The sequence below is a fragment of the Bactrocera latifrons genome, unplaced genomic scaffold (genome assembly GCF_001853355.1).
Source record: "Bactrocera latifrons isolate USDA-ARS-PBARC rearing strain unplaced genomic scaffold, ASM185335v1 scaffold_6, whole genome shotgun sequence".
Classification (NCBI taxonomy): Eukaryota; Metazoa; Arthropoda; class Insecta; order Diptera; family Tephritidae; genus Bactrocera; species Bactrocera latifrons.
The window spans coordinates 3,002,943-3,143,705 of NW_017537267.1; the positions used below are offsets into that span (position 1 = coordinate 3,002,943).

The 140,763-nt window shown below is 36.1% G+C and overlaps 20 protein-coding genes and 1 long non-coding RNA gene across 32 annotated transcripts in view; 11 read left to right on the top strand and 10 right to left on the bottom strand.

The window, feature by feature from the left end:
- The first annotated feature begins 688 nt into the window (after positions 1–688).
- Positions 689–10,898, top strand: LOC108974925 (very-long-chain 3-oxoacyl-CoA reductase). The gene is made up of 5 exons (XM_018943050.1): positions 689–1,384; positions 1,752–1,798; positions 7,799–7,874; positions 9,993–10,333; positions 10,410–10,898. The coding sequence occupies exons 1-5, from the start codon at positions 1,219–1,221 to the stop codon at positions 10,740–10,742; spliced, it is 963 nt and encodes a 320-aa protein (XP_018798595.1). The 5' UTR covers positions 689–1,218; the 3' UTR covers positions 10,743–10,898.
- A 1,293-nt stretch (positions 10,899–12,191) lies between these two features.
- LOC108974931 lies at positions 12,192–12,650 on the top strand. Its single transcript, XM_018943059.1, has 2 exons — positions 12,192–12,281; positions 12,471–12,650. The coding sequence occupies exon 2, from the start codon at positions 12,476–12,478 to the stop codon at positions 12,626–12,628; it is 153 nt and encodes a 50-aa protein (XP_018798604.1). The 5' UTR covers positions 12,192–12,281; positions 12,471–12,475; the 3' UTR covers positions 12,629–12,650.
- Positions 12,636–12,931, top strand: LOC108974930 (NADH dehydrogenase [ubiquinone] 1 beta subcomplex subunit 1). The gene has a single exon (XM_018943058.1). It carries the CDS (start codon positions 12,656–12,658, stop codon positions 12,821–12,823), a length of 168 nt encoding a protein of 55 aa, XP_018798603.1. The 5' UTR covers positions 12,636–12,655; the 3' UTR covers positions 12,824–12,931.
- Positions 12,932–18,266: 5,335 nt separating this feature from the next.
- Positions 18,267–21,428, bottom strand: LOC108974924 (serine/threonine-protein kinase dst1). The gene has a single exon (XM_018943049.1). It carries the CDS (start codon positions 21,107–21,109, stop codon positions 18,626–18,628), a length of 2,484 nt encoding a protein of 827 aa, XP_018798594.1. The 5' UTR covers positions 21,110–21,428; the 3' UTR covers positions 18,267–18,625.
- A 2,445-nt stretch (positions 21,429–23,873) lies between these two features.
- Positions 23,874–24,697, bottom strand: LOC108974929 (INO80 complex subunit C). Its single transcript, XM_018943057.1, has 2 exons — positions 24,434–24,697; positions 23,874–24,344 (listed from the first exon to the last, which is right to left on the bottom strand). The coding sequence occupies exons 1-2, from the start codon at positions 24,576–24,578 to the stop codon at positions 24,145–24,147; spliced, it is 345 nt and encodes a 114-aa protein (XP_018798602.1). The 5' UTR covers positions 24,579–24,697; the 3' UTR covers positions 23,874–24,144.
- LOC108974928 (rhythmically expressed gene 2 protein) lies at positions 24,299–25,830 on the top strand. 3 transcript variants are annotated; one of them, XM_018943055.1, is made up of 2 exons: positions 24,299–24,360; positions 24,856–25,830. In XM_018943055.1, the coding sequence occupies exon 2, from the start codon at positions 25,054–25,056 to the stop codon at positions 25,816–25,818; it is 765 nt and encodes a 254-aa protein (XP_018798600.1). In that variant the 5' UTR covers positions 24,299–24,360; positions 24,856–25,053; the 3' UTR covers positions 25,819–25,830. The 3 variants fall into 3 exon arrangements, with proteins under 3 accessions (XP_018798600.1, XP_018798599.1, XP_018798598.1); XM_018943054.1 differs by lacking the exon at positions 24,299–24,360 and adding an exon at positions 24,475–24,538; XM_018943053.1 differs by lacking the exon at positions 24,299–24,360 and adding an exon at positions 24,485–24,565.
- A 100-nt stretch (positions 25,831–25,930) lies between these two features.
- LOC108974926 lies at positions 25,931–27,529 on the bottom strand. 2 transcript variants are annotated; one of them, XM_018943052.1, is made up of 4 exons: positions 27,305–27,529; positions 26,678–27,243; positions 26,526–26,616; positions 25,931–26,460 (listed from the first exon to the last, which is right to left on the bottom strand). In XM_018943052.1, the coding sequence occupies exons 2-4, from the start codon at positions 27,076–27,078 to the stop codon at positions 26,083–26,085; spliced, it is 870 nt and encodes a 289-aa protein (XP_018798597.1). In that variant the 5' UTR covers positions 27,079–27,243; positions 27,305–27,529; the 3' UTR covers positions 25,931–26,082. The 2 variants fall into 2 exon arrangements, with proteins under 2 accessions (XP_018798597.1, XP_018798596.1); XM_018943051.1 differs by having other exon boundaries at positions 26,678–27,529.
- A 198-nt stretch (positions 27,530–27,727) lies between these two features.
- Positions 27,728–29,946, top strand: LOC108974883 (protein LSM12 homolog A). The gene is made up of 5 exons (XM_018942985.1): positions 27,728–28,496; positions 29,153–29,286; positions 29,356–29,472; positions 29,525–29,656; positions 29,723–29,946. Exons 1-5 carry the CDS (start codon positions 28,376–28,378, stop codon positions 29,888–29,890), a joined length of 672 nt encoding a protein of 223 aa, XP_018798530.1. The 5' UTR covers positions 27,728–28,375; the 3' UTR covers positions 29,891–29,946.
- A 458-nt stretch (positions 29,947–30,404) lies between these two features.
- On the top strand, positions 30,405–32,210 carry LOC108974889 (pleiotropic regulator 1). Its single transcript, XM_018942991.1, has 3 exons — positions 30,405–30,634; positions 30,687–31,054; positions 31,125–32,210. The coding sequence occupies exons 1-3, from the start codon at positions 30,522–30,524 to the stop codon at positions 32,063–32,065; spliced, it is 1,422 nt and encodes a 473-aa protein (XP_018798536.1). The 5' UTR covers positions 30,405–30,521; the 3' UTR covers positions 32,066–32,210.
- Positions 32,211–33,810: 1,600 nt separating this feature from the next.
- On the bottom strand, positions 33,811–34,759 carry LOC108974960. The gene is made up of 2 exons (XR_001993834.1): positions 34,593–34,759; positions 33,811–34,510 (listed from the first exon to the last, which is right to left on the bottom strand). It is a non-coding gene; the product is annotated as an uncharacterized LOC108974960 (long non-coding RNA).
- Positions 34,760–34,821: 62 nt separating this feature from the next.
- Positions 34,822–40,854, bottom strand: LOC108974961 (ubiquitin carboxyl-terminal hydrolase 7). The gene is made up of 4 exons (XM_018943097.1): positions 40,157–40,854; positions 38,660–39,979; positions 36,994–38,394; positions 34,822–36,338 (listed from the first exon to the last, which is right to left on the bottom strand). The coding sequence occupies exons 2-4, from the start codon at positions 39,842–39,844 to the stop codon at positions 35,595–35,597; spliced, it is 3,330 nt and encodes a 1,109-aa protein (XP_018798642.1). The 5' UTR covers positions 39,845–39,979; positions 40,157–40,854; the 3' UTR covers positions 34,822–35,594.
- An 854-nt stretch (positions 40,855–41,708) lies between these two features.
- Positions 41,709–42,653, bottom strand: LOC108974899 (plasminogen receptor (KT)). Its single transcript, XM_018943002.1, has 3 exons — positions 42,570–42,653; positions 42,254–42,494; positions 41,709–42,163 (listed from the first exon to the last, which is right to left on the bottom strand). Exons 1-3 carry the CDS (start codon positions 42,651–42,653, stop codon positions 42,030–42,032), a joined length of 459 nt encoding a protein of 152 aa, XP_018798547.1. The 3' UTR covers positions 41,709–42,029.
- Positions 42,654–45,785: 3,132 nt separating this feature from the next.
- On the top strand, positions 45,786–59,774 carry LOC108974962 (sodium leak channel non-selective protein). 3 transcript variants are annotated; one of them, XM_018943098.1, is made up of 18 exons: positions 45,786–45,876; positions 47,835–49,039; positions 50,555–50,667; positions 50,883–50,993; positions 51,057–51,200; positions 52,251–52,508; positions 52,562–53,090; positions 53,211–53,956; positions 54,232–54,369; positions 54,445–54,810; positions 54,918–55,668; positions 55,744–56,043; positions 56,968–57,162; positions 57,226–57,589; positions 58,148–58,225; positions 58,296–58,569; positions 58,642–58,804; positions 58,870–59,774. In XM_018943098.1, the coding sequence occupies exons 2-18, from the start codon at positions 47,951–47,953 to the stop codon at positions 59,590–59,592; spliced, it is 6,342 nt and encodes a 2,113-aa protein (XP_018798643.1). In that variant the 5' UTR covers positions 45,786–45,876; positions 47,835–47,950; the 3' UTR covers positions 59,593–59,774. The 3 variants fall into 3 exon arrangements, with proteins under 3 accessions (XP_018798643.1, XP_018798644.1, XP_018798645.1); XM_018943099.1 differs by having other exon boundaries at positions 54,244–54,369; XM_018943100.1 differs by lacking the exon at positions 54,232–54,369.
- Positions 59,775–60,805: 1,031 nt separating this feature from the next.
- On the top strand, positions 60,806–66,043 carry LOC108974878 (WASH complex subunit 7 homolog). Its single transcript, XM_018942979.1, has 10 exons — positions 60,806–60,883; positions 60,946–61,478; positions 61,541–61,762; positions 61,819–62,577; positions 62,631–62,963; positions 63,028–63,307; positions 63,493–63,647; positions 64,078–64,504; positions 64,590–64,807; positions 64,872–66,043. The coding sequence occupies exons 1-10, from the start codon at positions 60,865–60,867 to the stop codon at positions 65,361–65,363; spliced, it is 3,438 nt and encodes a 1,145-aa protein (XP_018798524.1). The 5' UTR covers positions 60,806–60,864; the 3' UTR covers positions 65,364–66,043.
- A 482-nt stretch (positions 66,044–66,525) lies between these two features.
- LOC108974975 (1-phosphatidylinositol 4,5-bisphosphate phosphodiesterase gamma-1) lies at positions 66,526–72,003 on the bottom strand. Its single transcript, XM_018943137.1, has 4 exons — positions 70,277–72,003; positions 69,724–70,207; positions 68,803–69,662; positions 66,526–68,033 (listed from the first exon to the last, which is right to left on the bottom strand). The coding sequence occupies exons 1-4, from the start codon at positions 71,603–71,605 to the stop codon at positions 66,918–66,920; spliced, it is 3,789 nt and encodes a 1,262-aa protein (XP_018798682.1). The 5' UTR covers positions 71,606–72,003; the 3' UTR covers positions 66,526–66,917.
- A 1,581-nt stretch (positions 72,004–73,584) lies between these two features.
- Positions 73,585–76,660, bottom strand: LOC108974891. Its single transcript, XM_018942994.1, has 4 exons — positions 76,490–76,660; positions 75,865–76,205; positions 75,437–75,788; positions 73,585–74,694 (listed from the first exon to the last, which is right to left on the bottom strand). The coding sequence occupies exons 2-4, from the start codon at positions 76,197–76,199 to the stop codon at positions 74,353–74,355; spliced, it is 1,029 nt and encodes a 342-aa protein (XP_018798539.1). The 5' UTR covers positions 76,200–76,205; positions 76,490–76,660; the 3' UTR covers positions 73,585–74,352.
- A 24,939-nt stretch (positions 76,661–101,599) lies between these two features.
- Positions 101,600–110,005, top strand: LOC108974970 (potassium channel subfamily K member 1-like). The gene is made up of 5 exons (XM_018943130.1): positions 101,600–102,642; positions 104,979–105,119; positions 105,274–105,483; positions 105,564–105,767; positions 105,881–110,005. The coding sequence occupies exons 1-5, from the start codon at positions 102,036–102,038 to the stop codon at positions 106,153–106,155; spliced, it is 1,437 nt and encodes a 478-aa protein (XP_018798675.1). The 5' UTR covers positions 101,600–102,035; the 3' UTR covers positions 106,156–110,005.
- Positions 110,006–110,147: 142 nt separating this feature from the next.
- LOC108974913 (C-Myc-binding protein homolog) lies at positions 110,148–110,784 on the top strand. The gene has a single exon (XM_018943023.1). It carries the CDS (start codon positions 110,230–110,232, stop codon positions 110,638–110,640), a length of 411 nt encoding a protein of 136 aa, XP_018798568.1. The 5' UTR covers positions 110,148–110,229; the 3' UTR covers positions 110,641–110,784.
- Positions 110,785–114,000: 3,216 nt separating this feature from the next.
- On the bottom strand, positions 114,001–123,758 carry LOC108974912 (flocculation protein FLO11-like). 3 transcript variants are annotated; one of them, XM_018943021.1, is made up of 6 exons: positions 123,435–123,758; positions 117,604–119,732; positions 116,230–117,526; positions 115,693–116,153; positions 114,980–115,166; positions 114,001–114,917 (listed from the first exon to the last, which is right to left on the bottom strand). In XM_018943021.1, the coding sequence occupies exons 2-6, from the start codon at positions 119,677–119,679 to the stop codon at positions 114,688–114,690; spliced, it is 4,251 nt and encodes a 1,416-aa protein (XP_018798566.1). In that variant the 5' UTR covers positions 119,680–119,732; positions 123,435–123,758; the 3' UTR covers positions 114,001–114,687. The 3 variants fall into 3 exon arrangements, with proteins under 3 accessions (XP_018798566.1, XP_018798565.1, XP_018798567.1); XM_018943020.1 differs by having other exon boundaries at positions 123,343–123,758; XM_018943022.1 differs by having other exon boundaries at positions 114,001–114,914; positions 123,343–123,757.
- Positions 123,759–124,257: 499 nt separating this feature from the next.
- LOC108974914 (HIG1 domain family member 2A, mitochondrial) lies at positions 124,258–124,927 on the top strand. Its single transcript, XM_018943024.1, has 2 exons — positions 124,258–124,465; positions 124,566–124,927. Exons 1-2 carry the CDS (start codon positions 124,327–124,329, stop codon positions 124,727–124,729), a joined length of 303 nt encoding a protein of 100 aa, XP_018798569.1. The 5' UTR covers positions 124,258–124,326; the 3' UTR covers positions 124,730–124,927.
- A 7,745-nt stretch (positions 124,928–132,672) lies between these two features.
- Positions 132,673–140,763, bottom strand: part of LOC108974911 — a 55,754-nt gene continuing 47,663 nt past the window's right edge. For all 5 annotated transcript variants that reach the window (XM_018943014.1, XM_018943019.1, XM_018943015.1 and 2 more), the window contains exons 5-9: positions 140,280–140,763; positions 139,244–140,184; positions 136,037–139,075; positions 135,321–135,940; positions 132,673–134,366 (exon numbers count right to left, since the gene is read on the bottom strand). The exon at positions 140,280–140,763 is cut by the window's right edge and continues 201 nt beyond it. In XM_018943014.1, coding sequence (XP_018798559.1) covers positions 135,353–135,940; positions 136,037–139,075; positions 139,244–140,184; positions 140,280–140,763 — 5,052 coding nt within the window. In that variant the 3' untranslated portion in view covers positions 132,673–134,366; positions 135,321–135,352. The remainder of the gene's footprint in view (positions 134,367–135,320; positions 135,941–136,036; positions 139,076–139,243; positions 140,185–140,279) is intronic.

Genomic DNA, 140,763 nt, shown 5'->3' on the forward strand with positions numbered 1-140,763 from the left:
GAAAAAATAAAAAGTTTGAAAAATTATTTCATTTTTTAAATAAAAAAAATTATTGACAAAGATTTTTTTTGGCTTTAGGTAACTCATGTAACCCTTTATATCCTCTATTAATCCTTCTTCAATCAAGAAAAATATATGTATATACATATGTGACCTGGTCTACGAAAAGGGAGCTAACGTGCGAAAACAAGCTTATGACTTTTTGGATTCTATCACGTGAAAAAGCATCTCATCTTCCATCCGAATCAACTAAGATTTTTTGACTCCTAAGCCCCCTTTCCGTAGACAAGGTCACATATGTATGTACATATAATAAATTTGTATGAATATTCTTGTAACGCACTGTACATACATATATACATACATATGCATGTAGATTAGTGCCAACGTACGCGCCATACAAATATATATATGTATAAAGGTATGCACGGCGACACACCATCCATGGGGTGGACTGAAAATATAAATCCATGCGCACACATAAACGTGCTTCTGCGTGTGTGTTAGTGTGATAGTGGTGCGATATGGATTTGCTAGCGAGCGCAGAGAATTTCCGCGCTTCGCAAACGCCGCATGAATGAAGACGATTATGCACACACCCGGCGAAGGGACGACCAAATAGAGAGAAGCAACGACAGAAAGCAGCTGAAGAGTACTCGCGCAAAATAGTGTGCCAGCGATTTCCATACCAAACACACATACAAATTTGGATATGTGTGTATTTTTGTAAGCATTTTGTGCCTATGCTCCCAGCGAATCGCTAAGTTCAGCACTTTAGTTCAATTAAACAATATTAGCGACGAACGTTTACAATTGGTATTGAGTACGGCGGCATAGCGTGAATGTGATATACGCATAGAATTCTCAATTAGACTGCCTACAAAAGAACTTATGTATTTTCGAAAAGGTTGTGACAAACGAGTGCATTTGGCTTTTCGACATCGCTCAATATCATCGATTTTTCAATATTTTGCCGAGCTACACAACCAATGCACGGCATTACGGAAACGCATATTGACGAAGGCGCACGCAGAATAGTGATTGCAATTGCAGGAAAAGATTGAAAAAGTGAAAAGTGCCATTGCTTCACAGTGTTGATAGAAAATCCTTTTTCTACACTATTGTGTAGAAATAAGTTTTAAATAAATAGCGCAAGTTCTTTGCTAAAGCACATCTCCTACACGCTTAGCACAAAAAATAATTACTTCCGCAGCGAAAATGGTGTTAAATAATATTACTGCGTTCCAGTTTTTCAGCAGTGTAGCTCTCGGGCTTTTGTGCTTCAAAATCGTCAACAAATTCCTACCATGGGTTTATGTAAATATTATTGGACCCTATTTTTTGGGGCCAAAGTTGAACATACGCAGCATGGGCGGTTGGGCTGGTTAGTTTTGAGTCATACAAACCGTTCTGTCTCGCCTGATAAAGTAGATAAAACAGCAGGTTACGCGCTAATGCCACAAACTTTGGACAAGAAAGTCTTTGCTTAATATCGAAAATTAGTTTAGTGAAATATTTTACCTAACACATTGCATGGCTATCATTCTTTTTGACGAAGAAATTATTACAGAATTTCTTTATCTACTTAACATCGATTAATGATATCATTAAATAGTGTGTAATCTCGTGTATTTCGATAAAGACTAATTTGTCAAAAGTGCGCGTAACTACATTTTACTTAAATCTACTTCATGCCTCTTATCAGCTTTGGACTTTATATTAATCAGCTGTTTTTTTTTTCCCCTTTATAGTGATCACCGGTTCAACTGACGGTATTGGAAGAGCTTATGCGAAAGCGGTATGTCATAAATATTTGCTAAAATTAGAAAAAAAAAACCAAAACAAAAAAAAAAAAATACAAAGCTATTATACTCTGTAACAACATGTTTGCTGCGAAGCTAGAATATTCTTTACAAATAAAAATGTTCCTATAAAAACACTTAATTTTGATAGATTAGTTCGTTGGACAGCTATACGAGGTATGACAATTAAGTAATGAGACTGATTCCATAAAAACCGTATATTTGATTATTCTACAACTCTGCCATTCCCTTCAAAGTAGTCCCTTTGGGCAGCTATACAGCGATTCCAGCGCGTTTTCCATGTTTCGTAACATTTCTGGAACGCTTCGATTGGGATGTCCGCGAGTGCCCTCGTCACGGCCGCCTGGATGCCCGTAATCGACTTAAAATGGGTTCCACGAATTTTGTTTTAGGATGACATGTCGGGCGAATAAGGCGGCAACACTGCGACCCCTTAAGAGGCGGTGTGGCATGGCGCGTTGTCGTGCCGAAGGATCCAGTTACGAGCATTGTCTGAGCGCACCATGTTGACTCGTTTTCGCAATCTTTCGAGTACTTGGCAATAGTAGACTTAATTCACAGTTTTCGCCAGTGGAAGGAATTCTTTGTGGACGATTCCACGGCTATCAAAAAAGGCAATAATCATCGTTTTCACCTTCGGCTTGCTCATGCGAGCATTTTTCGGGCGGGCGGCGCGCGGAGACAACCATTGTGAGCTTTGACGTTTGGTTTCCGGGTCTAGAGCACTATCATCATAAACTCTTACAATTTTAGCATAAGTTTCCGAAGCTGTTTCGCCCAATTTGACCCAAAATTTTATCGCGACGCGTTGCTCTTGATTTCGTTTTTCCATTTCCGTGACGACACTACAAACACTCGTCTACTCAACTTGACGCAGCAGGCGAACTAAACAAGCTAGAGCGATGGTACATATATCAATGGAGATCAGAGGGATGCCGGAAAAAGAGAAAGGGAATTTGAAGGTCACGGGTTTATCACAAGCGCGGCAATAAAATCAGTCTCATTACTTAATTGTCAAAAATCGTAAGCTATAATGTTCCAAATTGAAAAGTTTCTTCGGAACATGTTGAGAGATTGTAGCGTTGCCTAAAGAAATAATAATCTGTGCCAAATTTCGATCATCCATACAAGGCCTTGGTTTTGAGCGCTCTGTTTATATGGCAGCTCTAGTGGTCCGATATCGGTTCCTACAAATAAGTAGTTTCTTGTGGGAGAGAAGCGCGTATCCAAATTTCAGATTTCTCAGAAACTGTTAAAAAAATTTCCGGTCTATGTCATAGAAACTGTTAAAAAAAATGTTTCGAAAAAAATATTCATGCATTAATTATATTTCACAAGAGAATTTTCTTAGTAATTTGAATATTAAATATTGTTTACTATTGTTTGTTATTATTATGAAATATTAAATTTTTTTAATATTATGAAAGTTTTTTGCCTTGAATCTTAATTAATAGCCTCCGAACAGCTACTAATTTCTATGGGCGCTTGGATACGAGTATTACTTAACGTCGATTTATCTAGAAAATTTATTATATAATAAAAAACACTGTGAGGGGTATAATAAATTTATCACGATGTTTGTAACACCCAAACAGAAACTTGAGAAGCCCTATAAAATATATACATATATGCATATAAAAGATCAGAGTTACTAGCTAAGTCGATTTAGGCACGTATCGATCTGAAAGTTCTTTTCTTACCAAGAAATTGCTCATTTGGCTAAACGACCGATACAACCACCTGTCATATAAACTGAACGATGGATTTAAGTGATTGTATGGAAAGCTTATTCATCTTACGAGATATCTTCACGAAGTTTGACCTGGGTTATTGCCTAAGACAACGGTTCAATCTCCAAAGAAATTGCTGGGATCGGATCACTGTCATACAAACTGACCGACCAAAGTTCTTGTAAGGAGTATTTTGTAGCAATTGTGAAGGCTATTATAGCTTCGGAGCAACCGAAGTTGACGTTTTTTCTCTTGTTTTTAGTACAAATCTGTCAATTTTCAGAGTAATTCGATTTTACTTTCATTTACCAGAATTGCTTGATTTTTCATTACGAATAATATGCTATTTTTACTTTGACCAAAATTAATAGCTCAGATATACTACTATAGGCAAATAATAGTAAGACTTCGTTCATAATTTTAAAATTCTTAATTTTTTTACTCAAACAATCATAATACCGGCCTCTTTATACGAATTCGCGCAAACGACGCATAACACTCAAATAGCATTCCCTGTTGACTGTTTGGCCGATCGGAAAGAATTCAGAGTGCACCACACCCCAATAACCGAAGAAAACTGTCAATATAATATTGATTTTTGACCTACTTTCACGAGGTTGTTTCGACTTCGGCTCATCTTTGCCACAACAATCGGCCGATTGATCGTCTGTTTCCGGGTCGTAAGCATAAATACAAGTCATAATCGCCAGTAATAATACGTTTGATTAAATTTTGGTAATTGGAAAGCATTGTTTCACAGACGTTATTGCGAATCAATCGTGCTTTTACTTCTTTTTTCCCAAATGACCTTTCAAAATGGTTTTCACTGATCCCTACGATGTTCCAATGACACCAGTAAGATCTCTGACTGTTAATCGATGATTCTCAAGCACCAATTTAAGACTAAAATTAATGAATGAGGAATGCACCGCGAGCTTAGGTCTATTGTCCCAGATCGATCATTAGTTGATGTTGATGGCCGTCATGGACGTGGTTCGTCGTCAACACGTTCTCGACCCTCTTTGAATAATTTGTACCTATCAAAAACATTTGTCCGAGACAAACAATTACCTATTCCAACATGCTAAACGTTTCGGCACCAGAAAATTTAATGGAAGTTGTTTGTTTAATAATTTCACTCATCGTAAAGTTCGCCGAATGCACTTTACGTACTTCAAAAAGACAAGCGTATACCAATTTACTGATTATTTTGATGTGTAATTTGGCACTGACAGTCAATCATACCAACGTAGAAAGAAAATATTTCGACGAAGGCGTCTTACTATTTTTTGTCCACAGTAATATGAATAGGTACATATAGGGATATTTTTATTAGCCATAATTTTTCACTTTATCTAAACTATGACTGGAAATCCAATGCCAAAAATATGCAAATTTAAAAAAGTACCCCCTTCGTTGTATTTCTTGCACCACCAGTGCCTGTGTATACTTATACAAATGATTTCCATTAATTATTCCAAAACCACTGCGACACAGCTAACTTTGGATCAAGCAAATGCAGGCGAAAATTAAATTGGAGAATTACTTTCCCCACAGTATATTCAAGCTGCAAGCGCTATGCAAATTTGAAAGCAAATAAGCGAAGTTCAACTACTTAGGCTGTAGTTCTCGCCGACTGGAGTCTACTCGCCACTGCAAATATTTATCAATAATAATGTTTGCAATTAATGAATGCATATTGAGTATTTTGTGTCTCTATTTTGAAGTATTAGCTGAACTTGGAGACCTAAATTGTAATTTTATGCACGTCGCATAGGTGACAATGTTTCGTTTTTTTTTTGCTCTAGCTGTATTGTCACAATAGCTGTCATCGGCAGGTCTAATACGTGCCGACGCATTTTAACGACACGAAAAATTTAAAAATGATATATTAATAAATAAATAATAAATAAATAAATAAAATTGCGTGACTTTAAAAGAGGGTGCTCTAGGAACTAGCGATGCTTCATGCTTAATGAAATTAGCTGATCTGAAATTTTTGTTACCAGAAAATATCGAGAATGCGAAATTAAATATAACACTGATCAATATATCATACAACGGTGGTCTAATAAATATTCAGTCTCACCTCCAGATGGCGCCACTGAGAAAGAGAATTATATTTTCGACTAATATAATATAATTCCTTGTAAAATGGAATCCCTTATTGTTCAATAGACGGTTTTAGTTACCTGTATCACGCGTTGTCCAAGTATCATTTCATGCTAAAAAATCTTTTCGAAAAGTATTATTTGAGCACGCGTCAAAAATGGGCACCAGCAATGAGAAAATACGCCATATTTTACAATATTTCTTCGATAAAGACGAAAATGCATGCCGAACGGCTTCATTTACTTTACATCCAATCTGGAAGGGCAATTGTCGAAATTATCGACAAAATAACGGAAGTTGTCAAATCCGATCGTCATGTAAGAACATCGTTGCTGTTTCGCAACAAAGTCGACGCATTTCTGAAACAGATGGTCACTGCTGATGAGTCCGATTTTCGATTGCTCAGGATCTAAGCATTGCACAAAAAACCATTCGCAACCATTTAAATAAGGCTAGACGCAAAAAGAATATTGAGTTAACGGAAAAATCTCATGAACCAAATTTGATATGCGAATCGTTGCTGTTTCGAAGGATTGACTATCAAGAAATCTTTGGCATGTCTTTGATGAGATTGACAGGGAATTATCTACTATGTGCTACTCCCATACAGTCAAACTCTGTCTGTCAACTATTGAACCGTGTGAATGAAAAATGTTAAACTCTTAATTTGCACCTGTACTGTCATATATCTGAAGAAAGAAAACTCTAAATAGCGTCCAGTTTTGGTCAATAGGAAAGAAATTGTGTTTCATCAGGACAACTACACCGCCAGAAACTCCTGGAGCTTAGTTGAGATGTTCTAAACCTTCCACATTATAGACTGGACTTAGCATTGAGTGATCGAGACCTAGATTAAGCGAATGATTTCGCTAGTCGAAATTTCTATCAAAAGAACAACAAATTATCAAACTAAACGGTGCATATTTGATCTTAATCGGTTACAACTTTAAAATTAGTGCAAAAATAATGGACTTTACTACACCTGATATTTGTCACTTGGCATCAGTTTGTGCCAAGAACTAGTCTAACAAACTTGAACTCTTATTAGTAAGATTTTATAATAAATAACCCAAAACAACGAAGATGTCCAGGCTTAATCACAATGTACCCTAAAAGCAGTTAATAATAAACGCATTCAAAAAATATGCGAACAAAGAAGCGGGGAATCGAATATGGTTCATATTGCAGTCATAATACAATTATGCAATTTTACAAGGTGTGAGCAAATCTCTCGAATAGCTGTTTTCAATGTCATGTGCAAAGCTATTTGATGTGAGCACACATAACTGCATTACGAGAGATTTTTTAGGTAAACAGTAAAAAAGCAATTTCTTTGGCAAATATTAACATATCTAGCATTAACTTTACAAAAGGAAATGCGCTGACTATGCAAAAAAATTTACGTAATTACTTTAAACAAAAACAAGTAATAAAAACCATTATAATCTCTAGCAACATGTTGCAAGAGTATAAAAAAGTATGAAGTTCGGGTGGCATTCAATATTTTATACTCCCGTAATTTTCACATTAAAAAATGCATTATGCAAGCAAAATTGTGCGTTAATTTCGAGAAATGGTTCAGTCAATTGGTCGCCCAGGTCATGCGATTTAATGTCTCTAGGTTATTTTCCCTGGGGCTGTATTAACTAAAAGCTTTACGCCAATAGAAAAGCAACGCTTGAAGATGCAACGCACTAAAGTCGAAATGCTGCACCGAGTCTTTAAAACTAAGGTGGAGATAGGCAGATGGAGCCGTGGTGACCATTGGGACGACATTTTCTTCAAAATCATAAATGGCATAAAAAAAATACACAGAATCCATTCGATCCAATTTGATTTTGTTTTAATATTACGTGTTGTTTATCGCTAGACGCTAGACGCTATATATATACTAAGTAGTATATACATTTAGATGTGCATCCATAAGAAAATGCAATTAAATATGTACAGTATTTGCTCACACGTGAACATACATACATATGTAAGTCATTACGGTTTTTTGAGAAGCCAGAGTACAGTCTTAATTACATTGTTTTTTGCATATTAGCAATTTTCATTACCATTATTGTGCAATATTACATTTTTTTTTATATTTAATCATTAATAGCTGATTTAGGTCTCCATATTTTTCAGCTTGCGAAGCGAGGATTCAGTTTGGTGCTGATCAGTCGTTCATTGAGTAAATTGGAGGATGTCGCAAAGGAAATCGGTATGTGCATATGAACAGTTATTCTAAATATAATTAGAATTTATTGTTATTTCACAAACTCTAGCAAGAAAATATAACTTATTATCTGTTTAAAATACTACTTATTGTTGGAGTTCGCCTTTAACCTAAAGAATAGATACATATATTCTAACAGATTTCTAACGCGTCCAAGACAACGGTACAAACTCCGAACAAATTGTCTACATTGGCCTACATTGGACTACTAGAGCATATACCTATGAAGGGTATAATAGCTTTGCTGCAGCCGATGTTAACCTTTGTAATGTCGTCTTTCGAAAAACGAAACAAAAAAACATGAGTTGAGTTAATCGAAATGAGACTAGTAAAGAAATAAATTGGTCCCATTCAGATTGATCATGAGTATTAAAATGTAAAAAAAAATATTAATATATAAAAAAATTAGCATATCCATTTAAACCGAAAAAAATGCTGAATATTAAAATTGCAAGCATCAACCGACTTAGAATTAAGATATTAAAATATAAACAGTAGCAGTAACTTGATCAAAAACCAAAATTCAAAGTCAAATGATACTGTTCTAAATAAACATCGTTTAATGACAGGAAAGCGGTCGCACGTTCGCCTATATGGTATAAAGCAAGGGTCATGTTGATTAGCTCTCATACTTTTTTCGACCCACTGTGGGATTCTTTGATTCTGCGTTTTACCGTTTTGAAGTTAGGGAGTATTTGATTGCCAGGTTCAGAGACGATTTGAGAAATTGTGACTTTATTGAAAAAATGTGTAGTAATAATAATGGAGTCAATGGAGTAGAAGTTCACGGAAGTGAGGAAAGTTCTCTGAGTGCCATTCACTGGGGAGTGGCCAGAAACGATTCTTTTACATATGACTCAAGCAGCTTACGACTTCGACTGAGAAAGCGAACCGTTTGTACACTGAGTTTGGAAGACGTCACGTAAATAACGCCCTCAATGAAAAGGAGACAACTGCCTCGGAAGAGAGACCCAAGTTTTGATGACGACCGTTGCAAACGCATTAAGAGTTACGATTTAAGAGCATGCACTTGAAGTGACTCGTCCCTTAATTGAAAAGGTGCCGCTGCCCAGCCGGTTGATGTCCTCGTTATAGTGAAGGCTTACATTATCGCCGTCTTAGATGTGCGATGGACGGGACACGGACTGAGACGAGTTGGTTCTTGTGGCACTTTCTATAGTCGCCATATAGAGGATGGTCATTCGGTGGAAAATTCGTGGTGGGAGATTGACTCGATCGCTGAGCCCTGGCATGCCCTCCGGTGGGTGAACGTCTGGGGACAAGCACTTACGACAGCTTCCCCCTTCACGATGGCAAAATCGCGCTCGGCAACTTTAACGCCAGGGGGAGCAAGAAAGTATCTTTGGCGCAACGATCGCTAAATTCAGCCTTCATGATGAAACATCCACAAATGGATTGAGGCTGATCGATTTCAGCAAAGGATAATTCACCAATGACAACATCTGATGAGTCGATGTTACAAAATTACGAGCGAAAGGTTCTGCGGAAAATTTATGGTCTTTTGCGCATTGGCCACGACGAATATCGCATTCGATGGAACGATACGCTCTATGAGATATACAACGACATTGACATAATTCAGTGAATTAAAAGAAAGCGGCTACGCTGGCTAGATCATATCGTAGGAATGGATGAAAACACTCCATGTCTAAAAGTATGCGACGCCATACCCGCCGGGGGAAGGAGAGGAAGAGGAAGACCTCCACTCCATTGGCAAGACTAGTTGAAGAAAGACCTAGCTTCGCTTGGAATCTCCAAAGGGCGCCAAACAGCAAAAACCGCGTAATAGGTGTCTACGCCAATAAAGAAGAAAAAGATTTACATATTTACAGTGCCAGTTATAATGAAATTCAAACATCTCTTTCGGGCAACGTTGTATTCTTTTTTAATAGGCAACCGAATTAAAATATCCGTAAAACAAAAGTGAATAGAACAAGATTTTCTTTGTTCTTTATCGAAACGAATTTAGAGGGTTAAAATTTTTCATTCGACATTTAAAAAAACACGCCATTGCAACCTGTTGTACTATAAAGTTGTTAATATTGAAATAGATTTTCATCATACAACTTTTGTAAATTTCAGAAAATGAGTACAAGGTAGAAACCAAAATCATCGATGTTGACTTCCAAGATAGCATTGGAATTTACGATAGAATCAAAGCAGGCATTGAAGGCCTAGACATTGGTGTGCTCATTAATAATGTTGGCGTTTCATATCCCTACCCAGAGTACTTCCAAACGTTTTACCAACAGAACCCTAAAGTCTTGCTAGACATGGTTTCGGTGAACATACACTCGGTGACACACATGTGTGCTTTGGTTTTGCCAGTCATGCTGAGCAGGAAGAAGGGATTAATCATAAATGTGTCGTCATCAATCACATCTGTACCCGCTGGACTGTTAACTCTTTATAGCGGAACCAAGGTATTACCATAAATAGAAAATTTTTAAATAATTTAAGACATTTTAATTTACTTGTTTACTTTAATACATTTTGCAGGCTTTCGTCGATAAATTTAGTGAAGATTTACAGACGGAATATCGAGATAGTGGGATCACAGTACAATGCATTAAACCGGGTTTCGTTGCAACCAAGATGAGTAAGGTTAAAGCCAGTATGTGGTGCCCAACGCCCGATACCTATGTGGCTTCAGCACTCAATATGTTGGGATATACCACGACAACACCTGGTTATTTCCCACATCATTTCTTAGAAATACCATGTGATTTCATGACGTACCTAACGTGCAAACCCTTCGTCTCGAGCATGTTTTTGAAACATTATTTGAAGCTGAGAAAAAGCGCTTTGAAACGGTTGAGCCAAAAGAAATAGGGTACCGGCAGATGTGAAAGCTAATATTAAAATTATGTGGATTATTATTTTTTTTTTTTTTCAATGCAACCTAACTTAAATGTGTTTTACATTAAAAAGATTTAAATTAATTTTTTCCAATGGGCATAAATAAAAATGACACAAAGCTATGTTAAATAGATTTTAAATGAAATTAGAATAATGACAATCTACAGTGTAGCTACAGTTACTCTCCATCTGCTGGTGGAGATTAGTCAAATAAATGCTGTGTCCAGTCAAAAACACCAGAAGATCATCTGCAGAGGTAAGAAAAGAGATTTATTACTGGCATGATTGGTCCAGGAAACAGCAAATGATTGGTATGTAAGTCATTAGGAAGAAATGAGTAACATATATGTGTAACATATTCTTATGGAAGATCCTTGATGTAACAATCGCATACGAAGATTTAAAGCTTGAAGTATTCTGTCGACTCGTTGGGAACACAAATTGAAAATTAAGATTGGTGGTTGACTGCAAAATGAAGAAATGTGATGGAATTTAAAATTGTGTTATATGGGAAGCAGGCGTGATTGTAGTCCTCATTTTCGTACTGCCTCAAATTAATGTCAAGATTATAGTATTATATGCTAAATTTGGTAGAGATCGGTCGAGTAGGTCCTAAGATATAGATTTTCACCAAAATGTAAGCTGATTCCTATAAAGTTCTCTAAAATCACCAAATGCAAAACTTATGCATCCGGCGTATTTATTTATTGGTTAATGCATTTTTAGTGGAGTGCTCTTGATTAGTTATGACACCCGATTTCATCCATTTCCATACTGTCGGTAGGAGTTCATATAGGATTTATCTTGGACGAATTTAGTTGTTCCAGCTTGAATGGTTTGGGAGGTATGTACATTAAATCTATTAGGGGACGAGACCACTTCCACCTTCGCAAAATTTTAAGCCTACAAGTGCTCTTTACTACCGCGATCCCTTATGCCAAATTATAGTTCTATATCTTAATTTAGAGCTTAGTTATGCCATTTGATAGGTTTTCGTTCAATGGCGTGGGCCAGTATCAGGAACTCGTTGTTCATTTTTTTCCAAGGAACACGTGTTTAACGTTTCAACAGGATATCCCAGTTTTTACTCAATTGACAGCTTGCGCACAGAAATACATCCGGATTTCTAGGACTGAGGAACTTGTTCGCGTACATACTGACGAACGAACATGGCTAAATCGACTCAGCTCGTCATATTGATATATTTCATATTTATATATACATATATATTGATCATTTATATATATAGGCTGTTACAAACATCGTGGCAAACTTAATACATATGTCCTCTTTATGGTATAATAATATAAAAAAAAAATCCATACAAAATAGTGTATATAATATTGTTAGCAAATAATATTCAAAAACTACACCCTGTGGCAAACAAAGTACGAAAACAGTTCGCACCAACTGTGCTCACACAGCTGATTGCACTGACAGTGAGCGAAAGATTGACATTTCATTTCTCTGTTTTTCTGTTCGCGTGTAAAGCAAGTGGCAACTAAATAAAGTGTGAGCAATTGTGTATAATTTTGTGAAAATAAATTAAACTTTAGTTTGATTACTTTCAATATATTTACAATAAAATACATAATAACAATATTTCATGCAAACTCAATATGTGTATTGAGAAATAGCAAGAAATACGACATAGCGCACTTACGTAATTTTGTTACATTGCTGTCATTTTATTCTTTTCAGGTGTTATGACTTTAGCCCGCTTGGCAAGGAAGTACGGAGCTGTTATATTCTTCCCCACATTTACAGTAACAACGATTTTAGTCGACTGGACTCATACAAGAGCCTGGAAAGAACGACAACGCCAGCTTGATCGAAATAAAGAATTGTTAACTGATTAATAAACTCTGTGAACAACACATAGCAGCATGATTGGGTTGGACAAACGCTTTGTATGGGCTGTGTTGCCCTTTATTGGTTTTGCTATTGGCCATTTCTTAGATAAGAAGGAAACCGAACGTATGACACTATTCCGTGATAAGAGCGCACTCTATGCTCGGCCGGCTGGTTCTGAAGGCAAACCACCATCTTGGTAAAAGGTTACTAACATGGCGTTTATAAGTAAAAAATTGTCTACTTTAAGTACCATTTATTTGAAATGAGAAAGCTGGTGTCTCAATAAAACAAATGTTTTAAACGAAAAAGATAAGTGTGTTGCTATGTGCTTGAAACAAATAGATTGCTAAAGCGAGTCTCAAATGAAATAATATAATTCAAATGCAAATAGAAATAGAAATCCGGAAAAATCTTTCGAACAGGTTTTACGATCCAACGATAGTCGGGTCTACGTAACCGGATCAGACCAGGATTATTATTCGGCTAAGGGATATCAACTCGGCACCATCCACTTGAACTTAATTCAGAAATGTTTTATGTCGCTACAACAACAACAACACATTTTACGACGGGTCTAAGTAACCAGAGTGGAAACGATTATTTTTCCGGCCAAGGATTGCCAATTCGGCACCATTCCTCGAAATTACTTCAGGAATGTTTTCTGTCACTACAAAATATTTTACCCACAACAACTATTTGTAAAACATTTGTAAACATCGTAATTTAAAACAATATCACATTTCTTGACTCCATGAAAGTCATGGCAATATAATTACAACAAATATAATTTATTACTAAAATGACATATTAATAATATTATTAATTGATAAATTTATATTTTAATCTTTGATTATGTGATTTCGAACTCAATACCACAAAACTGATTGGGTTATCCTTCATAAAGTATTTACATATGTATATACATATGTGGAGGATCTTTCAATGCAAACCGACTTTTAAATTACAGCGGGTTCATTTTGTTTGCCTTATTAAGGATATACAAACATCAAACTTTTCTCTAGTTAATCTCTACCTAAAATCCGGCGGCTGTGTTTTGCAAACTATTTTAATGTTGGCGAAAGTTTCCTCATGAAACTATTAAGCTATTATTTATCAATATACACTTATGGACAAAATAATAGATGTAAGCATTTTTACTAAGTAACTATGAAGTAGTGCCTCTGAAGTATCCCATTTCATGGCTAAACATTATCCAAATCGAACCGAAACTGTTCAAGCCCCTAGGTACCATATAGTTGACTTTTGACAAAACATATCGGTCATTGTGTTAGATACATATATATTTTAAATTTGGATCAAAAATGGGTTGAATCGGATCAATCTTCCCTGAGCTCCCAAATACCTAAAATATAAAGATTTTCGATCTTCCGGGTGACTTAAGGGGTCAGTAGGGTAACCTTTCTTTTTTGTTTTGCATTTTCTGTTTCCTTATACTTTTAGAATTAATGTAGAAACCCACTTTACCAGGTTTCGAAAAAGCCCAAAAATAATAATACGTTCCGAGCTCAAAACACTCTTTGGATGCTCTTTATTTAAGAATAAATACGGTTTTTGTGTTTACTTAAACCCCATTAAAATGATTTACTTTTTTCCATTTGCATTTAATCCGTTCATTTTGGTCAATATGTATGATATTTTAACCAAAGATTAACTTGTCAATTTAAGTTTTCCTCAGAAATTATGTGATTTAGCGCTGAATAAGAACGGATTTTGTCTAGAACATGGTCTAAATCCCATATCTCTAATATAATTAATTACAATGTAATGGTTGACGTGTTTAGCAAAAGCAATTTAACTAAATCTAAATCTAATCTCTTTCACAACTTTTTAAATATATTATACATATATAAAATGTTCGGTTACATCCGCACATAGCGCTTCATTACTTGTTTTTTTAATATTACTTACACCTATTTTATTGTCCAACAAAATTTATTGAAGCAATGATATATGTATGTACCTAACTTATCATTCGAACGGAAAATTAACAAAATAATAATGGAAGTTGTTGATACTGATGGTGGAGGTGGACTCATTCGCCTTTATCGTAAAAATACTTAATAACGGTATAAAACTGACGAACAGTTACCTACACCATTAGCCGAAAAAAGGTACCAGCTAAACTCACACCTATTATTTTGTCCATTAATGTTGTGTGCACTGGTAAATTTGTAGAGAACCGAAAAAATGGAAAAATCGCTAATAAGGAAAATATTCTACGAATCATCCTGAACAACTTCGCCTATGAAACTATGGCTCTAAAACAGGTTTCGAGCTATTGATTTTCAAACTGAAGCATTTGGCTATTATAAATATTTTTTCGTCAATTTTTTAAGAATGAATTTAAATACAGAAGTTGTATTTTGATATTCTACTGATTATTTGTCAAACTCAACTATATCGGATAACTATAACATATACATATGTAGAGACATACATATCTCCAATGAAAATAACTATTCAGATTTTTAATTTCCGGTAAATTACCTTGACGATAGAAGACATCGGAAAAAAAATCGTGAAATCTTGTTGTGTGACCGTAAAATGAAATTTACCGAGTTGGATTGGACAAAGAAACGCATAGATCATATCACAAACGTGATAGCAAAGTAAAACACAGAAGACTAGACTAAAATTACTTCTCCAGCCTGCTGAACGGGAAGGAAGTCTCCGAGCCGTTTAATACCAAGCGAGGTTTCAGACAAGGCCACTCTCTTTCGTGTGACTTCTTCAACCTACTTCTGGAGAAAATAATTCGAGCTGCAGAACTGTACCTTTAATCTTCTGTAAGTGTATACAGCTGCTAGCATATGCTGATGATATTGATATCATTGGCCTTAACAGCCGCGCCGTCAGAACGTCTTTCTCCAGAATGGATAAGGCAGCGAAATCCAACGCAAAATATCTATTTTCAACAGGTGCGACTTTGTAATTGAAAGTAAAATTGTCGGCAAACAAAAACCCAACTCTATGAGTCCCTCATTATTTCAGTTCTACTATATGGTGCAGAGCCCAATCGCATCATTTGATTAGTCGGCCTAAGGGGTGTTCGTGAGAAAGCTTTTGCGAAAGAATTTTGATCCTACGCGCATCGGCAACGGCGATTACCGCAGTCGATGGAACGATGAACTTTATGAGATATACGCCGCCACTGACATAGTTCAGCGAAATAAAATGCAGCCAGCGTAGCCGCTAGGTCATGTCGTCCGAATGGACGAAAACAATCCAGCTCTAAAGGTATTCGACGCAGTACCCGCCAGAGGAAGCAGAGCAAGAGGAAGACCTCCACTCCGTTGGAAAGACCAGGTGGAGAAGGACCTGGCTACGCTTGGAATCTCCAATTGGCGCCACCTTGCGAAAAGAAGGTCTGACGCGACTGTTGTTAACTCGGCTATAACCGCGTTTCTACTCCAGTAAAGAGAAGAAGAGGTACCGAAATGTCGACGCTACAACAACTGCAGCACTCTAGAGGAGATTATCCATATTTTCATTCTAAAATGCATTCTTTCAATCTCTGGCCAAAGACTTCAGTCTATAGTGATTAGTAAATATTTGACCGCGATCGCCCTTTAGCTTTCCACAACTTGTTTACTCTTATAAGAACCAACAACTGATGGAAAGTTGGATAAGTAGATACGCTGTAAAAAGTAAATAAATAAACAGTGACTATCGCTTCGAAAATAACTGCGTGGACGAGCATAACATTCACAAGTCATATATTCATGCTTACATATAGGCATATACATACATATGTATGTATCTATGAATGTAAGTACAAGAATATACCTATTTAAAATACATATGTATGTATGTATGTACATATATGCCCGCATGTAACTAGAAGAAATGGACTGTATACAAATTACTTATTTGTGGTAAAAGTCACCAAAAAACAAAAAAAAATATGAAAACAAATAAACTTGTATGGAAAATCATAAACCAATCAACAACGTTTTTGTGTCCACTTAGGAATATTTAAGTTAGAATGTATGTGCACACGAAAACCCAAATGATTTTCGAACTCTTGGAGCAGACAAAACCAACAAATACTGTCCGTTGGCCACAAACAACCGCAAAACAATTTTGACCAAGGCACTAAGTCTGTTACAAGCAACTGTAATGAAGCTGCATCATGCTGCATGCTGAGTTTACATACTTTCTCGTCTCCAGATTCCACAAGTGCCTTCTGATTTATGACCTATAGCCAGTTAACAAGCCGTTGGTGCCGAAAATAAAACTTGTTTTTTTTTTCTTTGGTTGTGTGTGTGTGTTTGTGTAGTGGATAGTGGCTGAATTCTTAACGAACCTCGTCCTCTACCGTAAGTAACGTATGCTTCCCTTAGGTTGAAGCATCAATTTACGCAGGTAGTTTTAAAATATTCGGCGCACGAAAACTGCAATAACAATAACAATGCATAAGAATTGCAAAGAGTTGTTTAGAATTCGTGACAACACAGCGCAGATGAAAAAGATATACACATGACACACAACAAAACAAACGAGTACATACGAAAACAGGCAAGTCAATGATTTTTTGAACCGCTTAAACTCTTTTAAGAGGTGCTGAAGTCATGCGGAGGCTTTGAGAAGCACAAAGAAGAATACAAAAAGATGTGGCAAAGAGTTATTTTACAGGCAAGAAAGAAATTATATGTATATACTGGGCTTAATATACCACTATTTTATACCCTGAGCAGGGTATATTAAATTTGCACGAAATTTGTAACACACAATAGTAGTCGTCGGAGTCCTAACACAGTACCTAAGTTTGTGATATATCGAAATTGAATTTTGCACGAATCCGATTTTCCCCAAGATGCCGAGTTGACAGTCCTTGACCGGATAAAAACCCGAGTACGTTCCGGCTACGTAGACCCGACTGTCGCCAGACTGAACCATCAAAATCATGCCTTTGTATTGAAAACTTTTTTTGACACAGACTATTGTCCCAGGCAACGGTACAATCTTTGAACAATTTGTTCAGATCGGACAACTGCCATACAAACTGATCGATTAAAATGAAGTACTTCTAGGAAAAATTGAACCTGTGAAGTGTATTATAGCTTGCAGGCATTTTGTTTAGATTTTGACTTTAAATGAAACTAATTATTTTAGCGCAAAGGGTTAAGGGGTTACATCGGTTTACGGGTTTCAAAAAATCGATTTTATCGACTACAACTATTTGAATAAAAATGTCAGTCAAAAATTCAATTTTCAGTTTTTTTCCAGGTTTCCATATTTAAAGTTAAGGTTTTAACCAAAAGACAAATTTTTTCACTTTACACCACTTCCTACGCGAGTGCATCCTTTTTCCAAGAGCGAGGAAATGGTGTCGCGATGTCCGAGTTTAAAATATTTTATTCCAAAAACTTCAGAATTTCTTTGTTAATAGTGTATGTTTGTAACAATAAAAAATTTAGTAAAATATTTAATTTGTTATACATATGAGGCAAAAATCATTGAAAAAATGCCGTTTGTTTACCCGAGGAACCGCATGTAACCCCTTAAAGGTGCCAAAGCTGTATTTGTCACTTTTTAACCAAAAAACATGTATTTAACTAACTTATTAAAAATAAATAACTTAGAAAAAAATCTGTAAATATATGTACTAAGTATATAGCATTTAGAAGCTGAAAGTCTGTATTTATTAACAGTTAAATAATGAAGCAATAAATTATAGATTACAAATACAAACATAAAAACATTTTTTTTAATCTCAAAGACAAAGGCAACTTTTCGCGTCACAGCTATATAAATACTATTAACATCAGTCCCAATGGGCTGAACTAACAAGTTAAATAATCACTTAAATATATAGGAAAATATTTTTATGGCATATGGTGTAGGGCTGATATACATATGTAAGTAGTCAAGCAATGGCAGTACGTCGAAGCAGTATTTTTTTTTTATCTTAAAAGTAAGTGGTGAAGCATTATTTAAAAATTTCCAAAACATTTATATAACACAACGATTATGATGCTCTAAAGAAGCATTTTCTCCCTGCTACCCACACCGCTACGTGTAGTGGTCGCCACAGCACCGGCGCTGGCCGCTGTAACATGTGCGAGCGACTGATGCGGTATCATTAACGAACGCCGCATGTGGTTGTGGCGCCGCAAAGTGGCGCTATGCCGTTCACGTGTCGATTGTCTCAATTTCTGACGACCAATTGTCATATTATTAGTGGCAGCATGCGCTGAGGAACCATTATATTGCACCATATTTGATTGGGTTGCATCAATTGTGCCACACTGACCCGCATTCATGGCGGCCAAGAGGTCAAAGGCAGCGCGTTTATGCTCCTTAGTCCATATATTGCTCAGCTCTGAGGTTTCACATTTGGCTATCACTTGATCGGGGCGCGGCGCAAATGGCATACGCACTTTGGGTGTTGGTGAGCTGGCTATGGGTTGTTGGTTGACTTTATTATTCGCAACATTATTTTTTATATGACTGCTGCCTGACTTTGTCGTGTCTTTGCTGCTGCGATGTTTACCGAAAAGTGTCGATAATATCGAACGACGTCGTGTGGGCATGGTTGCTGTTGTTGTCGTTAAGGTTGTAGAGGTCGAGTTAGCCGCAATGCCGCTATCAATTGATTCATGACTATCTTTACTTGAAACACTGGCTTGAAGTTCCGTGGGTTGTCGTTTAGCGTTCACTTTGCCGGCTGCAAGTTTTTGCGCTTGCGCGCCGTCGTTGGCATTAGCATCGATGCTGTAATTTGTAAACTTTTGTGGCGACTGAAATGTAACACGACGCAGTGCTGGATACGACTTGGTTAATGGCAAATTGAGTTTTGCAATTGTCGGCGATTCCAGTTGTGTGTCTTCTATGCTACAATAGGTCTCATCATGTTTGCTAACACTGGATTTTCGTGGCGGTATGGGGGGAGGTGAGGGTGAACATGCGTTATCATTTCGGCGCGCGGCTGCTTGTAAAACGTCGGCGGCCAAAGTCTTCTCTTGCGCCAACAATTCAAGCTCACGTTTATGCAGCACGCTTTCCAACTGCTGAAGGCGTTTCTCTCGTTCATTTAATTCTTGCGTGCGCATATTCAAGCAATGCTCTTTATGTTCCAACAGCGACTCGTGCGCGCGTATGGCATGCAAACGTGCTTGCAACGCCTCATTAAAGACATCTTCCGAAATCAAAGTGGGGCTCTTCAGCTCGTCTACAGAAATGTTAGCCGACGTGCGCGCATGTGAGGTTGGCTTCGGCGGTGGTACTGGCGGTCGCAGTGGTGTGAGATTGTGTACGCTTGTATAGAGTTCCTGCTGTATGCTTTCATAGAGTTCAGGATCTGAACGTTGGAAGATACATTTAGGCTTCAAATGCCCTGTCGCAGATGAGAACAGTTCGGTACGTAAATCAGGCGTAAATACGACACTCAACCGACGTTGCCCGTACTCCTCATTGAAGCTATTGTGCTCCGTATACATAGTGCTGGAAAGGTCTATGGAAGGACTGTATTGCAGTTTGCAACGTGCTGTGGCGATTTCATCGACTTCAAATAAATCTGACTCCGCTTTTATTAGTGTTGGAAATTCATTACCCAATTCGGTTATATTGCGCACAACAGTCGGATGACGCGTTATCACTTCAATGCTGGGGCGCTGTTCACTATCCACGGACAGCATATAAGCGATGATTTCCTGCAAATCGGTGGAGTACACGGCGGGTATGTGATTGAACTTGCCGTTGGAAATATTCAAGGTAAGCTCATCGAACTTCGCCGCCTGAAAGGGCGTGCGTAGAGCACACATTTCGTATGCGAGACAACCCACAGCCCAAACATCCGATTTGCGATCATACCGCGATCCTCTTACAATCTCCGGACTCATGTAGTATGGTGTGCCAACAAAAGTGGCAGCGAAATCCTGATTTTTGCGTAACATACGCGCCAAACCGAAGTCTCCCAACTTGGCATTGCCTTGCGCGTCCAGAAATATATTTGCCGGTTTGATATCACGATGTAGTATCGTGCCCTTCCTTATCTTGTTGTGACACACCTGCAAAGCTTTACAGACCTGAAAGAGCACACGCCATATGTAACGCTCTTCGAAACGTTTACGTTCATCACGCGCACGCTTTATAAGCTGCGCCAGATCGCCACCTTCACAACACTCCATGACAATAAATATCGACTTAGCCTCATGATTAACCAAATGATGATAGTATTCCACAATATTCGGATGTTGTAGTTGACGCAACACACGTATCTCGGACACCAAAGAAGCCTTCTTAGACTCACTCAACTCATCATAGTCAATGCCCTTCCATGCGTATAGCTCGCCCGTTTGCTTATCGCGCACTTTGAAGCACGTACCAAAGGTGCCATTGCCAATCACCGATATAACTTCATAGTCTTGCAATGTTTTATTGGCAAATTTAAAACTCGTATCACCGTCCGTTACAGAACTATCACTCGCGCTGCTTGCGCCACTGCTCGTCGTTGCAGACATAGCACTACAAAAACTAGTCAACTATTTGGTAGTGCCGGCGTTTAGAAGCCGCAAGTTATATTTTATTTTGTTGATATCTACGATTTTTGCTTTTATCGCACAACACTACCGCGCGCACTGAAGCGTTACCGTGTGAGACTGACAGTGGACTGCTAGCATCAACTGATCTGCATTGCTTAGTGACCTGTGTGCATGTTGGTTGGTAGGTTCCTCGATACACAACGCGGGCTTGAAATCTCAGCTTAAACGCTCTCTCACAAAATGTATATGCATTTGTCTAACTGAGCGCACAAAACTTACCACGATCCTGTTACATGCGCCTATACCTTCCCGGAAGGTTTGCCGCACTCGTAATACTAGCGTGTGTGACCTGCCCACACACTTGTGTGTGCTTATAAACATGACTTAGTAGTTGTATTTGGTATTTTCATGTGCTCAGTCAGCAGGTACTCATATTTCCTGTTTACAATTTACTGAGCGTCAAAACTGCGCACTCAATCTCGTGAGGTTCAATGTGCGCATCGAAATCAGATATTTCATTTTTGCAGCATACATTCGTACTTACATATGTATGTTCTGACGTATATACATATGTATTTGTGTGAATAGTTTTGTGTACAAAACATAAACCGTTGGATGTAATCTTTTAGCACTTGGACCCAGCACGCCTGCAGTTTCAATTATCATTGCTTGTGCTGACAATAAATGGTTTTACTAGCATTGGTATATCAATTTTACACATTTTTGTATTTGCCTGTTTACTGAATGTCCGTGCCATTTCATAATTACTGTTTACATTCTTTGTTGTTTTATTATTATATGGCAAGTAAGCAAGGTCTTACACAAATATAAAAGATCCTAAAGGGGAGAGCAGAGCAGCACAGAACAGCACAGAGTAAAATTTATCCTTTCTTTAGTTATACTTCATTTGTGTTAAGGTAATTTCCGCTTGATATAGGTGCATATATTGTGACAAAAAAGTAACCGGAAGGTCGTCCAGAACAAGACATGTCTTCAACGATCTCTCGACCGTCATTGAAAGCTTTGTACTACTCGTAGACTTTGGTTAGAAACACAAAATTTTAGCCAATTCTTTCTTCGATATTTCAATCCATTGTAAAAATCGCACCGCACTACAGTAGTGTACCGACTATTATACCGACTACCGATATTTGGCATAGTAATTAAGGATATTCCTACCAACTTAGCAAATTAGATTTTTTTTTTAAATATCATTTATCCGGGGTGTTTAATTACAATTTCCGGGTGCTTTTTTGTCCCAACATGGGGACAAAATATTATTTTTTATATGACTTGTATAAACAACGCCAGGATTTAATTTATTTATTTAATATTGCAACACAAAAATATATTCCATACTTTTTATGCATTAATTGAAATTAAATTAACTACAAAATTAAAAAAGATTATAAAATCACGGCGAGTTCAAAGAGTGAAAAATAAACCGTTTCCCGCGAGAGTCGCCTTGATGTAAACGGTACGGAGCGGGTTTTTTTTTTACTGATAGTCCTCTGCAGTATTCCAAGAACTTTTTTTCTTATATTTTATACCACTAAAACAACAACAATAATAAACCGATGAAAAAATAACTATTATTGTTTTTGCATTAAAAAGACACTCGTGTGATTAGATATGAAGGCAATAAGGGCCGCGCATAAAGACATTTGAAATGCGAAAGGAATGACGTAAGAACTCTAGTAGGAGTGCTAACCGCTCACTGCCTTATTGGAACTTGGCCTTAAGGGACTGAATAGCATCTTCTATGCGAATGCAAGCTTTTGTATAGGTAAGGAATGTTGTTGTTATTATGAGCGGCAGAAAACATTTCTGAAGTATTTTGGAGGAATGCTGTCGTAGACGCGACTACTGCGGGGACGGTATAGGAAAAGAATGTAGTTGTTACGGGTACCTAATCCCGTTAGGATGGTAAGGATTAGATAAGACGACGTTCAGCGACAAGCCCAGAAAAGTGCTGTTTCGATGGGGTAGGAGCAAAGGTTGAAGGGTATCAGATGAGTAGGGATAGCCGGGCTTGCAAAAAGGTGGCCAGTGTCATGCCGGAACCCATTGCACCCTTAACACATATTTGATATATCAGGGTCTATTTTGGATAAGTAGAAATTTAACCTGCTCCAGCAACTCAAGCTCTTCGTCTGCAATAGGTGGGGGATAATTTCTGCGAAAGCACCCCAGTAGGAACTGTTTGGAGAGGAGTTCATTATGCTCCTTAACTCAATCAATCAAAAGGCACCCTGCCATAGTGCGGAGTGCAGTGTTCTGACAAATCTGAAGCTTCTTCATCTGCTTTCCACTGCATCCAGGCGATCATATTGGAGCGGCGTAGTTAAGGAACGGCCGGCCGACTACCTTGTAAGTTGACAACAACGTTTCTTTGGGCATTCTACTTTGGTGATAATGAAGTAGTTGATAGTACACTAATATTGTATTTGGAACAATTAACATTTGAATCTGGCATCGCCAGATCGCGATCGCGACTTACCCCCTTTCACAAGGGTTATTACACCTTTTTTCAAGCTGAAAACTGTTTCCTTTTTTTTTTTTTTTGCAGCGTATCGAAAAAAATATAATTATTTTCATAAACATAGTAAATTTAGGGATAAGATCAGTATAAATAAAGCAAAAAATTAATAAGAGTTTAAGTGTTTTAGTTGTTAATAAATATAAATATATACATGTATATAAATATATACAATAACAATAGAACATATAACTTGTGATAAGTAGTTCCATAAAACTATTTAGTGATAAAATGTTCAAGTAGTTACTATTGTCTTATATATTATATTAAAAATCAAGAAGTGCTTACTTGGTTTCCAATTCACCCACAATTTTGAATTTGCTTAAATGTATCCGAAATTAAATTAATGAATTCAAAATTCTAAATATTTTTCGGGAAACTGCAGCATTTATAGTCTTGGATTTCTGCTAATTAACTTTGTATTTCGTTCTTAATTATTAGTTATTATCTTTATTTAGTCTAAATTGGTTAATTACTAGCCAACAATACTACTAGCACCACGTAATGCCAAATAACCAGCGACAATATCGGAAGGCAAAGTCTTTACCACGGTATATTCTTCAGAATTAGCAAAACGCAACTTAGAGTGAGGATCAGTGTACGGCGCAATCAGACCTGATATGTCAGAATATTTTTTGGGTGGTCGCAAAGAGGGTGGCGCATTAAAGGAGGTGTCTGGAAGAGATAAAATGTAAGCAAATATATATATTATATACATATGTAAACAAATATTGGTGATAACAATTTAAAACAAGTGCACTCACACGACATTGTGCCTTCTGGCCACTGTTGCGTTTTCTCCACCGCCAGTATTTGTTTGAGTGATTTAAAGACGTGCTTTTTGCCACCAGGTTCAATATAGCTATACTGTGGGTTTTTAAAACGGATTTTTGGAGGTTCTTCCGACATTTTTATTATTATTAATTGATTTAATCACTTAACTAATAAAATTATAGCGAATTTTGTTGATGTTTGAGCGGTTAAATTTAGCAGCAGGGTTGCAAGCAAGCCTGTCTGTTCCTTTACTGAATTATTAATAATAATAAAAAAATATTATTGTAACTTTGAGTTTAGGAATATAATTATATTAGGAAATTTACATAAACAATTGAAAAAATTCCTCTAGTTTAAATACCGAAAAAATGGCGATTTATGAAAATTTCGCCATTATTCTTATTTTTTTTAGGCAACAACTTCAATTCCTTGAACGTATTACATCTCTGTTATCTCAAAGCAGCTGTTCACTATTTTTTATTCATTAGATAACAGGTTGGGTTGTCTGTAAACAAACTATCTACCGGCTAACAATAACAACAAACTAATTACCTCAATAATAACAAAAGGTGCTGACATACAAAAATATTTTAAATCAAGGCTAATCAGAATGAATCGTCATGTTCAGTTTGTTAAGAACTTGAATCGTTTTCGCCTAGTAACATTTGACATCACTGATACATTGTTGAGGTTTCGCAAACCTCCAGGTGTGCAATATGCGAAGACTGCGGCATCAATGGGCGTAAAAAACCTTGATCCAAACAAAATACAAAATTTATTTCGCGAAGAATTTAAAAACATGACCAAGAGATATCCCATTTACGGCCGAAATTCGAAAGAAATAACATGGCAGAACTGGTGGATGCTGCTGGTGGACAACGTCTTTAAGCGGGTAGACGACAAATTATCGCAAGCACAAATACGGAGCATTAGCGAACGCCTTTTCGAGCAGTATCGCTCCAATGAGTGCTATGTACATATAGAGGGCAATGTAGAATTATTAAAAATGATACGTGATGTTACTAAATATGTTGGTGTCATATCTAATAGTGATCCCGGCTTGGAACGTGTGCTCTCAAGCATGAATATAAGACATGAATTTGATTTCGTGTACACCTCATATGATTTGGGTGTTGAGAAACCGCATTGTGGTGCATTTCTGAAACCTTTAGAGAAGTATAATGTGCATGCTTCTGAGGCATTGCATATTGGAAATCTTTACGAAAAGGATTATGTAGGTGCCCGCAATGCTGGTTGGAGCAGTTTGCTCATTACAAAGTCGGCTGATGAGACTCAAAAGGCTAAACCTACACACGTGTATTCTAGTTTAAGAGAAATGCATAATGCTTTGCAAACGATTGATATCGAGTGGTAAACATAACGGACCGTAAAATACTCGTTTTAAGTTTAAAATTTTACGATGGAACTTTGTGATCATTTTCAAATCCTTGTTAAACAAATGACTAAATATTTTATATTGTGCGATATTTTAAGAAAGATAATAAAATTTTATTGATACCTATTTAATAAAAATTGTTATTTTATACGTTTCGATTAAAAAAGGCCAAATTTAAAGCAACTAAACTTAATTAATGTGTTGTCTTTAAAGCTATTAGTATTGCGATTACGATTTTCTTACTTATGTATCATTACTTTTAGCATCGGGGATATCGCCTATTGCTAACGAAACCGGCGTCACTTTCTTACTTTTAGCACTTGCCGCGGCAGCAGCTTTCTTAGCACGCATAGCTTTTATTTGTTCCAAGTTCATGCGTTGTTGTACATTCAAATTAGTCACTTGATTCAGCACAGATTCACTTGTCAGCTGCCAATCACGCTCTAAGGTTTCAAGATCCACATCCTTTCCATCTAAACGCATTTGCATATCGGAATAAAAATCACAAAATAAAACTGGATCTTCTGTTCTCGAAAAAGTTCGTGTACTACAGTATTGGCCACGTTTTAGTAGATCCTCATTATTCACCTTCTCATCTAATTGCCGTGAGGCAAGGGGCACCTATGAGTAAAGAGTTCGTTAATTTTTTGTTTTTAGGTATAAGAGTTAAAAACGTTTTGTTAAACCTGCTGTTGTATCAATTTTTCATGATGCTGGGTAATTTGTGTTTTCAGCTTCCTAAACTCTTTCAATTCATCTTTGACTAACTCCAAGTAGCTATATTAATTGTAAATAAATGAAGAGGTCCTAAATTCCTTTTCATATATACTCATCCTACCTGTACATTTTTGACGTTTGCTTAGTAAGCGCTTCTAACGAGTTAATCAAATTTTGCATGGGTTGTGTCTGTGCGCCTAAATGTGGCTGTAAGCGTTCCGCCTGCAAAACCAAATCCTCACTGAATTGTTTAGAATAACGTAAATGCTCTGCAATTAATTTGCGTTGTCGTTTCAATTTTAGATAAGACTGCTCCACGTAGTCATTATGTTGTATTTGATCCAGAAATGTTACAAGATTATGTGGTTCACGCAGTAAAAATGGAGAGTCAATTTTTTGTGTAATACGTCCATCATCTTGGAGGATCCAATGGTTAATAGCTCCTACCGGACCGTAGGAATTTTGTAATAGCAAAAGTAACACCATGTAAAGTAGGGTTTCTGATCTTATCAATGATGACATAGTGCATAAAAATAATAATAACCGCTGGAGATGAAAAACTTTACCATTCCCACGACAGTCGGGTCTACGAAAACCGGAACGGACCCGGATTTTTATCCGGCCAATGACTGTCAACTAGGGCGTGGTAATAAATTGTTATAAATGTATACTTATACCAAGGGCTAACTGAAAGTAATGGAATGATGATTTAAACTACTGCGACACATCTAAATACAACTATTTTTACTTATATCCTTAAAATTTGTGAGGTTTTGTACAATTACCGATAACAAAACTAATTATTTGATAACATTTCTGTATAAACTTTGTTTCGCCCAGTCAACCGGCGGCTCTTTTGTTTACATTTCTTGATGGTGGTAGGGTTGCAACACCATTTTCTATTGAAAAAGATGGGAAAGGAAGTATCGTTATATTTGCAATAATATTAATTATAATTTTACTTTATCTTAAAATGCTAATCTAATTTTACTTAGAATACTCAGATAAATGTAAACAATAGTAATATTATTTTTTTAAAACACAAAACTGCTGTCATTTTGGCATTTATCTTTGTCCTCATTCGCCACGCGCCAACATGCGGGTGTGTGCGTGTGGAAGAATATCGTGCACGTAGAGAAACTTGGATTGTGTTTTTTCAACTTGCCATCTCCTTCCTTTCGCTCCGCTCGTTTTTTAGAGCTTTAACCAAAAATTTTTTGGATAACGTCTCCATACGTCGTTTATTATTATTTTTCACTGTGTGAAAAAACGTAATTATTTCGCATATATTACTGCAAATTGCATTTAATTTGCAAATAGTAAAGTTGCCAATAGTATATATGTGAGCAATAAAAATAAATGATAGGCAAGGGAAGAACACAGAAAATTACTTCATAAGTAAATAGGGGAAAAGTGATCGAACAGCGGCAACAGCAGTGGTGTCAGTAAAAGTATATAATAATTGTTATAAAAAGAATCGAAGAGTTACGGGCACAGTTAACACCTACTCAATTGTTGTGAATTGATGCTTAATTGTTATTGAAAGCAAGTGACCAAAAATTTTAAACCCGAAACGAAAACAACAATATAAATACTTCCACAAGTCAACGTATGCACGGAGCTCTAGCAAAGAGCGATAAAAGAGACACGACCGCATTTTGCTGCATTGGTAAACGCTTTTACTGATTGTTTATAATTGTGGCGACTTACAATTCGAAAGTAAACGATAAACATCAGCACCGTTAATTTGATTAGCGATATCATTATTCACCTAAATTCGCGATATCATCGTTGAGTTGTGTGGCGGCTTTCATTAAAAATGGCTGCGGTAAATGATTGCTTCACGATTGGATCATCTGTGCTGTGCACGACCTGTTTCAACGAGGAAGTGGAAGGCGAAGTACTAGCATTTGATCACAACACAAAAATGCTAATTTTAAGTATCCTTTTTAAAATCAAAGCAGAAATATCATAAAATTATTGAGAGAGTAATAATTTTTGTTTATTTGAGTTAGCAAACATATGTTTGGTAAGATTTTGAAATTAAACTACGGCGATCTTAGGAAATATGTAATTATTTTTGAAAAGTAGTTATACAGAAGTTATATGGTGCAGTGTAGTTTTTGAAAAATGATTCCATTAGTTCATGTTCATGTATAATATAATATAAGCGAATTTGCGATGAGTTGGAGAAAGCTGCAATATGAGTAACAATACTGAGGTCAATCATCCGTATTGACTTTTGAGCCAATGAACACTAATTTAGTATTATGGTAGTAGTGGTACATATGTCAATAGTTGACAATACAAACAGGTGTTCAATTCTATGCCTGAGCGCGAAAGGTAAATAAAACTAATATTAATTATTCAATATTTGAATAGTGATGAATCCAAAAGCAATTGCATTACATCATATTATTGTATACGGCATTAGTAAATTAAGTAATCCATAGGATCGAGTAAATGAATTGTGAGTGAAGAATCAAACGTTTCAAGTACTTGTTGTGTTGGTAAAAATTTAAAAATTTTTTTTAGATTGCTCAAGGTATTGCAAATAGATGTAAGGTTTTCCTTAATTTCAATATAATTTATATAGAATGTCGTTCGAAAAACTCAGAGCAACTAAATGATGTTTACGTGCTGAATTTGTCGCTATGCAGCAATGTAAAAGTGATCAAGGAGTGTAATGGCAACTTTGTTGAAGATCCACAAAAGCTGAACTTGGAACAAGTAAAAAAAAAAACGAACAATATATAAAGAAGGATAACGTTCAAATTCTTTTTTTTTTTTCTTTTGTAGATAAAAATTCGACTTCGCAATACAGTGCAGCAACGACAAACTTATCTTAAGTCAAGAAATGCGGATGTTAGTTTAGAAGCACAGGAATTGTACAGAACAATTGCAAAGCAGTTTAAGGTAAATAACAATATATTGCATTCAATTTAAATAACTAGTAATTTATTTATAGTCGAATGAAGTATCCTGGCAAGGTACCAACATACAAATATTTAACGAAGTCACCGTTTCTCCACCGTATAGAGTGGAAAATGTCATTTCAACTTCAAACAACAAGTCTTTATGCAATTATATAAAGAAAATGGTGAGTATTATGCTACTAGCTTAAGAAAATGCAACTAATTTATATTCATCTTTTGCTTCATTTAAGATTGAGAAATTTTTCGAGGGCTCCTCCCAAGATAATAGCTCAGCTGCTGCGGGTACATCTTCAGCTTCTTCGTCCACATCGTCGTCGTTGTCATCATCAGCACCTTCGGCCTCAGTAGGTACATCGTCGAGTAATGCGGCATCAGCTTCACCTGTGCCAGCCAATTAATAGAAAAGACCACAAAAATCGTTTAAAAAAAAATATATATTTAAAAAATCACAGAATGTTGTTTATCTTGTAGAAAGTTTTCTAAATAGAATTTGTTAAACAGCTAAGGTGACAAAACTAGATAGAATATGAATTTACATTGATTCGGTCCAATCAGAATCAATTGTCGAGAGTTGTTTACAAAAGCGTATTTATTTACTTTTTGAGTATAATCTTGGTACTTTTTTAAAAACTTTTTTATATAATTTTTCATGAAAAATTTTCAACGAATATAATGATTATTGAGAAAAAAATTTTAGTCAAAAATAAAAAAAATTATGATTTATTTTTATAAAACATTTTTCATAGTTTATATAATGTTATTTTGTTTATTTTAATTTATTTAATTAATTCATTTTCCTTGCCCACACAAGTGCTAAGCTAATTATTTTTATTTTATTAAGTTATTTATTCAATGTACCACACCAGGGTTAAAGTTTCAACATGTAAAAAATACAACCCTGTGTGTGGATTTATTTCTGTTTATTATTTTATACATGCGATGCATTGGTTGAAAATAGGCGAACTTTTAATTTAAGTAAAATTAATAGGTGTAAATTAATTTCATATATAAGAACATAGCAATTATAAAATGGAAGAAGTGCAGCGCCACAGCGTACATACGCTAATATTTCGTTCATTAAAGCGCACACACGACATGTTTGTATCAAATCAGAGCGCATTGCCCGAAATCGACGAAAAATTGTGAGTAAAGTAAAGTCAGCTTAAGCAGATATTACTAAATTAAAATTTTCAGATTAAATATTCGGAAATCCATTAAAGCAAAGGATACTTATGGTCTAGTTTTTGATCGTGTCTCTAAAGTTGCTGAAGCAAAAAAATTAGCTGCTTCTGCACCTGGTGGCGCATTAGAAGGACCAGAACGTCCACTCGCCATCACAGATGGCAGCTTGGCTGGGGAGCACAATAACGCCTTGGTAGCAGCAACAGAAAAAACTGCAACTGGTGGACTGGAACATGTAAGTGGCAACACATCACTTGTGGCCGCATCAGGGGTGCGCACCGGTACAACGGGCAGTAATGTACAATTAATACCCAAAAAGGCACCTACTATTCCAAAACCTACATGGCATGCGCCATGGAAATTGTCACGAGTTATTTCTGGTAAATATCCTTAATTAACGAATATCAACAACTATTTTTTATAATTTTATATTGTATTCTTTTTGCGTAGGCCACTTGGGCTGGGTGCGCTGCATAGCTGTAGAACCTGGTAATGAGTGGTTTGCAACTGGTGCTGGTGATCGTGTTATAAAAATTTGGGATTTAGCCAGTGGTAAATTGAAACTCTCACTCACCGGACATGTGAGCACCGTTCGCGGCTTGGCAGTGAGTACTAAGCATCCTTACCTCTTCAGTTGTGGTGAAGATCGTCAAGTCAAATGTTGGGATCTCGAATATAATAAGGTTATTCGACATTACCATGGTCATTTATCTGCTGTGTATTCCATGGCGCTCCATCCAACAATCGATGTATTAGCCACATGCGGTCGTGACTCCACGGCACGCATTTGGGATATGCGAACTAAAGCCAACATACACACACTAACTGGGCACACGAATACAGTTGCCAGTGTGGTTGCGCAAGCAACTAATCCGCAAATTATAACCGGTTCACATGATTCTACAGTACGTTTATGGGATTTGGCTGCTGGCAAAAGTGTTTGCACATTAACCAACCACAAGAAATCTGTGCGCAGTATTGTGTTACATCCAACGCTTTATATGTTTGCTTCGGCATCACCAGACAATATCAAGCAATGGCGCTGCCCTGAGGGTAATTTTGTGCAAAATATATCCGGCCATAATGCCATTGTTAATTGCATGGCTGTAAATGCGGATGGTGTATTGGTTTCGGGTGGTGACAATGGTACAATGTTCTTCTGGGACTGGCGTACTGGCTACAACTTTCAACGTTTCCAAGCGCCTGTTCAGCCGGGTTCAATGGACAGTGAAGCCGGTATCTTTGCAATGTGCTTTGATCAGTCTGGTTCACGTTTAATCACAGCTGAGGCAGACAAAACGATAAAAATTTATAAGGAAGACAATGAGGCGAGTGAAGAGACGCATCCGGTCAATTGGCGTCCGGAGATATTAAAACGCAGAAAATTTTAAATAATTTGTGTTCAATACCATATTGTGTATTTGTAGTTTTGAAATTAAAAAAAAAAAAATACTGTAAATTTGTATATTTTTGAACCCCTTGAATATGCAGATTCGGTATATAAATGTCAAAATAAATATAATGGAAATGATATTCGTCGAAAGTTTTTCTATTGTATTGCTGAAATTCTAGAAAAGATCCGTTAATCGGGTTATAGGTTAAGATTGATGTGAAGTCTATACAGGTGATAGTGACCAAACAATTAAATTTTTCATATCAACCGCTATAAAATCAATATTATTGTTGTTTTTTGATAATTTAATATACTTAAACATTTTTAACAATATTTAATTGGCATATTCCGTTGTTTTCGCTTTCAATAGTGTTTATTTATTTTTATCTTTTTCTATTTGTTTTGACTGCAATAACTTTTACATACACATATGTATGTATGTACTTATATGATGTGTATAATAAATTTAAATCATACTTAGTTATGTATATCCCAATTTCTGTCTCTTCTTTTAAAAATTATTTTTAATTTGGTTGTAATATTTTTCACTTTGGGCAACATAAACTCAATATAAATAAAACGTATATCATTTTTATTTGTTTACTTCCTTAAAATCGTCTTCTCTCATTCGTTTTTACATAATAAAAAACAGTATTATGTAAATACTATTCATTATTACTTAATTGAAATTGCAACATTCACATATTGGACCGCTTGACGAAACCTGTCATCCAAAATGTAAAAAAAAAATTATAGTTTAAATGAATTAACTTTTAATAGATTAGGTGATCGGCTTAATTCATATAACTTGCAGTATTTTAGCACATAATAAATATATCTAAAATGTAAATTTTTGAGCCAACCTGAAATTTCAAGAAAAGTTGTCTCGAGAAATAAGGAGGGAAATACGATGTAAATAAATTCTTAAATTTTTTCGATTAAAAGACTATATCCATTTGTGAATTTCGAAACCAAAATATTCTCCGAAAATTAATTTGAAGTTGATCCAGAAGATAGAACGTGTTTGTAAGAATTTTTCAACTTAGTGTAATAGGCTCTCAAATCTCGTTTATCACTAAAAGGGTTTTACAGAGTCGGTGAGAAAAATATTTCAGGACAACTGGACCAATAGGCTTGAAATTTTCACACGATTTTCTTAGATATACACATATGTCAGGTAGGTATTGAAGATATTTGTAATAATAAACTTTTTAAACCCGAACATTAAACTCTGAAGTGCAGTTTTTCACAAAAAGGAAAAAACAAAAAGCTTTTGACCAATAACCAAAATTTTGACTCATTTTTAATCGGTACCTTTATTCATCTGTAGTAAAAATTATTATTTTGTTATTTTTGGTTCTGAGCTCATTTTGAGTAGAAAAATCTTCCTCACCGCTGGACACCATTGTCGGATGTTCTTTTGGAGATGGGCTACGGAAACAAAGGAATTTAAAATTTTTAAAAATAAATCGCCGATTATTGAAGTTCATGAAATTCTGTAAATGCGATTTTTTTGAATTTAACGACTAAATAAAATGTCTCTTCAAAAAATGACAAAAATTCGTATTTTTTGTCTTCCAAGTGTATAGAACATTCCGTATTTGCACTAAAAGTTAAAATACCTACCTCTGCTAGGCTTCACATTAGCTATTTTAACATACTAAATTCAAGATATGTATAAAAAGCTAGCAGCTTTGAGATAAAAGTCGAGTGTAATCTATTTCTTTAGAAAAACAAAATGCATTGATTAAAACAAATTAATTTTGATTATACATATGTATTAATAAAAAAATTAACAATAATCAACGGAATACTCGGTGCATACAAATAGCTTTGCTTACAATTATATACACAACCGCCCCGGAACTTAAAAAAAACGGTTTTAGCTCACAATATCAAATAGAAGTACGAACTCCTCCTCACCACTCTCAATCAATCATACGCATAATCACTGTGCAGCATTCTCTTATGGATGTGTTGGTGTTAGTGGAACAAAGAACCCTTTCAGATTATGTGTGATATGGAAGTAGTTAAAATCCTTTTGACGCAAAAGTAATATGTACGTGTGTGAATTTTTTACGTATGTATGCGTTGGCGTTTTTACTGATGTACTAAATGGGTTATCTAAAAATTATTATCGCATCATTTTGTTTTGTTAGATTCAATTTATGTATATCTCTATTTTTTCTCTTTAATATAATATATATGTATATAAGTGTGTTTATGTATATGTATGTATATTTCAAATTATTCTACTTGCATTCAATGCGTTTCCATGTTGATGTTCTTGTTGCTGTTGCCTAAATTTATATAGCGACTTCGCATGCGTTGCGATACTCAAGAATAATGTTGCGGTAGTGCAAAATTGCTTTGATTCGCCAAATGAAATCAGGTAGAGGTATACAGAGACAGTTGTGGCTCGTGAAATGCACCTAACTAACATCTGCAATTTATATGCGCGCATAGAGCGCCCGAATACTCGTTAAACAAAATGCAAACTATAACGCACTTCACCAATATCGTACTTGCTATGTCGATTCCAATCAGCCAGTAAACGTCGCAGCCAACGTCACCAGCACCGTCGTCGATTGTTAAGTTGCTACTTGCATAACAAAGTTTTGCGTAAATTTTAGTTTTTTTCTTTTACATTCGTACGCCTAAGTTAATTTTTAAATATACATATACATATTTATATATATATATATATATATATATATATATTAAAGTAGTACATTTTTAATTTAATATTTTTTATTTTAGTTTAATTTTAAAGTTCGGTTTATTTGTTTTGTTAAAGTGTGTTCTGTATTTCCATTTATAGTTTATGCTCTATTGTTTGTGTGTGTGTGTGAGAGAGAGTGTTTGTGTAATTGTGAGTTTTGTGAAAATTTTGCAGGCGAAGCTCTTTTGAAACACATTCGAAACTATAAAAGAAAACAACAATTCACCAACACTCTACGCTTCTTATTGTTGCCATTGCTGGTTCCGCTTTTAATACTTTTGCTTGCTTGTTTGCGCTTAAAATTGTTGTTGGTTGGTTAGTTGGCTGATTAACAAATCGGTTGTTTGGTTGTCGGTCGGTCGGATGGTTACTTGTTTGCTTCACTTTGTTGTTGGCTGCACACATATTTTGTTTTGTTGCCATTGCGGTTGCAGCTATTTGTAAGTATGTTCGTGTTGTTATTGTTTTTACGGCGTATATGCAGCATATGTAAACATAAGAACAAGACATACATTAGCAACTTTTTTGTTATGGTTCCAATTTGTTTTTATCGTTTATCGTGCTATAATTTAAACTCGTCTCTCGCCTTTTAGCCATAAAGCTCCATTTTAAAATTATTCAGCTACAATACTACCCGCTGTTTTCTTGCTTCTCTCCGCATATTTTCCTCCAATTCGGCAGTTCGCATTTTCTCGGTTATTACATATTTTTGTTTTTGTTGTTATTTGCACGCACACTTTATCGATCCCACAATGAGTTCATCTTTTGTTATGTTTTTGTTGTTTTTCGCCAATTATATTCTAATTTAATTGTAAATCTTAATCGCTTTCTCGGAGAAATTTAAGGATGTTCGCTTTCTGGATTTATTTATGTGATCTAGTCCAAAGTAAGGCAAATGTGCATTAAAACTGCGATAGATCTCCACATCGACCGGTGTATTGTCGTTAACCTCGTTCGCATGCCCCATCGAGATGACGGCAAACTTGAAATTCTCCCACTCCTTATCGGGCACATTCAGACGCTTTTGTATGCGTTGTTTTAGCGCACCATATGGTTCGTTATGTTTCGCTTTGATCAAGAATGGCACACCAAAGGAATTGAATATATCTTTGCTGTAATGTGCCACGGGCACGAGTATCTCATTCTCGGCCAGTTGCATATCTTCGGCAGGCACTTCCTCAATGCGGAAAGTCTTCTGCGCACTTTGTGTCGTCATCGTTTCGTTGGTCTTTTGTAGCGCTTCCAGCGGCATATCTTCTGTGTATATGGTGGCGATTTTGTGATTGGCCACCTTAAGTAATCGCAATTTCTTGCGACTATTTTCAGCGAATTGTATCTTTTTGGCAGCCTCGTCCAATAGACCTTTGACATTCTCATTCTTATTGGGATACAGTACTAGCTCTTTTTCCTCCTTAAGATCATTTGAGACCCAAATGCATTTGAATTGTTTCTTATTGTCGAGTTCGTGGATGCTGAGAGACAGTCTTTGATAGAAGAGCTTTTTGGTTGCGCTCTGCTTGCAGTATGCGACTAGATCCTTAACAGTTCCCTGGAATTAAATTTTTATTTAATTAAATATAACATATTTATTAAAAAAAAAAATTAAATAGAAAACAGAGACAAATTTCCAAGTCCTATATAACAGAATTTTTTTCCCCCTGTTGTTGTTGGATAATTAGTCCCCGTTGGGATGGTAAGGATTTGCTAAGTTGTCGTCGACCGGGAGACCCAAGGAACGTGCTGTTTCGACGGTGTTGGACCAAAGGAAGAGGGGTGTCAGATGAGTGGGGTTGGTGCGGCATGGAAAGAGGTGCCAGTGTCATGCTACTGGTGAGTACTAATTTTTCCCCTGTAATTGCTATATGGTAGGGACCGGCCGATTAATCGACATCAGCATCAGCCATTATCGGGCAAGAAAATGGGAAATTGAACTTTCTTCGGACGTCATTCCATGTTAGAAAAAGAAATCATATCTGGATCGTTTTTTTTTTTTTAATAAATTGAGATCGGCATCCGCCGATTCTTTGTAAACTGTCCAATTAATCGGCATCGGTCAGACACTAGTATATGACCTTAGACCATAAAAACTACCAAACAAACTCGTATATTGAAATATATATACAACTAAGGAACTGAAATAATTTTCATAATCTCTACAAACTGTATTTTACATGAATTAAATATTCTTGCTGGTGTGCACTCACCTTGAAAGTGTATGGAACAGCATTGCCGGGTGTCTCTTTGTAACTACTGACACACATAAAGAACTGCAATTTGTTTGGATCGGTATTCAGTCGCTCTGCGACCGCTTTTGCCATTTGATCGTAATTGTAACGGTTGGAAAGCTCTAGTACGATTTCCGGTTCATTCGGATTGCATTTATCACAGAACGTGATTTCCACTCTATACACCAAATCCAAGAAATAATCTTCGACGGTAGGCAAATCTAGTTTGATGTCAATATGTTCCTTTTCGAATATTAATATATTGCCCTGCAGATTGTCCGGATGAAGGTAAAGCACATTCTCTAGTGGTTCATTGATATTGGTAATTTTTTTGTCGTGACATTCATCGAATACCGTTAATTCGGTGTCTGGCTCAAAGCCCAAGTGCGTGTTCACCTCCGTGATAATTTCGCTTAAACGTCGACTACGTGGCTGTTGTGAGCAGCCAATATAATTTAAACGCTTATTACATGCATCATAATACTTAAAGAAAAGCAGCATTTCTTGTTTGGGATTAAACGGTGGCAACGGGCGGCCAGGTACAAGTGGTGACGCCAACTCTATGAAGATCACCCATGGTTTCTGTGCAGAAGCGACTTGCTCAATTGGACTCAATCCCTCTCGTTGGAAATCAAAGTACAGAAATTTTTGCGATTGTGTCGCAAACAGAATCCAGAGGCGCATACGATCTTTGGGCACACCAAATGACTTCACGAACGCGTCCATCATCTCTTCGACGGTTTGTGTTTGTTTTAACTTGAATAGACGTTGATGCACTTTATCCAAATCAAAGAGTCGCCGCTTTTGTTGCGCCTCAAAGTATTCTTCAAGGATAACATGTATGGATACATATAAATTTGCCTCGCTGCGCTCCTTACGACGTGCCATTTCGATACGTTTCTCCAATTCCAAACGTTCTACTAATTCACTGGGTATTTCATTTTCGGGTATATCGCTGAGTACGCGTTCCAATTCGGATTTACGTATGTAGACTAACATATAAGCGTTGCTGCATTTTGCATGGAACGAGATTTCATCATCGTTTCCACCGTAATTCTGTTCAATGGCTTCGACCCGACGACAACTGGAGACGACATCATCATCGAATTTAAACCATTTTCCGTCCGCTTTCGGATTGATAAATACCACATAGTGGCCGCCATGGTTGTCGCCCGAATGTACAAGCACTGCATGCAAAACATACTCGGCAGGTGTCTTCTCTTTCTCAGCCAAATATTCGTCTAAGTTTATGCGATCGTAAAACTCGAAACGATCATTATATTTGATGGAACTATCTGTTATTGGATCATATTGGAATCGCATTAAGTGCAAATGCAAGACGGGCGGAAAAGCCGTGAAGATAACTCCCTTGCTTGCCTCCTATAACGAACAAAAGAAATTCAAAGGAAATAAGTTCGTACAATTCTCAACAATATAGTCAACGTGTCTACTTTCATTAAAATAATAATAATATTACTAATAAATAATTATAATGGCTTAAAGAAATCAAACGGAACCTAACCTAAAACAAGCAAAACAATAAAATATTTCATCCAAATGGAATTAACTTTAAAATATTATTTCATACGTTTTCATCATTTACTAGCACATTATAAAATTTTACTTTTCAGCAAATGTAACTCACCTGGAGGCCATGCACACCCGCATCGTACTTATTATCACCCTCAAGTGTCTCTGATGCTATATAATCCTTGAAAGAATCGTAGATATTGTTTTTATCCTTTATGTTCAACTGTATGTCGTAGAAGGTTTCGTAACGTGTACTGTTATAATCAACGTTCTTGCATTTTATATACGAAGACATTTTACCCTCAAACAAGCCCGGTATGGTGCCTTCTAAACATGTACCCTTCATTTTTGATTCTAATTTATCAAGTAGAACTCGTAAAAATTCCTGTACATCATGTTGCATAAACGAGTCAAGTGTTTCCCAACCGAATGACTTGGTAAGCTTTTTAGTGCCTACTGGGCGGTCGCCGAATTGTAGATCATGAAAAACGCGTTGTAATGATAATCCGACCGACTTAGTACTATCATCGGCCTCTGTCGGTATTTTGTAAACAGCACGTCGCAATTGATTAGTAAAATATAGTGTTTGTAGCAATGAATTCATATAACATGTTGCTCCTTGATTTTTAAGTCCCACATAACCAGTATGTTTTTTGGAATCCCAAAGCACACCGTGCGGTGCATCTGCCACAACGTGCACCTCCAATGTGATAGCGCCATTGTGTATGTAACACTTTTCGGGCTCCTGTAGTTCTGACCACGTAATGAAGTTTGAATAACCGTAGTCGTTCTCTTTGGAGTAAAAAAGGTGCTTTATACGCGCACGAGTAAATGGTGGTGCATCTGGTTTGTGACATTTCAGTCTCAATTCAGCGATGGCGTTACACGACCATGTAGGTGATTCGTTTTCGCCATTACATTGAAGGAAGAAACCTAACGCTCGATCATTTGGAATTACCATAATTTTCCATGGCAACATGCGTACATATACGGGTGGTGAGAGATGTTGTTGCTTAAGTTGCGTTATATTGTCCACCGTATATGAAAATGTAGCTTCAGAACGAAACTGATCGTCCTTGGGATCGTCGACGGACGTCATCTCCTGTTCGTTGGCGTATGGCGAAGTGTTGTCGGCTAGTAATTGCTGCGGCGGACCGTTGCCGTTCTCGTTGGGCAGCTGTTCTGCTGGCAAATGCAGCTTATTTAATTGTTGCTGTTGCTGATGTTGCAGGTCGCTTGTGATTATTTCGACCTCTTGTGTGTCCATTGCCTCTATCGATTGGTCGGGCTCGATTTCCATTTTCTCGTCACAATTACGCTTTAAATTCAATTTTACAGCGCCCCGCAACCGCACTTTTTCTTTTACACACTTCGTCGTCGCTGTGCTATGATGATGAGTCTTTGGCTACAACGCGACCTTATACAAAATCTTTCACTAAGAATCGGAAATGAACAAATAAAAAAATCATTAGTCAATACGTCAGACATGAAAGTGAACGTGAAAAAAATATTATTTATTTTTCAATTTTCCAATCATTCTCACACTGAGCAGATGATGAAGGGAAATGAAAATTGGTAAAATGTGACTCTCTTATGTTCCTTACATTCTTACCTGTCAAAATTATGTCTTATTTTTGCTCCCTTTCAGTTCTGCTCTTCTTACGTTTTTGCTTTCCTTCCACTTTGGCACTCGAGCAGGCGGTCTCTAACACCCCGCACAAACTGTTCTTTTTCTATTGTCTTTACCTTTACCTATCCGCTTTACTTCTTTGAAATCAACTTCTGTTTCAGATGCTTTCACGATTCACTATCTTTTCGAAGCTTTTATTTACTCCAGCCTTTCTTCCGCTCGCTTTTTTGGTATTTTGTTTCTTTATTGTTTTCAATCGTGGACACTTTTAAAATCTTATGAGCGAATGCTTTTTTCACCTCCTATATCTGTACAACTGCTAATGCAGTGCTGCTTTGATGAAGACGATAAAATTCCGAACCAAAGGCAAAAGCAAATAGGGACACAAAATACAATTAAACGAAGACAACAGCGGACAAGGTATCGTTGAGGTTGTGTGGTAAAATCAGAATGAGTGTACAATGCAAATTTGAAAAATTCCTCTTGTGGACTTTGTCGATTACTTTCACACAAGCTTTCCTTTGCTTTTGTGCGACAAAATTTATGATTTTCCTTTCGAAAGATGATAACCAAAGTGCGAGGCACACTTTTCACTTGTTTTCACACTTATTTGTAGGTATTTTCCTCAAATTATCGCCTTAAGAAAATTTACATCTTTTTCCAAGTCGCACTGCCGCTACTGTTACTACTTTTCAATTGTCAAATTGTACACAGAGTTGCATTTCAATTGTTCTGTGAGAAAATTGGAGCACTTTGGGTTGCACTATGTTGCTTTAACTTTTTGAGCTGCAGGATCAGTTATTTTTATTAACATAAAGAAGTGGAAGCACAATTCCAATAGTCAATTGAATTTGTTAACATAATCTAGGAAATTATTGTCTTATTTGCCCATTTGGTACAATTTTGAGGTCAATATACAATTATATATGTGAATTTTGATGTAAACGTTTTGTAAGTGCTGCCAATTTACTTAACAAAAGGTTGTGGGAAAAGGAAGAGGCGCCATTCTATTGAAGGTTCTGCTAGTTTTCGTAATTGAATTGTATATACTCTTGCTAATGTATTATATTTATTTTTAAGTAAATGTGAAATATAAAAAAATGCTTCTGTGATCTTAAGGATTTTAAAGAAATAAATATTTATTAGCAAATAGCTGTATCGACTTTTCTAACAAGAATTATTCGTTCACTTTTTTATTATTTATTCGTATGTTTTGAATTTACACTATTATAATTAATTAAATGTAATTAAGAGTATATTTGTAAGTAAGTACTATGATCAATCACATGAATTAAGGGTGAATGATAGGTTTGAAACCCCTCGAAAACGAAGTCCTGCCATTAATTTGTATATGTAGAGGAATGTGTACATATTTTTCCTGCATATACAAATTTATAATAATATATTCTATATTATACATATTATATAACATTTCGATTCTATTATTTTCATACAAGTGTGTGTGCGTGAAATATATAATATGTAGTTAGAACTCGAGTTACTTAAAATATCTTTTTAACATTTCCAAAATTACTTTATATTATGGACAAGATAAATATATTGAATAGTAAAAAACCGTTTACACACATCAATAACTGCGAAATATTCGTATGTATGTATGTATATATATATAGTACATGTACGTTTAGAAAATGGCTAATCTTATAAGTAATTCGAATATTGTCACAAATTTTCAATTGCATAAATATATGTTTAAATTTCAAAAAGTGAATATAAAATGGTTAAATACATACAAATGTGATTAATTGGAAAAATAATTATTTCATTGAGCAATATATGAAATGTAAAAGTTTCAGTAGCATGGAAAGCATAGATAAACTGTCAATGGATAAGCCTATGAAGGGTGTGGATGTAATTTCTTTTCGATTTCATTTTCGACACGTGCCTCATCCAGCGATGATACAGTTGGCAAGCCGCCAGGCCAGTGCAGCAGCTCATTCTCGTGCTCTAATATCATATTGGCTTCAGCTACAATAAAAAACAAAACCAACAAAAAATAGGAGTTAACAAAAAGTGGCTTTTCAATCAATTTTGACTCAGGTAGTCATCCAAACACACCTTGAATGCGATGTACTTTGCTGCCGTAAGCTAAATCGGCATAATAGGCCATAACAAAGGTCAAAGGAACCATTGGTAGCAACGCCGCTTTTCGACGAATGTGCTGATAATATTGCCAGCAACCAATGCTCGAGGTCATATAGAAGGCGCTTAACCAATAGAAGAGCTCACGTTTGCCAGCAATATACGTTGCCATTTCGCGCTCTTTTATCTGATAGTGCAATTGTATCCAACGTTCCATCTAAATGATCGATTTTTACAGAAATTATATAATTATAATAAAATGTGTGTATATCATGTACATTGATTTACTTACCTTCAGTTCCTGACACTTCCGGTACGCTGGATCATCATGCGAGGGAAAGTTGGACGCAGCATTCCGCGACGACGACGAACCCATGGCTTTTTATTGACTTAATAATTATTTCGACTAACCAAATACTGGAATAACACACGCTGTTACACAGCGACAGCGATTACTTCACTAGCGATGAACACAGATTATACGCTGCTTTTACGAAAAGTTAGATTTGCACATAAAAAAAAAAGCTATTTACTAATTTCATATATATTTATTTGCTAATTTCATAGATATTTATTTGAACTCATGTAATTAGAATATTAATTTTATTAATTGCACGTAATAGTTCATCACTGCGACTGACTTTGGCTGTGCACTTGACTTTCTGGACGATTTGCAGAGTATAATGGCACGTAATGCATGAAATTTGGAATATTTTTTTGTTCTCTCCTCTTTGATTCTATGCAGGTCTCTTTGAGATTTCGTTAGCTAACACGAGTTGGCTGGCGTTCCAAAACTCAGGCGTGCGCAGTATAAATATTAATGAGATTTCTTGTTGGTAAAGTGATTATTTTGATTGTTGTTGATTGTTTTGCTGCTCGGAGAGCTTTACGCTCTGTATATCAACAACTTAAAGCTATCACCACAAGTGAAACAAATTTATCAATTGCTTTGCAAATCGCGCTGGAATTGTGGGTTTGCGGTGTCAATGCAGTGATAAACAAAAAAAGTTTTGTTTGGTTTGGAGCGCAGCGAATATTGTTGAGCACATAATGACAAATATTCTTATTGCCGCTCAGCTGTGACGATTATGACGTGCTCCCTACACAATGCTTAGTAGAGCGTTAATCAACTGGTTTAAAATACCTACAATTTACGGTTATTTCATGCGGTTTAACAATCAATAATATCAATGAACAACAACATTTTTGTTCATACCAAAGTAATAAGAAAATATTTAGATATTAAATGCGAAATTTATGTGTTTTCTTTAGAGGTTTTTATATAATAGTATAATCATGCTCTTCCTCACGTATTTCCATGTTGTCATCACCGCAAAATTGCTATTTTTGTACATGACATACATATTTATGTACATTACTATATTTTTAACGCGCTTGTTCGTAAAAAATGTCGTCATTTGCCTAGAATATTATAAGTAAAAAACTAATTTGAATAATTTGGCGAAAACAATATGTATTTGTGGTAGGTGTCGAATGCTGAAGAATTTTGGAAACCTGTTTTGAAGCAATGTATATGCTTACCTAAAGTTTTTATCTTATTATACTTATATTTTGTTTTACACTTCGTCCAAATGACACACCTTAAAAAATATTTATACAGTGAAGAGGAGAGAGTTAACCTTGATGTTTGTAGAACCCGAAAACGCCGGTATATAGTATATATAAATATAAATGCTAATCATTCGGAGGAACATATGATAAGAGAAAAGAAATATTAATCTAAATTAATAAAAAATTCTATACATATAAATGATAACGGTGACAAGTTAAGTCAATTAAGCAATGTCTGTCAGACTGTCTGTCTGTATATACGCGAACTAGTCTCTCAGTTTTTGAGATATCGATTCGAAAATTTACTAACGTTCCTTTCTTTCAATAAAACCCTTTAAAATCTTTTTCTTATTCGGGAAACTTTTTGATTTGAACATAGTATATAGCTGTCTTTTAAACTGACCAATATTTTGTATTTGTATTTGTGAAAGATAGCACAGCAGCCGACGTCAATGGTTTTCCTTTTTTTTCAGTTTGCCAAAGTGACCGGATCACTTGGATCATGGGGTCGCTAAACCGAACCCTGGAAGACAGCGCGAAGTTGCAACCATTAAGGTAGTAGTAGATTTACTGCTCCGCAGTGCAGTATCCTGGGGATGGAACCAGCCACTCATTAACAGAGCGTTCAGAGCTGGTCAAAGAGTGCCTAACCTCGCTTTCAATAGCATCGAATGTCTTTGTGATAAGATTGGTATGGGTGCCAGGCCGCAGCGGAATCGCAAGAAATTGTAAAGCTGATGAGTTGCAAGGAAAGACACCCTAGAACCACTATCAGTATAATGGGAGCGGATAGGTGCTCCCGTATCCTCTCTTGTGGTCTACAACTGAATAGCTGGGACTCTTGGAAACTTGGTCAGCGTTGGGTCATGCTGTCGTAAAAGCCTTTTGGCCCAAGATCGATCCCAAGAGATATCGGGATCTCTTTACCCTAAGTAAAGCTCCCTATTTTTGGGGATTTTAACGGACCACTGCCCTATTGCGAAGGCTACCAAATGCCATCTTCAGAAGCTCTATGGAAGAAGATGAGGTGGAAACAACTCAACATTTCTTTTGACTTCATTAATCAAGTTATATTGATGGGAAATACCAGCAATCTGCCCTCATTCAAAATCTATGAAATCTTCTATTAGAATATTTACATTATTTTTTGTAATTATCTCAAAAAAAAAAAAATGACGTACATTATATAATACAATGAAATTAATTAAATTTTCAGTAGAAAGAATTCAGTAAAAAGTATGTAACTGAAATCAGTCGGTAATCAATATCGCAATTTTGGAATTGATGCAATTTTGCTTTAATTTGACTTTGGATTTTTAAATTACTATTTACAGATGTATATGATGGTATCACACTCACACCTACATATATATATAATTAAGTCTCAAATATTTTGTGCACTACTGCTGCGGAGCCTAAACAACTCTGCATGCGATTCATTTTGTATACATGACTGATACAATTCACCTCCATACACACATCTTTATATTATATACAAAACTTTTAGTTGTATACTGCTCAACTTTCGTATTGATTTACTTGGCTGCAACAGCCCGGTGACCGGCGACCGGCGACCGGCTTTATATGTCAACAGCGATCAGCTGTTTTTTGTGTACATTTTTTCAAAAGTAAATAAATAATAGAAAGCCGTTATATTTCCACTTACGGTATGCGCATGTGTGTGCCTTGACCCAATTTGCCGCAAAAACTTCAATGACAATAAGCAAATTTACGAGCATGAATGAAAAAATCACTTTAGTCTGTATCTACACTTATATATACATATGTACATATATATTAACGTATTACTTTTGGTCAGAACAGACAAATATGCCGTTATCTCTATACCGTTATACATATGCACAAAGATGCGAATGCGTCGGTTAGGTTCTCATTCGGATGTAACACTGCTATCAGTATTGATTTTGTCCACCAACGAAACTGACATTTTGGCCAGAAAGAAGTGAAAATTTGGACAAGCAAATATTTTGAAAAATTATTTTTGTCAATGCTGGTGTAGATTTTAGGTAAAATGTGAATAAATTTGAATTAAAAGTGCATTAAACGTGTTTATTTTCGATTTGATGAACATCAATTTCAATTTAATACAGAGTTTTTGCAAAAAGCATAGCATACTTCAGGGCGTGAAAACTTTGAATTGTGTCTAATTGGTTAGAAAATGTGTTGAAATTAAAGAAGAAGAGTTGAAGTTTGTTTTAAAGTTCATTATAATTACGCAAAAGTATAAATATAAATAGTTAAACATATTTTAAAAGCAGAAAAGTGACTTTGAAAAAAATGATAATCCTACCGTAGGTGTATTGATTTTTCGCAGAGAAAAGTATACTCACGTATTAGTATAATAGTTGGAGCAAAAACATAGAGATAAGCGAATTTTAAATGAGTATTCGCGCTGAGGGAGAAGTAAACAGTTATCTAAAAGCGGTTTGTCTGGTTGTTTGATTGGAAGAGAGCATTGATAATACATCTAACCACAAGCAGCGCATTTCGGCCAACAGAAGGTCATTGGTGTTTATTTATTAATAATGGACTAAAATTCACTAGGTTCTTCTTCTTCTTTACCGGCGCAGACAACGCTTATGGCTTTGACGCCAATTCGAGATACCACGTGCAGCCAGGTCCTTCTCCATCTGATCTTCCAATGGAAGTATTCCTCTTCCTCCCGTAAGGCCGACTTATCAAGTGATGTCGTACGTCCATGATGGAATAGAGTTTGATCCTTGTTCTTTGGGAGAGAACTTTACTTTTCTATTGCCTACTTAGTCCAAATAAGCACCCGGTGGCAAGGATGATTCTGCGTTGGATCTCGAGGCTGACATTGTTGTTGATGTTGATGCTTATTCCAAGACACGTGCGATGACGTGCGAGTCAGTCTAGAGAAAGCAAAACTAACCACGCCGTTGTTGAGGTCAATTAAATCAATACCATCAGCGTATGCCAGTAGCATTACACTCTTATAAAAGATTGTACCTCCTCTTTTCAGCTCTGCAGCTCGAATTTTTTTCTCCAGGAGTAGTTTGAAGAAGTCACACGATAGGGAATCGCCTTGTCTGAAACCTCGCTATTCAATACAGCTCGGAGAGGTCATTCTCGACCCCGACGGAGTTTTCGGGCTTGCTCAACGTCAGCTTACAAAGCCGGATTAGCTTTGCAGTTCGAATGTGTAGTTATTTTTCGTGGTGTCGAAGGCGGCCTTAAACCCACGAAGAGGTGGTGTGTAAATCTTCCTTTCACGGGCCTCTTCTAAAATTTGGCACATGGGGAAAATTGGTCGATGGTAGATTTTCCAGGCCTAAAACTACACTGATAAGATCCAATCACTTTGTTGACGTTCGGCTTTAGTATTTTACACACTACGCTCGATAAGACCTTATATCCGATATGAAGGAGGCTTTCTCCACGGTCATTAGCGCTGATTGTTGGGTCCCCCGTTTTGTGGATTGGGGAAAGCGCACTTAAGTTCTAATTATCGTGCATGTTTCCATCCGACCATATCTTGCAAAGAAGCTTATACATGCACATTTTCAGTGCTTCGCCGCAGCATTTGAATAGTTCGGTCGGTAATTCATCCGCTCCTGAAGCTTTGTTGTTCTTCAGGCGGGTAAACTCTGATGTTACACTTTCATTGTCGTTCAGCAGGCTGGAGAACTGTTCCCTCCATAACTTCAGTAAATAGATAATAAATTCTAGTATCGGGACACCGGCTGTTGTGGGAATTCGTGTCTAATATTCAATAAAGGTTGCAAAAGTTACGCGTCTTTAAATCAGAATATTTGGCAGATTATTGACCTTTGCCAATTGTCTGGGTTTTGTATTCTCAATTTACTTCAAAGTTCTAATCAATAATTCTCCAATTATTAAAATTGAATAATGATAGTATTACCTAGTGGATCATTGTTTCAAATCTCGTCTTAAAGTAAAAAAAAAAAATAAACACTACAATATTTAACTGTTGTTATTTCAGCTCTCTTTCTTTGATACATCTTAGTTTTTTGGATCACAAAATCACAAGGAGTTTGTTTACTAACTGTGTCATCTTGGCGTTCGGCCGCGTAGAATGAGTTCAATCTGCATGCTTGAATGATTGACCGATTGCATACGCGTCGCTTAGGAGCTGCAAGTAACCGTAGCGACACTAGCTCCATATCGGCTACTACCACCGGTGTTGGCGGTGGTGTCGGTGCTGGTACGAGTGGCGGCGGCACAATTACCACTCCACCAGCTAGCACCAGCTCCTCCAGCGGGCACAGTCTACAACAGCAGCAGCAACAGCATTCCCATCCACATCAACAACAGCAACAATTTCGCTCATCATTGCATCACCATCACCATACGTCGGCTCATAGCCATTTCACCTTCAATACCGGCGGCAGTTATAGTCAAGGCCATAGTTCGGGCAGCTTATCGCGCATATCACGCAAGGCTGGCGCATCACTTTCGGCATCAGCACAAAGTGGACATGGATTTGATGGAACCAGCAGCGTTAATAGTCCTTCAGTTGTGAATTCGGGCAGCGGCAGCGCCAGTAGTGGTCCGGCACTGCTACCCACAATGGGTCCAATGTTGGGCACATCAACAAGTGGTGGTACCGGCATAGCCGGCGGTCAATTGGGTGTGCATAGTCAAAATGTGTCTTCAAATACGGCTGGCAATAGTAGTGCTGGCGGCGGTGGTCTTGGCGCTAGTGGTAGCGGCAGCGGTGCGGGCATTGGTGCTGGTGTCATGGGCGGTATTGGTGGCGTTGGCGGCGGTGCGATTGGCGGTGGTGTTGGTATGGGCATCTGTGGCGGCATCAGTAGTACGATGGGCCCAAGTAGCGCAGCCATAACTGGCGTCCCCCCTATTGGGCTGGGCCTAGCAACGGGCATTGGTAATAAGATGCTCGGCCGCAAGCAAAGCCTCAAGGGGGGCGAACCGTTTTTGGCCGATTATGGTCCCGAGGAGTCGCTTAACGAAAGTGCCGATATTGAATGGGTGAATAAGCTGTGGGTAAGGCGACTAATGCGTTTATGCGCCTTAGTATCCTTGGCCTCAGTCTCATTGAATACGCCGAAAACTTTCGAGCGGCATCCCCCATTACAGTATATAACATTCGCATCGGACACCGCGGTCACGCTGCTATTCACCGCCGAAATGATTGCCAAAATGCATATCCGCGGTGTATTGCATGTAAGTATTATGGTTGGGTAGTAGATCAATTATTGAACACAACAATAACTAAGTGTTAAGCGAGCTTGAACGAATCCATCGGAAAGCATAATATAACATAAGGTATGGATAGACATATTAGGTATTTTAAATTATTTCTATTTTTAAAATGTTGCTGGAGAAACAAAAAAGTGAAAAGTTGAACAATTCTTAATAACTTTAATTAAGCGACAATTGCCTTAATACAACTTAAATTAAACCAATTTAGATGTGATTTTAAAATCTTATAATATGATTAAGTATGACCCGGAATGTTCCGTATAAACTACTGCCTACTTATTTACAAACACAAATAACGGGTTTATCAATAAGACCGCTATAAAAGTTTAGATAAGACAAAAAAGGTTTGGATTATCAATGAAATTCTTCATTCAATGCCCTTATGTATGGAACTCGATTTCTTTAGCAGACGCTGAACCCAAGCATAAATTGGCCGATACTGCTGCTATTTCACGTTCGATATTTGTACGATTGTTGGCATAGGAAATAGTTTAACGGCGTCAAATCACACGAACGAGGAGGCCAATTGTCTGGGTCATTTCGTGAAATAACGCGTTCACCAAACTTTAAATCGATTTTGACATTCGCTGTGTGGTTTGCGGTTCTGTCCTGTTCGAACTACATATTATCCAAGTCCATATCATCCAAGCCGGGCTAAAAATATTCGGTTATCATTGAGCGGTAGTGATTCCCATTCACAGTAACCTGACAATCTAGATCATCACCGAAGAAGTACGGCTCAATGACGCCGCCGGCCTATAAACCGCACCAAATTGATTTGGGTCTGACTGATTTGGGTCGTCCTCAATTGATGTGCTAGCGGCAGCAATATTCTCGACATCACGTGCCTACTACTGTGCCTGTGGATTCAAATTTTTCCACTAGACGCTAAATAGCGGACAAAATATGGCGTCGCTTGCTGTTCCTATCGGTCTACTTTCCTAGCGTCCCTATTGAAAAACCCGTTATTAGTTGCTTAAAACAGAGATATCAGCATTTAAGCCTTAGTTAAGTCGTAGAAATAAACCTAAATATTATTCCGTATTAACCAAATGTTGTCATATTGAAGATATGAAATCGATTATTTTTGTAAATAAATATTTATCGAAGTATAGTCCATTTAGGCAGCATCTTAGAGGTTTATAATGAAAAAGCAGCAATTACTCGTAATGTCCTCACATACCTTATATCTAATGATCAGATCGATTTGCTCAAGTTTGTTACCGTTATTGATGTCGTCTCTTTCAAAACATATGTTTGTATGTAATAATTGTCCTACTCCATTTTGCGTAAGCGTCATATGAATCGAGTTTGCAACGATTACATAAAAAAAAATGTATATAAATATGTGTGTATTAATGCATGTATGCATGAGTGTCGTTTCGAAACAGGTATTACCAAATCGTCCAAAATGTGGTCTTTACTAATTATACGTTTTTCCCCCTATATACTTTACAAACAAATGAATTGCTGTAGGGTGAAGTACCATATCTAAAGGATCATTGGTGTCAATTCGATGCGTCAATGGTATTTTTCCTCTGGATATCGATTATATTACAAATATTCGAAGTTTTAGAAATTGTGCCCAAGTAAGTTGAAATTACGCCTCATTACTACAAGTAGTTAGCCTGAGCCTTATGTGCACATTTACTATATATATATATATATATTATATAAGAAATGTTTCGGAAATTATTTTTCAAATTGAATAATATCAAGCAATTGTAATAACCATTAAATTTCCGAAACAGTTCAATTTCAATTGCTCCTCACTTACTATGCTTTACTAATGTTTTTTACTTAGATATTCTTACATCTCAATTGTACGTGCGCCACGCCCCCTAATTATGATACGCTTCCTACGAGTCTTCCTAAAATTCTCGATGCCAAAGAGCCGCATTAATCAAATATTTAAGTGCGTAAAATTATTATACTATTTTAAATATGTTTGTATATTAATTGCTTTTGTGCATTACAGACGGTCGAGCCAACAGATCTACAACGTGACATTGTTCTTCCTATTTTTTATGTCACTTTATGGTTTACTGGGTGTACAATTCTTTGGGGAGTTGAAAAACCATTGCGTCATGAATAACTCCGAGACCGACTACTTGGGAAGACCGTAAGTATTTGCTCAGCAATAAGTTTAAATGAAAGTATAGAAATAGAACCCTCGACTAGGAGGGAAGAGATTAAAATATATGAAGAATAGAATACAAATACTTGTACAACAAGTATACTTCAACGACGTGTTGACATCAAATCCCACAACATATAAATTATCGGCTTGATGTTTTAAGTTGATTTAGCCATGTCTGTCTATCTGCATATACGCGACATAGTTCATTTTTTTTTGAGGTATTGAAAAACCCCCCAAAAAACTGCTCACTTATCAAAATCGCCACCGATATCGGACTACTACAGGATTTACTCATTGTTCTCATACAAAAGTATCCATCAAAATCAATTATTAAAAACTGTTAATTTGACAAGACATCTTGTCGAAATTTGGTAGAGATAATTGTCCAATCTCTTTTTCCTCATTAAGTAATCTTTATTCAACTTGAATATTGCTAACTTTATACATAGTGGCTCTAACCTTTAACCGGGCAGCCAAGGCTTAGGACGAGCATAACGAGTTTATTGGCTAAGGAAATGATATCAAAAATTGGAAACTTCAGGTTACTGGTTACTGAAGGATTACGTTACACCGTAGGGTTGATCCTAATCGATGGATGTCACTACGACAGATCCTCAAAGTAGATCACATAAATCGACGAAGCATTTTAAGTTTTGTTAAGACAAATTTGTATCAATCTCAGTCTTTTCGATATGGGTCTACCGAAATATTTCAAACGAGGTCTAGGAAAAGCCGGGAAATAGAGCTGAAAGTGACAAGATAATTCCAACTCGATTTCATAATTACAGCTGTCCCAAAGAGCATCGCACAAAATATAAAGCAAATAGTAGTCAAAGTTTCTTTTTTTAGGATCGTAAATCAGGAAATAATTTGAGAATATTTATAGAAGGTTGGCGACATGGCAACTGACCAAAAGAGCATACCCATAAACTAAGACCGCTTTTGGTAATGTTCGCATGCGTCTACATATGGCTTCTTTTTAAAATGATATCATGGTTTATAGTAAGCGAAATGTAATCTTTCGAATTTCAGCATATTAACTATAAATTCGCTTGCCATACCCGATACGTTCTGTTCGATGGATCCGGACTCTGGATATCAGTGCTCACCCGGAATGATTTGCATGAAAATGGATTTTCTCAGCAGCTATGTGATTGGCTTCAACGGTTTCGAGGACTTTGCTACTAGCATTTTCACTGTTTACCAAGCGGCTTCACAAGAAGGTTGGGTCTTCATAATGTATCGCGCAATCGATTCTCTGCCCGCTTGGCGTGCTGCCTTCTACTTCAGGTTGGTATGCATAGGCCTGTTATTTCAAATTTCACAAATACCAATTTTTTTAGCACAATGATATTTTTCCTTGCTTGGCTGGTGAAGAATGTTTTCATTGCTGTCATTACGGAAACGTTCAACGAGATTCGTGTGCAGTTCCAACAGATGTGGGGCGCTCGCGGTCACATACAAAAGACCGCTGCATCGCAGATACTCAGCGGCAATGATTCTGGTTGGCGTTTGGTGACCATAGATGATAATAAACATGGCGGTTTGGCGCCTGAAACCTGTCACGCCATCTTACGTTCACCATACTTTCGCATGCTGGTGATGACCGTGATCTTGGCTAATGGCATAGTCATGGCCACAATGACGTTTAAGCATGATGGTCGCCCGCGTAATGTTTTCTATGAGAAATATTATTGCATCGAAATGGCTTTCACATTCTTTTTGGACTTGGAAACGCTCTTCAAGATTTATTGTTTGGGTTGGCGTGGCTACTATAAGCATTCCATACATAAATTCGAATTGCTCTTGGCCGTCGGAACGACCATACACATTGTGCCAATATTTTATTTGTCGGGTTTCACTTACTTTCAGGTGAGATAATAACATGAATAAATAACGTAAAAAATGATTCTTTTGTCTATAGACCACAGAACCTGCTATTTTTTATATATTTTAATTTGTTTTTCATATCTTTTTAATTTTTCTTTGCAGGTCCTGCGTGTTGTACGCTTAATTAAAGCTTCGCCCATGCTTGAGGGTTTCGTTTATAAGATTTTCGGTCCGGGCAAGAAACTCGGCTCACTGATCATATTCACCATGTGTTTGCTTATCATTAGCTCCAGCATATCTATGCAACTTTTTTGCTTTCTTTGTGATTTTACGAAATTTGAATCATTTCCGGAAGCTTTTATGTCTATGTTCCAGATTCTCACGCAAGAGGCTTGGGTCGAAGTTATGGACGAAACTATGATACGCACGAGTAAAACACTTACACCGTTAGTTGCGGTCTATTTCATACTCTACCACTTGTTCGTCACATTGATCGTGCTCAGTTTGTTCGTGGCGGTCATTTTGGATAATTTGGAATTGGATGAAGATATCAAAAAATTAAAGCAACTAAAATTTCGTGAACAGAGCGCTGAGATCAAAGAAACGTTGCCATTTCGTCTGCGTATTTTCGAGAAGTTTCCCGACTCACCACAAATGACCATACTGCATCGGATACCGAATGACTTTACATTACCCAAAGTACGTGAATCATTCATGAAACATTTCGTAATTGAGTTGGAAACCGATGATCCCTCCATCGTGGAGAATTGTAAGCGTCCCATGTCGGAGTGTTGGGAATCGAATGTGGTATTTCGCAAGCAGAAGCCTGTGCGCATCATGAACAAGACGCCCAAGGTGCGTTCGGCCGGCAGCAGTTTGCGCAAATTGGCCATCACGCATATTATCAAGTAAGCGAAATATTATGTAAAGCATTTATGCTTTTGTACATTAAATTGGCTGCGAAATTTTTTAAGCCGGGAAACTACGGTTGAAACAATTTGATCTCAGAGGGAATGCCAATAATAATAATTTGTAGATATTGTTAACCATAGACATGTATATATTTAGAAGACGCAAATTATCATGTTCCTATCAAAATGTTTCCACATAGACTGTCCCGCATGCAATGTGTGCTCAAAATTCTCATATATGTGTACTTTTATTCAAAATTGACTTACTCAAGTCGACTTTCCAGTGATTCGAATAATCAGCGTTTAATGCTTGGAGACTCCGCTATGCTGCCTGTCGTAGGCGGCAAAGGGGGTTTAAAGTCTCAAGGCACCATAACACATTCGAAACCATGGCGTGTAGATCAAAAGAAGTAGGTTGCTAACAATCATTGCGCGTACGCATTAATCTTGTATTGGTTTTCTTCAATTTCTCTCCGTTACACCAGATTTGGTTCACGTTCCATACGTCGTAGCGTACGTTCCGGTTCGATTAAATTGAAACAAACTTATGAACATCTCATGGAGAATGGTGATATTGCGGCGGCGCCACGTGCCAATTCGGGACGGGCACGTCCGCATGATCTCGACATAAAACTGCTGCAAGCGAAGCGACAACAAGCCGAAATGAGGCGAAATCAACGCGAAGAGGACTTGCGTGAGAATCATCCGTTCTTCGATACGCCACTTTTTCTGGTGCCGCGTGAGAGTCGCTTTCGTAAGATCTGTCAGAAGATCGTGCACGGACGTTACGATGCGCGCCTTAAGGATCCACTTACGGGCAAGGAACGAAAAGTGCAGTATAAAAGCATGCAGTAAGTCATTTGTGTACCCGTAGCTATCCATCTTGTGTGCAATTACTAATTTTTGAAATAAGACACATTATGTATACGACTAATACTCTTTTCCTTCCTGTCCGCAGCAATTTTCTCGGTTTGGTCACCTACTTGGATTGGGTTATGATCTTCGTTACGACACTTTCTTGCATATCAATGATGTTTGAAACGCCAAGCTATCGCGTTATGGATCATCCTACTCTACAAATAGCCGAATATGGTTTTGTAGTATTTATGAGTCTGGAGTTGGCATTGAAAATACTTGCCGACGGTCTCTTCTTCACACCGAAAGCCTATATTAAGGATGTAGCTGCAGTGCTGGATGTCTTCATTTATGTTGTATCCACATCCTTTCTCTGTTGGATGCCCCAACAGATACCGACTAGTTCTGGCGCACAACTATTGATGATTTTGCGCTGTGTACGGCCATTGCGTATTTTCACGCTGGTGCCACACATGCGCAAAGTCGTTTATGAGTTGTGTCGCGGCTTCAAAGAGATCTTACTCGTATCCACATTGCTTATACTACTCATGTTTATATTCGCCAGCTATGGTGTACAGTTATATGGTGGTCGCTTGGCGCGTTGTAATGATCCGACCATTTTGCGTCGTGAAGATTGTGTGGGCGTATTTATGCGTCGTGTCTTCGTTACAAAAATGAAATTGACACCCGGTAATAATGAGTCATATCCGTCGATGTTGGTGCCACGTGTCTGGGCTAATCCACGCCGATTCAATTTCGACAATATCGGTGATGCGATGCTGACGCTGTTCGAAGTGCTTTCCTTTAAGGGTTGGCTGGATGTGCGCGATGTGCTGATCAAGGCTGTTGGACCGGTAGGAGCGCTTTACTAATCATACCAAATTATTATTACCATTTCTAAATTTTTATGCATGTTCCTCTATTTTCAGATCCATGCGGTTTACATACACATCTATATTTTCTTAGGCTGTATGATCGGATTAACCTTGTTTGTGGGTGTAGTGATCGCTAATTACTCGGAGAATAAAGGTACTGCTCTGTTGACGGTCGATCAACGTCGTTGGTGTGATCTGAAGAAGCGCTTGAAGATTGCTCAGCCTCTGCACTTGCCGCCACGTCCCGACGGCAGAAAGTTTCGCGCTTTCACTTATGACATAACCCAGAATATAATCTTTAAACGTATTATAGCCGTGGTGGTGCTGATCAACAGCATGTTGTTGTCCATAACGGTAAATATGAAGTTGTGCAAAAAGAAATTGTGAAAAAATGAAGACGACGCGAAGATCAGATAAAAGTAGATTGGAGGAGAGTCTATTAAATGTATACGTATATATACATATATGTAAGTGATCAGCGTGACGAGTAGTTGAGTCGATTTCGTCATGTCCGATCCCCCGGTTACGTAGACCCAAGTGTAGTGGGAACGAGTAATGCATGCTTGTAGTAAGAAGCGCCTAAAACTCTATATGCACTATGTCTGTATTTTTTGGCTTGCCTAGAAATTTCAACATTGTCTTATCAAAAGTGGTGCTATACTACTCAGCGTGAACTGATATTGCTGACATTGAATGGGGTTTCTTCTAATGAAAAGAAATTCGAAGGTCAAGTGAAAAATGTCACCACTCTCGATGAGTTTTATCGGTGCTTAATTGGTGATCGCAAAAGCTACAAGTTCTGAGCGGAGATATGGTATATATGGTATCACGGGAAGCAGTTAACCCTTGGAGTCTCTCCACTCCAATCTGCTCATTGGCTTTGGCCCTTTCGAAAGGTTCGTGGTGGGTGTGGTTTAGACAAAAAGACAGGTGTAATTGAAAAATTTTATACAGTGTGAAATCGCACCGCGGCCGGGTGCCGGACCCACACCGCAGCAGAGGTTTTAGATCGGCCTCGAACCCGATTAAGTTAGAAAAGGTGCTCCTTCCATTTGACCAATTGGAACGACTGTTGTTTGTATTTGAAAGATATTGAGACAATTTTATTCTAACCAAAATGTTGCTATTTCGGAACTGCCTTTATTGAAAGCATATGGTTGCCATACAAACTGACTGATCAAAGGCAAGCTTTTGCATAAAAAAATTTTTATTTTTTTGTGAAGGGTATTATAGCTTTGGTGCAACCGAAATGAACGTTTTTTCTTGCATGTTTTACAGTGGATCAAAGGTGAAGTCCACACGGAACGTTTGGTGGTCGTCAGCGCGGTTTTAAACTTTGTTTTCGTCATTGAGGTGGTTATGAAAAATATAGCATTTACACCGCGCGGCTACTGGCAGTCGCGACGTAATCGTTACGATTTACTCGTCACTGTGGCCGGTGTTGTTTGGATATTCTTGCAGACAATATTAAGGGTGAGAATCTCTTAGTTCTTAAGATGTGCTTATATTTTTTCGTAAATGGTTTATATTTTCCAGAATGATCTCTCATACTTTTTTGGTTTTATGGTGGTGATTTTACGTTTCTTCACCATAACCGGTAAACACACTACACTCAAAATGCTTATGCTGACTGTGGGCGTGTCGGTTTGTAAATCCTTCTTCATCATATTTGGCATGTTTTTGTTGGTATTCTTTTATGCCTTGGCCGGCACCATACTCTTCGGTACTGTTAAGTATGGTGAAGGTATTGGTAGACGCGCGAATTTCGGTTCGCCTGTAACAGGAGTAGCAATGCTGTTTCGTATTGTGACCGGAGAAGATTGGAATAAGATTATGCATGATTGCATGGTTCAGCCGCCATATTGTACGCCGGGAAATAATTACTGGGAAACCGATTGCGGTAAGTTATTTTAATTGACAAAATACTACTGCTTAGATTTCGATGATAGGTTATACCTAAGCAATTAATATCGATCTCTTGAGTCTATTTTCGACAAAAAAACACTTCCTAAAAATTATCAGATTTTGAAAAAAGTCTTCTTGTGTTGCAAAATTCTGTCAAAATATGCAGGTCTCTTATTTATCTAGTGAAATCCACTTAGCGTCTGATCAAACTTGACCCGGACTAGGAAATTAGTGCTTGAAAATCTCTTTTGGAACAACTCAACACATTTTGGTTAATGTTTTGGGCTTAATCGTGCCTTTGCTAACCTCGTACCACAAGAATCGAATTCTGATGACAATTTCATCCGATACTTATAACAAGGTTATGGAAGATTTGTTTAATCATTGCTGTGACTCAAGAAACGATAATAAAAATTTGTATGAAATTACATAAAAATGTATTTTTTTTGTCAGTCCGGGCCAAATCGATCAGATCCAACACCATTTATAGGGTTGATAATGATATTTTATCCTTAAAATTTTAAATTAACAACTTATTTTAATGGATTTTTAGGTAACTTCACAGCTAGCTTGGTGTACTTCTGCACTTTCTACGTCATCATTACATATATTGTATTGAATTTGCTAGTGGGTAAGTTACATAGTATTGCAAAATAGAATACCAAGTGTAAAAATGATAATTTATTTTCAACTTATTACAGCTATTATCATGGAGAACTTTTCATTATTCTACTCCAACGAGGAAGATGCTTTGCTGTCTTATGCCGACATACGCAATTTCCAGAATACATGGAACATAGTGGACATACATCAACGGGGCGTTATACCAGTGCGACGGGTGAAGTTCATATTACGTCTACTAAAAGGACGACTAGAGTGCGATCCACAAAAGGATCGTTTGCTCTTCAAGTACATGTGCTATGAATTGGATAAGTTGCATAATGGTGAAGATGTGACATTCCACGACGTGATTAAGTAAGTCTAAATTTAGTTTAAAAACAGTTTATGGAAAGAACTATTAAAATATACTTGTTTGTGGAAATGCAGCATGTTATCCTATCGGTCGGTGGATATACGTAAAGCATTACAATTGGAGGAATTGCTGGCGCGTGAGGAATTCGAATATTTGGTAGAGGAAGAAGTCGCCAAGATGACCATACGCACTTGGTTGGAGGGTTGCCTGAAGAAGATACGTGCCCAAAATGCAAGTGTAAGCCAAAACGTCTTTAAAATGTTGAACTTAACTAACTAATTATATTTATTTGCTATTATTAGAAACAACAAAACTCCTTAATTGCTGGTTTGCGTGCCACCAATGAGCAATTAATGTTACTTAAAACACCCGAGGATAAAACTCCCACTAGTGGCGGTGAGAAACCACCGGGCAGCGCAACTGCGGCGGGTCCACCGACTAGTGATGCCTTCTCGCCAACCTTCAGTTCAACGGAGAATGAAGAGAAAGATGCCAGTGGTAGTGCGGCTGTCTCCACCACTGGCGAGATGCATGGCGTTCAACGTGTAATAAGTGGTACCAAACGCGCGCAAGCACTAATTCGTTCGGATTCAACAGGCAGCTCGACAGGTCGCAAGTATTTAGCACCTACCACATCCGATCCACAACAGCGCAGCACACTGACGGACAAAGAGCGTCTACATATTAGTAGTCAACAAAAGAAGAAAAATTCAATGACGACAGTGCCTATCTTGCCACCAGTCGCTGCTGCTAGCGGTTCTGCAATAAAACGCGACTTGAATCGGACGTCGGGATTTTTCGCATCCGGTAACAGTGATGGCAGTCAATTTCATTATCCCCCAAATGTGATGAATCATTATGGTGAACAGCATGGACCACTGGGTAGTCCATCAGCGATTATGGGTCACATTATTGCGGGTAGTAAATTATTGCCGTTTAACAATCAAGCGAATGCAGTTTACGAGGTGCACGATTGGTGGCAGGAACAGGTGATTTGCACACAACACAGTGACGATGAAGGTTGAGTTGAGTGTGCTGTTTTTTCGTTTTGTATTGACTTATAGTCAAATAGGAGAGTATAAAATATTTTAGTGGATATGAATGTAGAATAAGTGCGACGGTAGTAAGTACGAGAATAATTATTTATTATACAAAAATGTAAAACAATATTTTATGTATTTTTTTAGCACATTGCCAAATTTATAAATTCCAAATAGCCAAAAATCTGTTAATTTATTTAAATAGTCAATAATATAGCACAATTTATTGTTAAAAAGAGTTGAATAATTTTAAGTCAATATTGTGAGAAAAGTGTGAAAATACAATTATGCTTGGGTATCTTAATTTTCTAATAAAAATATGTTGTGAAAGCTAATTTTTGTTTAATTTCTAAAATATTCTTACCTAAATGTTCTTCGGTGCAGGTTTTTCTATGCTTTACGTCCTGGAATTTCTCCCATCTTCAGTTCAACAACGCAGAATTACATTATAACTGAAAGCTAACGGCGCTGTAGTATCTGTAATTACAATATTCTTGAAGTTCACAACGTTTACAAACGTTTCAACAACATTTTCCGAAACCGCAATTAATTGTACTTAAATATAAAAGTTAACCAAAATCGGCAGAAAATGGTGCTAAACATAAAAAGCACACACGAATTCATATGTCACACAAATACGCTATAATATATATGTATGTGAATGTATAAAAAATGCGCCCTTTCGATATAATTACGCAGTTCGCACTCCATTAATTGTCACTCCAAGAGTGACATTTAATACACGAACACCATTTCAATATAATTACTCGTATTTCATTATTTTTATAAGGCGTAATACGACTAAATATAAAATTAACTTTACTGTTACATACTTTCACAATAATTTTTACACAAAATTTACTCAACAGGAAGTATCCGGGAAATAAGTTTTCTCATCCAATTTCACTTCAAATTGTTACTGTCAAAACTGTTGAATAACCGCAGAGTTGCAGTTGCAGATTTAAATTAATTTTTAATTTCATTAAAATTTTTTTTAAAATATATTATTTATTTACTTTTTTATTAAACAATAAATAAAAAAATTACAAAAGTATGTATATAAAAAACAGAAATATAGTAAAATATTTACTTGAAATGTATTTACACTTGTAACATTGTAAAAACAACATATTAGCAATGTGGCAGCTTTGTATTTTTTGTGTTTTGTTTTGATTTCATCTTCGTTTTGTAATTGTTGCAATTGTTCTGTGAAAATTGGATGCAACAATTTATACAAAATTGTCTCAATAACGAAAAATGGATCAAGCAGCTATAAGTAAGTAATAATTATCACTGATAAGAAAACACAACATAGAAACTCCATTTTCGTCAAAATAGTTTCATCGGCTGAGGAACAGTTGAAAAATTTCGGTTCATTCCTTGACATACATGATAAGAAATTGCAACAATTATCGCAAAAAACTACAAAAGTGCCGTCAGCTCGTCCACCACCCACACTTAAGATTTTGACCACACCTCTTGTGGAAGTAAACTATTCTGCTAATCAGGAGCAACTTTCATTGCTTCGACTACTCGAATCTGATCGTTTGTTAAATAAAACGCTGCTTACATTCGCTCATCTTTGCGCCGAGGTGGATACCTTAACACGCAGAGCCGAACATATGCAAATCAAGTTTCTATATATTGATGAAAATTTGTGTGCACTTTTAGCCGATGAGGATGGCAATGGCGGTCCAGATGCCGCAAGACAAACCAATGAAATTTTACTTCAAATGAGTGAATCTATGCAATTCGTTTGTGATATACAATTCTTATTACAACGTTGCATTGTGTTGGACAATAATTTGCTCCACCAATGTGGGGCCTACTGTGCACTGGAAGATAACAAAAATTTGGAATTTCGCTTTGTGGTATATAATTACAGTTCGATATTACATGTAGATTTAGACATTTAATTTAGTATATTTTATAGGATGTGTTCGATTGCCTTGCAGATTTGCTTTTGCAAATTCTCATTTTTAATGAAATTTTGGCTGGCTCCAATTTTTGCCGTTTCTGGCCGACTTACAAGAAAACCGTAGAAGCATTAGCGCAAAATGGACAACACCAGGAGTTCTGCACAGCCAGCGAACTGATTGGTTTAAGAAATTGCTTAGAGGAATTCGATTTTCTTTTTTCAGGCACTATCTTCCAAGTAAACACTTGGCTTCTTTTGTTATTATCTTGTTTAGTGTTATCTCTACTTTTCAGAGTTTCCTCGATAGTACTTTTGCGTTAAAGGATAAAATTGGTCCGAAGGGTATTGGGCAACTTACAAACCAATGCAATGAATATATGAAACAGTGTTTGTTAGCTATAAATAAGTGCGAAGTAAATGAGTTCAGCGATCATAAACTTCTTGTGCGCCTGAATGCATTCTGTGTAGTTTTTCATGATTTCTGCGGACAAGTTGAGACCAAACATGTGAAACATCTTCTAGAGCTCAATCAAAAATATCAAGGTATTATACTAATAGGTAATGTAGCTTGGCAGCCAACACCGTTCCTGCGTCGTCATGCCACCTCACTGGTAAAACCACATGAACGCCTTTTGGGAGATGGCAAACGTTTGCAGCAACATTATTTACAAACACGAGTGCAGACTTTACCGCGTGATTGCCGCAACTACTGTTCGCAAGTACTGCTTTTGACGCTAAACATACGTAAAGCATTAAGCATAGGACCATTCGACCTCACCGTGCAACAGTTCAAAGAACTTTCAGCTTTACTATTACTTGGTCTGCGTTTTGCATCGCAAATAAGTTGTTTAATCAAAGGTTTAGTAAATGCACATGTGATACTACAATCACCAATGACCAAAATAACATTGCAAAGCATCTGTAAACTAATTGAATTGCTAAAGAATATACAACAGTTGTTCCAAGAGTACATGGACGTCATTGCAAAGGTGATGCAATGTGTTTTGCAATACTTACAGTATAAAGTATTGCACCTGCTGAACCTGTGCAAGGTAAACAATTGAAGTTTCGAATCAAATAAAAATATTATAAGTTTATTATTTAGAAACGCATTACCGCTGCTAAAATGCATGATCGCAATGTCGACGCTTTAGCGTCATTGCGCATCGCTGAGAAGTGCATGACGGGTCCCCCAACGAAAACCCGTACTTTACTCACAAAACTGGCGGTAAATGCAACAAATCTCAACAATCGCACATTACCGCAAGATCAGTGCGAGCGTTTTCAATTGCTTATGTCGCGTATAACAATTCTAGCTGATTTCCATTCGAACATGAATGAGCTCTGTGACACAACATTCATATATTGGCATCAGTCAGTGCTTTCAGCATACTTGAAGCAGGTCGTCGAGCGAAAGTTGGACTTTAATTCATTTCAGGTAGAAATTTTTAATATATACTGATTATTATACAAATTGTAATATGTATCCCGGCCTATTACAGTATATTCTACATGCTTTCAACGATTGTGACAAGGCTTTTGAGGTATTGGACTTGAAGGAGCTTAAATTATCTAAATGTTTAGAACGCGTGACTTATGATAATTTACGCAGCGAAATTGTGAGCAAGTTGTGTGCACAAATCGAAACATTTTTGCGTTTGGAAGTGCATTCCAATTTACAGCTGGAAAAAATGAGTCCATTTGAGCATGGCATTGATGACTACCGCGACTTGATTAACGCCTGTCCTATTAAATTGAATGGAAATTATGTGATTTTGAAAGGTTAGTGGAAGTTTTGTCTCGCTTATATAACAAAAGCCAGATTGTAAAGATAATTTCATGTATATAAGTCTGAAAGGTTTCAAAATAAATTTTGTTTTAGTGTTTTCGGCAACTCCAAAGCTTCAAACCTTAAAATAGCTGCTCAGTTATTTTTTTGCAATTGTAATTTTTATTATTGCTTCCAGATCACGTCGAGAATTATTTAAGCGCCATGTTTTATAATCTTACCACCATATCATTGCAAGACTGGAAGACCTACGAGGAGATGCGTCATCTGGCTAACACGCGTTTAATGCTAAAACCAGTAGAGGATTATTTGCCTAATCAAACTTTGGAACAGGTAACATCACTGACATTTTCAATTACCGTTAATAATGTGGACGTCTTATCACATCTTTATATATATATATTAAGAATCTGCTCATTTGTCGGAAATGGTGATATCGGCCACTGTATCATATAGTTGCCGTGCCAACTCTTCTATCTAAATGAAGTCCTTGTATGGAAAACTTTTATGTTTGATTAGGTACCTTCACCAAAATTGGTATAGATTACTTTTCAAGTCAGCGCTACTATTCTCGAAAAAATTGTTCAGATCAGACCACTAAAGCATATAGCTGGCAGTCTGGTTGTCCTAAAAAGATTTTTTATGCTATAAAATATCCACCTGTGAAGGCTATTAAATCTTTGCTATTCATTATTGTTCTTTGCTTTTAACTCGACGAACTTCCCTTCTTAATTTATATTTTTGTTTTGCAATATTTCTTCAGGGCATCGATATTTTAGAAATAATGCGCAAAATCCATATATTCGTCTCGAAGTACGTTTATAACATGAATACACAAATATTCGTTGAACAAAGGAGCGCCAATAAGCATTTAGATTCGATTGGCATACGGCATGTAGCCAATTCGTTACGCACACACGGCACCGGTGTCATAAATACTACCGTCAATTTTACATATCAATTTTTGCGTCAAAAATTTTACACCTTCTCACAATTCCTTTACGATGAACAAATTAAATCACGACTGATGAAAGAGCTACGCGCATATGCCGAACGAAAACAGACAAAAAGTTATCCGGTATACGCGTACGAGCGCGCCGACGCTTTCAATAAGGATATACGCAAACTGGGACTCTCCAATGATGGACAAACGTATATGGATCTCTTCAGAAAGGTCATAACGCATGTGGGTAAGTTTTTTAAACAATCTTTTTTTATGTATTATACACATATTCCACAAGCATATGTTCCATAATATTTATGCATAACATACAGGCAACGCTATGGGTTATATACGCCTGGTGCGCTCCGGTAGCATACATGCGAACTATAGCGCCAGCCTCTATTTACCCAAATTCGATGAGAATTTGCAATTTGCCACTGCTTGCAGTGAGCAGGAACTGGACCCCGTTACCGTGAAGGCAGCGGAAAATTTCGAAGTGAATATTAGTAATTTGGTGAAGAGCTTCTCAGATAGTACGGACTATTTCAAAGTAAGCTTGATTTCCTTTCCTGGAATTTATGCTCAAATTTCCACTCAAATATTATATATTACAGTTACTTGTTGAAGCATTCCAACCGTTCTTTCGTAATCCGCATAATCTGCATTTGAAAAACTTCTTTCTCATTGTGCCGGCTCTGTCACTCAATTATGTAGAGTATATGCTGCGTGTTAAAGAGAAGATCAATAAAAAGGATCGTCAGGAGGCGTTGCTCTTCGATGATGGTTTCGCTGTCGGTTTAGCATACATATTAAAGTTATTAAATCAAATTGATGATTTCTATGCTTTACACTGGTTCGCAACGGTGCGTGAACGCTTCAATGCAGAGCGCCTTAAGATACAGCAAATGTTGCTGGACATAAAAAAGTCGACGAATACACGCGCTGGCGCAAAAGGCAACTCCAAAGCTGCATTAGCAATGCAAAATAGCGAAACGGAAAAGCTGCAACAAACGCTGGCGTTAACCGAACGCCGCATTAATGCACATCAAATGGAGTACAATTTGCTCTATTGCAATTTGTGCAGCGCCAAAATATTTTTCCAATAATTAAAGTGATACAAGTATTCATATGTTGTAAGTGATTTAGTTTTTTAATTTAATGCATACACATATTATATTTTTACACTTCATATAGTTGATACCATAAAAAATTATAGCATAATCATACTATACATTTTTATGAATAAAAAATATTTGATATTACTAAATATCTGTTTTGTTGTGAACTTACAGTATTTACTGTACATTTAAATACTTTCAGAACATATAAAAGTAGACATACATATATGTATAGGTGTGTATATTTTCCATTAACTAAGGCACAGTAGACATTGTTTTTACTTCAATAAAGCTGAAATGCGAGCAAATAGAATGCATGTGTGGTAAGCTAGCGTAGGATTTAGTAAAATTGTATTAACTTTAATTTTATTTTGTACATTTGTGATTGTGCGGAGAATTCCGAAATTTTGAAAAAATTATTATTTTTAATTTTTGGTATATTTCCATAATCTAACCTGTAAAAATGCCATATAAAAATTTTAAATTAATATTTGAAATATTTTTTGTGCTACAAGCTTCAATCGGCTCCATCGGCATCTACAGCATTTTTCGAATTCTCTGCATATATTACTTGAAGACAAATATTCCTAACACTGCATGTTCTGCAGTTTCTGTATGAAATAAATATTAAATTTTATTATATTAAATTTGTATTTTTTTATGAAAAAATTTCCACATAAATGTTTTAAAGTTATATCCTCAAAAAAATTCGTAATTTTAATTATAAGACAATTAATTAGAAAATTAAAAACGCATTTGAGTGGTCGAAAAAATCAAAAATTAACAAAATGGCGGAACGGTTTTTAGTCTGATACAATAAACATATTTTTTCTGCATTTTTTTCGTATTATCAAAAGAATTTTTTTTTTTTTTTGTTTTCTGCATTTTTTTCGTATTATCAAAAGAATTTTTTTTTTTTTGAGATTATAACTTTAAAGCATTTGTGTGAAAATTTTTTTCGAAAGTAACAAAAACACAAATTTAGTATTATTATATATGCGCATACATATATAGTATATATTTATTTTTGTATATTTATCTAAAACACGTGTTAATAATACACACACGTAAATAAACTGTATAACATAGAAATATAGAGCTGCGTACGTTTAAAAAAGTACTTTTCGCTTAGAATGTAGATACATAGTAAAATGTTAAGTCTTTATATGAGTTGCAATAATTAATTAATGGAAGAAATTTTCAGTGCTTTAACTATACTAAAAGAAATAGTTTAGACATAAATACATTTTATGTGGAGAAAAAGAAAGCTCAGTTTGTTTGACGTTTTCACATCTTAAAATAAATCTTCCTTTTGATTGCAATTAATGCATGTTTTAGAAAACTGATAAATTTATCAGTAATTCTTATAAAACATTAAATTTGTTCATTTGTGTAAAAATAGATATGTCTGTATAAGCATGCCTTAAAGCATTTGTTCGTTGGGTAAATTAAGGGCACTTGTTAACAAACATCTACAAAACAAACACATACACACATATGTAAGTAGAATGTAAGTAAATATTTTCTATAAAAGCAAGCACTTCAGAAGTCCACAACCACTGTGTGCTCATTAGCTGCGTTTGTGCTGGCATGGGTAATGTCCACATGCACCAGCAACGAGGCCAATTCCAGTTCCTCGCTGAATTTATTGCGCAGCGTGATGCTACGATAACCCGTGCGTATGCAATTCAGCGGATAGCATGCTTGCGCTATGAAATGCGTCTCGGCAAACATGTCTTCGTCCTGCACTTCAAAACGCAACAGCGCAAAATCCGGATTACGCACGGTGAAACTACAGCTTTCATTCCATAACGGATTGAAACCGTTCTCACTCACCTTCGTGCGATGCTTAACGCCCGTGTCAAAACTGGCGCCACATATTTCAACAGTGACTAGCGGATTATTGGATTTGCCGCCACGAAACAGATGACGCCCTGCTATAATACGTATTGTTACAAAGCGCTCTTCGTGTGAGCCAATCGCCAGCATATTATTCGGTTCGAAACTGTCGCTTTGCATAAATTTCGGTTTAAGCAGATAACCGCAATTACCGTTATCGCGGAATTTAGCTTGATTCAGCTGCATGGCCTTGTCGCCAGTCTGATAGTTGAGTGCAATCATTTGTGAACCAACATTCCAAAAGGGTACCGGATTAAAATTAGATGAATCCAAACGTTGTCCCTTCGGATAGACACGACTGATTTGATTGCGATGATATTGTAGGAAGAGCATAGTGTTCTGTTGTAGAAATTGCTTTTCTGCTTTGGTTTCAGGGAAGCTGGACATCTCGTAGAATACCCATGAATGTTCACGGAATGGCACACTGCGGAAGTAAATAATTAAATCGGACATTTCTTTGGCCACACGTGCGGAACGTTCCTTTTTGCGTCGTTCGGTGGCCAATTGATTGGCGATTAATGCACCCTCTTGTATGGCCTTGATCCATTCGTAAGCCAATTCTTGGTTATCAAAACCGATGATGAACGAATTTTGCATTGTTGGTGTTTGAATTTGCAATTGGAATAATATGCCCGGTTCGCTAGACTCGGACAGGTGTACAATGGCGCCATGTATGTCAATCGAATCAGTGCGTGAGATATTTTCACAGTTATTCTCGTCGCTAAAGGAATTGTAATCATCGCCAGCAGAGTCAATTACCTATCGGAAGAGATGATTATTTTTTGACGGGAAATTGTTAATTTTCTCAATATGTCATATACTAGTATTGGTAGCATAATTAATTTTGCTTTAATAGAAGGTTTAGAGAGATATATCGTTACCTGAAATGAAAAATAACGTAAAATTAACGTTGAAAAAAATTAAATATTGGGTAAAACTGGTTTATATCTGAGCGCAGAACCTGAAAACATTGAACATATGTAATATTATGTATGTAATTTGAAGTAGTGAAGCGTAATCAATAAGACACGCAATTTCGAATTTTTTGATGATACGTTATTTTGCATTTCAGGTGACGATATGTAGAATAGACTATCGACTGTATCGGCACTTTACGTTATCAATACTGAGTGCCGGTGCACGCACGGACTCTTTTGTCGCCCAAACTGATCTTTTGTAGACAAGTGAATGAAGAAAAAATGAAGTTGATGTACACGGGTAGTATGCTTTGTGTTCTCGCTCATAACAGATCGTTCGTACTGATTGATTTGTCAAATAATGAGGGAATAGTTCACGGGTATTTATAAATGGGTAAATCAGGGTAAAAATCCGCATGAAACGTACAAGAATTTGAGAATATGATATGAAAGGAAATATGGAAAATTATTCCACAGAAGCTGTCGGACTCATGTGAACGCTACGAATGACACCAAATGAGATTTTGCCGATGATGAGCGACAACAGAGTCCATGAGTAAACCCAATCTAACTAACAAGCACTCGATTCATTAATATTTTATTGGACTTACCTTCACATAGTTTGCTGGAAAGTGTCGTTGCACCATGCCACCATAATCACCGCGCCACCACATTGACGTATTACGCTGCACATTCGTAATGATGGCATGTTTTGGAAATGAAAGTTCATCCGATTTATTAGCTTTGTAACTGTAGAGCGCTTTACATGTAACACGATCATCCAGACTTGGATCCATATAGCTCGAGGCGTCATTGATATCGCCACCATTATGATGGTGCTCCAGCGATGTTTGATAGGCGAGCAATTTCTGACGTAATAATTCCTGTGACACCGGATACATTAGCTTAACATTACGATACAACGGATTTCGCATGTAGTAATTGACTAGCGATACAAGCGATTCGAATTGTATGGTATCCACGACATAAAGGCGACCCTCTTGCATTATGCGACAATGCTTAATTTTGCGATTTATTGTAAATGATATGACAAATGCGTTGGTGCTTTGTACTGACGGGCGTACCAGAAATGAGCCCACATCCAGTTTGATGAGCACTTGCTCTGCCTGCTCTTTGGTTGTGTTCGGGTGAAACCATTCTTGTGTTTCGTGCTTTTTCGGTTGTGGCACAGGCTCCCTTAAGGTAATTGAGAACTCGGAGCTACGCAGCATATTTTTGCGATAGTACACAATGAGTGAGTAGAGTGAATCGAAAACGAAATTGTCGACTAAATAATATTTCTTTTTTCCATTTTCACGTTTCAACTTAATGCGACAGTGGTTTGGACGATTACGGCGCCAGAAGGACAAACTGTAATCACCAACGAATGTGTCCGATTCTCGCACTAAAAATGTACCATCGCCCAAGTGTTTGTACGATTCTAGTAGTTGATCGGCTTCCTGGCGGCCACCTTAATGATTTGAATAAAGTGTTAAAATAAATTTAAAAGGAAATTTAATTGGTAATATTACCTTCTAATTTTCCATGGAACCAATTTTCACCAAAGTGCAATTCTTCATTCGCAAAATTATCTTTTGATTTGGGCATTAACGCCAAAGTTGCATTTTGCGTCGCCACATTATCATCATCATCTGCGCCGGCAGCGTTGTTTCCGTCCGTGTGTGACGAATAGATTAATTGCTGTTGTGTTAATACGAAATGATATAGATTCCAGACTTTGTCAACGGGATCTTTAAAGTATAACATTCCCTCTTTGAGAAAATTTCGCATATTTTCGTTTTCATCACCGTTAGCGCCACTAATTGATGATCTGCTACCACTGGTTGTTAACATGCCAGAACCGCCACCTACTATACCCGGACCACCAGCACAGCCATCCTCATATTCTGGCAGTTTTTTGTGCTTAAGTATAATTTTGCGACGCAGTTGGTGCGGTGAAGGCAGTTGCAATTCAGCGCGGTCACAACGTTGGGTCAACAGCATATCACCAAAAACCTGAACATTTTTTTAAGACACACATTAACACAACAAGAAAAACAAGAAATTCTTTATTTAATGACTTACCTCAGTAAGTGCTTGCGCCATATTACGCTGCTGCTCTAAGGAACAGTTTTGCTCAATAGATAAAATCACTGGATATTCGGAAGTTACAAATGCATGTTCCTTTATCGTCTTAATAACATCTTTAAATTTTATTTTTGATGTCATAGTGTGTCCATGGAAAATATATGGTAAATTGTCTGCGCCATTCCAGCAGTCAAGCTCAATACACCGACAGCCCATACGTAATGCGCGTGCGTACGCTTCACATGACGACTCACTGGAAAATTGATCGCCAGTGAGATAAGTGTTGTGTGAGGATGCAATCCAATATGCAGAAATCGGTTGTTTCATGTCCATGTAAATGCGATCACAGTTGCGATCCCAGAGATCGTTTTGCTTCGAAAAGAGGTAATCAAGAAATTCACTAATTGTAAAGTAAGGTTCTTTCACATCACGTTCTACATCCTGCAAAAAGTCACGTATAAACTTTGAAACCGACGCATCATGTTGTTGTTGTTGGCAATCCGGGTCCGTTCCGCCTACGTCGTGGGAACGGACCGACAGATCATCTCGCCCCATATTTTCATGTTGCTCTTGCATTAGGAAATTTTGAAACTCACGCAAAGTGACTGTTTTACCATCTTTGGAATAGGGAAACGTGCCTGGTGTACTGTAAAACATTTCTTCAAGAAAATTATTCGGCAGCAGTAATTTTCTATACAATCGTGAGAAATCATCGAAGCGTAAATCATTTTTAGGTCTTACATCGTCTTCAGCGAAGCATTCCATTAGTTTACTGGTGGTCATTTTGCAGCTAATACTTGCCAAAAAGCACTTAAAATCTTTTACTGTCACCTGACCACTATCTTTGGAGGACTGTACGCTTGAATTTTCAATGGCATAATATTCGCGTCGGAGCCAACGTTCGACCTGTAGTGGATATGGTGCGTTTACGGTGTCCTGCACCATGTAACGAAGACCGCATACCCAATTATCTGCCTCTTGTTCGGAAAGGGCCACTACTGAAAATGTCTTTAGTTTAAATGAGCTGCCATGTAACACTACAAAGCATTTTGCTGGCTCAAAACGTTTCGAATCTTCAACACAATTGCGGAACTCTTTTGAGCATTTACCGACACGTATCTCACGAATTTCACGTAGTTCAAGTGAGCCTTCGTAGTCAGAACGCTTATCTGACATAACCGAATACCATAGTAGCTGCCTCGTTTCGCGCACTAACATCAGCCGCCGTTGTTCCGGACGATGCTTGGAATACAATTTGGTGATAATTGTGCCACGTTCAAGCATACAAATGGTTTGTTCCATTTTACCCAATGCTGCTATACTCATTGTGCTTAAGCAATTCAACAAGTTGGTTACTAAAAGTACTGTATGCTATGGTAGAATGTAGAAAAGTTAATGGCGAAAATATATTGTTTGTATGTTTTCTGGTCAATCACTTGTTTGCTGGACTTATCTATTTTTGTAACTTCCTGTAGTTTTTGGTTTATTTTTCTGTTGCGTTTTTCTTCTTTCTCTTTATGATGGTGGACTCCAGCCGCTTTACCAAGTTCACATATATTTAACATTTGTCGAGCGACTAAAAGAGATATACCAATCACATTCCTCACAATTGCTATCACAAAAATGGAACTAACTAAAATTTTATAATATTAATTGCTTTGAAAAGCAATTATTTGTGAAATTAAGGCTATTCTTGAGGAAAGTTTCCTTTGATGGTTTCTCCACTTGGCAGCATTGCCAGATACAACACGTAATGAGAAAATAATTGTGCACAACACATGTGACGTCAGTAAATAACTATAGGAGCAAGGAATATAATCAATTATGTGTAAATTTCAGCTGTAAAACTCGCTTATAATTGTAAAATAATGCGTTTATATTAAATTTAATCAAACGTGTTGAAATTATTGCAGTAATTAATATTTTAACATGAATGAAAAATAAGTATGGAAATTATTGGAAAGTGCTACCACCATGTTAGTTGTAAGTCGTCATAATTTTTCCCGCTCTTGTAGGTTAGTTGGCAAACGAATTCTAAAACAGTTCCGGTGCGAGCTTTTAGAAATTTAAATTTTACACATTTTAACAAGTTAAATATTGTGAAATAACTTCTATTAAATTCTTTGTACATATTAGTTTTGGTGTGATATTAAGTAATCAGAACCGGCATAGTGCATTCAACTATTTTGCAGTGCTGACATGTAAGTGAATTAGCAAAATTGCAAACTACTTCCAAAATAGACTTTATGTAAATTAGTAAAACCTATGTAGGGACGGAATCATTTTGTTTCGAAGACCTGTCAAATTACAACATTTGATAAAAGAAGTGCCGACACTAAAAAAAATTTTATAGCCACATATTCCAGTAAAAGAAAATAATTAATTTGCACTCGCTTCTCGTTTCTACTCGTTTGTTTCTACTCGTATATAAATGAAATAATTTATCAAGAGAAGTATATATAGAACGATTATAGTTTTGTTTTTAGTTTCCACAGTTTATTAATTCTTCTTGGATTAAATTTAGATTTGTATTCTCCAGTATAAATAGGAATATAGCGGTACAACATATAAGTACATTAAACAGTAGACATGAAATAGAAATAATTAATATAATATACTGCATAGTATGTATTTAACTTTATTATTTCCCGTAAAATATAACTAATCTAATTCAACAAATTAAATTAAACATAAATATATAGATTGAGCATTAACTTTTGCTACTTGTTATTGCAATTCCTCTTTTCTTTGTATGTATATGTAAAATTAACACAACTCACAGTTACAAGTAAAATTAACGAGTCTGAATATTTAAAGCTTGTACAATCATGTTTGAATTTAGTGTTATTTTGTTTTTGCATACAAATATGGACACATGTGTACCAACATTATGTTTATGTATAGTAAAGATTTATGAAACGTGTTTATAGGAATTAATGGTGTGACTGTAGTGATTGCGTGTTGATGTATAGGAATATTAGAGTGTGAGCATTTGCAATATTATTACTATTTCATTATTTTGTTTTAGCGTTGAATCTTAGTTTCACCGCTGTATTTTTCTTCTATGTTATGTTTTTCAATGGCATATTATTTTTTTTATTCTTACAAGTAAAGAGATCAGTTGAAAGCCGTCATTTTATAATTTTATGAAATTCTTACATACGCATAATAATATTAGTCTTAATTTAATTATTCAATTTCCTCATTGAAATTAATATTTTATCAATAATGACTTATTCTACTTTTTTTTTATTTTTCAATGCAAATAATATTAGTAGCATGGTTTTATGTATGTTTGTATAATAAAACTGAACGATTGCACGATTTATATTTATGTTCTATTGCAGTGATATTTTGATTTTACTATATTGTTTAAATATAGAGCATTGCTACATTATGAATTTGCTTAGCTATTTTTAAAATATAATTATTTATTTACTTATGGTTCGTAACTGGTATTTTAAAGCGTAAGCTTTTTTTATTACAATAATATATTTTTTCCATAAAATAGCGTATTTTATAATTCAATTCTAGTATTGCGGTTGCTGATTTGCCTGCTGAAGTGCAGTTTTTTCAGTTTTTTTTTAATGCAATTTTACAATGAGTAATGCAAGTTTAGTAGATTTTCACGACAATATTGCTTCCATATGATATATTTAGTGTATACATATGCGGAATATAATAATAACTGCTTATCTAATACACTACATAAGTACGAAAATATCATATTAATGATATCGAAATGCTTTGTGGTTTTGATTTGCTTTAATGTCAATTATTTTGGTTTGATTTTTTATAAAAAACACCATTTGATAATATATTTCATACACCAAACACTATTTTGTCTCAATGTAGTAGCTTAGTGCCCAATTTTCAAACTCCAATTCAAATTCGCGCTTCGTTGTATGTATGTGTTGTTATATGACGATACAAATTTAACATTTCCTTCATGGACTTTTTTGCTTTTATTAACAGAAGCCACGATTTTATAATTTCAACATTTTTTCCACACTATACCAGCTATACTGGAGTGCGTTTCACTACACAACTTGTGTAATTTCACTCTTACCACTTCACTGTGCTGCGCCGGCAGCTGGTCCATAGATTGAAGCATCACTTATGCGACGTGTCATTGTTGCTTTGCGATTTAAAGTGGCAGCTGAGTGATTCGATTGTAGTGTATTGGTGTTTAGGTGATGAGTGGAACGGTGGGATGGATAGTAGTTGAGCGGTGCCATATTCGGATTATCAATACGTGTGGGTGATGACACTACGGGGCGTGGTGAGACACGTTGTAGGGTGTGTAGTACTTCCTGTGGTTCCTGATAGCCAGAGTCCAAGTCGTCATGATAGGAGTCCATAAGTGGTGTCGGATCTTCGTAGTCATAGTCGACAAAGCCACTGTTGTCGAAGGACTGTGGATATGAAAATATATTTTTTTTAATTAGTTACATTTAAATAATATTTTATCCTCAAATCAAATGTAATTAACTCTAACAAATTTGCATACGCATTTATGTTGTGTGTTTGTCTGTGGGCCTTTGAACCGCTTAGAAATACCTTTTCAGTGTGGTTTGACATTGTCCACCGTAACACCGTCGTTAAAAATAAAACATTTTCTGTTGAAATAATAGATACTTATACCACTGCTAGCTTTTTATATCCTCAACAGGGTATATTAAGTATCTTACGAGGGTTCTTACAAACAGAAGGACACGTTAACATAAAAATATCAATGATCAGCGTAACGAGATGAGTCAATTTAGACATGACCGTCTGTCTATGCCTCTTCCTCCTTCCTTTGTCCTTCGGTTTTTGAGATATCGATGTGAAATTGGGTACACATTTTTTCTGTATCGAACCATATAGGATATGTCTTCTATACAAACTGAACGATTGGAAACAAGTCCTTGTACGGAAAACTTTTTATTCAACAAGATATCTCCCGAAAGTTCGGCATAGATTATATTTCAAAGCTGCAATCTCCGAGCATATTGTTCAGATCAAACACTATACCGTACAGCTTTTATAACAACTGACCGATGAAGTTAATTTATAGAAATAACGATATTTCTAATCCCTTCTTACTAACTTTAATTTCAAACAAAGTATACTTTCGAACGCCTCAATCTCTAGATATTAGTTTAAATTTATTACCTTTATCGGCACACGTTTTGTATATTCACGATATGTGGGATTCTGCACTTTAGAGCGATAGTCTACAATCTCATAGTGGCCATCTTGCACAACAGTTCCATTACCATTACCCACTGGATAGTCCGAAATGAAGTGCCTAGTGCCATGCGGAGTTAATGTGGCCCAAAGCAGGCGACTGTCATTGGCCAATTGCGATTGCAAAGTGTCACGATTATTGGTCGTAGTAACGGGATACAGGATGCCACCAGCCGTAAAGGGCTTTGCTTTATTTGAAGATTCCCCCAACGATTTCATGCCACTTTGTTTAATATTCGAATCGTGATAAGAAAGATTACAGCTGGAGAACAGCGTTCTAAAAGAAAAATCAAATTTTTATTAATTAGATATGTATATGTATAGAAGTATGTATATTCCTTGTGGGTACTCACTTTCTGCACTTTAACACAATGAACGCGAAGAGTCCACCTAAAATAATTACACCGACCGAACACGATATGAGACCTAAAACCCAAGTGTTCTCCAATACTTTCGAATCGGTGCCAGTTAATTCGACGAATTCAATGCCCTCGCCTTCGTTGGGATTTGGATGGGGGTTACACAATGAGGGCGCATAGCATGGATTGGTGTCGTTAGTTGCCACAAGCGCTGCTGCAGTGGCAATATTCGGCAACAGAAATGACGGTAAGGGTGGTGGTGGCATCGATAGTATGGTATCGGGTGGGGGTGCCTCATATTTGCAAATGCCAACGCAGAAACCAAACATTTTCGACTATTAAAAAACGGAAATGCCAAATACAGTTATTTTTAACACTAAAAAAACTAATTTCATGGAAGAACAAGAAATGCTTTGAAAATTTTATAAAAAAAAAATCTTTTCCATTCGTCAATCAACCAATCAATTAAAACTGTAGTACCAAACACTATTACACCGTAAAATATCGATCGGAATATCTGTCAAGTTAATGGCAATAGTATACCAGCTTACAATTTGTATTTCTGCTGCTCTTTGCCACTTAATGAAATTTATAAAGAATTATATTGCATTTAACTTACTCTCCTAACGCTTTATGCCTTTATTTGAATATAATTTTAGATTTGCCTTTGTCTTTTCAGAAAAAGTAATGGCAGTAAAAAATAAGTTGTACGGCCGCACTGCCCAAAAAGGAACTTGTAACTGCGTTTCAGTAATATCTGTATACTTGAAACGACGAAAGAGTGTGCGAGTCCTGTGAGAGCGTTGTAATGTAAATAATTTGTTGCACAGCGCCTTTTTCTCTTACAATAACTTTCACTCGGTTTGCTAGACCTTTATACTTTTTAATACTTTCATATATATGAAATTTAACTTAAATTATTAATTTCATTTATTTATTATTTTAATCAAGCTATGCTTAATAGAACTGTTGAAATTGCTTTCAATAGTACAACGTTCTATTTGTAAATAAATAATAACAAAAGTTCCATCCCCTATAAGTATGCTTCGTTTTAAAGATTGTTCTCTCTCTCTCAAATATTGTTATTGCTTGCATTGCGCATGCACTGCGTAACTGTAGGGTGATTCAGATATTCTAAATTTTTATTGAAAGAATTTATGTAAAATATATATTCGGAGAAAGATTGTGTAACCGACTGAGTCCATATAATAGGCTGTCAAAAAAGTCTTGCGGTTTTTCTTGCGGTATTTTTATTGAATTTTCAATTGTTCATAAAATTTTTTTTGATGACTCAACCGATGCTACGGCTGCTACTATGCCGGTCTCTTTCGACCAATTCAGCGATTTTATCGCAATTTTCGACGACAGGCCTTCCGCAGCCTGGCACATCTTCGACCACCTCTACACCAGAACGAAAACGTTGAAACCATGGTTGTGCGGTTAAAATGGAAACTGTATGAGGTCCATAAACTGCACCAATTTTATTGGCGGCTTGAGATGCATTTTTGCCTTTATCGTAGTAGTACTGCAAAAAATGCCGTATTTTCTCTTTATTTTGCTCCATGTTTGCGAAGCTATAACTCACGAACGACTTAAAAGAAACGACAATCAATCAAACACGTGTTAGTGCGTGAAATGAGCTTTCCAAAAAGATATGAACCGATGCGACGAATAAAACTAGAACTACGAGCTCTCAGTGCCAACTAGCGAAAATACCGCAAGACTTTTTTGACAAGCTAATATAATCGTTTCCGTTGTTGAATACTACTTGTAAAGGTTTCAAATCTCAATTTTCCTTGGAAAATTCGAAAATTTTCATCTTTTATATCCTCAACAGGGAACATTGAGGTTGCCACGAATTTTGTAACACCCAGAAGGAAACGAATAAAAAATTAATTAATATATATATGTACAAATAATCAGCATGGTTCATCTCTCTGCACGTATGTACGTGAACTAGTGCCTCAGTTTTTGAGGTATTGCATTTTGCATTTCTCATCAACATATTGGGCTACTATAGCTTATATTATATATTAGCTATAATACATTGAACGATCGAAATCAAGTGCTTATATGGAAAACTGCTTTTTTTTTGCGAAATATCGTCACGGAATTTAGCATGCCGAATATCCAAAGAAATTATTTTGATCGGATCACTATAGCGTATAGCTGCCATACAAACTGAAGTTCTTGTAAGGAATGTTTTGTATTTGTGGAGAGTATTATAACTTCGGTGAAACAATTATTGCGCAGAGAAGACAGGCACCATTAAGATTCTAATTTCTTATTGAAATCCATTATTCTAAGCGAAATATTCTCGATAAATTTTATTGATTTATCTGATATAGAGTATAAAGTTTCATTCACCTAATGGTTAACATATGTATCATCTAAGGCTTATCATCTAAGGCTTATCAATCTGTATAGTGTTGTACAATATATGTAAATGATTAGGATGACGAGACTTTCTGAGTGTCCGTCCGTGAAAGGTGTAGCTTGAGTAAAAATTGAGATGGTAGTTGAAATTTGGCATGCGCGTTTCCTTGTAAAAAAAGTAAGAGGCCACGCGAACAAAACGTCTTTAGGAGATTGCAAGGGCATCTGTGGGCTAAGAATTTTGAAAAAGTGGTCAAGGCCCCGCCCTCTAATAAGTTTAAAGTAAATATCTTCTAAACCAATAAAGCTACTATAACCAAATTCGGCCAGCGCAAATTTTATAAGAACTCCACCACAGTGCGAAAATGGATGAAATCGGAAGATAACCTCGCTCACTGCTCACATAACGGTATTGTAAACTACTAAATCAATAACGAAATTTTATCGCCGACCGATTTCTATGAAATTGATATTCCTATGTCACAATACGAAAATGAACGAAACCGGAATACAACCACGGCTACTTCCATATAGCACAGTTTTAAATTGTATTTGATTCTTTCATTTTCCAGCGCACAAATCAAGAAACAATTTATAACTTTGCATGAATAATGCCTTTAGAGTATGCGACCTGAGATCAAAAGTTGTTTAAGTCCAACCAAAACTGTTTAAGCCCCTAGGTACCGAATATGTGAGAATTTTGACCAAAAATAGTATCTCTATGTATCAACAATGGGTTGAATCCGTGACTTTATACAGCATATATATGGTTATATATGAGTTATCTCAACTTGACAAACATATAACATCCGGGTGATTTTTCTCCATATAATTTTTGATGGTTTGCGAGGTACCTTAATGAATCTCAGGGAACAAACGGTTCCACGGGTTTCAAGCATAAATCGGCCGATACTACTGTAATTTCAAGCTCGATATTAGTACGAAGTTGATCAATCGTTGTTGGTTTGTTGTTATAGACCGTAAACTTGACGTAGCTCCACAAGAAATAGTCTAACGGCGTCAAATCCCACGATCGAGACAGAAAATTTACTTGGCCATTTCGTGAGATAACACGTTCACCAAACTTTTTAATAAATCGTTGTGCGGCTTGTGGCTCTGTCCTGTTGGAACTACATATTGTCCAAGTCCATATCATCCAATTCGACCCAAAAATATTCGGTTATCATTGAGCGCTAGCGATTCTCATTCACATAACGTTCCGGTTTTGATTATCACCGAAGAAGTACGGCCCAATGACGCCGCCGGCACACAAACCGTAACTTTTTCGGAATGCAATGGTGAATCGTGGCCATTGAATATACGACGATTCTGGTGGTCAAGCGGCCTCAGTTCTTCCGTGATCTTGATTTTGTAAGAATGTAGACTACGATCTTTTCGCAAAATTCGACACAGCAATGTGACAGAGATGCCGATCGCTTGAGAACGACGTATGGGAGACTGATTTGGGTCATCCTCAATTGATGTGATAGCGCCTTGCAATATTCTCGACATTATGGGCACTTCTTTGCCTCAGAGACGGGAACATTTTGTACTGGATTCAAATTTTTCCACTAGACGCTGTTGACCTGTCAGCACGATTAAGACGGCCATAAATTGGGCGTAGCGCTCTTAAAGTTGAGGCCACTGACTTCGAATTCGGTAGTAAATTTTAATAATTTAGACTCGTTGTTGGATCGTTTCAATGATGGAGTGGCAATCCTTAGTGAAGAGAAATATCAAGAAGAGCGAGAAAAAAGGGCGCCCCTATTGAAAAACTCGTTATATATAATTTCTTGGATTCCGATCCTCTGCTTGACGTTTTGCGCCTCAAAGTATTGCCCCGGCTTCGGATCCTGGAAGTTGCAAGAGTATAAAATAGTTGCATTCGAACTTAGCCCTTTCTTACTTGTTTTATTTAAAGTTTAGTCAACACCTGAAAGTATTTCCCCGCCTCTGATCCTTGCAAAGTGGGAGTCACAAATGTGAATTTTATTTGTTTAATATTATATCTTTGTGTAACTATTATATATCTTTGTATATTATTAGCAACATTTTTAATGTTCGTTGAAACATAACTTATGTAAATAAAGTTGTAGATTTAAATATTCGCGTAGACATACATTGTAATATTCCATCAATGGAGAGTATTTTATGTAAACTGTCATGGTAATGTAACAAATTTCGCCACATTCCATTGAAGAGTTCCTTACCCCCCACAATTTCGGTTCGTTTCCTGAAAATAATTTTGTAAAATAATTACTCTTTAGAACCTTTAAATCGCATCGAATTGGATGTATTCCATTATAGATATACTGAACCAACAAAAATAATTTCTTGAAAGCTAAGCGGCAATCAGACTTCTCATAGCAAAGCTTTAGATTTTATTCATATTTAGAAGGGGTTAACATAATAAAAAAGTTCACTTTGTCTGTAATATTACTCATCAACATACACATACATACTCATGCAATGGAGTAGGCAGACCCTCGAAGCTCTCGAATCACATTCATTTCATTCATACAAGTATAAACTGGAAAACTCAGTTTCTTTGACATTAATGAGAAGTGGTGCTTTAAAAATTGTCAGGACACGACCAAACACAACAAAGTATATACACCATCGCAATCACACATTTTTTGTTTGTATCTATGCCTAACTGCGCCTGAAGTCGGAGAGTATGGTAAATAAGAGAATTGAATATCGACTGTGCCGGCAGGAATAATTTCACTGCATTGAATTTCATGGTTTAAGAAAGAACTATTGCTTGGTTGGGAAACAACTTTATCGCTGTCATCGCATAACTTTGCAAATACATATAATCATGTTCTTTTAGTTTTTACCTTTCTGACCCTCAATGAGCTGTTTTATCGAATAATTGCTTTTATTTTCAAGGCAGCGATTTTATACTTCTATCTCTGTTGTTTTCCAACGCCGTTAACTTCGAAGGGTACATAAATCATTTAAATCAAGTAAAGAAAAAAATCCATTATTTTTGTATTAAATTGGGTATTTTATTTAGCATAGTTAAAATGATCTGAATGATGTCAAATATGAATTGCATTCTATAATTTGTTCGTCATATATAGAAGCAGTTAATAATCACTTGGTACCTGCTCCGAGCTAGAAGGTGAATATAAACATAAGAACCTCTCAACTAATCACTCAATGTATCTATCGATGTACGTGATCTGGTAAAGACCTGAGAGAATACAATTCCTCTCCAGAGTTGGACAGAGTTGTCTACTTCTGGGCGTTTGCTTCCATCAGCCAGTCCATTATTGGCAGTAGATCTAAATTAAGAGTTTTGCGTAAGGATATACTGTCCATATTTCTCTAGAAATCTTATCAAATGAGAGACCAGTTCGGAGCTTCAATCCTGGCTTGGCCACTACTTGCGCCGCCTCACTATGATTCGACCACAACCACTGCTTAACGTTGCCGTATTGATCCACTTTCATCACCAGTAACTATCCACTTCAGAAATGGATCGATTCCCGGAAGGAAATTTGATTCATATTGGAAAAATCATGGATTTTTTTTAAACCTTATATAAGCGATCTATCCATCACCGAAAGTGTCACCGATAATAATGTATCTCTCTAACGATTGTAATTTAAAGTTTTGTTTTTTTTATGATGCCGAACGAACAAAACTACTTGTATAAACTTCTTCGAAATAGACTTATTCTGCTCAAAAATGATGACATAACCATAATATGAAAGAAGAAGGTTCATTCTCTTCTTTAAAGCATAGTAGATCCAAATAACTTTAATATTACTTCATGCCGCAAAACAGATCTTACTTTTCAAATCATCTCCATGAAAAAGTACTTATTGGGCATAATTTGAGGTGAAAAGTGTCGTTCTTCTTGCTCGGCTCGATTTTTTTTTAATACATATATTAATACGTATATTGTTTATTACTTGAAATAATAAATTTTTTAGAGTAATTACTTTCCAATATGACGTGCTTCCAGGAATATCGGGATGTATTTCTGTTCACAAATAGAGTATGCCATACTCAATCCTTAAACATAATTGAAAATATTGTATCCGGAATTTAATTAAGCCCACCTTAGGTTATGCGATCTAAGCTTATGAGGTGAGATCGTTTTTTGTGGAAGAGTGTTTAAGAAGGCTGAACCTCCTGTGAGTTTGCAACATGCAATGGCGCCATGTTAAACAACTAACAAGGGTACAACCTTGCAAGGTTTAGAGATATGATCAACTTCCATCGAAACAAATTCCATCTCCTTGTCACGCACTGCAGACTCAGGAACCACTTGTCCAATATGGGCAAGGTCTCTTGCGCAAACTGTGGCATAGGAAACTCTAGAACACCTGTTTCTATATTGACCAGCAATTTGTAGAAGCAGGCTCAAATTATGAAATCAACTGATGTACACGCTGAAACGCCAACCCTTTGCATTAAGTTGATCGATAATTGGTTACTCCTTAATATAAAGCCATTGCAAACGTAATAATTTCTATATATTGGGTCTTTAACTATTTTCCTGAAGTTTATCAAGAAATGGCGTACCTTGATTATTATTCCATTGTTCCAATATTTCGAAAATGGGTTGGAAAGCAAACGTTCATAACCGGATACATACTAGTAAGAACGTTGCAAAAGAGAAGTTGAAAGAGGTTTTTCTTGCCAGTAATGCTACTTGAGCATCACAAAATTAAGTCCATTGTGACTGGTGATGAAAAATGGATCCATTACAACAACTAATGCAATGCAAACAAGTAGGAAGGTGCTAAGTTCGGGTATAACCGAAGATTTCATACTCTTGCAATTTTCAAGGATTACGGTCGAGTAGGTCCTGAGGTATGTAATTTCACCTGAAAGTAGGTGGGGCCACCCCCATCGTCCGGCTGCTTTAAAGTCCTTTTATAAACTTTCGGGAGTAACATTTAATATCTCTGGCGTATTTAGTTATTGATTTATCGCGCTTTTACTAGTTTTTAACCGTACCGTTTTATGGGGAATTAGCGCGGTTATTATTATTATTCGAAGATACATATGTACATTAAACTTATAAAAGGGCAGGGTCACGTCACGTGGTCCGCACCTTGCTACGGAGATACCTCTTGCCAAGTTAAAGTTTCATATATTAATCTAGTGCCTGGTTATGGTACTTTATACGTTTTCGGTTAATGACGTTTTGTGGGCGTGGTAATAGTCCGATTATGACCATCTATGAACTTGTCCTTACTTTTTTACTTTTTTGCCAAGAAATATGGAAACCTTGCTTCATTTTGATCATTTATATATATATAATCCTTAATCTATCTCGTTTAGATTAAGGCGATATATACAGCCGTTAGTTGATTCAAATTATTATATTCTGTAGCAATAGATCGAAAGAGTATAAAAATGATACATGTGAAACCTAGCCAACCAGTCAAATCAAAGGCAAAGTCGAGTATCCACAATGCTAAAGTATTTTTCTATATTTTTATCGAGAGCGCCCTCACTGGAATTATTTACATAATTCATTCGTGGCGTCAGTCCTTTGGAATGGAGTCCCCAATTACCAGAAAGATGAGAAAATGTTAGAGCTTCAGACGGACAATACTCTGAGTAACACTATTGATATATTTTTCTTAAATAAACATTAAAATGTTCGAAAAAAAACATACGAATATAGTTTTAGTATATAGTTATATCATAAACTCTTTATCCAATTTTGACGTAAGAAGCGTAAAAATTCGACTTCATTTATCTAGAACCCACATGCCACCTCCTTTTTACGCGCTTAAGCGCTCTCTGATCTAGCGCGTTTTATTCGAAGCCATTGTCTTCTGAGAGTCCGGATCTAACAATATTACCAGAAGTTGATTTATTGACATTCCAGCAAGTCCTCTGAAGATTGGATTGGAAGGGTATAAAACAATTTGTCTCTCTCTTTGTACTTATGATCCATAAGCTATTATCGATTCATTAAAATCATAATTAAATAGCGATAAAATAAATTGAAAGCATATTAAATTAATGAGACATCTATATACTAGATATCTTGGTACCGTATAGCTTTGTAGTTTTTTGAAGAGAGCTTGCCTTAAACATAACTAGCGAACAACTAGTGAATCGAAGACACTAGTTATTGAGACTTCAAAGAATCGCCTGATTACAAACTAAAACAATTTATGACTTGCATGTCAAATCACCTGAGAGCTTCTACATAGTTGAGAAATTAAATACAGTATATTCAACTATGCATTTTAAATCCCTAAAGGGATATTAAAACTCACCATACATATATGAGTACGTTCGACTGGTGCAAAAGTTGGTGAATGACAGGTCGGCGGCAATGAAAACCCACATGCCCTTTTGACCTATCCCAGCGCAAATTATACACGAAGTCACAACTACAATGCTGTGCAGGTATATGTGTATGTGTTGCCTTTGTCACGCATATAAACACATACGCACAACATCGAATTTCCGATTGTTTTTGTTTCGAAACTGCGAAGTTAAATAAGGATTATTTTAAATTCATTGTGGCGAAAAGAAGAATCACAGAAGAATGTGTGCCATTGAAGTGCACGAAAATGACGTGAGCAAAAGCTCATCGCACTTCAATTGCCCGACGTTGACGACGAACTCGCTCGGCTATTGTCGTCGATTATGCCACTGCCTTCATTTCGGCTACCAATGCGGTCTGGGTTAGTAGGTGAATGTGAATTTTACTTCAAATTTTCATTTGCGTGTGTGTGTGTTTTTTCTACCATCGCATACACTTTCACATGTAATGTTAGCGCAGATGTACATATGTATGTATGTTTTTGCATGTAGGAGTACAACAGCGGTAAGAACAACGACAACGGCAACGACGACGACGAAGGCAACGTCGCCGAATGCGTTGGTCGCCTTTTAGTGCTTTTGACTTTGCTTTTGCTTTCACACTTTGGGCCAAATCGAAATGTTTTCAGTACTTTCACATTTATCGAGGTGCACAGAACGGCGCAGATTTTACATACAGAGTGAATTTAACTTATTTTACACTTCCTTAGATCGGCAGTGCGTTAGTGGCACTTCGTGGCATAAAGTGTAAGCGAGCGGAGGTGATAATAATAACTTCGAGCAAAGAAACACGCAAATTATAGAGCAAATTTCCAAAAGCGGATTTAACTCTCAGAGTATAATTTCAAAGAAAAAAAAAAAAATTATAAATACAGGACTGGCAGGACTGACAAGGCGAATTATGATTTTTATTTATTAGTGCTCTGTTATTACTCTGCACAGCTGCCGTGGTCGGCCGTCGTCGATGCCGCTATTTGTCGTTCCTTCACCTGCAACTGTCGTATACACATGAACATATTTACATACATATACATTTGTATATGTGTATGTATGTACGCACATTCGTATGTAGGTGCAATTGACGTAAATTGTGGCGGTCGGTTATTTCTACGAGTATTAAAATGCGCTGCTGCGGCATTTGCGCCCTTTAATAACACACACGGTATTCTTCGGTTTGCCGCCTCAGTCGCTGCAGCTAAATACAGTTTTTGTCGTCTGTCAATTGCTGTCGGTATATTGGGGGGAAATCTTCCGACAATAAATTCTGACACAAATTCGCGTCGTCTTGCAATTACATGCAAACATAAATAGTTGCAACAATATAAACAACAATTTAGATAGACGAAAATAGCAAAAGTGAATTGTCACACAGAAACCAACGGACAGATAGACAGACAGCGCTCACAAATAGATAACTGTCACGAAAATAGGTGAGGTGAGGTGTAAGCACAGTGTCGTGTGTGCATGAGTTTGAAAAGTGCTGTGCTAAAAAAAAAAAAACGAAAAACAAAAACAATACAGCTAATAGCTTGCATTGTCCCCAACAGTTTCTGCATTAGCAACTGTGTCGCATGCCTCGTTTCGTGATTGCGGCAATTAAAATTTCCTGTAAGAATCAAAAGCTCAGTGAAGTCCCGCAAACATATAAACATACATATATTTAAGTACAAACAAACATCTGTACTTGTTAATACCTGGTAAATGTGGGTGATAAAAAATGCAAAAGTTTTTAATGAAAATTAACTCTTTAGTGTAAAACAGCACGGAAATTTCAGTGTACAGTGTAATATTGTTGGTGTCGAGCATGTAGGAGTATATAAAAAGCAGTGCATAAGTGAAACGTTCAATTCAAGAAAAGCGCCGTCTACAAATTCCTTGGAAATAAATTATTTTAATTGATACAAAGTGCAGACAACAAATACAACGAGTAAGTTATTTTTATGCAATGAAAGGATAATAATTCCATTTTAGATTTGCATGCACAGTGTGTTGAAAATTGTATTGTAATATCAAAATGCCTAGATCTTCGAAAATAGATAATGCCACTTTTTAAAGAAAATGTTTTTTATAATTTTTTTCTTTAATTTAACGATAAAACTTGTCAGCTTGTTAAAAACTGCTTAAACTTACTTATACCATTAATCGCACAACTAAAAATAAAAGTTGCGAAAAATTAAAAATTTGTATCAAAGAAGTTTTTATTAGTTTTCAACAGTAGAAATTTTAAACATATTTTATTTAAATTAAATACTTTTTAAAGCCTTCGCGAACGTCTTAACAAAAGCTTCACGGCTGACACACATTTTTAAATATTTCTCTGAGTCTTACTCTTTAAAACTGTTACGAAATATGTAAAAAACGTATACGCATACTTTCTAACAGGTTTCGTAAACGTCTAAACAGGGTATTAAGTTTGCCAGAAAGTTTTTATCCAGCAGTAGATTGAATGCTTGATCTTGGATGATGTATTTACCGACTATTGTGCCCAAGATACATTCATAGAAGGCATCTTTGGTCACATTGGCCTTCTTTTCCGTCAGAGCGTGAGCGCAAATCAGCGATTTATTAAGAACTTTGCGAATTGGGGCTAAACGATCATTAATCGCCGTAAATACCGGGATTCGGAGTCTCTCACCACAAATCTCGCACCGAATTTGCGCTCCATTATATGGCCACTGTGGTAAATGTCACAAGGACCACCTCGTCTTAGTCGTTGTCCCGTTCATTGCACTTTTTGGATGCCGGTGATGTCAGACGAGGACAGCTGGGCGGCACTTCCAAAAATAGAGGACCGGACATTCCATTGCTTGCCCTTAGCAATGCCTCTCATCCAAGGCTGTAGTGTCCCTTTCATTGCGGTATTTTTGCACGTGGCAAATCATTCTTCTCGCTTTCGTTCGCCTACAAATGGATGTTTTTTGGCTACCCAGAGGATACGTGGTCGTGAGCTGCTTGAGCCATATGTAAAGGAATCGTTTCTGCCCACTTCTAAATGAATAGCGTTGAGAGAACTTTTCTCACTTGAGTGAACCTGTACACATGGCTTCATCTCTCCATCCGTTATATATGTATTCGTTATACAAAACGACAAGTATCAATTGTTTTTTTGCTGTTACAAAGAACCGTTATAGCGACTAAACTTCTATACTGTAGGTAACGTACTCGTTCTGCGAAGTACAAAATTAAACCGCACCAAACTAGTAAGATATATTAAGATTACCTAGAACGGCCATGACCTGTATGAATACTAATTATTTCAAATATTAAATTCTCCGATATTACAAATCTTACGCACCAATGTCATGCTGGGTCGTTGGCATTTATTATTTTCAGCGAATGAATTGATAGTCCCACAAAACTCCAAACACGTATTAGTACTCACTTACAAGTACTGAAATACATTCCATAAATAATGTGCACTCGAATATACACACATACATATACATGTTTATATACTTCAAATACATGTGGCGGTGTCACACAATGTTATTTTCGTTGTATTCGCTGCAGTGCTGTGCTAAATTTTGACATTTAATGACCTGACAGGTCACGTCGCGCCAAGAAAGAAACCCCCAAACGTAATTAATAAATTAGACAGGTCAACAAGTTAGTAAACGCGCTCATTTCGGCTCTGTAAGTACATATAGTAACACATATGTAAGAGTTGATATTCATAAGAGTCCAGTCCAGGCAGTCAAAACAATGAGCAAATTAACAAGTCCATAACTTTAAATTAAGGTGTACACAGCGCAAATGAAAACAACTGTGTAGACGTGCATACATACTTTGATAGGCCACTGTATGAAAGGGGTTAGCGTCATTCCAACACCTACCGAACCACAAAGAGAGTGGCTCTGCCTCGTGCTTTGTTGCAATTTTCATTAAAATTTCGCCCGAAGAAATGAGTTTGGAAGTGAGCGTTTCGTAAAACGCCTAGGAAAACTAATTTTAATTGAGGACTATACATGCAAAGTGTAATTGGATGACCTCAAAACTGACGTAGTTAAATGTACTATATGATAGAGCTGAGTGCAAGGGAGTAATTTTTGTAACGAAAAGTGAACAATTGTTTTATTTTTTTGGAATATATTAAGGCATATAAAATGTACAGTGTTATTTCTTTAAATAGATCCATTGAAAAGTCTAATATTTATTCAATAAATATAGAATCCAATTCACAAAAGCATTTAAGACCGTTTTAGACATGAAATATACTTCTTGGATCTCACTAAAAATCTATCTTGTCAAAACACCCGCCACTAATTGGTATTAGGCACAATAGGAAAACCTCTCATTTCGGGTGGTTTTTACTTGGCGGATCAGAGAATTTTCCTCACTTGCGTGAACTTTTACACATGACTTAATCCCCCTCGGATATAACCGTGTAAGCGATATCTACTCCAATACATAAGATACAGAGACAACTATTATAATTCTATCCTCCAATATCAGTACTCCTTCTTCTGTTAAATTTTAAATGTAACCCATTTCCCTTCAATGACGCAGAGCATATGATACGAGTATATTGAATGTCTGATTTGTGTTTGGGTTCTTGGGCTAAAATTAAATATTTTGATATTACTTTTTTAGTTAAATATTTAGAGGGTTAATATGACTTTGCTATTTCTGACACGAAAAACGTTAAAGGTAGCAAACTCTAAACAAACTTTCTGGCACCGAGAATAAGCTAAACAAATTAAAAGAGGGTATTCAGAAGTCAGCGAGAATATGAGGGTTATAACCAAAAAAAGGGAAAATTTATTGAGTAGAAAATAATAAAAAAAAAAACGATATAACGTCTATTGAAACGAAATCCATTATTTTCATTAAATTCATCAATTATTTAGCATAGTTGAGTCATTCGATATTTGAATCGATTAGATTTATTCGAAAACTTGTTGCTGTTTTAAAAGTAATTAAATAATTCCACTGGCATAGAAATCTTTCGTTTACAAAATACTGAGGCAGTTTTTCTTTCACAAGTCTCTCTTGAGACGATTTTTTCATCAACAATATCATTCGCCATATTCAGGAACAGTTGGTAATCACTTGGTGCCAGGTCCAGACGATAAATTGGATACAGAAGAACCTCTTGTGAATGCGAACTATTGTATTATACAGATGGCTTAATTGTGGACAGTGGAGATCCGAATCAAGAGTTTGGCCATAGGGGAGCAGCTCAATTTGATGATTAACTGCCAATCCCATCAGACTCATAGCAAAGCTAGCCAGTCAATGCTGGCTTGGAGACCGTTTGCGCAGGCTCACCGCGATTCAACCACTCTCCTTTTCGCTTCATGTATATTAAGGCCATCTATTTCAAAAATAATGAATTTTTTTTTGCTGAACTATTGCATACTTATATGTATGTATAATAAACAGTTTGTTGGGGCGTATACGTAACCAAAGCGCGCCATATTTACATCTTCATAGTCGAACATAAGCGTTGCCTTGCAACTATTTGACAGATGTATAATATACAGGTTCTTATGTTTTATATCTCTGTAGTAACAAAAATGTGTGGCTCAAATTAACACCAATTATTCGCTATAATGATTTTTTGCTGCCACACCATGTGATCGACTGCGCAAGCTAACGCAGCTCACATTTGTTATATACATTTATTTCGGTAGAAAAATAAGATCTTATTGCCCTTTTGGACGATTAAAAATAACATAATTAGAATTAGCACCATTCCATTGACAACTGGAAAACACTTGACTACCTTGCTGCGAGTCATAAATTAAAATCGCCATTTAAGCAGAATCTTAAGAGGCAAAGCTTAAAAAAAAGAATTTACAACATGACCTAGCCAAGGTAGCCACTGTTTTTCAATTCGCTGAACTATGTCAATGTAGTCGTATATCTCATACAGGTCATTGTTCCATCGAATGCGATATTCGCCTTGGCCAATACGCAAAAGGCTCATAAATCTTTCGCAGAATCTTTCCCTCAAAAACTCTGGACGTCGACTAATCAGATGTTGTCATCGTCCATGCATGGCCAGAAAATAATTAAAACTACATAGTTGGAAGAAAACAATATTTTTTTACTTACATCTGATCTCTGAAGGCGCCCAAAACGGTATTTCATCGCGCCAGTGATTCTCATATTCTCTTCTTAAAAAATCCGTACAAGGTATTGGTGGGATTTTTATCCAAAAATTGGTCGCTTTCGATATTTCTTCGCTTCGCTATTTGAACAAAAAATTGTTTTATAGTTTCACAATAGTAGTGCCTTTAGAGTATAGTAAAATTAAATCGGACTCCACACTACTCAAGGCATACAACTCCGAAAGGAGTAAACACATATGATATTTCATTTGAGTTAACTACATTCAATTTTGCTATACGAGTATAACATGGTTAGCTACTGTATGCACATAGGCATCAAGGTGAGATGTCAATTGTGTTTCAGGTATGTAACGTGTTGCCAGTTGCATGAATAATCCATGAGCCAAAAATGTCGTGCGAACAATTGCAAGCGACACCAATGAGTCGTGTACCCAGGGGGGAAATTGGCAAACCACGCGCATACTTGTACACTTAAATAAGCGGGAGAAAGGATAATGGGCAGAAAGTGTATTATTCATGAGACCGTCAAGTTGATGACTATAATTTGCCGCTGAGGGAATATCACATACATAGGTACTATGAGTATTAGCTCATCAATCTTCAATTTGTGTCTTAAAGCGCAAAGTGCTTATATATAATAGATGCAAAAAGGTAGGTATTGGTATTTTAAGCCAGAAGCTTACAAAAAAAAAAATCGCTTGATACACCCTCTGTGTTACCGCGTATATAAATATATATTTGAATGTGATGTATTTACATATACATAATTAAAGGATTTGTTCATGGCTTGTGCGTGCAACCGAGTTTTGAATGAGTAATAATAACAATGACGTCTCGTATGCCAACTAGTCAGTCACACAGCAAATTTAGCACACGTAGCGAAGCCGACGCTGCATAAGCCGCCCTGCCCTTGCAAGCATACACAAATATACTTTCTTCTTCTTCTTTGGTATGAAATAAATTAATAGAGTATTAAGCGGTCATACAATAATTGACTACTTCGTACTCTTATATAAAACGTGAGTGAAATTGACGTGTTGCCAGCAGCTTATATTTGACACGCGTCCTTGTTCGTGACGACTTATGCGCTAACTAGTTCAAAGCCTTATTTTATGCGAACTTTTTATAAGTATATAAGGGACATGTCATAAAATTTGGAATATAAGTTCATTCATATGAATAAGGGAGAGTATAAAACTGTAAGGCTGGGTTTCTTTATTCCCTAAATTTGTACTTAGTTATTTATTGAATTGAAATGACAAACAAATAATAAAGCTCTACGAAACAAAACTAATTTATGGGTTCCCTGAAAGAACTGCCATAAATTGCGACAGGGCTCGCTTAGGAGGATTTCCCTCTATAGTGCCGAAAAACAACAATATTTAGCAAAAGCAAACTCAGATTTCGTTAGTTGTGGCAGTTGTCTTCCTTTTTATTGGCGTAGACACCGCTTACGCAGTAATATTCGAGTTAACAACAGCGCGGCAGTCGCCTTTAGCTCTTTGGTGTGGAGATTCCAAGTGTAGCAGACCCTTCTCCACCTGGTCTTTCCAACGGGGTGGAGATCCTCATCTTTCTCTGCTTCTTCCGATGAGTATTACGTCGAATACTCTCAGAGCTGGAGTGTTTTCATCCTTTCGAATAACATTACCTAGCCAGCGTAGCCGCTGTCTCTTAATTCGCAAAACTATGTCAATGTCCTCGTATATCTCATACAGCTCATCGTTTCATCGAATGCGATATTCGCCGTGGCCATTGCGCAAAGAACTATAAATCTTTCGCAGAATCTTTCTCTGGAAAACTCGTAACGTCAACTCATCAGATGTTGTCATCGTCCATACCTCTACACCATATAACAGCACGGGAATAATGAGTGACGTGTTGAGTTTGGTTTTTGTTTGTCGAGAGAGGATTTTACTTCTCAATTGCCTATTCAGTCCGAAGTAGCATCTGTTGGCAAGAGTTACTTTGCCTTAAATTTCGAGGCCGACGTTCTTGTTAGTGTTAATGCTGGTTTCAAGATAGACCAAATTATCTACAACTTCGAAGTTATGACTGTCAACAGTGACATGGGAGCCAAGTCTATTTGTTTGATGACAGGAGATATTTTATCCATCACCAGATCATCGACGTAAGCCAGCAGGTGTACACTTTTATAGAGGATTGTACTTTCTCTATTCAGCTCTGCAGCTCGAATTATTTTCTCCAGGAGACTCGCCTTCTCTGAAACCTCAATTAATATCGAACGGCTAGGAAAGGTTTTTCCGATCCTGATGCAGATTTTGGATTTGATCAACGTCAGTTTACCCAGCCGTATTAGTTTTGCGGAGATACCAAATTCAGACATAGAGGCATAATGGCAGCTCCTTTTCATGCTGGCAAAAGCATCTTTGAATCAATTTGAAAATTTTTCATGATTTGGTGCATGATGAATATTCCAATTATCGGGCATGCTTTCGTTCGACCATATTTAACAAAGAAGCTGATGCATGCTCCTTATCAGTTCTTCGCAGCCATATTTGAATAGCACGGCCGGAAATCCATCTAGCCCGCCGTTTCATTGTTCTTCAGACGGATGATTTACATATATTCGAAATCAGTCACTAGATCACCTTTGTGGGTTCTGCAAGAGTATGCTCCGGTCTTGGAAACTTTCTGTTAGTTAGTTGTTTCTCACTTATTAAATTTGTAGAGAATAGCCAATTTATCAGTCGTCGTCAGTTTACCAGGTTATGCCAATAATATACCAACTCTGTACATATATACGCTAACCAGCCCCTCAGTTTTTCAGGTACCGATCAAAAATATCCGATATCAGACCACCTTAGCATATAGCTTGCATTTAATCGATCAAAATCTGGTTCTTGTATGTAATATTTATTTACTTAGTAAAATGTCCTCACGACAGATAGACGGCGAAATTGACTTGGTGCGTGTTGCAAACTTCGTGGCAACCCTGTTCAGAGTATAATTATTCGTTCAATATAAAGCTTGTTATTTGACATATATATATAAAATAGCGTTAATTTATTTGAATAGAAAGAATTACAGAATGTTATGAATTCAAAAAAGATATATTTTCAAGAATTATGAAAAATAAGGATAAGATTTATTTGCCACTCTTTCACTTTACCGTCGACGTAGTGTTGTTAATCTTTATGATTTCGCATAAAATTCTAAAACACTTGAAAATAATAAACGTACACACATGTCAACCTCTGTTTTTTTGTCATTGGCACTTTACGGAAAATTTAAGAGCCCAACATAGAGCGTGCAGCCTGCAGTTATGCTTGTCAACGATAAAGTTGGCGCTTATATTACATACATACATCTATATAAGAGTGTACATAAATGATGCGTACACCCACACATTTATACTTATATACCCAGGTATGTATGTGGGTGTGAGTGCATACTTAATGCAACTGACATGCCTGTGAAGCAAGTTCCATGCGGGCGTTGTTTTTAAAGTCCATTAAGGAAGAAAAAGAAATAGCTAGTGAGGCGAACAACACCGCGGGCTGTGTGCGTGCATTTGCGTGAATGCAAACAATTGGTGCAATTTCTTGCATACACATATACATATACGATATATATATTTACTTATATTAGCTTGTATGCACACACATACTTTTATGCGCGAATTGAGTGGCATAAAGCCAATTGCTAGCGTACACTGCAGTAATGTACTTGCTAAAGTCAAACGTAGTAGGATGCATATCTAAATGCCAATAAAAGTGTGTATAAATATGTATTTGTACGCCAGTGTATTTTGATATATTTACCATTAGCCTGTATTTGCATGGCCCCACGCGAATACTTAAATAGTTATCGCCAGCAGCTAGAAGTTTGTGTACTTATGTATACTTTTTTTATACAAATGCATATAAATTAGCACTTTAGCTAATGCATATATGTATATGCACATACATACAAAACATTATTATTTTTATTTAATATATGCTATATATTTTTTATAATGTGCGGTGTGTTTGCAATTGGAACTTCTTGCAGAACAGTCCCAAGTAAACAGATATCATTGTGAGTAAAACATAGTAGGAGTATATACATAATTTAAATTTCGTTCGAAAAAAATTTTTGACAATCAGTGACATCTGTGCCATATGTCACACCAAAATATTCATTAGTTTTTAATATACGCTTGCCTTTCTGAAGTACAAAAAGTGCATTCAGCGATTGTTATGATGAGTGATATTATTCAACAAAGAAGTTCTATTAAATTTTGTGCGCGGCATCAAGCTTCTAGTGCCGCAATTTGAAAAAGGCCTTCGGTGAAAACAAGTTTGAAAGATCAATTGCGTCTGAGAGAAGTGAAAGCATGATTGGTTCCAAAATCATTAAATTTTTCTGAAAAACAGCATCGCGTTAACGTCTGTGAGACAATGCTTTCAACTCTTAGGATGTCATGAAACGTATGTGTTATAACTCGCGACGAGTCTTGGATTTATGCTTAAACCCGGAAACAGACGATCAATCGGCCGAATATCGTGGCAAAGTTGTTCCGAAGTCGAAAAAACCTCGTCAAAACAAGTTAAAACATAAATATGATACGTTGAAAGGTTTCTTCTATTATCGAGCTCTGGTGCACGCCGAATTCCTTTCGACCAGCCAAGCGTCAGCCAAGAATACTATTTGAGTGTTATGCGTCGTTTGTACGTAGCTATTCGCAAAAAAAAACGCCGAAGACAACTCTTGATTTTTACACAACGATAAGGCACCGTTGCATTCTGCATTTATTCTTCGTAAGTCTTTCGCCAAATTTTCAACCAATATCGTACCCCAACCTATTCGCCTGGTTTAGCTTCTGGTTATTCAGCAAACTCAAACGATCGCTCCAGGGAAGCGCATTGAAGGCTTTCCAAAAATTGACTTTAACTACTGTATCGAGGATTGGAAAAAAATGTTGTCAAAAGTGTATTGGGGACAAGGATGATTATTTTGAAGGGACGACATAGATTTTGAAGAGTAAATTAAGAATCTTAAAATTATAAACGATGTCTAATAATTTGTTGCTCATAGTATTATATCAGTCTAATGGTGTTGTTATTGTTATTATTAGGTCTAAATAATTCTGAGCAAAGCTGCTTAGTTGGTCTAGTCTTTATTCGAAAGTAAATACTAGCTACGTTCGGGACATAAAAGTCCCACTTCCGTGGGCACGCAAATCAGTTTTATTTAATGATATCGGTATTAAATTTTTTCAAAGTACTTCAGCGGAATGAATTACAATGACGTTCGAGGTACTACAAGTACGTGGCAACTTCGAATAAATCTGATGGTTAAACGCCAAAAATTGCACCACCATTATGGTTTCGTAGCTACCGTTAATACATTACAGGAACAAAAAAAAGAACGTTAACTTCGGTTGCACCGAAGCTGTAATAACCTTCAAAAATTAAAAAGTTTCCATTTAAGAACTTGACTTTGGTCGATTGGTTTTTATGGCTGCTATATGTTATAGATACGTGGGCTTCTAATGAAGTATTTGGCTGTCTGAGACTCATCCTACATGCTGTGCATTTTCTGTTATTCGAAAATTACTAAATTCATGAAATATCTAAGTGAATGTATGTAATTGTCTCATATATATCTCTGATGGCGACTTAAAGTTCTCAGGCACTTCAGCTTCCTGCACTTTTTCAAGGTTATCATCGGTCATACTCGTTAAAGGCCGCCCAGAGCGAGGCATGCCATCGACGGTCTCCCTTCCAACCCTCCTTGAATGCTCTTTACCTCTTGTAAGTGCGCGTTTTTGATAGAGCAGATCCACCAAAAGCCTTCTTCAACATTTTCAATATATCGGCACACGAAAACTCGTTCGCAACACAAATATGTTGATCAATATTTTCGGTCATTGTAAAATTCGACAAACACTACTAAGGTCGACTACATAAATAAGGTATTCCATATAAGCGGGAGATTTAAATGAAGAATGCCCGATACTTTCTTGACAGGGTGTATTCTAATATCCCATCATATCATCTCAGCTCACATATTCTCATCAAAATGCGTCTGTGTTATTAAAAGTCAATTTCAAATTAATTAATCTGCAGTACCCGATGCAAAAAGCTTCGCACCGGTAAAAAAATGTAATCAAAGTCGCGTTATTTTTAGAAATGATGTGTGTATATGATATTTATCAATATATTAATTACACTTTCTATTCAGATGATTGAAGAGAGAAATGGTGTGAATACAGTATGTTTGTATATATTAAAAATGCTGTCATTAGTTGGAAAACCTTTCATTTCATTTCAGTTCTATTTTTATAGTTTATGACATATGACGTCGTTTGTTAATTTTGGAAGCAAATGCCATTAGTTTGATATGATAGATATATATATTTACATATGTATTTTGTGGAATTGACATTTGAAGTGTCAGAAAACTTCACTGCATTTAGTATGCAATACTATTAGCAATTTTATATATGTATACTACCGCAAAAAATTGCAGATATTGCATTGCTCTGGAGATTGAGCCAATTTTTTTCCTAATAAATACTATAATATTGTTATATATTCTATGCTATTCTAACCTTCTTACATACAGCGTTGTTTTCGAAATATTTCGCTAAATTAATATTTTATATTTTTCACAGCATGCTTTTAGGCGCCTTTCCTGTCAGCGCCAAAACCGGTGCGAATTCCACAAACAACAACAAAAATGGCAAGTGTAGATTTCTTCTGCTATGTGGTGGATATATTTTATTTTTAGTCCTGGGAGCGGCGATGTTTTCAGCGATAGAAGCACCAAAGATCGACACTATTTCGAAGCGTGTGCAAAGTCTACGAAATCAGTTTCTACAAAATAACGCTTGCTTAAACGGTAAGTGAGACATTGATTATAATTTTGTTATGCTTTAATTCGCCTTTTCAATGGGTTACTATATGGTTCCTATATGAACGATAAGCTTGATATGTTTTTTTTTTTTCATTTAGATCAATATTGAATTCAGAAAGATAAAGTGAGGCAGTTAATAAGTACAGCAAGACTTTTGCTCGCTGGGAGAGAGGTATATGTTTCATAATTATCTAGCAACAGGGGAAGTTATTTATCGAATTGTACTATAGCAACCGGCTCAGTCTATACTTTGACTGGTTTTAAAGATACCTAAAATAAGCTTGTGACTTAAGTATAGCCGATATCCCAACTAAACATGGTGTATGGAAAAAAAAGTCGTTCCTAAAAAATCGAGCTTATGAAACTTTAGAGGATCCAATTGTTGTTATCGTGTTGTTTTCTAAGTTATAACGAAATTTTAACCCATATTTAAACTTTTTGAAACTCAATACGCCTTTAATATTATAAAGCCCGCTTCATTCTCCAAAAATATGCGCTCGCAAGTATAATAATTTTTGAGTAACGTTGCTGAGCTCAAACTGAAAAATACTGTGTTATTTTTAAAAAATGTAAACATACATATTAACAAATATAATGAATCAAAGGAAAGATATGATTCAATACTTTGATATTTCATGAAATTGCGGCCTTCTTAGATCAATTTTGCGTTTTATCTTCGTATATTATTCATACGCACCCGCATGCCACTATACAAGGTGCATTCCAAAGTAAACAGGACTTAAAAAACAAAAACAGAACAAATGTTTTGGTCGTCAGTCAATTTGTGCGGAACAAACCGTGCACACACCTTTCGTAAGCTCAAATGTTCGTTCAAAATGTGATCAGTCGATGTTTAGGAGATGTTCAATTCCATTTCCATGAATTTCAATGATGATTTCGGCGGTTTTTTGATGAATAAGAGTACACGCACAATTTCGATGGAATTTCCGGTGATGACGGATTTTGATCGGCCCACATTGATTGTCATTTATGTCCTCGCGACCACTTTAAAAACGTTAAAACCTCTCGTGCACTCTGCTACGGGATAGGCAAATCGCCGCCATARACTTGTTTCATCAATTGAAACGTTTCGGTAAAAGTTTTACCAATTGTAAAACAAAATTGATTGTTGACTCTTTGTTCGAAGCTTATTTTCGCACCGAAGACACAAACATACTGACACTTATAACGTAATAACTTCACTTCATATCTATGAAATGTCATGAAATTCTCAGCAGATTCTAACGCACCACATAGATGGCGCTACCAGGGGTGCTAGATTCAAAAAGTCCTGTTTACTTGGAAACGCACCTTGTATTGAACGACCTTCTTCGTTCCCACCAAAGTCGAATCAATGTCATCAGAATGGATTCAAATTTTTGTCCGGCCGAGGCCTGTTATTAACTGTTAAGCAACATAACTCAAATTCCTCCTCCTCCTATTCAAGGAATATTTTCTACCGCTACAGCAATATTACTAAAAGCTTGTATTTAACTATACACAATTTTGTAACTTTTTATGTGCTGATGAATATCAAGTTTAGCACGAGGTTTCTAACATCCAGAAAATAGCTAGAGACCCATTTAAGTATATAAATATGATCAACGAGGTTAGTTGAGGTGATTAGCCATGTTCGTCGCAAATTAGTTGCTCAGCTTTTGAAATATAGCTGCCGTTCAAACTGATCGATCAATGTCAAGAAAAGGCTCTTCATAAGACACAGATATAAGATATTTCTTATGTTAAGAAACCTTAATTCGACTTGAAGAGCGTTGGATCGTTAGATGCAAACCATAGGCCTGTCAAGTTTTAGAATTAAGTTATGCGTAGAATTGCTATAAGGGTATTCCAGCTTTTGTGCAGCCGAAGTTAACATTTTCATACATCAATTTAGTCTTCCGCCAACGACGATTAGTTCACCATAACTTCTAGTATATTTCCTTTTTTTTTAGTTTCAAGAATCTTCGGTTAGTGAGTTACTCGAGTATTACTAATACAACTTCTACGTATTCTCTACTCTCTTCGTTAAAAAAATTATGTTCCAACTCACTGAAAATAGAGGTTCGCTTATGGGTAATTTACCGTCTTTTAGTTTACCGATTAAATTTGTCTAACCAAAAAAACTCGTCTACCACTTCTATTACAATTATTTATTGTCAGCTTCAAACAGGCTTCATTTAAGCTAATACATATGTTCTAGTCATTAGGAATAATGTGTTTGTTAAAAGTATTATCCTCAGATACGTTGCCAATCATCTCTTATTTGAATAAATCGACAATGTGTTACAAACTTTAAGACTTGGTACGAGTCTAGCATTTACACGCTGTATACCCAAAATTTTGCCTCTTTTTCGATGGTATCATCATTAAATGAGGTGGATGGATGATTCGTATAGAGAAGTTTGGGCCGACTTCAAGACCTTCCCTAAATACTTTGTGCCACCCAAACGCAAACACCAACACCAAAAGTACTTCTGCAACATTTTCAAAAAAATTTCGTAGTAATAACTCCATTGGAAACACAAAATTTCAAGCAAACTCGTTTTTCAATAAAACGCCATAAAGTGTTATGATAAAACCTTTTGCCATAGAAGGAAGTTCCTCTTTAGTTGCGCCTCCCCAAGCACTCTTACAATTGCGGATATTATCCGTTGAAACTTATGTTGACTAGTAGAAAAAGGCGTGTTTTGAGAATTTTAAATACTGATTTCATAAATTTTCAAATTTATGATGGATAAGAAATTGATAAAAAAGTTTTTTTAAAACTACGATATTAGCTTACTTTCTTCATCTAAACTGCCGAAAATAACAAGTAATTGTAACCACTATAATGTTGTTCTATTCTACGTGATATTAGCCATTTCCTAAATAAAGGGTAATTAGGGTAGTAAGGGTATTTCGAGGTTCCCTACATAAAAAAAGGCACAGAAATTTCAAATTTAATGGAAAATATTTATTATCATTCGAAGGAACAGTTTTGGCATTTATTTTTTGAAGATTATCCCTTTCAAGGCTAAGTCTCAGTTGGGGATCCGTCCAATTTTCGATGACTCGTTCGAGCATTGCGACTGGTAACTGGCGATGACATGCGTAATTGGCCAGATGATCTCTGTGACTAATCGACTGCCCCAACACGTGAAATTATCCGCTCACCCAAGTGTTCTCTCTACAAATTCATTGATTGATGCGCTGTGTGGGAAGCGGCGCCGTCTTGAAGCCACGAGATCACGAGCTTCACTTTCAGGCATCGAACAGCGCGATAATGGTCACCATTGACGGTTCACAAACCACATCAAACCGTTGTTTTTTCCGAGTGAAATGGCAGCCATGAATCTCTTTACGTTGCTCTTTGTCCCAATTGCGGCAATTTTGCTTGTTTACAAACCCCTTCGTGTACATTCTCAGCTATGGCTGCTATATTTTTATCACTGCGTTCTGGACGTGATATATTTGCTCGAAAATTATCCAATAATAAATGCTGAGTCTCAATATGGGTGATGGTAAGCCATTTATATTGACCATAAGATGAGCGAAGCGCGCGAAACACATTCTTTATGGAACGTGAATTTCCGTAATAAAGTTTAATGATTTATAAAGGTTGTTCAGATTCAAGTTTTTCCATGATTAAATGCCAGAGAATGTTGAACTAAAATAACCTGACAGCTTGACACGACTCATTTGTGATCTGCCAAAAAAAAGGCTATTATTTCTATTTGGATCACCCGTTACTTTTTAAAGGAGATATAAATATGAAATGCTAATGAGTTTAAATTTGTATTATCTAAAGAAGAGTATATTGATATGATTCAAACGGCAAGCTACAATTAAGGCATCTTCACTCATCTGTTAGATAAGTCTGCAAGTATTCATATTTGAATATTTTGACATGCAAATGCATATGCATATGCTTCTGAGCATATAAATAAAGCGACAAAGTGCTTCGCGCAGCAAAATTTTGTATTTATATAGATATGTATGTATTATATACATATTATGTATGCATATATGTATGTACGTGTGTATGTATGTATGAATGCATTTGCAACTAAAGTAATCAGCTCGTGTTTCAAATCTCAGATTTAAGAATTCAGTTGATGAGTGAAAGACTGCTGAGCTTGATTAACAAGCAGATCGCAAGTTAAGAATTACAATCAAAAGTGGTGAACGCACATACAAACATATATAGGGCGTCTGGCATTTTCCAACAATGCAAATCATTTTTCATGAAAACTGCGCGTACGTGTGTAAATCGAATTTTTGAATGAAGTGACATTGATGTGATTTTGCGCAACGGTAAAACATACATAAATCGCATCCGCTGCTGTCAAGTAATGTGTAACTAAGTAAACTCACTTACTTAGACGAACGAGCACACTTTACAGCACTTCTGCAAATACGCTTATGAGCGAAGGTAGAGTAGAAAAAAAAACAGTGCGTCAATAAAGTGTTAAATCGTTTAAGTACTGTTTATATTGGCGTGGCACGTGCTTTCCCTGCTTTACATACTGCCTCACACCGTGGCCCGCAGCACTTGAATGTGTGATGTTGCCGACGACAGCATTTCGCCGCCGCAATGGCTACGAGGATCTGGACAAGTGCAATCAATCATTAGAGGAATATCTGCCGAACGTCCTTGTACGCGCCGAGGGTCAAACAACACGGGCAGCGGCGCCAACGCAGTTTGGTCAACAAAAGCAGCAGACCACTCGTATTTTCTCAATCTCAGATACGGCATTAAATGTAACGCCACCGAAAAATTCCAACACGCCGGCAGCACCTTTAAGCAGCCTGTCCCAACAGCAATCAACGTCGCACGCTTCACATAATCAATCTACGCTCAGTCTCAATAATGGCATTAGCCTCGGCTCCATCGTGTTGTTGCCTGGTCCCTCATGTACGCCAAGTTATGCCAACCTGAACCACGAGTCCTATGCTACTATGTGTGGCAGTGGTGTCGCCAAAAAGTGCGGCAACTCCTATATGCGCAAGGAAAATTTGCGTTTATTTTGCTTCGCACTCTTTTATTGTGTGTACTTAGCAATCGGTAGTGTTTGCTTTCAAATTGCCGAAACGCCGATGGAGGAGTCATTGCGTAGCGCTGTGTGGCAACAACGCACCGAATTCCTGCTGAAGTATCCACAAATATTGGGTAAATTTTATTTATGTGAAATTATTTGTCTTTTGCACATTCCTATTTGTGGAAGCTCAACTCCCAAAAGATGACGAAAATGTATGTAGATATATGTAGTTAAGGAGGGCAACTTCTTACTGCTCTAGAGAATGTATGATTTGATACCAGAATAATAGATCGAAAAAATAAGACATTACATAAATATTCAATTAATTTTGCGTCATTTCATTCATTTTGTTCATAAGTCAAAAATTAATCATATCAACTTAGAAATATTCTTTGGCTCATACACAACAACTTTTTTAAAGATCATCATTTGATGAAATGCATAGTTTACGATTCTATAATGAGCGTACAGTCAAAGATTCATTTTTAAATCCTGAAGAAAGTATATAAAGTATGCTACGATGTTTTAATACCCAAAAGGAAGCGTCAGAGGGTATATTAATTACATATAAAAATTATCTGAATGCACTAAGAGCTCAGTTTTTGAGGTATCGAATTTTGAACCCATCCCAATCTTACCATTTGTCGAAACCGCCGAAGTCGGACCACTATATCATATAGCTGTTATACAAACTGAGCGATCGTCGACAGTGTCCGAGGAAATGGTTTGATCGGATCAATATAGAATGTTGCTGAAATACAAGTTAATGCTGCAATCTCCGAAGAAAGTCTTCAGATAGAGTCACTATAGCATATTTTCTGCTTTTTTACTCGCGTAGACACCGCTTACGCGGTTATAGTCGAGATAACTATAGAACTCCAGTCGCTTTTTATTTTTGCTTTTTGGCGCCAATTCGAGATACCAATTCCAGACTGTTCCCCCCGCCGGGTACAGAATCGAAGACCTTCTTCCATCTGGACCCAGCCAGATCAGCCGCTTTCTCTTTATTCGTTTAACTAGGTCGTGTCGCCGTATAACTCACTACCATAAACCTTTCGCAAAACCTTTCTCTCGAAAACTCATCGACTCATAAGCTCTCCACGCGCCTGCAAAATATAGCAGGATGGGAATAATGAGGGACTTACAGAGTTTGGTCTTTGTTCGTCGAGGACTTTACTTTTTAAATTGCCTACTCCGACCAAAGTAAGACCTGTTTGCAAAAGTGATTCTGCGTTTGATTTCAAGGCTGATATTATTGTTGATATTGATGCTGGTTCCAAGATAGCGGAAATTTTCGATTTCGCCGTTTTGAGTGTCAACAGTGACGTGAGAGCCAAGTCTCAGTTGCGACAACTGTTTGTTTGATGACAGGAGCTATTTTGTCTTGCCCTCGCTTACTACCAGATCCATTTGTTTCGCTTCCTTATCCAGTCTGGAGAATGCAGAACAAACCGCACGGTTGTCATGGCCAAAGATATCGATGTCTTTGGCGTACGCCAGCAGTTGTAAAGATTGAACTTTCTCAATTTAATTCTGTAGCTCGAATTGTTTTCTCCAGCAGTTGATTGAAGAAGCCGCCCTTTTCTGAAAAATCATTTGGTATCGAACGCCTCGGAGAGCTATTTCCCGATCCTGTAGGAGCTTTTGGTATTGTTCAACGTCTAATTATGCAGCCGTATTAGTTTGGCGGATATACCAAAAACAAACATATCGGCATAAAGGCAGCTCCTTTTCGTGCTGTCGAAAGCAGCTTTGAAATCGGCGAAGAGGGGTCAATCCTTTTTTCACAAGTATTTTCTAATCTTTAGCCCATGGTAAATATCTCGTCAATTGTTGATTTTCCAACCTTGAAAACACATTGATAAGGTCCAGTTCAGTCAATCACTCGATATAACCTTACATGCAATGTTTAGGATGCCTATCTCAAGGTAGTTGGCGCAGATTGTGGGGTCTAGTTTCTTATGGATTGGGCAGAGCACACTGCAATTCCAATCGTCGGACATGCTTACATCCGACTATATTCTACAAAGAAGCTGATGTATGCTTTTTATCAGTTCTTTTTTTCCTACAGACTCGTTGCTATTCGAACTTCCTCGTGGTCGGGCAATAAAACGTCTGCTCCATCGTAATCAATTGGGGGAATCGGGTTCGCCATCTCCTGTTGTTATACCGGTACTGCCATTTTGCAGGCTGGAGAAGTGTTCCCTCCACAATTTTAGTATGCTCTGGGCATCAGCCATTAGATCATCTCTGGAGGTTAGTTACTGAATATAAAAAAGCTTAAAGATTCCGCCTCGAACCATCAGCGATAAATTTGCAACAGTATCTTCCTTATAAAGAGACGATGTACCCATTAACCACCCTGTATAAAATGCTTCGATTAATGCTATTTCGATTAAAAATTTGTATTCTCAATTAATACAAAGAATATTGATTAAATTATTTCATATATATTGCCTGCACGTAGATGAAGACCTCGAAGAGTTCCTCGAAGCCGTGATAACAGCCAACGATCGAGGCATATCACCGTTACGCAATGCAACAAATGAAATGAACTGGAGCTTTGGTCAGGCATTCTTCTTCTCAAGCACCGTGATAACAACAATCGGTAAGCGACAATACACTTGTCTACACACACACCTTTGTTCTTGTATAATTTATTTTTGTGTCTATAAAATGCACTTATTATGTATGTAAGTATATACGAGCTCCGTATTATAATGTACTTATTGTTATATTCAAAATATTTTACCTGTGCGCAGGATATGGTCATGTAACGCCACTTAGCCAAACGGGGAAAATATTTTGCATAATTTATGCGGCCATTGGTATACCACTCACGTTGGTGCTATTGAGTGCGATGGTGGAGCGGCTGTTGGTGCCGGCAAGCTGGTTGTTGGGCACTTTGAATTCGAAATTGGGTCATCTCTATCAGCCCTTCAACATACGACTACTGCATCTAAGCATTGTGGGTAAGTGCGACATGCGGTGGAGTGTAATCTTTTAATTTGCTGGACAGAGCTGTAATTGAGTGTCGATTTTCTTATTTCAGCTACGCTTGTTATCGTCTTATTCTTTGCTATACCAACCGCAGTTTTTGCTTTCATTGAACCCGCCTGGGGTGCTTTGGACGCTTTCTACTATTGTTTCATCTCATTGACAACTATTGGCTTAGGTGATTATATACCTGGCGAAGGTGTGACCATTGGCAATCGTTCCATGTACAAAATATTTATAAGCGGTTATTTGATTTGTGGTGCGTAAACAATTATATTATATAAATACAAATTTACATTCGCACATACATATGCACTATAAAAACAAATAATATATAATATGTATGTATTAAAAATTTCACACACTCCATAGGTCTCATTGCAATGATGTTTGTGCTGACGATCTTCTATGATATACCACAACTCAATCTGGGTCAACTGTTCACTGAAAGCACAAATGGTGAAACGGAAAAGTTGCGCCTATCCGGTAACAATACAACCTGCTATTCAGGCCCATCCGGTCTGTATATGCCACAGCGTGATGAGGATACTAGGCGTGCCGTAGTTCGCATACGTCCACACGGCGACGATTCACCCAGTCCCGATGAAGCACCATCTTCGCTCAATAGCGACATAAGAGTGCCATAAGCAGGCCCGCGACTAGGAGCAGCATTTGCCGGATGAATTGAAGGTGAAGATGGCGTTGTTGGAGGAACTACTGCTTACATGTACGTATATATCGTTGGCAAAACACTTGGCATATCCTCGAAACAACATAAAATAATAAAAACCGTACTCGTATCATGCACTCAAGTAACCACTTTACAAAAGTACATACATATGTATGCAGTTTTAAGGTAAATAAGGGAGCACATGCCCGTTACCAAGCATATGCCAGCGGGCCGGTTACAAACACTCTATGTACCAATTGCCACTTTAATTAATTTTTTTTTTTTTTTTTAACAAATGAAGCATAAGCAAAGACAAATCTTTTGAATGTACAAAACGAACAGCATACAATACAAAAAATACCTATTTAAACTGCTCTACTCAAAAACTATACTATTTTAAGCATTAAGTAAAAAAAACATAGAAAAACTATCAACTTCTTGGCAAATGTCATGAAACATTGTAAAAATACTGTAAAGCTATCAAAAAAAAAAAAAAAGCAAAGTGTTGAGTGTTGCATTATTAGGCGGTAATGTAAGGTGCAATTAGTTGCAGGTCTACTTATTTCTAACGGTAGTTTGTAGTTGTGCAAAATTATAAACATACATGTGTATAATATTAATTCAGCATAAGTATGTGCACTCTAGCATACTGCGAGAGCGAGCTCAAATGCCGATCCTATACATGTATACACAATGGCTCTATCGCATAATTGGACGGGAATTTTTCTAACATTAGAGGGCTTCAAATATAAAAATAATAATGTGTAGTATTTCGCTTTTATTTACAAAAACACGAAAACAATTAAATTTTTTGTGCTCAACGAATAATCAGACAAGAGAAAATAGCGCCACTAAATACATACATATATAAAACAAAGGAGCTTAGTTGCATATCCCTTATTATCCAGAAAAGCTTGTAATCACGTTGAAACAGATTTGACCAAATTTTGATGTAGCGCTGACTCAAAGGAATTCCAAACTAGCTAATTCCTCCAACAAATGTTCCATTAAATTGAGGTCAGGGTTCTGCGCTGGTGTTTGTATTATTTTGGGGTAGTTGTGTATCAACCAAAGCCTTGCACCACTCGATTTGTGCTTGCGGTCGTTGTCTTAGTTTTTTTTTTTTTTTTAATTGACGTAGACAACTCTTACGCCTTTATAGCGGACTTAACATCAGCGCGCCAGTCGTTTCTTCTTTTCGCTGTTTGTCGATTGTCTTAGTAGAGAAAGCAACATTTTTCATGCTACCCAAATTCTCCGTACACAACTGCACTGGAAGTACATGATTCCAAAAGGCTTCGGAGTTTAATAAATACTCTTTTGCATTTCGCAGCTTTTTGGTATTATTTGAAAAGCTATTGAAAGTTTTTTTCTGGCAATTCTACCATAGTGGTCGTATTTGTACGTATTACGAACAATATTTAGGCAAAAATCTTTTTTATTTCGAATATTGAAATAATATTTCAGTTATTTTGCCGTTTTGAAAGGGTCTTTTGTGACTCTCTTTAGAAAGGACCCTCTTCTCGTACAGATAATGTCTTACAGTGACCTTCTCTGCTTCTTTGGCAAATCTGAGCTCGTCGTAGAACCTCTTGATCATCATGCACTGTGAATATACTTCTTCCTATCAATTCAGCGATTTCACGCATGGTTTTATCTTCGCCATTAAATTTTATTTTTGTTGCCTTACAAGAAAGTTTGCTTTCCTTTTAGAGCCATTTTAAAAACAGCAGAAAATTGAGTTATTTATGTTTTTCTAAGCAAATTAAATTATCATAAGGGATATTTGTTGTTTGATAGAATTATGAAGTGTAAATAAAAGCGAAAACAACACATTCTTCTCTTTTGTTTTTATGTTTGGAGAATATTAATATTAGACTCCAGTCTGATTATGCAAGGGAGCCACAGTACGTACATGCAGTGGGACGTGAAAGTCTGCAAATGACAAATTTTTATATTTTATCTTTTTAGTTGGTCATTATAGTTTTCGTTTATATTTTATTTTATTTAAGTCGATAATATTTTTATGGTAATATAGTAATCCAAACTATCAAATAAGTGCTCATATTGAAATAATACAAAGAACATGCATGTTTATATAAGGTCTAGTAAACATTAATGCTTAAAATTAAAGGATGTATTTGGCATAGTTAGAAAGATCCGATCAATTAAAACCCGCTTTGGAAAGAACTTTCATAATGCGACTCTCATAGCAACCATCGTCCCAAAGACAAAAAACTGGGACAGTCGATTTTCACCATCAAATCCATTCGTTCGTTTTCAGCCACTGTATATTTTAATGACTATTTAAACTTTGATTTAGAAAAGACATAGCTTCAAAATGCTTCTGATTTTCAAATAATAAATATTAAAAACACTTCATTTATATTAATTTTTTTCATTTTATCCACACCAAAAAGCGTGTATTGTGTGGCACTAATTGTAAAATTGGAAAATTATTACAAATCTACAGAATTTATAAAAACTAGAAACAAAATGGCTAAAGTTTTTTATTAAAACCCATTCCCATTCGAAATGCCGCTAAAAGATTGACTTTACGTAATATGAGCGCTGTTTCAACCAGAGAATTTCATATTGACATTTGATTATTTTTGTATGAGTCCTTTTATGAAATTTTGTTAAAACTTTAGTAATGTTTTAATTAAGGAACTAAAAGAACTTTGTATGTATTTATGATGTTTTCATTGTAATATAGTTATTGAAAAGCGTACATATACTTCTGCGTTATCATACATAGACGTACATGAATATATATGAAACACACATTTTTTATATTTAATTAGGGATTATTTATATAGTATAATATACCATATGTATATTAGAATGAATGGCCCGCAGATAATGGACAATGCTTTATTCGAGACATATTTAAGGAATATTCTATGACGACAACAACAATAAACACAATATCAATTTAATAAATATTCGTATGTAGTTTACTTTATAAGAATAAATAAAACGAAGTGAAATGTAATAATAAAAGTATATAATGATCATAAATGATATGAAGAGAATACTTCGGGCCTTCCCATTAAACAAAATGATAGTGAATTGTATTTGTTCCGTTCCAAAAAATGTTAAAACGTACCATAAATGAAACCTAAAATGCGGATGGGTCAATAATTTTAAATAATAAACTATATTTTATAAATAATATATGACACACAAAGCTAAAAAAGACCAAATAAAATGTGTGAAGTAAGCATACTATTGAATGAATTTATATTCAAAATGTTTGTTACATTCAACGATTATTGGAAGGGCCCATAGTATTTCATAAACATATGTATGTTTGCTGAACCTTTTATGTACCTACAATATAAATTCTATTATACAAGTAATTTACAAGTATACATAAGTAAGCACATTTTAGTAACCATACACTTTTTCGCAGTATAAAATAAAAAAAAAAATTATTCAGTAATGTCTGAGCACGATCATCTATATATTATTCATACATTTCTAAGTTCACAAAAAATAAACAAATAAAGAAATCACTATCAGAGCAGTAGTCAGTTGTATAAACCCAATTTTAGTTTATACGTATAGAAAATATATGTTTAATTATTATATAAGCATATGTTACAAAAGCTGAAATATTTGTAAATTGCTGCAAGCACTTACATTCGCTAAAAGAGTTACAAATTCACACATATAATATATAACCAACATATTGTAAGTAAGTACATTAGAGCGCATCTATAAGATTTGAAAAGTGTTGCAATAGATAAAATTGTTACAAAAGTATAACTTGTCTAAAGTATGTAATCATTTGACCAAATAAAATTAATCATGTGTAGTGTGAATGATTGATTAAAATCAAATCTATTCCAACAGGTAAGTGTACACCTTACATAATTCTGACTTTGTTTTATAAAATGCATTGCCCAACACTGTTCGACTTGCACTTTTTGACAATTCAGCATTGTCATATATTTACAGTTATTTTCTTAAATTTTTTAACCTCATCACATTTTTGCAGCATCGATCAAAGAAGTTTTTAATTTAGTTTATTTAATAAAATAAAATTATGGAAGTGTTTTTAAATGAAGAGCTCTCATCTGAAGCGAAAAAGGATATACGTCATGCATATCTGCGCGAGTGCGGTATAACCGACAAGCTTAATGACATTTTTAAAAAATTATTACAAGCTGGCGTGAGGCCAGATAATCCGTTAGATTTTATACGCGAGGAATTAGGTGATAAACCCATACCGACGGAAACTTTTGAAAATATGGAGCACGAGTTAGACGATGCACATCGTGAAATTCGTCGTTTACGCGGCATATTAAAAGAACTTGGCGTTACTAATCCAGACGAGCAATTTCATGACGCAGAAGCGGGGCCTGATGAGTTTGAAAATGTAGCCAGTGAATTTAACAATTCATTGACCATCACGGAAATTAATGATGAACACACAGGTGGACAACAGACTAGCTAAGCTATAATAAACTTTAAATAGAAATGGATATTTTTAATATTGCTGAATAAAATAATGTACAAGTCAGTGCAGTACCCAAATGATGGCGTCCAAAAAGCAAATAAAAAAGTATTTACCAAAATACAACATTAAAAATGAAGGTAATTTACGTTGGTTTATAATATCTATTTCACCAATAAAGAGGTTTCCATACAATTTAAATATTTATGTAAATAGTATCATATCTGTACCTTTAGCCAAATATGCATTTAACAAATAGGTTTTGCGAAAATATGATATTAAATTTATTAGCGGTCATTCCAGCTAATGGACTCGTATTTTTGCAACCGGTTTCTGATATGATAAATCAAAAAGAACTAAGTGTGTAAATTTAAACCAATTCGTTTTTGCTTAAAACCGGAATGCGATGAAGGTTCTTCTTATCTCCCAAATAATGGTACTAGGACTTCAACACTTTAATATTAAATCCTGTTTCCAAGAAACCTATTCTAGGTATTTATATCTCACAGGACAGCCACTGAATGTCCTTAGATATAGGTTGAGCTATGTTGTTGTAATAGCAAATAATATTTCTCAAATAATTTTGAAAATGCTGCCTAGCTGACAATAATTATCCGGATGAAAATCCAAGTCCGTTTTGGATTTATTTGTTGAAAATTACAAAAAAAAAGAACTCTATTTGGTGTTTATGAGATGAAGTGATAGGTGTGATATGTATTTTCTTTATTCGATTGCATGCTATGTTGAATAGCAAAAAAATTGGACCAAATAATTGGCTTCATAATTGTAAAACATAAGGAATTCATCACCATAACGATAGGTTCAGTAAAAGAGCTGTTTCGATAGAATTGTAAGGTGAAAAGTGTTAGATATATTGCTGAGATGTGTTTCTTTATATGGCTTGGTAAGAATACAATTTTTCGCACGTAGCCGATTAGATTAGCAGCTAGAATATTTTGATTTGAAGCTGCTTCTAAACGTTTATTCAAGCTCTAAACAACCACCAAATCCCCTAGTAAAACAAAAGACTTTTTATTATTTTTTTTATTGAATTTCAAAATGAATTTTATTCCTTTCTGTTTTAGTTACCTATATATTAAACTTAAATAGTAAATTAAATTGTATGCATATATTTTTTTAATAATTTTAATTGTATTATACTTTTTTTTTAAGAATTATGTATTTTGCTCTTTTAATTAATTTATTCATAGTTGTGTATTTGTTTTGGATATTCTTAAAACGAAAAAACACTAAAACCAAGAGGAGTAGGATTTTTTATTTTCAGGCGAAATACGTTGCTTTTCCATGTATACATAATTGAACGTATCGCACACTATTTTTTTTTTTTTCATTTTCATTTTAGATGCATGCTCTTATAAAATGTTTGCTCGTTTTAGCCTTTTGTAAATAATTATACGGCTAGTCTGTTTATTTTTTGAATTTTTTTTTATAAGAGAAGCATGTTAGAAGAGGCCGATGCATATGATGTCCTACCAAGGCCAACATCACATAAGTGCATATTTCATTGACATTTACTTCCTCACTTCAAAACATTTTGTCCTCTGCCAACTACCGTGCACCATATGTTGATTATTAGACGTCCCATGGCAGTCAGGTCGACGAAACCGGAACGGACCCTGATTGTTCATTCCGCTAAGGACTATCAACCCGACAGAATTCTGCCGCTGCAACAACATGTTGTTTATTACCGATGTTAATTTCCCAAGCACCTCTCAACTGATTTTTTTGTTAGCTTCCGTCTGTTTTTTTTTTACTTGGAAGCATCTAAAATGCAATGCTACCTGTGAAATTATGTAATTTTACAGTAAATTTAGTGGGGTTTGGACAATTTTATCTTTATATTTTTATAATTTTTGTTCTATTTGCATAAAGTGTTTGTAGATTTATCTGCCACATAACGTATGTTATTATTATATATATATATTTGGGGTTGCTAACGGCATTTATGTCAACTTTATGTGTGTGTGTCTACATACTATTATGTATTTTTATTTTTTTGCATTTGTTTTGTTACGAGTTGCCCCAAATATGTATATTAAATTGTTCGCTTTTTAATATTTTATATGTATACGTTTGAAACTTTGTATGCTAAAACCTAGTTTAATGAAACTTACATGGGCGTGTCTGCACTGCTAATAATTAAAAAGGAAAAATATTTTATTCCTTATGCATATGTATATGTTTCACTTATGTTTAAGTATCTATATTTTGTTTAATATTTTTCCTATTTTTATTTTCTGCATATTAGCATAAATTTCTTACAAAAGAAATGCATTTTTCAACACGTCAAAAATTCCTTTCTCTTATCCTTTTGCTTTGTAAATCAATTTGCATTAAAATTAATTATTTTGTCCTCTTAGCCATTTTTATCATACAAATTTTAGGTGCATTGTTGTATGAACTACATATAAGTATATATATATTTCGAAAACATTACAATCTACAATATATTTTGATGATATTTGAATGGCTAGTTTAATATGTAATTTTAATTCATGCTTCATGTTTTTAGCTAAACTGTTTTCTATACAGTTTATTTAACAGCTACACGCTTGCTTCACACTTTATACCACTCCTACTCAATTTTTCGAGTCAATAATAATTTGCACCCGAACCGAAGTAAAATGTAATATACATTTTTTCTATCTCTGATTTACATATGTGCGATTTACATAATTATGTTTAAATGTGTGCAATTTTTTGAATGGGAATGAGTACTTTTATCATACACAAATAACTATTGATTTCGTCCCTGCATTAATTTAAAGTTTTTTTTTTGATATTAAATCGCCGTATAAATATTGCCTCAACATACTAACAGTGTTTCCCCTTGATTAGCAACGCAACTATGCTCATATTGGTATTTTTTGTTTTAGTTTTTATATTTGATATATTATGGGTTTGTTATTTACTTGCATTTGTTCTTTTAAGCGATTAACCTTAAATCATAAATTATTTTTTAATACAACGAAATTTAAAACTTTCTGTTGTAACTCATAATAGCTTCAACAAATTTCAAACAAAAAACGCTGCACTTTTTGAGGTTTAATTCAGACGCTCGTACAGTAAATAACTTTGTGCGCCTCCCTTTTTTGCATTATTCGAAAACGAAAGCAGTGGTGTGAAGTACGTGGAATTAGTATTTATTTACATGTGTTTGCAAACTATGCGTATTGCATGTTATTGGGTCAATAGCTTTCTTCTCTACGTCAATCTAACCTACAATTGCGAATTGTGTTGATTTAAAGAAATTTTATCTTTTTTATATACCAAACGCTTTTCTTAGCTGTTGTGGCTTTATACATAAAAGTAAAAAAAAAAAGAAAAAACACACACAACTAATATATAAACATTATATATTTCCTACAAAAAAAAAAAACTAAAATCATTAGAAATATACATTTTGAAAACGTGGTTAACACTATATTTTGCCGAAACACTTGTAATTATCCAAAAAAGAAAGTGATTTAATGCCAAACAAGTCCAGCAATTGTTTTTGCTAAGTTTTTTTTTTCAGTGTCAAAAATACATTTGCTTACTAATAAATAGCATTTAATGGAAGAAAATTTTTAATAAAAATGAAATTAATATATATCAACATCATTTCGATTTATGCATATACCTATTCTACGCCCCTTCTGTGTCCTATCTGAAGTTCTGTCTGCGTTTTGTTATATCTGTTTTTTTTACATACATTCTAAAACTAATGTACACTTTGTTCGAACGTTTTGCTGTTTAAATTTATTGCTAGATTTGCTATATGGTCAGATTAGCGACGTCACAGATAGCATTGACATCTTGCACCATGCCTTAAAGGGATTTCTTTTAAATGCCATCATTTCGCATTAAAAACAAATGTTTTTTTTTCATGCAGCTGCTGTGCTATTGCGTGTATGAGTATGTGTCTGTGTCTGTGTTTTCCGAGCGTATTGAAATTGTTAATTCTCTTTTGTGGGAATGCGATAACTGCATTATAACACTACTGTTCATAAATTACAATTTCTCTCTCCTAACTAATTATAGTTTCTATTTCCGACTTCTTGTCGGCCGATTACTGTTCGAACTACCGCCATTGCCACCACCGCCACTGTTGCTTGAGATGGTAACTGTGGTTTGCTCCGGTGTTGCTGCGTTGCTCGCATTTGTTGTACTACTAACCACATTCGTGGTTTCCACTGAGCTATTGCTGTTGCTGTTGACCTTTTTCGTAATCGACGCACTACTATTGTTCGCTTCGGTTGTACCATCTTGAGCTGCTATGTAGATGTACATTTATTAGAACATACTCAAAAATATAATTTAGATTTTGTTGTCATACTTTTACTTTTCGAATTGGTTGATTTTGAGGCATTTGGGGTTGCTGGAGTGGCAGCAGCAGCAGCACTTGTTGTAACACCGCCAGCTTTCTTTGTTGGAGTTGGTGCAGTATCCGTTGCTGCTGCGCCGTCTGTGGCTGCTTTGCGTTTGTTCGCTCGTTCACCACGACTGCTAGCCGTTGGAATCGACTAAAAATAAAGCAATGTTAATTAATAATTTCCATTTAAATTGAGAAAGGAAAATAGAAAAATTTGTATAAAAGTGTATTCGCGTTCAATCGGGTATTTCGGTAATTTCGACATACCGATCTGCAATTTCGAACACGCGTTTTTCTTCCAAAGGAGCTGCTCATTTGTCTGAATCGCCGATATCGCACCACTATAGCACATAGCTGTAATCCAAACCAAGCACTTGTACGGAAGATATTTTTATTTGGTAAAATATCTTCTTAAAATTTGGCTTGATTTTTATTTAAAAAGGCGGTACAATCTCCGAAGAAATTGTTTAGATCGGACCACTTATAGCATATAGCTGCCGTACAAACAGGTTGATCAAAACTTTCTTGTATTTAAAACTTTTTTTGGAAAGGATATTCTAGTTTGGGTGCAACCGCTGCTAACATTTTTTCTTGTTTCACTTAGCACTCTGTTTTTGGTTAAAAACACGATGCAATACATATATACAAATTTACTATATTTATGAGTTCATACGAACCTTTGAAGGCAGGTTTTTAGTTCGCGCTGTCGTTGAACTAATTGGCGATGCCGCCCTAGCCTTTGCCAATGGTGAGCGCTGTGCTCGTGGTGACGCCTTTGAAGCGGTTCCTGTATTCTTTTGATTTGGTTTATATTCTGCATCAGAATCATCGCTGCTGTCGTTTTCCTCGTCTGTAGTTGACGACTTCTTTGACTTTGACTTACGTTTGGTGGCCAATTTCCTCTTCTTTGCCGACGATTTCACAGCGTGATCGCCAACAGCACCGCTGGTGATACTTGCACGACCCCGTTTGCGGCGCTTCGTGGCTGATGAAGAGGCGCTTGTGTTGTATTTGGCAGTTGTTGGTGTGCCCATTTCATTATTACCACTGCGACGAGATTTGCGTATAGCAGTGGGAGTTGTGCCCGTCGCAGATTTCTTTTCAATTTGAGATTCATCTTTGTACAATGATAGATCAACTGAAAGAATATAAAGTATATTGTGTTAGTTTAAAGTCAGGAGTACTATCCGCGTATTATATTTATTTTTACTTACGCCCATCGGGATTCTCCTCTGTGAGTTCAGGTCTTGGCACCAGTCCTTTCTCTACATCAATAGCCTTTTTGAGTATGCTCTCTATGCGTGCCTGCTCCTTTTTCGGTAAACTGAGATGACCCTTGTCGACTCGCTTCAGTTCGACAGTTGTGAGCACACACTCAATGTCGGTGTGATCATAGAAATCAGGTATATAAATGCCACTATTATTCGGATCTTCCGATAGCCAACGAATACTAATGCGTGGCGATGTACGATAAACATTTTGCATTGTTTGACATAAATAGAAAGTACCTTCTGCATTGCGCACCGCCATATATTCATTTTTATAGAAAACAATTAATTTGTCTTCCATGGACATGGGTTTTGGAGAATTGGAAGCTTCGCTGGCTGATAATTTTGTGATGTATGCCAATTCAGGCAGTGGACTTTGAAATGGTATAGTTTTGAGACGGTGACGAGAGCTCTTGCGATCATTGGCGCTGGTGCTGGGCCCTTGCTCGGGTTTGGGTGTCATTGGTGTGGCGGGCGCATCGACGGTGGAATTACTGTTGCTGCTACTAACACCATTCTTCGATTTTCGCGACCGACTGCTGCTCGATACTTTTTCGGTCTTCTCAACCGTTGCCTTCTCCGATGATTTGGTTGCCGTTTTCGGTTGACGACTTGAACGCTTAAGTGGTGTGCTAGTTGCGTCGGTGATAGAGCTATTTGTAGAATCTGGTGCAGCTTCGGCTGCTTTTGTTTTTGTGCTCTTTGCAGTGGCATGATTATTGTTGCTGCTGGCGTTGCTGCTCTGCGTTGATTGATCGGCGGCCGACGATGTTGCTTGAGCAGCTGTTGCGGATGCCTTTTCTGACTTTGTATTTTTAATTTTCTCTTCTCTAGGCTTCTCAGCGATTACATGTGAATTCCCTGATTGACGCTTATCTACCTCGTTTGTGGCTGAATTGGCTTTTGGTTTCGAGTCTGCGATTGTTGCGGCCGCCACTGCTGTTTTAGCGTCATTTATTGCATTTGAAGTTTCTTTCTTCTCTGTGCTTATCTGTTTATTGGCTACACTGTCTGAATTAGCCACAAACTCTTCAGATTTTGCCTTGGTGTTATCCGTTTTTCCAGTATCTTGAGGTGCTGTCGCCACTTTAGGTTCGGCATTTTCATTACTTTCTTTAGTCGCTAAAGCAGCCGATTTATTAGTTTTCTCCACGGATTTTGTATCTTCGGGTTCCTTAGTTGCAGGTAGGGTTTTTTCTTCTTTGCCAGTTGTTTCTAGAGATGACTCCAAATTTTTCGAGTTCTAAAATACAATATTTGCGTTAGAACACAGATTTCGTAAACAATTCAAATACAACTTAATTTTGTCCTTATAATTACCTTATTCTCTTCTCCTTTGTTGCCCTGATCAGTCTTAGACTCGGTCTTGGTGTTACTGTCTTGGTCCTTTACAACAAGTGGCTTGCTTTGCTCTATCTTCAAATCACTGACCTCACTGCCAACCGTAATGCCACTTACACTATCTACTGTCGCTTTATTATCCACAGTAGCGTTTGACTTTTCGGCCGCACTTTCCGCGTCAGTCGGTTTCTTAGCTTTGGCATCCGCCAACATAACAGCATTTGTGTCTTTGGCACCTGTATAATCAGCAATCTTTTCTGTTTTCGTCTCTGCTACAGCTGGCTTTGGTGTGACTGAAGCCGGGGATTGCTCGTCGTTTGCTTTTGCTGACGCTTCGCTCGACTTTTCTGCGCCTTTAGCTGCCTCGGTCGTTTCAGTTGTAGCGCCCTTCACACACTTATCGGCATTTGTAGATTGAGTAATATTGGCACCAGTGGTCACAGGCGAATTCGGTATTGAATTGATAGCCTTTTGTGCTGCTGTAGCTTGATCTGTACCACTTGAAATGGCACTGCTTGCAGTGGTTGGTGCTGTGGTGGTAGTTAATGCCGGAGAAGTTATAAGTGCGCCAGTTGTTGCTGGCAGTTGTGAAGCCGACAACGGCAATGGTTCTGACGTTGCTTGTTTCGTAAGCGGTACAGGATTGACGGACTGCTGCTGTGGTGCCTTATTCGATCCAGCCGTTGTTGAGGCACTAGATTGCATAGCTGCCGAACCGGTAGGCACTGAACCACCAGCTTTAGCCGTTGATGCTATGTTGGTAGTGGCTGTAGTATTACCACTAGACGAAACAGCTGACGGCTTCTGAAAGTGTGTAGGGAATGGTGGTGGTATAGCACTGACAGCTGGTGATGTTTTGCCAGCGCCAAATTTGTTTTGTTGATGTGCGGCTGTTGGTGCTGCGGTCGATGTCCCTGGTTTGGCCGGTAGCAATGAAATGGAGGGCGTTGGAGCCTGTTTTGTGCCGACAGCTGGGGTAGCGTTAACACCACCACCGCTGGCAGCGGTGGTTGGTGTGGTTACTGGAACACTACTCGCACTGTTTTTGGCAGCTTGTTGCGCCACACTGCCGGGTATCATACCCACATTACCTGGCACCGGTGTGATTTGTGTGCTAGGCGGTAAATTTGGAGCTTTTAGTTGATTACCAATTGCTGTGGTTGGTGGTGGAGCTTGGGGTGGTGGCTGTGCTGATGCAGCGCCGCTACCACCTTTATTGCCACTGGGTGTGGGTTGCGGTGCAGCTGATGGTTGTGTGGGTGCAGCTGTAGGGAAATAACGTAAGCTCTGTTGGAATTGTTGGATTGCTTTTTGTTGTTGCTGTTGGAATTGTCCATGTAGTTGTTGCTGTTGATGTGCTGTCAATAAGGGTTGAGGTTGCTGTTGTTGTTGTGGTGATGGTGGCGGCGGTTGTTGATGTGTTGGATGGTGTTGAGCTTGCGCTGCCTGTGCCGGGTGCTGTTGCTGTTGGTGTTGTTGATGTTGGTGCTGATGTTGTTGCTGCTGTTGATGTTGTTGCATTTGATATTGCAATGTTTGTAATTGTTGAATGATATTTGTTGGCAGCGCCTGCAATTGCTGCTGAAACTGATTCAGAGCAGCATTAGGTGCGCCAGCACTACCATTCGGCTGTTGTTGCTGGTGCTGTTGAAATGTTTTATTTAGGAGTTCAGCGGCGGCTGGAGTTCTGGTGAGTGCTAATGGTTCACCACCGCCTCCTCCGCCACCACCAATTCCTACGCTACCGCCGCCACGATCCTTTTGCTGATGTTGCTGTTGTTGTTGGTGCTGCTGTTGTTGTTGCTGATGTTGCATTTGAAAATGTAATAATTGCTGCTGCTTCAACATATTTTGAAAACGTTGTTGTTGCAGAAATACATTTAGCTCAGCCTGCGATGATTGGGGCAAGGTATTTTGGCCATGAACCAAATTTTGCATTTGCTGTTGTATGCCGGCTAAAGTTTTTGCAACCTGCTGATTATTCGGTCCATTTGGCGGTATCCCTCCTCCCATGCCGCTGCCGCCGGCACCAGGTGGCTTCTGATTATAGCTCATGTTCGCATAAAAAAATTTGTGAGGGCTGTGGTGTTAAGTTATTTTTCTGAAATCTGAATATGATAAAAAAAAATTGGAATTAAAAGTTGGAAGTTATCAACTCAATTTGTTTGGAGGTTCTGCGATTAGCATTTACTACATACTGCTGAAATTGGAGAGGAGACAAGTACGACTGTTCTAATAATAACATATTAGGAAAGTTTTCTCATTGTATAGTTAGAAGCCATCTGTCATTTAAGTTCGGGTTAAAAAAATGGGTTCCACCGAAAGGGGTCTTGATTAAGTTAACTAGAACTTAACGGCCCTTGGTAGAAAAAAAGTAATATTTTGGATGTTGTAACTTACTATTATGTAAGTGTTTATTTCATATATTCGTTATTAGAGTTTAAATAGAACTTTATATATTTTTTATTTCTTAATTTGAACCTTTTTTCGTGCTTATTAATCCATCTATTATATATTATGTTATTTGATTACATTAAAAAAAATGGCTTGGAAATTGTTGTTGTTGTAGCGGCAAAATTCTGCCTAGTAAATTGTATTATTATTCTTTATATTATAGATAATTGAAATTCCTTAAGGCTTTAAAAAAACATATATTTCCTAAAAGTGATGATTCTGATCGAATCGGGTGTATGACTACGTCGGCATTTTCAACAAATTATCGCAATGAAAGTATTGCCATGCTTAAGCGATCTTAACTCACGAGTACACCGTTTTTTGTGCGAAATACTAGAATTTAACGAGAGAAGGGCTTACATATGTGACTCTGTGACAGAGGGGCGGGCAACCGTCCGTAGTTTGTTGTTGTTGTCATATGGGTAGAAAACATCCGCGGAGTAATTTGGTGGAATGCTGTCAAGTAGACAGCCCTTAATCGAATAAAGGTCCGTGGTATCGTAAAGTATCCATAACTGCATAAGTTCTGAGTTTAACCGATCTTAATACAAAATATTGTATCTTCGGCATCATTGTCTGCTTATACAATGTTTTACTATTGTTGATTAGTATTATTATAGCCGAATTGCAATGCATCTCACTCTGATGTGGTTTAGAGAAGCTAAAAATATCTCAATGTTTTTTAGAACTATTTTGGTTACTTCTCGTGGTAAAAAAAATTATATTTTCTCGCTTAATACTTGCTTCACATTTTTGATAGTAGCAAAAATGTCACAAGCTTTACCTTTTCTTTTCTTAAAAGCTTTTTCATTGATGAATGTTGGGTTTATCTGTTTGGCCTTCCTTCCTTCTGCATGTGTTGTGACATTCATATCAGATGTATCATAAGTACAATATACCTACTTATTGCATATAGGAGATTAACAATTGTGCAGACATGATATCAAACATGTGCTTTGACGGACGTATTGCTACAAAGCGTTTCGCGTTCAATGAACTTATGTTTACATCGCAAAACGTGGACTGCATTGGCAGGAAAATGAGTAGGAAATAGAAAGAGTTTATCTTAACTACCCAACTACATAAAATGGCTTGCTCTGGTCTAAAAGAAATGCAGGTAGGTACATCTACATATGTATATCCATACATACTTACATAAATAACGAAAAAGTGTACATATCTAAGATTAATGGTTTATTTCGGAATTTGGTTCTTAAAATTGGTGACCTTTGCAATTGTTTGCATTATTTGACCTTGAAATTTTCACATTTTAAGGTGATACGTGATTCCCATGGCTATTCATTCAAAAAAATATCTCCTATTTAATGCTAAAATTTTCTAGGGTAAGGTTTTTAATGTAAAATTTATGCAGATAATGAAAATTGACCGTACCCATTAATTATGTACAAAAAATTTAATTTGTTTTATATTTTTAAATATATACATATAATATATTTAATATTGTACTATTTGCATGTTATGTATGATATAAAGGTACGAATATGTTTTCTAACAAACCAACCCTTTAATTGAATAACCTATACATACTTCCAACAATGTATACACAGCCTGACCCTTCTGTTTTTCCACAGAAATAAACACGACAGGAAGTTCGGTATGATGAGTGTAAATAAATTGTTGGCAAAAGCCAGCCTAGTTCACCAACCACCCACATTTACATATGTATACCTACCTTTTAGTTACGAGCGAGGGCAACAAGCGCGACAGTGACGAAAAGAATGTTTGAAAAAGCCATCAAACACACCCACCCCTCTGCTAATCTGTAAAAATTAAATGCCGGTTACTGTTATGTGGTTAGGGCAGCATGCTACATACGAATATGCAGACGATTTGACACACAAAGCGAAAATCAATTTTCCTTTTCAAAAGTGTGTCTTCCCTAGATTTTTAGCATGTGCAATCAATATGTCCATTCGTTTCTGATAAGCATTTTCATTTGAATAATTTGCTATAATTTAAGGCTTTACAAACAAGAATTTAAGTATGACACCATTTTACGATAATGCATATAAGCAAATAATAAAAAAAAGATGCCCACAAATATATGTGCATCTGTATGTTTGTGTACATATGTAAATACTTCCAAATACAAAGAAACAAACAAGTAACACAACACTTAAAAACCTGTTACGTTAGCATATTTATTTCATGGAGATTCAAAAAATACTTAAAATAATACATTGGAGGCAGTATATATTAATTCTTGAACAATTTATTCATCAGTTGTAACTCCTTCATTTGTAAAGTCTTCATTAGGAGTCCTGATTTAATTAAGCAAAATCTTGTAGAACGAACTAGTTAAAAACAAGTGCGCTTGCGTCATATTCTACACAAATAGAAACCGGTGATGTGAAAAAACTGGTAAAACGTACTTAAAATTTAACGCATATAGTATTTTTAGGCAAATAGACTAATGTCTAATAGAGATTTTGATTCTTTGGCAAAAATATTCATCTTAAATCTTAAATCGCTATTATTATTTTTTTATTCTCATTTGTCGTTTACTTATGTTCATACAGAAGAATAACATTTTACTGTACTTCTGCTTGATCATTATTTCTCTAAGTTTTGCTTATTTATCTGTTTGTTGCGCCACACACGTCCGTAAAGACATATCCATGTGCCGACAAAACCATGCGAAACCGAATTTCAAAAACAAAACAACCATACAACCATATTCAATTCAAATTCCGGCAACATCAATAAATCATTTGCTATTGTTGCTTTCTGTATCGAGTCGATATTCGGCGCGCAATATTCGTTGGCCGTTAATGGACAACAAGAAAACAAACGATGTGGAGCATAGCCACCCAAAATTCAAGCGGCATTATATGCTTAATAAGCAGGCAATAAGAAATCCAGAGAAAGCAGAACATGCGATAGTGGAGCAGTGAACAAAGTTATAACGCGATATCGAAGCCAAGCTAAGACACGGCACAGCCTGTATGCTTTGCTGAGTTTCTTAGCATGTGGGGTTAGGGGCGCTGTGGCGGGGCACCAAACATGGCAATCAAGTGGTGCGTGCTCCGCGCGAAGTATTGCGCGGTATAGACTACTGCTTCTGATTTTTCTGTGCTGACCGCGCTGCTTTCGTACAGAATTCCTAAATCTAAAGCTAACGACACTGCCCGCGCGCTATCCTCTTTATAAAAAAAAACATATACAGCGTATACACTTATGCCGTGCGGTTCTTTTGCTCCTTCTTTTCATTTGTGATTTCAAATATAATACATCTCCACTTACTTTTAATCTGTGTATCCACAAAACACGGCTAATAAATTAGTTTTCTATATTTTATGATAATTTCTTAGTATTTTTCTTCGACAGTTACGCACATTTCTTTAAACTTTTTTACCACTGTATGAACTTTTTTCTTTAATGTTCCTTTGCTTCTCTTCCTTTCCGTTCTTCTTAACCAACTGCTGCGGCAACGACCGAAATTATACTTCGATTTTTCACTTGCAATTTTCAGATGAAAATAATTGCGAAAAATGTCCAATTCTTATATACACGTATAGCACATTGTGTCCACTTTAGTCTTATGTCTATTTTTTATATTTTTATTTAGTTTTAAAAGCGAAAATTTTATATTTTTCTGCGTACAAGACGAGAAAATGAAAATTTTTTAGAGAAATTGCACGACGAACGACACGAACGACAAACGAGGAAACCGAAAAAAACTCTACACTCTGATTTCGACTCTCCACACGTCTATAGATGGCGTCCGTTCAGTGTTGCATTGTGCATTCAATGCAGCCATTTTGTTATGGGCACCACTATATATTTATATTTTGTCTAAACAAATTAATTAATTATAAAATTGAAAATTATATGTATAATATATATAAAAAAATGTTGAATTTAATATATGGACATTATTTATGTTTACCAACGCGAGTTATGTGTTTTATGTTAAAATTAAACGGTCAAGTTGAATAGTTTTAATTCTGCAATAAAATCAAGCCGCAATTGTTTCTCGAAATATAAATTAGCTTTTAAAACTTGAATAGTGAATAACTAAAGTAATTAATAAATATAAATAATATAATTAAATGTGTTTTTGATAAATCATGTAAATTTGGCGTTTAATAATTACCGATATGGCAACACTTTACAGGTGCATTATTCTTTTGTTTTCTTCACATATGTTCTGCCATAATGAAATAAAGTGAAAAGAGAGCTGCCAAAATAAGCTAAAAGTTAAAATATTACTAAAATTTAAAAAAAATGGGAAAAGAGCAAATTGCACTTCCAGATGAGGAATTGGATTGGATTCAGTTGCGTCAGGATTTCGGATCATTTCATGCAGAAACCACAAAAGAAAAAATGATGCGCAAAATCAAAGAGAATCCGGCTGTTCCGATTGGTATGTAATAGTTGTCCCCTACATATTTCCGTTGTAAACTGTGAAGATTATATAAGTGAAAAGTAATCGAAATGCCACAATTATTTCATCATTCGTATAGGTTGCTTGGCTACTGCTGGCGCATTATCCTATGGACTTTATAGCTTTCGAAATGGCAATCGACGTATGTCTCAAATAATGATGCGCACACGTATTGCTGCGCAAGGCTTCACGGTGCTCGCATTAGTCGCTGGCGTCGTTATGACGTATGATACTAAACAATAGAGGCAGTTAGTCTGGTATGGCTGGTACAACCAGTTGCTAAAAAGAGATGGGTGTGTGTAAAAACTAAAATATCATTTAGCCACTCATCAGCTTATAATAATTAGAATAGCGTTTACATGTTATATGTTTTAAAAAATTCAAAGTTTTTGCTTCTAATTATCATTAATAAAAGTTTCTAGCTAAAGACAAATAAAAATATGCATATTGTATTGAGTGAACAGCTATTATACCATTGAATAGGATACATTAAGTTTGCCACGAATATTGCAACACTTAGAAAAACACGTCCGAGGCTCTATAAAATAAATACAATTTAAATTATGAACATGACGAACGTCTATCTGCATTTATACGAAATAGTCTCTCAGTTTTTGAGATCGATCTAAAATAATGCGTACGTTCTTTTCTTTCCAAGAAGCTGCTCATTTGTCAACCGATATCGGAAGACTATAACATACAACTGTTGTTATACCGGTAGAATTCTCCCGAGTTGCCAGTCCTTGGCCAGATAAAAAATCCGTGGTGGCTGTCGTGGGAATGGGACATGAGGCTGTTGTTTTTCGAACGATTATCTAACTTGGGTGATGCAGCTGTTTATAATTTGACTGATAATCCAGTTGTATGGAAAACTTTGTAGTTGACGAAATATCTTCACGAAATTTGACATGAATTATTGCCCAAGGCTCTGAACAAATTGCTCTATCAAAATCCAGCCCTCCTACGAAATCATTTTCTATTTGTGAATAGTATTGCAGCTTCAGTGTAACCGATTTGTTTGGTTTTGCATAGCGCATCTGACTGCTGCACTCTGAGTTATAGAACGAGCGTTTCTAAGGAATGTGTGTCTTTGTATAGGATAATTGAATGTCATTGAAGGATAGTAGCGGTTTTCCAGGATGTAATGGTTACTATGATCCGGCCTTCGGAAACCCAATTAATACTTTTCTGATTGTAATATTGGGCATTTTGCATTTTAACTAGTGATACAATGATATGTATAGTAATGGTTTTGAACTTTCAGGCGGTACTATGTATTTTTTAGAATCTGTATTTGTGCAAAGGGTGACCTTTCCGGGGTGTTTAATAAAAGATCTTATCGAAAGACTGCTCGTGCGTATTTGCTACCTCTAATCAGTTGTTCGGGGAATTTGCCCGAAGATTGCTGTTAACGTTAGAGCGGTTGAAAACATTCTTCTACTCAACATAATTTTATATACATACATTCCCATAACTTTCAAATAAGCCTAGGGGAACTGAAATGCTGAAATTTATATTGTACATATGTATGTATTTCAACTTCTTTCACAATCTGTTATCTCAATCGAAAGGTTGATAAACTGGCTTAGGATTTGTGAATGTTCTCACGATAAATCTGTCGATACTGATACCTTCCGAGACTTGTAAAATCCTTTTACCTCATCCGCATTTCGCAACCAACCAAAACAATTAAAATGCATTTTTTGTTTTGTTTTCTGAGCATTCCTCCATTATGACGAGGAACCCGCAACTTTATTCATTTTCAATCTGAATTTATTTTATTTTTAGTTTCAATTCTTGTTTTAGCTTTTATTTGTTTTTTTGCCCTTTTACATGTCTATTTTTTGCTTTTTATATGACATATTAAAAATTTGCAACCTCTTATTTGTGGGGAGGGTAGTACATTTATGTGTTTGGTATTTTTTATTTGCATTGTATTCAAATTTATGCTTTCTGGTATTCCACAGAAATTTTGACTGGTTTCTGACGTCCTACACTTGCAATTGGGTCTTGTTTACTTTTTCATACATACTTTTTGACTTCTTTCTTTTGTAATTTTTATATTAATGTGGTTATTCAGTTTTTATTTTTTTATTTTAATGTTATGAAGCAGTTTTTGTTTACTTTTTATGAAATTAATTGAAAAGAAGAACTTATTACTGATCTTTATATGCATATTTAAATTATAGAAAGAGAATCTACAGTAACATAATTAAATTTACTTTGTTTGTATTTTTTTTTTTCTGAAGCCTAAAGCTCAATAATGGGAGAAAACTGAGAAGGTGTAAAGAAACTAACTAAAGTAATAGATACGAGATTTTTTTTTGCAAACTTGCAGTTAATAATGTGAGCATTACATTTTCAATTATTGTTTGTATCTTTATTATTTAGTCTTATTATTGTAAAATCATTTTTATAATAGCTAACTATTGTATTTTAATTTTTTGCGTTATAAATTTTTATGTTATTATGACATTATCAATTGCAAGTGCAATATTTTCTTTTGTATTTTTTATTCTTTCTTTCAATGCTATTTTTACTGCTTGTACAGCCAAAGTTAGCTATTTTCGGCCTGTAGTCAGACTTCCATGCAGAAGAAAATGTTTGCATTATAGTTGTAAGTTTTTATTTTTTGAGAATTTAATTTTTATTAAATTTTTCTTGCACACAACTATATTTAAATCTTTGCATTTGTGTGTTATTTTATTTTGCGTCTCTTGTTGTTCAACTTTTGCGTTCATTTGGTGCAATTTGCATTCCTTCTTGGTTTTCTCTATTACGTTTATACTTTTTTGAATATATTTTTTTTTTTTGAAAAAGGCACAAAAACCTTACTTCTTACCTTGCAAATACACAAATTGTGTGTTTGTGTTTTTAATAATAATTATTTTTTAATTATCATTTTTTTTCATAATGAAAATTGGTAATTTTTTAATATATTTTTTTTGGCAAAAATTATACCTACAACAGTGCGACTGATGGACTTTTGATATTTGAAAATTAAGAAATTGAAAGTTGCAAAAAATTGTATGATAAATTTTAAAATTTTGTGTTCACAGAAATTTGTAAGATAAATTTTACAAATTTTTTGGTCGTTAAATTTTATTTTTGAATTTACAACAATTATTTAAATCATATTCATGACAAAAAACTTTTCTCTTTTTACTGTAACCACATTAACACTTTAGCCCAACCAACGCACTGTTTTACAAAACAGTTCGACTTTTGTTTTGCTTTTTGTGCAAAAATATAGTATACCTTTGCTGAACATTTAGCATTTTTACTTAAGAACTAAAGTTGTTGTTTTTATGTTATTTATTATTATTCTTTGTTTACTAGAACCAAAGAGTACAATTTCTATCCTTCTTAGACCTTACTTTTTATGAAGTAGCAGTAATATTTCGTTTTTGTTCTGCTAAAAGTGCTTTTTTTTAAATATAATTACAAACATATCGCATATTTTACAACTGAACTTAATGCAGCAGGTTTACAATTACTCAAAAAAAAAAAATGTTTTTGGTTAAATGATATTTTTTACTGTTATTATAATTATATATGATTAAACCAAACAATAGATATTTCTTTGCCTGTGGGAAATAAAATAGAAAAATTAACAAATTGTTTTTTTTTTTTTGCATTTTTTTTTTTTTGCTTTACTTGACACCAATTTTTGGCAAACATTTTAAATAAAGAGTTGCAGTTAAATATTAAATCAATATTTGTATGTATTATGTATTAAACAATGTTTATTCGTATGTACATATATCAGCACTACAATTATTTGCACACTTGCAATTTAAAACAAATTTTTCTTCTACAAATTTCGCACGCTTTTGATAATTGTTTTCCACAATTTTTTTTATATGCATGACACGCCCACTACTTGGCGATACACTCTTTATACATATTTATTGTATGTTGTATGTTTGGCCATTAGCATTTACACTTAGTTACATATGCATACAGAAATTAGTAGCCTAATTATTTCTTTGCGCCGGATATTCCTTTAACAAATTTCCATATCCGTACGCCATTTTTATTTAATGATTTACTTGAATTTAAATTTGTTTCTTTTCATTAAACTTTAATTGTTTTGCTTGCATTTTTTGCATTTTCTCATTTCTCTTGACATTTTTGTTACACTATGCTTGCATTGTACATCTTTACCGTAATTCGTAATTCTTCTGTACTTCACTGATAGTAAACTAGTTTAGTAGAATACAGTTTAATATTCATTATTTACAATTCCTATTTAAAGTAAAGCGAAAAAATAAAATATTTTTTGTTTGTTTGATCAGTCACACAATCGCTTAATTGTTGCATACACACATTCATTTCCCGTATTTCCTCTTACTAACGGCTGCCGCTCTAGCAGTGAACACTTGGTATGTTTCTCATTTATAACTTCGTAACTTTACTTGTTTTTCTATATTTTCCATTCATACGTGGAGCAATCTTGTCTCATTTGCATTTTTTCTTTGCAGCTTCTTGCCATCGCTTCCACAAACATATGCGCTTAATATAATTGCTTAGTTTAATACTTGTGTCTGCTTTTTTACGGTTTTTTCGGAAACAAACAATATTTTTTAATGAAAATTTAGTTTACTTTAGTTAGTAAATAAACTGCAATTCTAAAGTTGAGTTGTTCATATGTATTTATATGTGACATTTACATAGATTTTGCACAAAATGAAAACTAACGCTCTAAAAATAGAAAAAGTCGATTTTTTTGACTTCTTAGACGCACACTATTACTTTTGTTTTTACTAAATAGCTTTGCACCTGAAAATAATCAGTTTTTAGTTGACTTAGTCATTTTGATATAATTTTAAAACCAAAAAATCGTTGCAAATACCCAAATGTGTCAACTAAAAGCAAATATTTTTGGTTGCACCTCCGTTATTTAGCCGAAAATACCATGTTTGACACTTGACACAGTTCAAGTGCTGTTATTTTTTGGTTATGTCATTTCGTTACAACTCAAAAACTTAATTATAAAGTCTTACTATAGATGTTCAGCTGAATTTCGCTAATTATACAATAATTCACACAAAATTGCTTTATGCTACAACTTTTTCTTTTTGTTATTGTTTTGTTTTTGCTTTCGTTCTGTCTGTAATAACCTTTTTTTGTTTTTTATATATTTATTGGAAACTTTCTTATTATCATGTATTTCAAAATACTCATCAAAAGCATACATGCATTTTAACGGTATTTTTCATAAACTATATATATGTGTATATACAGCTGCGTTTTGTGAAAGCGAAAGTCATGTAAATATTTCGAAAGCTTAGTAAAGAAAAATATTGTTAACACAATGTGTGCCTACAAAACTTAGTGGGTGATTATGGACGTGGCGATAGTTCATATTTAAAAATTAATTGAAACATGTTTTTTTTTTCATAACAACAGCAACTATAAACCAATTGAAACTGCCCTCCTAATTAGAGGCTATGTTTTGTAGGCAGAAAAAAGTGTTTCTTTCCGAGCGCACGGGAATTTTCAATGGCATTTTTTATACTTTTTAAGAAGCAAAATTGTAGAAATTATTTTTAGCTGTTGAAAGTGACTAAGTTTTGAATACATTATTATATAGGCGTACATATGTATAGTACAGAACTGTGTTTACAATCGTTTTATCGTTTTCTTGTCCGGTTTGCACAAAAAAAAAAAAAAAAAAATAAAAAATATTACTAGAAAATATAATTTCGAAATGTTTAAAGTGAAAATATTTTTTCAAAATTACACATTTTAAGAACAGCAAAAAATACTTTTTGCAAAAAAAAAAATATAACGTGTGCTTCGTTAGGTGAAAAAAATTATAAAATAATAAATGTAACATATTGTATACATATACATTATATATAATAGTAATTAATGCAATTAACTGAAAAATATACAACAAAATTAGCTAACTTGTTTATAACGCGGTTATTTTTTGTTTGCTATTAGAAATCATACTATTTTGTATTAACTGAAGTGAAACTATTTCCTTAAATATTTTCAAATTATATTATTATAAATTATAGCCCGTTAATGCGACTATTTTATGGTTTTGGCTACTGTAAAGTTATATATTGTATGCTTTAGCTCTGCGGGGTAGCAAAGTGCCACATTATATTATGCATTTCTATAATCTGGGCATGAAACTACTGAAAACTGAGGTTATGGTTGAGTGTAGTGTTAATTACAAAGGCGTGGCGTAGAGTGCACGAGTCGAAAAAATTAAACAAGTATGTAATTCAGCAGGCCACGCCTCCGTAAACTTAATGGAAATGTTTGCGTATGAGTTGTATTGTGTGTGTGTGTATACATTACTATTTAATTGTATGTGTTTGTAGTTGCGCTTTCATTACTTTTACTAAAGTTTTTACATTCTTTGCACTGTTTACACACAAAACCGTTCACACAGCGCTTTACATACATATAATATTTGACTAACACTATACATAAACCTTTCTATATATACCTATGAAATTTGTTCCTACATTACCATATAATGTTGTTGTAAAACAAAATAGAGTGCGCACTTTCGATGAAATTATGTTCAGTAATTATAGTAGTTACTTAATTAAATACTTTTACTACTATAATTAAATTGTTCAGTTATTTTTGTTTCTGTTTACAAATGCTCACCTTTTTGTTTTTATAATTTGCTGCATTTTACCAATTTTTGCTGCAATTTCTTTCGCCTTTTTTCATACATAATATTTTAAAGCAAAATTCTTTAATGTTTTGCCAATGCTTTCAAAAATCAACTAAAAAAATCATACAATTATAAATATTTTATCATTTGTTATAATTAATTAAAAATAATTAAATTTCTTTTTACTTTGATTTCGCAAATGCACACTTTTCTCTGTGTGCTTACGTCAATTTGTTATAATATTTCGTTTTGCATTAACGCAAATAACGGCTTAAATACGAGTGCTTACAATCGCAATAAAATCAAAAAAATAAAAGGGGTGCACTGTCTGAATGCACATTTTTTGCACTAGAATTTTCGCTGTCTGCAGCAAATAAAATACTGTGCTTTTCATTTCAAGCAAAAAAAAAAATATTTTTGAAAAACGGAGGATAATAGTCACATAATTGCATAGAAAATTATTTTTGTGCACACACATCATATTTTGTAATTTTTTTTATATTTTTTTTCCCCTTTAACATAACGTTACTGCTGCATTTATATGCAAAATATATAGTTTTTTACAATGTGTTGGCATATTTTGCAATATTTAGTGTAAATAATTCAAGTAAACACAAACGCAGAATTGTACTCGACAGTTTAACGAAGAAAACTTGTAAAGTAATAAAAACAAACAAACGACAGAAATAGCAAATAGAAATATTTAACATAAACAACGCAAATATATTAACAGAAAATCGAACAGTGAATAACTTTAAGAATTAATATTATTAATATTACATTTGAATACATACATGTATGTATGTGTATGCAATTTGTATATAGAAGACCAAAAAAATGTACCAACAAATTGTATAATTAACTGCATTGCACTAAACACGCGTCGCCAGCATTAGCGCAAGCGCGTGTGTTTGAAGTATGTGTGTTCTTTTCTCTGGAAATGGTATAATTTTATACCAGTATCAACATTTTTTGCTGCATATATTTATCAATTAGTTTTACTGTTAATGATATAGAGCAAACTTCTCGAGTTATGTGGAAAACAGGAGGCGTTAAATAGATTTTAATACGTTAAATAGATTTTAACGAGACACCTGTTCTAATTTGCCAAAAATAAATTATCGAAGTTCTAGTGAATGCAACAGCCAAAAACAGGCTTGAACTTTAATCGTTATAACCACACACACATAAATATATTGTATGCATGTATGCATGGATATTGACATAAGACAAAATTCGCGAATTTTCATAACATTGCCTTGTCTGTTTGTGTGTCTAGGAAATATTTCTAACCTCACCATAATTTTTTCGCAAAACATTTGCAATTTTTAATTTTTCATTGTAATAAATAAATAAATGAGCGCATTTTTTGGTTTGCTTTTTGTTTTTTTTTTTCGCGAACCTTTAGTGGTTCTCTTTATTACATTTTTTTGTTCATAATACAAATAAACTCAACATTGTTTCTTCTATATTTTGCCTAACAACAAAAAGGTGCAACGAGTTCTTAATTTGCACCTCATCTCTGTCTAAATATTGCTACACCAAATCCAACTAAAGGCATTTAAAGTGGTGCTTGTGTGTGTTTGGATGGGTTGCGTGTGTTACAACACTTTGCACACACTTTGCGCTGAGGTGGAGTTTTTATTTGTTGTCGATGAGTTTTATGTGATATTTACCGTTATTGAATGCGCAAGGATGTAAAAAGGAATGAAAAAACGAGAGACCGAAATATTAAACAAAAAAATTAAAAGCTATGTAGAAGTATGTCCCATATATGTAAATGAATTCACCATTTTGAGGTTAAGTGAATGAAAATTTTAAAAAGTTTACTTTGCCACACAGGTGACAGCTTAATCTTGTTGAATCTTAAATCGTGCACCGCGGCATAAAATTGCCGTTTAGGCTTTTGGTGGCACTTGTTACAAAGCAGTAATACTTTTATCGTTGGATAGATCAATCCTGAAACGAGTATGAAAAATGTATGAATTTAAACTGAAGTTAGCAGAAAGAAAGTGGCATTTTGACTAATAAGTTATTTAACGCGGTGCACATTCAATTCGGTAAACAATTTTATATATCATTCATATTATTTTGTATTATTATTTTTATTGAATTTTTCGGTTTTTTTTTTGGGACGGGATTCCTTTTACGTGCTGTTCTGCTGCGACGTTAGGTTCAATTTCCATTATTTTTGCACTAAGTGAACATGGGGTGTTGCAAATTTCTATAAGTTTCGCTAAGGACCCGATTTTTTTTTTTTTTGATAATGTTGCATATACGTCGAGGCCATTGTTGTTGGCTAACAACGAAACTATAAGAAATGCAAACATTAAGTTTTGTTTACGTTATTACTGCTTCTTGGTTCACATGCAGCTATAATTTAACATGCATGTTTTTTGGGATCTCATACATACATGTTTCATATTATAATTTTTTTTTACATTTTTGCAGGTTTACTATTCGTGTATATATGTGTTCTTCTATACATTTAAATTTTTTTTAATTTTGTTGCATTCAACATTTTTTTGTTTTTAAATTTTTTTTTTGTAGTTTTAAATTAAATTTGGAAACGTAATATTTAAGAGTTTGATAATACAGTTGACTCAAAACAAAAAAAAAAAAAATTATAAAAAAAAGAGAAAAAAACTAAAGTTAGCAAGGATATAAATACAGTTAACGAAAGTAAATTAAAAAAGTCAAAAAAGATATATGCATCTGTAATGCTTGAGTAATCATCGTTAAACATAGATAATATATATAAATATTTGAATATTTTGCAATGTGTTGTATCTATGTGTGTTTAAGTTATCGCGGTTCCTTATATGTGTGAGAGTACGTATGTATGCATATGAATTTACAACATTTAACAAACAAAAAAAAAAAAGAAGAAAGTATATAAGTAAGATATTAAATAAAATTTTACACATAAACGATAAGCTGATCTAACTAAATTTACGAAAATTAACATGAATTATCTCTCGTATTTATATTTTTTGTTGTTGCTACTATTTTTTTAAGATTGAAGCATTTTGCAACCGTTATGCACCATTTTATTTGCTGATTTTTGTTTTTTTTTAGTAAATTATGTTTCATTTTCCTCTTTCTGATTCCATGTAGTGAATGCTATTTTGTTGTCGTTGATTCTGTGGTTGCCAAAGTTCTATTGTTTCAATTGAATATTTTTTCTAATGTTAACGTCTCCAATCCATCCGACAAAATCCTGAGCCGCAGCACCTGTAGAAAAATTACCGTTACAACAACAACAACAAAAATTATTAATTATTATTATATTTAAACAGTTAGCAAATGCATTGTTGAAGTGTTATTGTAACAATAACAATTTTGATGTATGTAAATGCCGCAGCAGGGTTGCAAATAATGCATTAAAAAGACAATGAATTTACATTTCAAATTATAATTTTTACATTTTGTTATCCCGAAAACCTTAATTATAAATTATTTTCAAATTTCGAAACCCTAATACCAGATTGAAAAAATCTTCCGTTTTGTGGTGATTAATAAATTGAAGAGTTTATAATTCAAATTTGGAAAAAAATGTTTTTTGAAGTTTTTACGAGCATATTGGGTATTCCACAATTTTTGTTAGCTTTTTTAAATAAAATATTACGATTTAGCACCATTTCTCGTTTACTGTTCTTACTCTTAATTATAGTTTTTCCGTTATAAATATGGAAAATCTTTCTTCTTTATCATTTGAAATCAAAAATATTTCATCAATTTTTAATTCTGAACTTGGAATTAAAATGAAATTTCCAATTTTGGTTCCCGATTTGAAAATAAAAATGAAATTTTCAATTTTTAATTAAAATTTTTAAAATAAAAAAATGCAACCATGTTATTAAATTAACTGTTCTGTTAGGTTTGTCCTGTCAGATAAAACTGAAAAGGGTTGTAATTTTTGAAAAAATAAAAAAATATATATGCTTTTAAAGGACGCGAGGCAAGTTTTCGTTTCATAAAAAATACAAATAATTAAACTAACCTTGATAAAGAAAAATATTAAACTTTTTAAACTTCTAAAAATTGTTTTGGAAAAAAAGTACTTAATAAATTATCTATTAAATAATTAGTTAAAATCACCTCCCACATTTCAAATTAATTAATTATTTACTTAGTTGCGCTGTAAAAATTTATACATATAAAAATTAATCACAGCTTGTGTCTTACCTTTAAATTTGGTTTAATTTGCGCGAAGCATTTTAACGCGTCAATGGACGTGACACCATGGTAACATGCTTCAATATAGATGGATTCTTGTCGAGGATGCTAGAGAGCGGTGCCGCTGTATTGCCTTCGCCGTCGATGCCATTGCCAGTAAACAAGCCATATTCATTATTGTCGCCGTCAAGATTTTGCTGCTGCACACTCAACGGCTCAATTGCAGTCAAATGATATTTACAGGTGATGATAGTTTGATTTCGACCGCCCGTAGTTGCAGTTGAATCGCAACCGAATGCAAAATCTGCGCCACAAAGATTATTGGCCAAATCGGAACATTTCTTGGCATTAGAAGCGGCAACGGCAACGGCTGCAGCGGCACCGAAACGCAGCGAAGCATTCAGAAAATTCTGCAAACTCAACTCATTGGCATTGCGCGAGTTACGCAACGATTTCAAGGCATAACTATTTAAATTGGCAATCTCATTGTTGTTGTTGTTGTTTTGCAAAGGTGTGACGCCACCGCCAACCAGACTGTTGACAGCAGCAACAGCTGCCGTAGCGCTGCTATTTAAATGCGCGTGAAAATAATTTTGCGAAGCCGAATGACGACGCTTGCGAGTGATTGCCTAGAAGAGAACAAGAATATTTTAAAGAGGAATTAATAAATTTGAAATTCCATATGCAACTAATAGATATAGCATTAATTACTTTCAAATTAATACCTTTAATTTGAGAGCCGAGTCGACTAGCTGGGCGTTAGCTAGAGCTGCAGCCACTTTGCTTTCCTTGTGCTTTTTAAAATCTTGCGCCAATTGTAAATTGACAGCGGTCGCTTCCACGCTCACATCTGCGTTGGCGCGTAAATTGCGCATATTTTTCTCAGCGATATCCGCTTGCTGCTCATAGGGGTCTACGATTTTTTGTTCGGTTGCAGCTTGTGGTTTGGCATCATTTATTATCATAGTGACGTTTTGTGTCTGTGGTGGTGACGGTGGTGATGTCTGCCAAATTCTAGCTAAATTCTCATGCTCCCAACTCATTTGTCTGTGGTATTTATCTACATCAGCCGCAGCGGCTGAAGGGAATACGTTATCCACATTGGCTACAGCGGTCTCCAATGGCTTCACATTGAATTGGCGCAAAAGTTGTATTGGATGCATAGCACCACCGACACCACCACTAACACTATCGCCCCTGCCGAGAACACCACCACCGCCAGCCACAATTAAGCTATTTGTGTTGTCGCCAGCATTCAGTTGCCAAATATTGCGCTCATTGCTATTAGTATGCCACAAATTACCGCTAAATTGTGTTGCTTCAGCTTCCACCTGACGTGGCTCATTAACTTTTGCACATGCAGCAGTGGCATTCTGTTTATCCATTTGTTTGACGCCATCAGCATTGTTGTCGGGTCGCAATAATTCGGCGATGAGACGATTTACTTTTTGTATTACCGTAAACGTCTCGGAATCATTGGAATTGTTGGCAGCACCCTCAACAGTGGTAGTATTTTGATTTAGAGAGTCTGCCTGTTGCATTGTATGATCCTCATTTAGTTCATCATTACTGTTATTGGCATTTAGCGAACTTGTATTAACGGCACACTCATCCGTCACATCAGCAGTTATATCTTCGGCGCACCAATCGCTGTCGCTAGTCACAGTCTCTGCGGCACTCTCACCATCACATTGGTGATCGTCGTCGCCATTCTCAGCATTATTATTATTATCATCATCATCATCGTCGTCGGCATCAGCTGCATCACCAGCACGTCCTATGTATAAATCTTGCATGTATTTCAAATCGCTCATTATCTGGTCGGCCTCCACTTGCAATTCGTCGCGCAATAGCCTGTTGGCCGGTATGGATTTCAATTCATTATTACACGCGGCACACATGCCCCAAACAGACTCGATAGCGCCGCCGTCAACAGCATCAGCAGCAGCCATGTGACCGGCTTCTTTGCATTTCTTGCGTATTTCGTTCATTGACCATTGCTGCTCTAAGCTTGTCATATCTACATCTGCATGCAGAGCGGCCATACCATCGGGTAACTCATCAATGCTGCTATAGAAATGTAGCACATCACTGCCAGCGTCCTCATAAGCGTCGTCTTCATCATTATTATTGTTTTTAGCATTTTGCTGCAGCTTCGGCTGTGCTTGGTAGACATTCCAGTTACTGCTAGCCGCCAGACATTCGCCAACATCAGCCTCCATTGACCACCAAGCCGAATGATTGCTAGACGACGCCTGCGGTGGCGGGAAGTGTGCCATAGCGCGTGTAAACGCCTCCACGGTGTCGCTGTAGACAAGTTCGTTTGCGGCGTTTGCTTTTAAATTTTTCGCCGCATTTGAGAATATTAAACTTATTGGATGTGGTTGTGCTGTTTTTGTTGCCGATGCATTCATTACAATATTGCGTTTGTTGGCGCTCACTACCGCACGTGCAGTTGGCGGCTCTGGATCTGTTTGGCAAGCCATTTCAGTGCGTTGCACACGGAATTTTATGACGAAATCACGTTCGATTCGCTTAACTTTGCTGCTGTGGCGAGCGGAGTCGGCCTTGGCGTTAACTGTGGCTGCCTCACAATTCGAATTGGCATACAAGGGGTTGGCTGAGGCACCAATGCCAACATCATCTTCCACCATAAAATTATCGGTACGCGTGTACTCGAGATATTTTTCTTCTTCGTAGTATAGATAACCACTGGCCGAACGTTCGTAGTCGATAACATCCAATTCACTGCAAATATCGAATGTGTGCCCATCCATATACGATTTAATGGGATGGAAATGTGTACGTTCGGAAGTGAGTAGATTCTCGCCATCATCCATCATTTCGAGTGCATACCGTTGTTGTTGTTGTTCCTTGCTATTCGTACGTGGTGGGTAATTTCGCTGCTGCTGCTTAGCTGCAGCGTCGTTCATGGCATTCCCATCGCTGGACAATTGTAACTTTAAGACAGCTTTAATGCGAGAATATGCAACGAAACCACTGTCTGTTGTCGAGTGGTTGGCGAGCGTAATTTTCGGTGCTGCCATGCTGCCAGTGTCATGTGGTGCATTTGTGTCGCGCATTTGCTCGGCGGACCAATCATTTTTAGCCTCACTTATGGGTAGATGATGCCAATTTGAGGCACCTGATGTACATGCGCTCGACGAAGATGAATCTGTGCAATCGGTTGAGTTCAACCCAAGATGATAACTGTTATTTTGATTTCCGCACTGTTGTTTATGCTGTAGTAGCGGTGTTGGCACATTGCCTTGTGGTGGTCCAGCATTAATACCTTCTGACCACTTAGAAGCCGAGTAGGGTGCGGTGAAGACAAAGCCACTGTCATTGTTTACATTTACGCCACTGGTTGTGGCATCGCATTGCAATGTTTCTTCGCGATTGTTGTCATCATATGCGTTCAGCTGATTGCCAGAATTATGGACTTTGAAGTAAAAAGTTTCATCTGAATCACCACCGCCAAAATTAGCGTTCTCTGACCAAATCGAGTTTTGTAGAAAGAGAGCCACGGGTGTTTTGCGCTCTTCACCAATTGTGCCACCAGCTCTGTGCGCACTCAAGCTATTGCCACTGTCACTGCAGACGCTATTGTGACGTAAGCCGGAACGTTGCGATTTGGCTTTCTCAATATCCTCTAAATTGCTCGGCATTGAGTAGTAGTCACTTGTAGGACCACCAGCTGGGTTGACACCTTCTTGTTGGGTATTGGAGAAATGGTTAGCCTCACTAAAACCACTACCATTTGACTGGAAATTTAGAAGGAATTTAAATAAATATTATTGAAAAATTTTGATTACGGAAAAATAAAATCGTATTTAAAAAAAATGAAATCTTAAAAAAAATAATAAATCATATTTAAATAAAAAAAATTTAATAGTTTTTAATTCGCAGTCGAAATACAGCGTTGCACTCACCTTGAAAGCAGCTTCACCTTTATCGTTTGCTTTGTTTTGCATCAATACATCTAGTTCTTTGGCCTTTTCGCCAATTACGCTTGTCGGCAGCATTTTACTTAAGTCGAAATGATGATTGTAATAATTAGACCAAAAGTTTTTTAAATTTCTTGAAAATGGCGCATCCGTCGGTAACGAGGTGGGTCCGGAAAAGTGTTTGCTGTTGCCATTGCCAAAGTTGAAAATATTTAATTTATTTCCATCACCAAATGGACTGAATTCCTTCTCCACACTGCGGTCAGCATCTTTCCATAAAGCTTCGACGCTACTATTGAATTTCGCTTCGAATTGTGCAAAATCCGATTGTACATCGGATTTCGTATCATTTGGTAATAACTCCCGCTCATAAAGACGCTTAGCGTTGGTAGATGGTGGCATAGCACAAGCACCCTCACTAGTTGCTAGCATTGCCAAGGGCCCGTCATTGGTCAGCTCGGACACAGAGGCGAGTGTATCGTCGAAATCATCATAATCGCAGAACGACATATCCACTGGTGGTAATGTGGGTGTAGTAACGGCTTTGTTGGCGCATACTTTTTCACCCTCAGCAGTATCTTTGTTTTCAACCAAAGGCTCTTCAGTTGGTTGCTGTTGCTCGGCGTTTTTAGCTGATTCACAATTATCATCAGCCCCTTCGTTAGCGGGTGCTACTTGGCGCGCACTCTGCTTATTGTAAGAAACGGCGCTCTCTGAAGTGCTGCGGTTGCGTGCATTACGATTTTGGCTCGTTATGAATTCTTTAATTAAATCGCGGCCCATCTCCCAACATCCCTCGAAATCGGTATCCCAACAGCTGGGCGATAGATTACGCTTGTTTTTACCGCCACTTGCTTGTGACCGATTATTGCCAGCATTATTGGAGTCAGAGTTGTTTCCGCCAGCTGGGTTCTTGCGTGATAAAGCTAAAATTTGGTAAAGAAAAACGTTATTAGGTAAAAACTATGCAATGCTACCAATTAGATTGAACAAAAATAGTTTGTTGCTAACTTATACTTACCACGACTGCGGCGACGTTTGGAATTTCGTTTTATAGCACCGCTGCCATAACCAGCTGCGTTAACGCTGCAACTAGCTTCGTCATCATCGATTTCATCATTCTCATCCACTATGTCGTCGCACAACTCTACCCCAGACACATTTGCTGCACCTTCCGTATTTTTAACGGTATCTTCCATCATGGCATCTTCTTCTTCCTCTTTAATATTTCTTTGCTCATTAGCGCGTTTTGCGGCTGCTTGGTTGCCATCTTCCGCATCGGAATTACTAGACATTGTCGAGCTGGCGCTACTAGTAGAAGCGTTCTTCTTAGCATCGTCTTTGGGCTTGTCGGAAGGCCATAACATCCACTTGGACGGGTGGCGCCAGCGGGGAGCTATATCACCCATTTGCTTCGAGAGCGCTGGAAAAGCACGCCAATATTCTCGTTCACGTTCTTGCAATCTTTTGGCACTAGCTGATGTTCCAGCTACTTCTGCGGACCT

Coding starts and splice junctions, on each gene's coding strand:
- LOC108974925 (XM_018943050.1), top strand. CDS start 1,219: ATGGTGTTAAATAATATTACTGCGTTCCAGTTTTTCAGCAGTGTAGCT. Junction 1,799..7,798: donor GAAGAGCTTATGCGAAAGCG/GTATGTCATAAA, acceptor CATATTTTTCAG/CTTGCGAAGCGAGGATTCAG. Junction 7,875..9,992: donor GGATGTCGCAAAGGAAATCG/GTATGTGCATAT, acceptor TGTAAATTTCAG/AAAATGAGTACAAGGTAGAA.
- LOC108974931 (XM_018943059.1), top strand. CDS start 12,476: ATGACTTTAGCCCGCTTGGCAAGGAAGTACGGAGCTGTTATATTCTTC.
- LOC108974930 (XM_018943058.1), top strand. CDS start 12,656: ATGATTGGGTTGGACAAACGCTTTGTATGGGCTGTGTTGCCCTTTATT.
- LOC108974924 (XM_018943049.1), bottom strand. CDS start 21,109: ATGTCTGCAACGACGAGCAGTGGCGCAAGCAGCGCGAGTGATAGTTCT.
- LOC108974929 (XM_018943057.1), bottom strand. CDS start 24,578: ATGTCGGAAGAACCTCCAAAAATCCGTTTTAAAAACCCACAGTATAGC. Junction 24,345..24,433: donor GCCAGAAGGCACAATGTCGT/GTGAGTGCACTT, acceptor TATCTCTTCCAG/ACACCTCCTTTAATGCGCCA.
- LOC108974928 (XM_018943055.1), top strand. CDS start 25,054: ATGAATCGTCATGTTCAGTTTGTTAAGAACTTGAATCGTTTTCGCCTA.
- LOC108974926 (XM_018943052.1), bottom strand. CDS start 27,078: ATGTCATCATTGATAAGATCAGAAACCCTACTTTACATGGTGTTACTT. Junction 26,617..26,677: donor CAAACGTCAAAAATGTACAG/GTAGGATGAGTA, acceptor CAATTAATATAG/CTACTTGGAGTTAGTCAAAG. Junction 26,461..26,525: donor AAAAATTGATACAACAGCAG/GTTTAACAAAAC, acceptor CTTTACTCATAG/GTGCCCCTTGCCTCACGGCA.
- LOC108974883 (XM_018942985.1), top strand. CDS start 28,376: ATGGCTGCGGTAAATGATTGCTTCACGATTGGATCATCTGTGCTGTGC. Junction 28,497..29,152: donor CACAAAAATGCTAATTTTAA/GTATCCTTTTTA, acceptor TAATTTATATAG/AATGTCGTTCGAAAAACTCA. Junction 29,657..29,722: donor GCAATTATATAAAGAAAATG/GTGAGTATTATG, acceptor GCTTCATTTAAG/ATTGAGAAATTTTTCGAGGG.
- LOC108974889 (XM_018942991.1), top strand. CDS start 30,522: ATGGAAGAAGTGCAGCGCCACAGCGTACATACGCTAATATTTCGTTCA. Junction 30,635..30,686: donor CCCGAAATCGACGAAAAATT/GTGAGTAAAGTA, acceptor TAAAATTTTCAG/ATTAAATATTCGGAAATCCA. Junction 31,055..31,124: donor ATTGTCACGAGTTATTTCTG/GTAAATATCCTT, acceptor CTTTTTGCGTAG/GCCACTTGGGCTGGGTGCGC.
- LOC108974961 (XM_018943097.1), bottom strand. CDS start 39,844: ATGGAAATCGAGCCCGACCAATCGATAGAGGCAATGGACACACAAGAG. Junction 38,395..38,659: donor CGGGTGTGCATGGCCTCCAG/GTGAGTTACATT, acceptor TGTTCGTTATAG/GAGGCAAGCAAGGGAGTTAT. Junction 36,339..36,993: donor CTGTTCCATACACTTTCAAG/GTGAGTGCACAC, acceptor ATTTAATTCCAG/GGAACTGTTAAGGATCTAGT.
- LOC108974899 (XM_018943002.1), bottom strand. CDS start 42,653: ATGGGTTCGTCGTCGTCGCGGAATGCTGCGTCCAACTTTCCCTCGCAT. Junction 42,495..42,569: donor GGAAGTGTCAGGAACTGAAG/GTAAGTAAATCA, acceptor TCGATCATTTAG/ATGGAACGTTGGATACAATT. Junction 42,164..42,253: donor CAAAGTACATCGCATTCAAG/GTGTGTTTGGAT, acceptor TTTTTATTGTAG/CTGAAGCCAATATGATATTA.
- LOC108974962 (XM_018943098.1), top strand. CDS start 47,951: ATGATTGACCGATTGCATACGCGTCGCTTAGGAGCTGCAAGTAACCGT. Junction 53,957..54,231: donor GCCATCACGCATATTATCAA/GTAAGCGAAATA, acceptor GACTTACTCAAG/TCGACTTTCCAGTGATTCGA. Junction 55,669..55,743: donor TGATCAAGGCTGTTGGACCG/GTAGGAGCGCTT, acceptor CTCTATTTTCAG/ATCCATGCGGTTTACATACA.
- LOC108974878 (XM_018942979.1), top strand. Junction 61,479..61,540: donor ATTTGGAATTTCGCTTTGTG/GTATATAATTAC, acceptor TATATTTTATAG/GATGTGTTCGATTGCCTTGC. Junction 62,578..62,630: donor ACCTGCTGAACCTGTGCAAG/GTAAACAATTGA, acceptor TTTATTATTTAG/AAACGCATTACCGCTGCTAA.
- LOC108974975 (XM_018943137.1), bottom strand. CDS start 71,605: ATGAGTATAGCAGCATTGGGTAAAATGGAACAAACCATTTGTATGCTT. Junction 70,208..70,276: donor TGGCGCAAGCACTTACTGAG/GTAAGTCATTAA, acceptor AAAAATGTTCAG/GTTTTTGGTGATATGCTGTT. Junction 69,663..69,723: donor GTTCCATGGAAAATTAGAAG/GTAATATTACCA, acceptor CAAATCATTAAG/GTGGCCGCCAGGAAGCCGAT.
- LOC108974891 (XM_018942994.1), bottom strand. CDS start 76,199: ATGTTTGGTTTCTGCGTTGGCATTTGCAAATATGAGGCACCCCCACCC. Junction 75,789..75,864: donor ATTGTGTTAAAGTGCAGAAA/GTGAGTACCCAC, acceptor TTTTTCTTTTAG/AACGCTGTTCTCCAGCTGTA. Junction 74,695..75,436: donor CAAAACGTGTGCCGATAAAG/GTAATAAATTTA, acceptor TCATATCCACAG/TCCTTCGACAACAGTGGCTT.
- LOC108974970 (XM_018943130.1), top strand. CDS start 102,036: ATGTTGCCGACGACAGCATTTCGCCGCCGCAATGGCTACGAGGATCTG. Junction 105,120..105,273: donor CACCGTGATAACAACAATCG/GTAAGCGACAAT, acceptor ACCTGTGCGCAG/GATATGGTCATGTAACGCCA. Junction 105,484..105,563: donor ACTGCATCTAAGCATTGTGG/GTAAGTGCGACA, acceptor TTCTTATTTCAG/CTACGCTTGTTATCGTCTTA.
- LOC108974913 (XM_018943023.1), top strand. CDS start 110,230: ATGGAAGTGTTTTTAAATGAAGAGCTCTCATCTGAAGCGAAAAAGGAT.
- LOC108974912 (XM_018943021.1), bottom strand. CDS start 119,679: ATGAGCTATAATCAGAAGCCACCTGGTGCCGGCGGCAGCGGCATGGGA. Junction 116,154..116,229: donor AGAGGAGAATCCCGATGGGC/GTAAGTAAAAAT, acceptor ATATTCTTTCAG/TTGATCTATCATTGTACAAA. Junction 115,167..115,692: donor CTAAAAACCTGCCTTCAAAG/GTTCGTATGAAC, acceptor CTTTATTTTTAG/TCGATTCCAACGGCTAGCAG.
- LOC108974914 (XM_018943024.1), top strand. CDS start 124,327: ATGGGAAAAGAGCAAATTGCACTTCCAGATGAGGAATTGGATTGGATT. Junction 124,466..124,565: donor GAATCCGGCTGTTCCGATTG/GTATGTAATAGT, acceptor TCATTCGTATAG/GTTGCTTGGCTACTGCTGGC.